A 112,340-nucleotide genomic window follows, 5' to 3' on the forward strand; every position below is an offset into this window, starting at 1 on the left:
AGCCGATTCTCTTATTAATAATCTCTTATCAGTTATCGGGAAGGGGGAGGGGGTACCGATTTCCCCTTAACCTCTCATCCCCCCTCCACCCTTCCTATCCTACTCATTCCACTCATCTTTGTGTCACAAAAGCGAAGCCCAAATTTTTGACGGACATATTTATAAAAAATAATTATTTCGCCACACAAATTTGGCCTATGCTTTACTCTTACTCCTGTCGCTCTCTTTTGTCTACCATCTGTCAGTGGTGGGCATGATTGATTATTTTATGAATAAATTAATCAATAACCATTTAATAATTTTATAAACAGTAAAAGTAATCGTTATTCATGATTAAAAATATAATAATTATCGAATATATGATTACACTGAACATTCAATTGAAATCATGAAATTATTGAAAATTAGTTAAATGTTTTGATTAATTTTAGTATGACCTATTGCTAGTCAAAAAATAAACTACTTGTATAACATCCTAGAAGGTATTATAAAGGTCAACCGTCGTAGACATCCCATATATTTATATATAATATGTGTAATAAAGAAAGCCCAGGGTGGTTACAAAATGTTATTATTAATAATTTCATGGTTACAGTTAAACGATTAACGTAATCACGATTACAATTATGTAATTGCTTTTCTGATCAATGATTACATTAACACTATAATTACCGATTACAATTATTAATCGTGATCATTAATCGGCAATCAGATTGCAATTTCACCTAACACTGTCGTATGTCGACGTCTCTGTTTGAAAAACATTACTGTTGGAAAAATCGTTAACGAATGAATCCAAAAAGCACGTGTGACGTATTGTGTTGACACACTCGGTCACCATAGCAACAGTATGGCCGGCACAAGGACGGCTCTGCACGTGCCACAACGCTTACATTTTCGGTGTGGTTTTAATACATTTGATAGCACAAGTAATTTGACGAATGAGTTTCATTGCGAAACACGATTTTGAAAGAGACGATTTCAAGTGACGTGAAAACATGGCGTACGACGATTCCAGAAAAGATTTCATTGTAAAAACCGCCGGTAAATATTCCATGCTCGCTAAACTCGATTGTTTTGTTATTATTATTACGGCTGTTGTTTGACCGGAATTCGATTGTCTGTTTTTGCCAGGAAATTATTTCGGTATCGACGCGGGGTTTGAACAGCCCGCTTGCAGTTTGAACTCGGGAGATGAACACGTGAATTCGTTTTTGAACTCGGCCAACTGCAGTGCATTATACATAAGAAAATGTGAATCTACCAACAATTTGGAAGCACGCGACGAAATTGTAAGCATACAAAACAAAGTAGGTAGTTTTAGCTTAGATGCCGAGCACGTCTATTGGTTTTGCAATGTTTCTTTCGTACAACAATTGTATGAAAGTAAACGAAATTAAACAAAAGGTTCAAAGTCAAAAAAACCTCACCCCTATAAAAATCAAGAAATATACACGTTACTCGACTTAAAATTACCACGCTACGATATCAATTTTTTTTTAAAAATAGACTAATTAATTCCGAACTTGTGTCGGATGTTCTTTAAACATAATAACTTGTTGTGTTTTTTGATGATAATTAATCATTTTGTCAGTAATACGTAAATCGTAAAACGTAAATCAAGTAAATTGTGAGAAATAATTGTAAATGTGCCGTTTTCCTTTTTTTTTTTATACTCTTGTTGCTTATTTTATTAGATATATATATATATATGTATATATGAGTACATTATGAGATTTCCGAAACGACCAGTCAAAATTATTAATTTAAATTAATTATTTTATCATTATTAAACCGCTTGCCTTGTTAAAAAATTAGGTAGGTACCAGAATTTAAGTACTTTGAAATATTATCATGAAAAATTCACGAAAGTAAATTGAATGAAATTTTTAAACAACAGTTAAATAATTTCTGAATATCATATTGTGATCTCCCTAATATGATCCGTCACCATCATAGTTCTCGATTTTTTAAATTTATTTTAGTTTAATGATATATTATTCGAGACGACTTTACTTACAGATGACCCAAAATGGAGCAAACGCCAAAACAATGGTGTTTTACAAAATCCGTCCGGAAAGCATAACCAAAGAAAACATTCGTTCAGTCGTATCCATCTACACCATGTTGGATTCGCCAACCTCAGCCCTTTACAATAGCCTGCACTACATATACTCGCCAACGCTTTTGAAAGTAATTCGGACCACTGCAAACAGTGTACGCGAATCTATTCTGTTTAATATTTTTATTTTTTCCCAGGACGTCAACAGCGCTATTAATCTGGACCCAAAGCTACAGGGTCTCATATCTGATCTGGAAATGGGATTAAAAACGGTTATTTACAAAAACACGATTAACCAATCGGACAACGCGCTGGAATCTCATTTAGGGGGTAAATAATTGTATTTAATAATAGTATTAATTATACAAAAATTATGATTACCAGACACTAGAGCACTAGAATTGTGCAAAAAACAAAAAACTTTTTGGTAATGACTCTGTTTTTTTTTAATTGCTATTGGTTTAAAAAAAATTTTATGACCTAACAAAGTAATTTTGGTATTTTTTTACCCTGTCAACATTTTTAACGAACTCTAGTCATAATTAATCGCCATAAAAAAACAGTTATGAATAAAAAAAGAAGGTATAAAAAGCTGTTTGGACCTTTTTTTAGTAGTGATATTTTGGTGGGTTTTTTTGTGATAGTCATTCTAGACTTACAAGACGAAGCAGATTATTGGTCAGTTGTAAAAAAAAACACAAAAAATAAAGCGGAATCGGTTGCTGCTGATAAAATTTGTTGCTATTTGACGCCAGTCGCAAAACAACTGAGGTAATTATACCCATACCGTTGCTGAACAATACTAAACAAGCATAATTTTTTTTAACTCATTATTTGTTGTGCACAGAGAGACGTCTGTACAGGACTTAGACGAATGTTTAGAGAACATGCATAATTGTCTGGACGACATTTGGAAAATCGAACAAATAAAATATCCTCAAACGAGAATGGAACATTTGTTTTACGTTGTCGGAAAGGTTATCGTTAAACTAACCCAACGAATGTCCGGTGAAGGTAATATTTGGACAGCTGACAACAACGAGTCAGTGGACGTGTTGAATACATGTAAAAGAGCCTGTGATAAATGGATAAATACTTGCGAGCAGTTGACCACTTTGTACTGGCCCAATTACTCTTACAACAAATGGACCGGCCCGAAATATTTGTCGACGGATTTAATTTCGTTTTCCGATCACATCAGAGAAGTACGCACAAAAAGTATAGTGAACTCACCAAATAAACAACAGGAATGACTCTTAATTTTTTTTTTCAGATAACTTCTATAATAAGCACCAACAACCAAATGACTCGACTCCTCACAGTCTACGAACAAGAAAAACTAAGAACCTCAGACAACTTAAGCCCGTTTCTCGGTAAATATGAAATAAAACTATATTTTTATTTATATAATTTCATATTTTTGAACAAATTTCGTTTAGAATTCAAGCAAGTTAATATACTTAATTCCTACACCGTTCAAGCGTGGACGGCTGCTGTCGAAAAATTCGAAAACAAGTTACAACCGGCCGAAGACTTGATAGTGGGTAAACTTAGAAGTTTGATCAACAGTAAAAGTTCGAACACAGCCGAGGTACACATTATAAACAATAGACATGAAAATTCGTAAATGTAGACGGTTTACATTTAGGAAATAAACTATATTTCTATAATCTACAGCTAATATACGAATTCGTTCGGTACCAAGAGATCATAGGAAGGCCCAACGTTCACGTGCAGCTTAAAGGAGAATTGGAAAATTTTTTAAACTGCTTACAACACATTGTCGACGGGATGGGAGACGTCGAAGGAGAAAACGTACAAAAAATGAACACACTACACTTGGCGAACTTAGAACCGATCATCAGAAATTTATATTCGTTAAAACAACAAAAAGCTAAAGTAAATTTATTTCAAAAATATTCACCCCCTTCCCCTTGAAAATCAAAAAAAGCATTCTAAAATTAAAATCTAAATAATAACTGTACTAAAAATGTCTTAATTACTGTGACTGCTGTGGTGGCTTTTTTACATTTACAACCTTAAAACTTTTAGCTCAACGACATTGAAATCGTCAGTGGTAAAATACTTGTACATTTGGACGGGTATCAAAAACTGAAAGACTCGATAATCGTACAAACGAAAAATATTAGAGACACGACAGCGGACACCTATGAAAATTGGGTAAAATACAGAACAACTTCAATCAGTAACAAGAGTTTCAGGTAAAATCAGACCTTTTTTATTTCATTACACAGTAATGTATCATCAGTGCAATTATTTGAGTATATTAAATAAATTATTAAGGCTTAACTCGAACGAGCCGGTGGTATACTTTCAAACTGATAAGCTCATGAAGGTCAATTTCAATCCCGACATTGAGTTGTTAATCCGCGAAGTGAGAATGCTGAAAATTTTGGGTTACTCTATTCCTGCTGAAATAGAAAACGTATCCGAAACGGGTAGTGTTTTTTTAAAGCAAGCCAAAGCGCTCGAACAAGTAAGCGTTCAAGTAGTTATGAAACAATAAAATGCGCTATATTCATCCATGTTTAGATTGCTTCGTTCCACAATACAATCGGAGATCGAATGATACCTTCGCAAAGGCCGATGATGTTGGCTTCTGCCGTTGAACTCATGAACTTGGTGAAAAGACAGCAGTCAATCACTTGGACCAACGCAAGTTCAGTCGACAACTACATATTAGAAATGCGAAAACAAATGGAGAAAATTTCCTTGGAAAACCAAACGTTGGCAAATTATCATCAAGTGGCTTCAAACAAGGTACAAAATCAATTCAAGTGCATTGAACTCGATTTCACATTATGTAGGCAATTTTAGATATTGATATTTTGGTTGTATAGATCATAGGCCTAATGGATACGGATATACTGCAAGAACAACACCGATGGAAATCTACGCTTAAAAGTATTAGGGATGTCGTGAGGCAAGTAGAAGAAAAGGTATTTTTTTCAAATTATGCAGTTGGTTCAAAACCCATCCAATTTATCTAATGAGGTTTGTTTTTAAGTTTACCAATTGTGGCACGTGGAAGGATCATTTGGATCATCAGATTTACAAATCGCTAAATCATCGCTATCAAATAGGACTTGGAGCGCTCAACCAACATCTTCCAGATTTCAGAATTGAAATCGTTTTCAGGTATTGTACAAGCCGTGAAAACAGTTATATCTTATATTTTTTTTTAATACGTTATTGGTATAAATCCAACAGGCAACGGCGACTGAAATTCAATCCACCTATGGAAGAAATACGCATGAAATATTTTGCTCAACTGAAAAAATTTATATCCGTTCCGATCGGGTTTCGCGGTGTAGTGGATTCTGCAGAGTCGATATTTGTGTCCATCGTCGATCGGTAATGTGACTAACTTTCTCCTCTTCTTTCAATATGCCCAAACCATCTCACCATTTTTCTCTCTCCCATTTTTCCTGTAATTGGTGTAACTATCAAACTAATCTAATCACTTCACACATCCATCTCGAAATTCATATTGCAGTCACTTCTATTTTCCTTTTAGCTCTTCTATTTCGAGCCCAAAACTAACTTACATATATTATTGCCTTATTGCCTTATTATAAAAAAATATCTCTCCCTGTGAATGTACACTTACATTCTGTCACACAATATCCCACGCTGTTGTAACTATGTATTATGCTTTAATGGATCTACGAACGGGTATTAATTGCTCTTTTTTTCAAACTTAAAAGTAACGCTTCGATGTTCACTATGTTGTTTACGAGGGCCGAAGAACTGTTTGAACGTTTGGAAAACGTTTTAAAAGAATGGGAGAGCCGAGTAGCTCTCGGTTTGGTTGACATCGAAAAGATGATCCAGGAAAACATCAAAACGGCGCACGACTGGGAACTGAATTTCAGATCGTCCAAGTCGTGGGGTCAGCAAATAGCTAAAGTCAACTGGTCGGTACCATCTTAAGGCGTATTGGTGCTATAACTTAATGTTCACTGTGGTTTTTATACCTAGCGCTGAAATACAAATCGAATGTTTCATAGTCAGTACTGCGGCAGTTCGCTTAGAGCTGGAAACGCACAACCGCCGTTACTGGGATACGTTGGCCACGATGTTGTACTCTTCGATTCTATTCGACATAGCTGCTCTAGACAAATTTGTCGAACAGTCCACGGCCGATCTGCGAAAACAAGTAACGTCGACACAGCAAGTCAATGCCACCCATCAGAGTATCGTCGAAGCATCCATAGAGGTTTGCGTGGATCAAAATCGACTAAAAACTCCTAAAAACAAAATAATTAAACTCTGGGATGGTCTTATGTTTTTTTTTTTTTTTAGATGGAACGATCGGTGACCGAAACCATAAAGAAACATAAGGTGCTATCAAATTGGACAAACGAGAGGGTCGAAAAAATGAACAAAGCGCTGTCGGATTGGGAGAATTTCAAGAATACTTTAGAAAACCATCAGGCGATTATGAAACAACAAATAGAAACGATGAAAAGAAATTTGTCAGGCGAAGTGCAAAGCGTACTAAACATGTTCGATACGTTCCGGTCGAGGTGGCAACAGTACAAACCCAAAGGCTTTGAAGATGAAAACAACTCGACCTTAAAGAGAGTGGTTGAGTTTTTAAAAGAGAGCCGTGTCGAGTGGAACACAATTATGGATTACAAAGAAAAAGTGGTGTACGACAAACGCGGATATTATTTATATGTGCTAGTCATTAAAATGCTTTCATTGAAAATGAAATTTTATGTTTTCACTTTAGAAACGATTGTAAAGAAGCTTATGTCGATACGCCTGACTTTAGTACATACGATCTCATAGAAGCTGAGCTTAAAAACTTAGAATCCGTGTGGGGACTTTTGGATCAATTTAATTCAGGTCCAACACTAATAGAAAATATTATGCTTTTTATTATATTAAAATATTTTATTTTACACGTTTAGACCTACGGGAGTTGGGACATGAAAGCTGGATCGGATTTCGTAGCAAAGCGTTTAAAAAACTAATGGACTTAATTTTAAATTGGCAAGACAAACTTCAGCGAGTACAGACATCGCCGTTAACGATAAAAATACACAAAGAGTTGGAATCATTAAAAGTAAATTATTTGAATTATCCAAATGTTCTGTTTAGGTTGCTAGCCTTATACAAATTATTCGTTAAACCTAATGAAGAGATGTTAGGCATTTTCAGCCTGCGTGAAATACTTTCAAGGCGAAACTTTTACCGAAAAACATTGGATGGAAATGTTTAGCCTAATCGGTGCACCGTACAAAACCATAGAACAGTTGAAATTCGAAGACTTTATTATGGCAAAAGACAGCATTAAAGAAAAACTGACTAGTCTACAAGTAAACAAATTGGCAAATATTAATAATCGTGTTATAACGATGTATAATATTATTATATGTATACATATAGGAATTGAATTCTAAAGCGGCCAGTGAAATCACCATAAGGCAAGCACTATCCGAATTAGAAATGTGGGAGTTCGAAACGTACTTTAACCCTATGGATCATGTAGATTCAAAAGGACAAACCATTCGTATTATTAGCGATTTTAAAACACTCTTTAATTCGGTACCTAATATTATTTATTATTATTAAACAAAAAATAACTACATGCAAGTAAAATTGATTAATGGTAATTTCCACAGATAGGGGAAAAACAGTGTTTGTTACAATCGATCAAGAACACATCGAGTGATGAACAATTTCTGGAAAAATGCTTAACATGGGAAAATAAATTTATGGACCTTGACACATGTTTGAGGCACTTTTCTCACGTCCAGAGAAAGTGAGTAGTAATTTTAAATAAACAATTAGCGACACTGTATATGTTGTAAACTTATTTTTTTAAATAGATGGCTATACTTGGATCCCATATTCGGTAGTGGCACGTTGAAGATGAACCAAGACACTAAATCCCGATTCGACCGCGTGGACAGAGACTTCAAATACGTTCTTGAACAATCATTTAGTTCCAAAGTTTTGAATTTCTTGAAAATAAACAACATAAAGCATTTGTTGGAATCTATGTTGAACTTGTTGGCGACGACGAAAAAATGTCTGAGCGATTTTCTCGAGGTAAACTAGATGCATACATTAACTCTTACGAGCTACCAACATTGGGCTTAGGTTAGGCTATCGAAATAAATAATTTTAGATACTACTTACTAACTGGCTGTGGGTTTATTAGGACAAGAGAAAGACATTTCCGAGATTTTATTTCCTAAGCGACGAAGACCTGTTGGAAATGATTGGACAAACAAAAAAAATTTCGGTCGTCCAAGCACATCTGAAGAAACTGTTCAGTGGCGTCCAAAACGTCCAGTTCAATTCTTCAGGAAACATTGTATCGGTCGAATCGCCACAGAAAGAAATAGTCACTCTCGACAAACCTGTGTCAGTATCCGATCACATTGAAGTGAGTTCAATCAACTCGTCAGTTATGAAAAATACCTTTACCAATTTTCATCAAAACAATAACTATAGTAATCGTTAAAACTCGAAATGTAAGATTCGCTACATTAGTAGTTTTTTACACGACTACGCAAGACGAAAGATATTTTTTAAACGTTTAGTAATAAAAATATGTATGTGATCGTTACTTTAAATTTTATGTTCTAATAAATTGTGTTAGTTTTAGAGGTTACTTAATGTCAAATTTTTTTAATGATTCATTATTTAATTTTTTTAATTTATCAGAAAAATGTAAATTATGCGACAAACAATAATCGTAATTGTATTACCGAACAGGAATGGCTACAAACCCTCGTACAACAAATCACGAGTACGCTGAAAACGTGTTTCGTGGACTGTCTAAAAGAACCCGATCCGCTAAAATACCCTTCACAAATATTGTGCATGGTAAACGAGGTGCTGTTCTGTTCCAGATGCGAAGAAGCAATCAAAAAACGTAATTTGGAACAATTGCGAAAATCGTTAAAGGTTATACAATAGTCGATTTATAAATGCGTATAACAATACAATTGAATATGAATTATCTCTTTTTGCCTAATATAACTATATCTTACCGTCGGCCACGCTTGTAAAGTTAATAAAAATAGAACTGAATCCCTTCCAGAACCAACTCGACACGTACACAACATTAAACGCAGAAAGCGCTACAAACGGAGAGGACGTGTTAAATTTGAAGACAAAAGGATTGATTTTGGACACGATATACCATCTAAGGGTAATCGATGAGCTTATCGAGAGTCGCGTGTCGTCAGTCGACGATTGGGAATGGCAGAGAAGAATAAGGCAAGTCTACTTGGGCCTCTCGTTCGACATTAGAATCAGCAATTCTAACGCCGATAAAGGACAACACTTCAGCCCTTTGTTTATTGGAACTGAAATTTTGTTTTATTTAGCAAAATGAAATTTATCATTTATCACAAAAAGCGTCGAGTTTTACTGAGTTTTTTTTATTTTTTTACTATAGGTTTTATGCTCTTTCCGGAGGTGAGATAAGCATACGAATGGTCGATTCGGAATTTCGTTATTCCTACGAATACCAGGGAATAGCTCCAAAATTAGTTCATACCCCACTGACAGATAACTGTTACCTAACACTGACACAAGTGAGCGACGATTAATACGATTTTATGGAACGATTAATTGCCTATTTGTTTTCTCGTGCAGGCTATGAGCATGGGATTCGGCGGTAACCCTTACGGACCAGCCGGCACAGGAAAAACCGAGTCCGTCAAAGCTCTGGGCTATCTATTCGGCCGTCAAGTTTTGGTGTTCAACTGCGACGAAGGAATCGACATTAAGTCGCTGACTCGCATTCTGGTCGGATTAGCCAGGTGTGGAGCTTGGGGATGTTTTGACGAATTCAACCGTCTCGAAGACACCACTCTATCGATGGTGTCTACCAAAATTCATCCGATACAAGAAGCAATCAAAAACAAAGACAAGGTTTTCGTTTTGGGGGACAAAGAGGTTTGAGTGTTTTTACAAATCAAAATAATATAAATGGTATATTGTAAAATATGTATATATTATATACGAGGCAGCGAAATGGGGGCGCATTAAGAGCGTGTGTGATGAAACAGACAAATTTACAGATAGAATAGGTGTTTGTCGAGGATCAGAATATTAAGCCCAAACTGGTAATCTGTAATAAGGCCGAAAATGACGCGTGGAAGTGAGGGTTAGGCACTGAATAAGAGATTACTTAGGCATAAAAAAGGGAGGAAAGTAAATAATAAAAAGTTGGAGAAATCATTGTCGAAATATGGCAGAGAAGAAGATATAAATAGTGATGGAAAGTGTTGGATTAGTTGAACGACTGCGTTTGTATGAGATAGGCGAAGATAAAGAAGAAGAATACTATAAAAAATTAATAAATCGGTACGTTTCAGATCGACTTGAACTTGAACGCTGGTATATTCGTGACATTAAACCCAGCCGGGCAAGGTTATGGTGGAAGGAACAAACTACCAGATAATCTCAAGCAACTTTTTCGGCCCATCGTTATGAGCCAACCGGACCAGACTTTAATAGCCAGCGTGACACTGCATGCCGAAGGATTCAAGTATCCTGATACGCTGGCCAAAAAGCTCGTAGAGACATTCGACTCGGCCAAGTAATGTACTAAAATATATTGTATTCGAAAACAAGCGGCTAACGGCTCATCGTTTTTGCAGACAACTACTGAGCAATCAACAGCACTACGATTGGGGCCTTCGAGCATTGAAAACTGTTATCGGTTTTTGCGGTACAATTTTAAAAGCGTCGCCGGCACTCAAGTCTCTGCCTGAAGAATGTTCGGTGGCCGTACAAGCGTTAGAATTGAACACCATGTCGAAATTGACTTACGACGACGGCATGTTGTTCAAATCGTTGATCAAAGACATATTTCCAGAAGTAAAAGCATCCAGCAAACCTCAGATATACGACTCGTTGATTCAACGCATACGGGAGGCGGCAGACAAGTTGGGCTTACAACGAAATCAAAGACAAGTAAATTATGACGTTTCTCACGAACTATCGTTACTCGTGAACTAATGCTTGTAAACATAATTGGTAATTGATTTAAATCTAATTGCCCAAAACCTGAACATTCCAGGAGCAGAAATGTATTGAACTCTACGAACAACTTCAACAGCGCATGGGCGTTGTAGTCATGGGTCCACCGTCAACTGGCAAGACTTCTATAATACAACTTTTATCACATGTAAAACGAAATTCAGAAAATAATTTAGTAATAAATTATTTTGAAACTTCACATTTATAATTTCTACAGGCGATAAGCAAAAACAACAACGTGAAAATACACAAAATCAATCCTAAAGCTCAAACCCGGTCTCAGCTTTTGGGAAAAGTCGATTTAGACACACGCCAATGGATAGACGGCATCATTAGTAAGACAGCGCAACAAGCTTATTCGGAAAGTTCTGGTAGGAGAACAGTCGAAACACTAACAAATAAATGTATACAAAAAACTGATGCATACTTATGAGGGTGTCACCAATACTTAATTATTTGCGTGTAAACATATATAAGGAGATGAACATTTCTGAGGAATTTAACAGCTTTAGAGTAAAATCATTCTTGTCAACTTCAAATCTCTTTATTTGGCATATATGTACTCTTAAAATTAAAACTGCATGTCATGAAACAGCTTTTACACAAGCTAAATAGCTGCGTTGTAAAAGTTAATGTCATATGAATTCCTCTACACTATAATATTTAGATTAATGTAAATTTTTATAGAAAATTACCTATACTACACTCATTAAAAAAATTAAAGGCAATGAATTAGAAATAACTTGTACCCTCCCTCCCCTCCCAAATATCTGAGTAACTCCTTCACATTTATTGCATTTAATTCAATGTGAATAATGTAATTGTGGTTTACAAAATTTGCTTGCATCGTCATTTTTATCATAAAAAAAAATATGAATATGTATTCGTATTTTGAAAACTTCATCGAAATGAAAGTAATTTTGATTTCCCCAAATTTGAAAAAAAAAACACCTAAAAATACATATTTTTAAGAAACAAATTTTGTAATTGCTAGGGTTGGCTAATCTAGAATTTTACCGGCTAACATATAATGTGGAATTTACTCGAGTAGCGCTGGCGCATCAATTAATCGCAAATCGTTTTAGAAGAAGACTTTGGGAGTCGAAATTTTAAAAGACAAAACGGAAACCCTAAATAAAATGATAACATTTTCAATTTATAATATAATTGACTCGCTACAAATTGAACTTTGCTCTTATCATCTACCTATTAATATAATCTACGTATTTTTATTAGATATTATGTCTTGGATAATATTCGACGGAGACGTAGATCCGGAATGGATAGAATCGTTGAATTCCGTTTTAGACGATAACAGATTATTAACGTTGCCGTCTGGATGGAGGATACAATTTGGGAGCAACGTGCATTTCCTATTCGAAACACATTCTTTGGGGTACGCTTCTCCGGCTACCGTTTCCAGAATGGGTATAATTCTTCTTAGGTAAGCAAATATTAAGTAAACTGTTTTTTTTTTATTGTATGAAACGAAAATTAATAATAATATTAAAAAAGAGTAGACACCTATCTAATACCTATTAATTTACTGTCATATGCCAAGTATATGCGAGTCGAGTATAAACTGTTCTAGGTTATCACATTTGCATTAACAATAATTTACTACTTTTAATATCATTCTAAATCCTCCAACTCTTCTTATATATAACATAAACAGTGTATGGTAAAATTATTAGAAAATAAGAGTAAAGCGCACTCTCTGAAGGGTTCCTGGTTTAAGTACAGGTCGTCTACTATAATATTTGACTCCTTGTATGTAATATAATATGGTAATTATTATTACCCAACAGTGATGAAGACATTAATATTCAAAACGTGGTCGATTCGTGGGTAAAAGCTTCTCCGAGCAATACTGTTCTAAACGATTATGGACATTACTTCTATGAAGGTATAACATTAAAATTTATTTATAATTAAAAATTTATCTTATTTTGTACAAATATTTTTATGAATCAGTATATACGATATGTTATGAAGAATGTATTGAGACAAATACGTGGATTGACTATGATAGATAAAAGTATTAATGATTATTATAAGAGGACATTTTGGAGTTACGTCATAAGCAGGAAAAAAACAGAAAGATAGATTGAGATGGGTTAGATGTTTTACACGAAGGGAAAATTCGAAATAGTAAAACATGTTATAGAGATCGCAGTAGATAGATTTATAGTTAGAGGTAAAGTAATACGAAGTGAGTGGATGTAATATACAAAGCCACGGAGGTGTGTGAAATGAATAAATAAATGTAAAGATTCGTAGAGAGAGCAAATTTGGCTGGCCGACTCCGTTTGTATTGGATAAGGCGAAGAAAAAAAAAATGAAGAAAAGGGTTATAGAAATTAAGAAGCAAACAAAAGGTAGAGAAACGACAAAAAAAAGTGGTTAGATCGTGTGGGGTAAAGGTGGAGGACTAACGGATATCAACTCTAAATTAATGTAGCCGCTAGATAACGCAAACCAATTAAAATATCCACAGCTCTAAAGTGGTTGACGAAAAACGGACAGTACGTTAGCGGTTGTTCCGTCGTATCTACAGTGAACAATTTCTTACACCTACTAACCGACGTCAAGTCGAAATCTCAGTTCACCGTTTGTCTCGTTAACGGACTCGGAGCCAACCTGACCACGCCCCTTAAAGACAAGTTTTCAAAAATTGTAAAAAATAAAATATGAAAAATAATAATAATAATAAATGAATAATATCTCCATTCATCACGTTCATAAGATTTTCGAAATGATCGGAGAGTACGTGCCGGAGTCGGAATCGCGATACTACTTTTACAATAGACTCAGAGACGATATCGACAGCTATCGTTGTGCCGGGACAGACTCTCCAAACCCTTTCGGATACAAGACCGGTGACTTGGTGGAGACTCCGAGAATTTCGAACGCTACTGACGTTTTGGTCGAATGGATGCAGCGAGGGACGTCTATTTTTGTTGTCGGTCCATCGGGTTCCGGTAAAAGGTACTCGTGCGAAAACATCCTAACCGTGTATTGGTATTGTATTAATTGTAACATTGCTTAGCAAAATGATTTTGAAATGCTCGGAAATGCTAAGAGCAACGGAATGCGTTACTATCCATTGCAGCGCAAACACTTCACCCGATCAAGTCTTGTTGAAAATGACACAGGTAAATCGAAAAAATTAATTTAATATTCGGATTGATAAAAAACGAATTTGAGGACATAACAATAAATTGTTGAACGGCGACAAGAAATAAACTCATAAATAATCCGTAAAAATAAAATACCTAATAAATTAATGGTTTGTTTAATACAACTTCTCTTGTCAGTTTAGTGTCCTAATGTATTATAAAATATAACAAACAGACATTAATCATTGCAGAATGTTATAATTACATTTTTTTATTCTATAATAATATTTACCATTTAGTGAAAGTTAATATTTCATTAGTCACTCTTCTATTAATGGATATTAAATGATTTTTGAGCTAACTCGACAGCTTTTTGTATTTTTATTAAAAATAAATTGAACGCATTTTCATAATTTGTGTTTTTAAAATACAATGAAAATGTAAGGATAATTTTAAAAGATATTTAAATCGGATAACGATAAAGTTCCTACATAGGGAAATAGCTAATGCCTATTTCCCTTTTCAATAAAACTTAGAGTTTAATAATGAGATGGTTATTCGAAACTATTTTAGAAAATAAAACTGCTTTACTTTTTACGTCGAACTCCTATTATTAATTAATAACATAGTTTAATATTAAATGTATTATTATAATAACCTGTTCACCAACGAAATTAACTTCAACCTTTTCTTTATATAGGTACTCTTAAATGTATGTCAAAACTCAAAATTGTCCCATTATTATCATTTTTTTAGTATATTTTAGCAACATAATTTATGTACTAAGCGCGATGGTTGTTTTACAGATGTGCATGATAGTTTCTAGCAACAAGGGTAGAGTGTACCGACCGAGAAATTCGGAGCGTTTAGTTTTACACTTCAAAAATCTCAACCACGTTAAGCCAGACAAATGGGGTACGATTCACCTTGGAGCTTTTATACAACAGGTAAGGCATCCGGCATACTATAAATGTTTAGCCTTAGGTACATTTAGTTCAAAATGTGTTATGCAAACACCAACGCATGACAAGCGGCTCTAGTGCCACTTTGTCTTCGATAAGTCGGTTTTAACTACTCTCATATTATGTTGATTTTTTAGTTGATTTTCTTCGGAGGATTCTACGAACCAACTACTTTGGAGTGGATCGGCGTAGACAACAATTTAGTTATAGTCAATAGTTTGACGTCTACAGACGGAATTAACCCAAGACTCCTATCGGCCAGTAACATACTGCATCTCGAGTGAGTGTAGACTATACAAATAATTTCAACACATTTTACGATGAACTTTTAAATCTTTTGCACTACAGAATGCCGCAAAAATCGGAGCTAGTAAAAATATGTTCAGAATATTTGGGTTCGATGGTTCAAGACAGGACGACAATTTCCAATGTGCTTGTAGACCTATTGCTGCAGGTAAACTGTCTTGGATGACATCTTCGACTGTAATTAACATAGAAACAATAATAATAATAATAATAATAATATGTATTTTGCGCATAAGGCTAGAGTAAAGTTGTCGTCCGTAAAAATGCCTCACTACACGTTCAACAATCATATTTTGAGCTCGTTATGTTTCGACTTGAGCCGATATGAGATTAGAGACTCGAAAAATGCAGCTCAAGTAACACAAGAATGTTGGGGTTGATATAAATTATAAACTTGTAACCTCAAAATCTTTCGCAGGTTTTGTACTTTGAGGCTGTTCATAAGTTCAGCGACAAACTGGTTATGACAGAAGATAAAAAGAAGTTTGCTAACATGATCGCTGAAATATACGCGGAACATCGTTTGGAATTCAAACACGAAGGTAACCCGATTCGAAAAATGGATGTTATTCTTGGAAAACTTGAATATATAATTGAACTGATATTTCAGATGTGGTCTACGTGTGCGAGGGCAACATCGACCGGAAAAATGCTGGGAAACTATCGAAACTACAGACAGACGACTGGAAACAAATAATTAAAAAACGCTTAATGATTAATGGTACAGTGGTAACGGCACTGTTTTACATTTGTTTTAAAGGGGCTAATGATAAAAACATGTTTGTAGAGAACACCGCACAGGACGTAGAACTCAACACGGAATTGGTGTACAATGTGGTAGCCAATTGCGAAAGAGTGTTGACTAGACCTGGTGGCTGCCTATTGCTTGTGGGACGTCTGGGTGTGGGCAGAAATTTCGCAGTGAAAATTGTAGCGTCCAGACATAACGCCACGATCATTTTGCCGAAAATGCGACAGGTCTTCAACTTAAAAACGTTTAAAAACGACCTAAAATCAGTTAAGCAGCACGACAAGATTCTTTAGGTGTTAGTAGGATTTGCTAAAAAAAATCTGTGTAATTTATTTGCTCGAGTAGGTGATGCAAACATGCGGGGTCGACAACGAAGAGGTGTATTACGTGGTTGAAGAATTTCACATGATAAATGACCAAGTGACGGATATAATGAGCTGTTTAATCGTATCTGGAGAGGTAATGGGACTGTATCAAAACGAAGAGCTGGAAACACTTTGCGCGCCGCTAAAGGATCAAATGGCCCAAGAGAATTTCGAAGGAACCCCCGCCGGATTTTTTGCTCAAAGAAAGTTTGATGATAATTTTAATTAGTAACATGATAACTCCACATATCATTAATTTAAACTAATTCTCATAATAGGAGTAAAAAAAAACCTACACGTCATAATGATATTAGATTCTCACAGTGACTTCTTTAATGCTTTCGTGGAAAACAGTCCAGCGACGTTGGACCACAGTGATGTCATTTGGCTGGACCGATGGAACGCTGAAATCATGAAAATCATACCGGAAATAATTCTCGAAAAGTAAGTTGCGACTGGCACTCCCGTGTGATAGAAATTTAAAAAAATATTTTATTTGATTTTCAGAAACAAATTACTTGAAGAGTTCCCTAAACTCAACGAGTATGTGTTAAAGTTTCCGGATATCCATCGAGATGCCGAAGACTGGATGAATACTTGTCCCAAACGTTACATATCGTTTATCCAGACTTTTAGCGCGTTACTGCGAGACAAGCACGAGTTTATCAATAAAAGGCTGAGTCATTTAAAAGTAATGGCATTTTTACGCGTTCAGCCTTAACGAATACTTATTTGATGTAAAATGACTGCAGGCCGGACTATCGAAACTCGTGGATGCTAGAAGCGTGGTGGCAAAATTAAAATCCGACGCCGGTGCTCAAGAAGCTAAACTGGCGGAAAAACAAGAGAAAGCCAACCAAGCGTTGAATATGATTTCGAAAACAATGCAGGGAGCTAATACCAAAAAAGAACAAATGGAAAGCCTCAAGAAGGAGTTCCAAGTCAAAAACGACGCGTTAAATCTAAGGTAAGTAGTCTTAATTCTCACATTTTTTAAATTTATTTTCTACAATGGCTTGTCTTTATAATCACGAAAGATGAAAACTGTTTGACCTCACTACATAAAAAAAAAATACTTTGATATTCAACATTGTGATAGTGCTGGGGCATAGCTCAGGACAATTTAAATATACCATACCCAAACGTCGTGCAAATAATATATTTTTTTCGCAGGAAAAAAGAGATAGATCAAGAACTGGCGCAGGTGGAACCGTTAATAGAAGAAGCACAAGCGGCAGTAAGTAACATCAAACCGGAAGCACTGACTGAAATCCGGTCACTCCGTGCACCTCCGGAAGTAATCAGAGACATTCTGGAGGGCGTATTGCGTCTGATGGGCATACAAGACACGTCATGGAACAGCATGAAAACTTTCTTGGCCAAGCGAGGTGTCAAAGAGGATATTCGGTTCTTCGACGCACGACGAATATCTGAAGACAACCGCAATTCAGTGGAGAGACTTTTGGAAACCAAAAGCGATTCGTTCGACGCAAGAAACGCCAAAAGAGCTTCGGCGGCTGCGGCACCTTTGGCTTCGTGGGTGGTGGCCAATGTAGCCTATTCACATATATTACACAAAATAAAACCCCTGGAGATCGAGCACACGTCATTGAAAACGTATTTATACCGATTATTATGGTTCATTAGTCTTTTTTTAGTAATTCCACACTTGCGACCATATTAAATAGGAAGCTGCAAAATGCCGAGGAACAAATAGGACTGCTAAGTGACGGGCTGGACAGCGTCGAGAAAAAGGTTGCTGATTTGAGAGAACAGTTGAACGTCAACACCAAAGAAGCAGCTGAAATCGAATTGAACATCAACAAGGAGAAACAAACGATTGACTCTGCCCAAAAGCTCGTAGAGAAATTGGACGACGAGTTCTCGAGATGGGGCCAACAAGTAAGTATTCAAACTCTTCACGCAATGATCTTCCTAAAAAATATCTAGTTGTTTCTGGAGCTTGCACTTGAGTTAAAATAATTGACTTACGGTGACTTTTGCAGGTGAACGAGTTGTCGGAAAGTCTAGAAAATCTATTGTTGAACAGCTTGTTGGCGTCTGCGTTCGTAACGTACCTGCCTGAATGTACCGATAGTGTGCGAAATGAGAAGATGGAAAAATGGAAATTTGAATTGAAGGCCGATGAATTTTCATTTTCCAAATTTATGGAGTCTGAACGTCAAATTCTGCAATGGATCACTGAAGGTTTGCCGTCTGACGAAACTTCACATCAAAATGCCATCATTCTCAAACAAGTAAGTTATAATTATGTTAGCCAAAAATAATTTAATTTCGCAATCAATGCTTACTACTTTCTTAATGTTTCAGATTCAAAGTCTTAAAGTTCCGGTTAGTAATCACTTTTTATTATAATATGTAGTATATTATTTAATTACAACACTTCCTGATATTTTCACTTTTGCAGGAAAAATTCTATCCTTTAATCATAGATCCAAATAATAATATAATGGAGTGGTTAAAGAAGAAACTGCCTACTAACGCTACCGAATTCATATCATTCGAGAATCCTAAATTCCATTCTAGTTTAGAATTAGCTATACGGTAATCAGAAACATTCATTGAAATGCAATAATGAGTTACACTACTTAATATTATGCTCGTAGATTCGGCAAGACTGTGGTAATACACAATATCAATGACAACATTGATCCTATTTTGGTCCCAGTATTGAGAAACGACTTTGTCATCGAAGGTAACTACCGTATGGTTATACTCTATACATAAAGAATAATTTATAGTAATTTGTTTGGTTTTAGGAAGCAGAAAAATAATTCAAATAGCCGACCGACTGGTGGACTACAATGATAACTTTCAGCTATACCTGTTCAGTAGCAACGCAGATTTGGCTCTATCTTCTCACCAGTCCGTTTTAATGACAATTATTAATTTCACGCTCAATCATATTGGTCTCACAGAGCAGGTAAACGCCCCATCGTTTTGCCATAAGTATTAAATTTAAATTATTCTATTTCGAATTGATTGCGGCCTAGCTGTTGCGATACGCGCTTCAAGTTGAAAATCCTAAATTGGATTCGAAACATTTGGAATTGCTGCACGCAGAAGAAGAACTAAAAACTAAACTACACGTATTACAAGAAAACGTGCTCAGAGACTTGGCCGACGCCCAAGGGAACATTCTTAAAAACCGAGTAATACAAATTAAACATAATATTATACACATCGCTCGATCCCGATAAATAGCAAGAGCATTTCAGGAACTCTTGAACTCTTTGGACAGTGTAAAAACCAACAGTATGGAAATATCGCAATCACTTAACGAATCGTTGAAGATGCAAAGTAAACTGGAATCCGAGTGCGAAGTGTACAAACCTTTGGCCGATTACGCATCAAACATATACTTTGCCTTAAAAGATTTGTTCGTGATTAACCGGTTTTCTCAAATTTCCCTGATGACGTTCGTCAAACTGTTTCAGTTGACGTTGAAGGTGATACAGTTATTTTAGTAGCAAAATGTATCGACTTTGCATTGACATTGTGTCTACGCTTACATTTTCAGGGAACAGTCGGAGGTGCAAACCAGGAAAGGAAACTTTTGCACGCCGTTTACTATTATATCTCAAGGTCATTGTTTAAAGATCAGAAACTAATGTTTGCATTGCATCTTTCTCACAAACTGAATCCAAAGGATTTCGGTCCAAACGTGAGTACTGCACCATCGATTAAACTGAAAAATACTGTAGGGTAATAAAGCATGGAGGTATATAATATTATTTTATTTTATTTTTTATGGGACAAGCCCAAAATTGTCAATGTGTACAGTACTGTAAATTTTAAACATGATTAACAACATAACTATGACTAAAACAATAACTAAGTAAACCAACAGCAACTAGTATTATATTATAATACTTAAGCTGATATATTTTATTCGATGGATTATTTGCAAAATTCATAATTTTAATTATTAATATTTCAATGGGTCTTGAATAATACCTCATATATCGGTTACAGGAATGGGAATTGTTCATCGGAAAGAAAATAAGCAATGCCGACGAAGGATTGAACTTCAAACACAGCATACCTAAGTGGATTAATGAAGACCGAGCTTTCGATATGTACATGTTAAAGGTAAATATTGTTAATGACATTGACTACTATAAATGATTGCTTTTGTAATGTTTCATAAGGAATCCGTTCCGCAACTTTACAATAAACTCCGGTTGGACGACCAAAGCGTTTGGGCAGATTTCGTGGGGACGACCGACGCTGGGATTCCGAGTATCGTAAAGATAACAAATTTTCAACAAGTGTTAATTACCCAAGCGCTAAAACCCGATAGACTTCACAAAGCTCTGACAGACTTTACGTTAAAACAATTGAGTGAGTCCCGCCCCGTTTACCTCGAGCAGCTTAATTAAGTTTACAGATTATTATAGAATTATTTTTTCCTACATAGAACTGTCCGATCTATCGCCGTCATCGTTGAAACTGTCCGAATTGGTCGAGGAGAAAGCTGGTCCTGTGATGATCATCACCTCAGTCGGATCTGATCCTTCGGACGAGCTTAGAACGTTGGCCAAGCAACAGACTCAAAGCAACTGCATAGAAATAGCAGTCGGAGAGGATCAAGTCGAACTCGAACAGCTCGAGGAACTATGTCGGCAGCCCAAATGGTTAGTGTTGAAGAATGTACACTTGTGTTCGTTGTCACTATTAGGCACGCTGGAGAAACGTCTCAAATCCTTGGAGGTCATGCATAACGACTTCGCAGTATGGATGACCACGGAGGCTTCAGACAAAATTCAACATTCGTTAATAATGAGCTGCGTTAAAGTGGCCTATGAAGCACCCCATGGCATAAAGAAGAACATGCGACGAGCTTACGACGTATGGCGAAACGACGGTGTCAAGTGGAACACGGCGGACGAGTCAAGATCGGCATATGCTCTGGCCTGGTTCCATTCCATCGTGTTGGAACGAAGGACTTTCATACCCCAAGGCTGGTCCCGGTACTACGAGTTTAACGACTCCGACTTGTCGGCCGCACTGGCCGTTCTTCGTAAATCCTCAGTCCGAGGTAGAGTGTTATTTTAATTTTAATCTGGAACAGGTGTTATTCAGAAAGAGGTAAAATGGTAAAATGTATACGATTGAAAAAATGTTACGGTGGCTTCGTAGTGCGAGGAGATGTGGTAGAAATAGGATGGGGATAAATTTTGAAGAGATAGATATGGGATGGTGATAGAAAACTGGCTGTTCGTCTGTTCCAGATACTGCAAGTTTAGCAGTATTTTAAAACTGAACTGGTTATATTTATAGTTATTATGTAAATCCATTCAGCATTTTTTTATGCTTTAAATTAAAGACCGAAACTCGGCAAGATGGTCATACGTTCATGGGCTGTGCGAAAAAACCATTTACGGCGGAAGGATTACCGTTGCGCAGGATGTGCCTATTTTGAAGACGTACTTGCAAGTGATATTTGCGGCTGACGGGTCGAATTGGAAGAGCCACGTGCCCGGTATAAACGAACTAAACTCGGCGGATGCCAAGGTTTGGACGGTTTACTGCTGCGTGTAAAAATTAGAAAACCATATTTTACTATCAAATAATTATTGTGCACAGGACGTAGAGATGGCGTTGAAAAACGTACCTGAGGACACGCCAAGATTACTGAACTTGCCGGAAAACGTAGACAGGTCTTGGCAAAAGAAACAAAGTGCTGAAATAATAGCTCAGCTCAGACGTAAGTAATCCTGACATGAGTTCAGCCGGTGGGCGGAGGGTTATTGCACTTAGTCAGTAGGCCATAACCCAAACCTCTACAAGTAGACTCGGATATGTGGGGTCGCAAAGGCCAATAGTTTAAGGCCAGATTTTAATGAATATCGAATATCCATCACTAGGTATGAACACAGGCACCGAGGTAAGGCGCCTCGAAGGCGACTGGCGCTCTGAGGTGACGTCCTTGTTGAACTTGTGGAAAACGCTTAACAAAGGTACCAACTTGACAGATCTTTCTACTGTCACGAGTTCTACGGTAGACGGTGGACGACAACGGCCTGCCGTAGACGTTTTCTTTGGGCAAGAACTGCACTTCGCCGTGGATTTAGTGAAAACCATACACAAGACATTGGCTGCTGTAAACCAGACAATAAGAGCTAACACGCGACCCTCGGGATCAGTGTCATCGACCATCCTTCACCTACTTAGGCTTCAGGTAAACCACCCAACAAAAACAACTAAAAATTAGATCCTCCCAAAGACGTAGGTTTCTCTTCTTTCTAGTCTAGCATACAGGACTCTCATGCCAGCCTCTATGTAATAGTATTAAATCTACCTCGCTTAATACTCTTAACGAACGGTTCTATCTTTATTAAATTCTAGCATCGTGTAATTTGTGTTGGAAATTTATTTTTTACATAGACCCCTAAGACTTGGACAGACGTGTGGAAAGGCCCGGGCGATCCGGCCTCCTTTATGAGGCATGTGGTGGCGCGAACCTTGGCCATGCATAAGTTAAACACGTCTACTGACAAATCTTCTCAGAAAATCGACTTCAACGATTTGTTCCACCCTAGAACATATCTCATCGCGCTAAAGCAACAGACAGCCAAGTAAGAGGATCACGATAAAAGTACAATTGTACTTTTTTATCACCCATTTGCTGGGTGGTGTATTAAATACATGATGTGCAAATGTATTTCTTTTATGGGGGCTAGAATGCAATTAAAAATTGTTTTATCTTAAGTCGATAATTTGCGTGACGCAATTACTAAGTGTTAATGAGGTGGTAATGGGATGAAGATAAAAGTAAATCAACAATTCCTGGATAATTAATAAGGGAATCAACTAATGAGAGTTAAATGATAAGGGAATCAGATGATAAGAGATCACTGGTGGAGACAGAAAATCAGCTCATCATAAAACATTTAAGAACACGGATCGAGAGATTCAATGTAATTATGGACAAAATATAAATTTTACTTTAACTAAAAATGGTCTAAAATCAAATGTTTTTCAGACGGCCAACTATATTGTGCATTAAAAAAAAAAAAGTTCACTTCAAATTTGTTTTATGTGAGAAAACATTGTAAAAAAAAAAAACACTCGATTTCAGCATACAAAAAGTCCTATTTGTTTACTGTTTTTATTCAATTATCGTTTTCCCCTCATCGCCATCCCATCCCCGCCTTATACACACTTATCACCATCTTTACTTCTCCTACATTTCCTTCCCCCCTCTCCTTTGTGCCACGTACATTTTCGACAGACCCTCGGCTGAAGATATACAATTTATGCCGGAAAACAATAAACTTTTATTAGAGTTGAAATGTAAATTTTGTGCTAAACTTTATGCGGGCTTACGAGAAAAAAGTAATATTGTGAGCGAAGCCAAAAAAAAATATTAACGCGATAATTTGCGTTTGCAGACAATACGGCAAGTCGATGGACAGTTTGACGTTGGACTGCTCGTTGTCGGCGAACAGACTGAAAGGAGCCAAAACGACGGCCACAGTACAAAACATACTCATAGAAGGCGCCACACTGAACCACCGTTCGTTAGCTGACAACACGGTGGACTCGCCGTCAGTGTCGACCGTCGACGACATAACACTGGCGTGGATCCCGGAGGTGAGGAGTTTTGGCTGTCCAGTCCAATAGTTATTTATTATTATTCCCAAATGCACGGCTATTCCAGTGGGACTCCTCGCTGATGTACAGAAATGGAGTCCTGTATACCAGAGTCTTTTCCGTTACACTGCAGTACCTAACCTAAGTCCCGTTAGCCGCCGGACACGTGGGTACCAGTGGAGTCGATTTGAAACCCCGGCCAGGGTTGAAGTAGGATTTTCTTGGCTTGGAATCCACCGAACCCCACATGGTCCTGATTCATTATTATTTAAGCGTTTAAGGAGTAAAACAGCAGTGTCGCAATTACCATTTTTGCACGCCCCGGAGTAAGCTAATTTATTTTGGATTACATTTTTTACCTAACGATGAATATTTCCTACTACTAGATCTAGAATGATCAAGTGTTGAAGTTCGCTTGTAACATTCCACGCACTGTAGGGGATAAATTAACTTGTAAACCGAAATTTTCTAAAATAAAAAAAATCGTAAAAACATTTGGTTACAAATTTAAATGTATACATTCAATCTCGATTTCTAGATGAACGAAAAAAATACTATAACGCATAAAGTTAATAAAATGTTTGGGTCAAATTTAAAGTGCTATTAAAAGATATTTTTCGTTCAGAAATCTCGATTTTCTCGAGATGAGACTCAAGAATGAAATGTTGTATTTTTTTTTTATAAGTTATACGTACAAATAGATATGATGGAACGTTATCGATTGCTTACAGGAAATCGCAAAGAACTCGAAAACGTCAGACTTACACGTGCCGCTGTACGAAACACAATCAAAAGACAATTTGATATCGTTACTGCCCATGGCCATGTCGCAGGACGACCAAAAGAAATGGACCTTGATCGGGATTACTTTGTTTTTACGATCATGAAATTTGTCACGACGACCCATTTCCAATATATGTATATATTTATTTCCAATAACCTAGCGCCGAGTACTTCCTTATGTTTTTTTTTTGCATTTGATTAACATGGAAAATTTTAATATTTCATTAAAAAAAATGTCATATGGCTTCCCTGAAAAATATCTTACTCGAAAACTATTATTTTAAATTTAAAAAGAATACCAAATCATAAGTATGACATTTCAAAATCACCATTATGTTATTTTACAATAAAATTTGTTTTATAACTTGTTAAAAGAAATGTTAACGCGAAATATTAAAAGAAGGATTTTTAAGTAGCTTCAGCTTAAGAATGTTTTTAAGTTATGCAAAAAAAAATCATGAGGAAGTGCTCAAGATGTGACCTAGGGATCTGAAGTTTCAGGGGTTTCCTATTTGAACAGGCTACTATCAATTAAAATAGTATAAGCCATTGTATGAGTAAAAGCAAGATCTAGCGAGTTGGGTAATTTATTTAAAACTAGTTATAGTTAGAATTATTTGGAATACTAACAAATTAACAAAAGTTACATTCATATTTCATTTGCTAAGTAACTTAGATTATACGTATATTAAGTTTGTGAACAAAATAATTATAATTTTAGAAAAAAGTTTTTAAAAAAACACATTTTTCTCATTCATTTAGAAAATATTTATAGTAAAATATAGAAAACGTATACAGTAACTTTATTCAAAACAATAAAAGAACACATTTGCACAATTTTTGGTGAACATTTTAATTAAGAAAATTCGTGTTATAGACTTTTAGGATAGACCATTTTTTGAAAAATATTTGCGTTTATATGCCAAAAACCAAATACATTCCAGCTAAAATACAATATATTTTTTAACAAAATTAAATAAGCTGCTACTACGAAAATTAAGAAAAACGGTTTATCTTATATTTTATAAGGTAATTTACTATGATTATTTAAATTTTAAGTCTTAATTCCAAATTGGCCTTGAGAATTCACATCTCAGTATTTTTAGTATATTTTCTACTTCAGTAAATTTTTTAATCAAAAAACCAATTATTTTATTTTATAAAATGTCACACTTATCAGATGGTTTGGGGCCATGTGCTGTTACGCCGCAATGTATCCGCTAAAAATTTGTCCAAATAATCGAGTGCCTGTTTATATGGGTAATATAGAAATTCCAAAAACCAAACAACAACCGAATACAACATTTCATAACAATTTCGTTTATTGTTATTATCATTATTATTCAATCTATATAATAATAATATTAATGTAATTGTATATTAATATAATATATAAATTTATAACTTATAAATGTACAGATATGCTAAATTTTGTAATTTTTTTAAAAATGTTTAATCATGCAATACACAATTACATGGTAAATTCAAAACATTTTAATTTTCAGACCAACAAAACGAGATAATTTACAATTCATTAATGTAAAAACATTTTTTTTTTTCAAACTTAATTAAATCGGTTAAAAAAATATACATTCAACCTTTTATTTAAAGAGTTTCCAAAGAAAAAGTAAAAAATTATAGAAAAAAAAGATTAATCTCACCCCTTTTTGTTTTTTTAATTATTAAAATCAAATAATTAGTATAAGTTAATCATACACTCGACAGACTGCGCAACATTACTAGATTTTATTGTGGTTTTTTTTTCGATTGATAATATTTACTAGTAATTGTTTATTTCAGTCTAAATCAACACAATTCTTATACATAAATTAAAAAATATCATATTTCCTAGACTAGAAAGGTTCACTATTCTCGTCTATTGTTAAAAAAAAACATTACAAGTAAATCAAAAAATGTAATTTTAATAACAAACAATGTGTGGATGGGTGTGTAAAAACACAAAATGTGTATTTATATATAGTTCTGATTTTATCCGATATTTATAATTATTGCACACATCGGATTGAATTAAAAACTCATATTAAAAAAATAATAATAATCGACCAATAAGTAAAATGTACAAACTATGAATTTTCATCAAAGTAGTAAAAAAAATGTCGCCAGACTAAAGAAAAATTAAGACGAGAAATGTAAATTATATTTTACACAAACAATATATTATGTTATTTGTACCTAATTCATTTTTAATTTAAACTAAAAATATATTATACAATTTAATATGTATACGAAAAATACATTTTTTGAGTAAATTCAAAAATTTAAGTGAAATTAATATAATATATTGTTCAGGCAATTACTTATTGGTTGTAAATAAGAATTCTTAAATTCTATGCTAAGTAAAAAAAATATTTCTATATTAGCTCGAACACAAATTTGTTTCCAATGTCGATTAATAAACAACAAGCTTTATACTACTTAATAGTAATTAGTACGATACTGAACGAGTAATTTAATTACATATTATTATTTAGTTACAGTCGATAAAAAATTACAGCATTAATATAATGTTACGCAGCCGTGTCGAGTAAAAAGAAGAGTATACAAAAATACACGTTCTTCTAAGTTCTTATCGTACTTCTAAAAATTAAAATATCACGGTTCCATGAAAAATAAAAATACACATTTATGAAAAATGTAGGAACTGACTCATTCAGGTCTTAATTACTGCCAACTATATTAAATATAAAAAAAAAAAAAAAAAATCGTAACTGTAGCATTCTAACACCCATTTAATATTTATAGTGAAATAGGATTTTTTTTTTTAATTTAATTTTTTTTAATTTTTCAATTTTTTTCTTTTTATAATTATATTTTGTTTTTCAAATTCTTATCCTATCAGAAGTCGAATTATGTAGCATACCGTTTAGTCCATAACCTAGCAATTCTGTCGTGTTCGTCGCGATTTTGTAGATATTGTGTCGCGATACTGCCAACTAGTGGATCCGCTATAAATAATAAAACAAACAAAATCGAATCATCAAAAAAAATCTAGCATATGGGAGGGAGGGGAAATCAGTAGTCACATTTCATTACTTCGTATAAGCATTACTAAATATAAATCATTTCCAAAAATAAATACTTATGATGGCCATACACGCTACAATCTACCGAATAGGTCTAGCTGTACAGGTATACCTGCGCAAGTAGGCCGGAGCGTGTGTGGGAATAGACCTGTGCAGTTCTTTTAACCTGCACAGGGAACGGTGCAAGATTGAAAATCAATTTTTTCGAATGCACCGTACCGTGTACCTGTGCGTACACACACACGCTCCAGAAAACTGTGCAGGTAGACCTCTCTCTGGTAGACCGGAGCGTGTATGGCCAGCTTAATGTATTTAATACAAATTTATTTTAAACAACTCATTAACTTCCAATAATTATTAAATATAAATCATTTGATAGACAATAAATTTGATTTGATTTTTGGAGTTTCCTTGAAAAAAAAAGATTTTTTAAAAATTGCCTTAGTTCAGAAGTGACTAAAAAAATTTGAATTTAAAAAAAAATAGTGATTGGGGGGGGGGGGTTTTCTTGGTTATAGCAGAGAATGGGTAAAACTTTTTCTACATTTGGCCTTAAAAAAGTATAACCATTAGTTCTATTTATAATTTATAGACTGCCTACATATGGAAGCCCGTTTGAGAATATTAAAAAAAAGATCATGGGTCTACACACAAAATTGAAAGAAAAAAAAATTAATATAACACTACAAATGTAAAACCAATTGCTACGCATAGAAGATAAAAAAAAAAAGACTGTGACAAATTATACAAAAAAAACTTAAAGGTAAATTGATTCATAATAGAGATCTCACCTGGATTACAATCAGTCAATAGGGAACATATAGATAACAGCACCTTCGATATGGTCAGAGCAGGCGACCAATTATCTTTTAATATATCCAAGCAAATGACACCTTGTGAGTTGATATTGCAATGGTATATACGAGTCCTGAATGTTACCTAAAATTTTAACGGGTAAAAAATAAATATTAAGAAAAGCAAACAAGATAGTTGAATAAAATTCAAACGGAAACACTTACTTTGGGGGGTTTAAATGGATATTCTGCAGTGAAGTGTATGTCTAAAAAAAACACTCCGCCTTCATAAACTGAACCCGGAGGCCCTAAAATCGTACTAACCCATTCGTATAAATTATCGGCTTTTGGCCCGGCGCTAAAACAAATACAATTACGAGTTGCTTTATAAAATGAATTAAGTAGTAGACAATTTTCTCATTATTTCAGACTCCCAGTCACGCCTCCAGGCTTTGTCCTCCAACCCTTTTAATTCCTCACTTTCCCCGCTATTATTTTCATTGAATCCCTAATCGATAGCCTCTTCCTTGATAATAAAAAAGTCCTATTCCTGTGGGTTCCCGGACATTCAGTTATCTTTGGTAATGAAGTGGCAGATAAGTTAGCGTTCTCAGCTAATCTCTCCCACTTCTTTCCGAATTTCTCCCAAATGTTTTTAAAGTTATTACTTAATTCCTGGCAGTCTAAATGGCATTCTCTTCCTTGTAATTAGGCTGCTTGGCATAGAGCGATTTATCGTTGTACTTGGTTTTTGAACTCTTTCTTACCTAGATCCCTTATTGTTTCCTTCACCAGACTTCATCTTGGTCATAACCTCCGTCCCGCAAATGCCTTCAGTGTCTCCCTAAACTCATCTCACTTTTGTATACCTCTTCCTTAATTACACCTTGTAATTTTAACCATATTCTCTTTGGCTATCCTACTCTATACTCTAACAGAAAAATTTTACTTTCCCATCACAATGCTCTCGGCTATTCCTCCCTTGATCCCTCTCTTCTTTTAAACTCCTGTTGTCCTTCCGTTATTGTCCTCTTAATATCCTCCCTTTCTAAAGCTGATTTTTCTATTTAATTGTGTTTTTTTTTTAAATTCATATAAATTGTAGAATTATTATTTATTATACATAGTTGTATAATTCTTGTGCTGTAATGTTGTTCAATAATAGCACATTAAAATAAAATAAATAAAAAAAGTAGTAGACTTAAAATCTCGTGACCAATTAAAAAAAAAAACACTTTATCTACAATAATAATTATAATAATGTATTACCTGCAATTTGGAGGAGGATCCAATGTAATTTCAGCCAATTCTTTTTGTATCCTAAAAATAAAAAAAATTATATAATATGTTTACAGACAAAATAGTATTGAAAAAACAATAATTGTCATTTGTTTATCTAGATAGAACTATGAACTCCATAAAAATGTAATTGTTTATTTTTAGTCTTAAAATATTTTTTTTGAAAAACTATATACCTACAATAAGAGATAAATAGTGTGCTTATGTTTACTTAAATAAAATATATTACATTATTATATAATAATAATAAACACAAATAAATAGAAAACAAGTAGTGAATAATGATATGTTGGGAATACAAATTATAGTAAACAAATTTATATATATTTCTAAAAATTCTAACTACTCATGAATACTGTGATTTTAACGAAAAATAAAACCTGTTAAAAATAGTATATTATCTTGAAATTAACAAAAAAAAACCTGAACAAGACTACGCTTGAAAAAAAATTGTTCGTACACAACTTATTTTAGAAAAGAAAAAAAAAGAAGAATCAGCAAAATTTTATTTTTTAATTTCAAATTTTAGCCAATTATTACAGTACTAGCAAAAAATTGTCTTATTATATATTTTTTTTAAATTTATTTGCAGAATGTCAATGAGACTTTCATGCCTGGTTACACAAATGTAATGGTTCGTTAAAATTTTATGAACAACTAAATAGAGCATTTAAATGTTCATACATTTTTACAGGAAAACTATCGCCATATCAGATTTCGATAATTTATTAAACCATGTTTTAAAACACCCAAATCGAAGAATGATGATCGAAAGATAATGCCATTTTAGGACAAATGACAAATCTGTTATTCAGTATATCAGTAGTAATTATTTCACTTAAATTGTATTGTTGAAAAAAGGTATCGTCTCAAAAATGTTGTTCATTACATAATATTATAGGTGTTTTATAAATACATACAAAAGCATTTACACATTTTTATACGTTGGTGTGAGCTGATAAATTGTGTTCATACAGTTATCAGCTTTGGAAAGAAGATAAAGACGTTTTGTTACAGTAACAATATTTCATATTGTTCTAGAATTGACTTACATGCAATTAAAATTAACTTTTTTCTTCATTTAAAAATTTAAAACAAGTGAAGCTAACATAATGTTATAATAATGATCATTTTTTTTTTATCAATACGCTTGTTAACAAAATAACCAATAATAAGAAGTAGAATTCGACTTTGACCTTTCAATCCCCCAATACGAAAAAGGCTTGGGCCCAGTCGGCGACAGCTTACCTCTTGGTCGATGTACTAAGCGCTTTTGACATTTTCGGATTGGGTTTGACTTCCTTGTTGGATTCCCCGATGGACGGCGATGACGGAGGCGTACCCTGCACAGTGGCGACCACGGGCAAAGCCGCCGTGACCGCTCGACGACCGGAACTGCTGGGACTCCTCGGCGTGGGAGTGGTGGACATGGTGATACGACCACTGAGGTTCTAAACGGGCAGCAAGCAACCTAACACACACAAGAGCACAGACGTCGCGTTACGCACGGCAATGCACACAAACCGTTTACAAGAGCAAACCGGACGGCGACATCACGTACCTGTCTGGGCTGGAGTGCGAACGACTCGAGACGAACTTGTGGCTGTAGTCGCACTACCCTGTTAAGACATTGGGTTCAGACGATTTCGGTTTGCTATCAGCGACGATTAGATACTGGCAGTAGTCATTTGATCCGTTCGCTGTGGACGGCCGACGTGCACGCGCCAATCGAGAATTATTTTGCGTTTGGCAACCTAAGCAAAATTTGGGCCGGCCGACTCGGACAGACGGACGACACAATACGAATCGATCGACTCGGAAACTTTCCGTTTTTCGCCGACAACGAGCAAAACTCAAAACACACAGCGGCGGCGGCGGCGGCACAGGTGAACAAAGGAAAACACACACCAAAATACAATCATGCGTCGAATATTCGAAAACGATAGTGGTTCCCAAACGACGCGTATACCGGCATAATACAATAATATACAGCTGCTGCTGCAACTACTGTGGTGTTTTCGCTCGTCCGACAACCGTTCTTATCATTTATAAACAGCCGCTGTCCGTTTTTTATGTTCTTACGTAATAAATAGAAATGACGTTATTGTTGTAATTTTTATTATTGTTGTAATAATACACCTATTGTATTATTTTTTAAACAACCGTTTTCGTTGATTATAATATATATATTACAGGCCGCCGACGGATCACACAACACTGGTGAGACTGCCAATATAATTGTATTACATTGGCAATGATAATATTACGATATTTGTTTTGTTTTTCATGGCATGTTATCAAAACGAAAACCACAGCTGCAGCCTAAAATGCTGTCCGACGCAAATAGCGGCAAAATCGTTTGAAGGGACGGCGGGCTAATTTTCCAAAATTATTTCAAATATCCAACGTTTAATTGCAGAAAATGTCGCATGGCCAAAATGTGTCTATTGAATAATCTGATAAAGAATAGAATTAAGTTTTTTTTTATTAAATAAAAATAGTCCATATAACATATTATCATTAAAGCACTAAGTACTGTAAACAAAATATTGTGCAAAGGAAAAATTCAGAAAAAAATTCTTTTCTATAAAATATATATAGTCATTTTGTAAGTACAACGTTTTATTAAAACTAATCAGCCATCAATGTATGTCGCGGTGAAAAAAAAAAATTATATTTTAATAGTAACGCTTCGATAGTAGGTAATGTGAAAAAATATTACCATCATATTATTGTAAACACAATAGGGAAGCGACTTGGACGAAATTATCATCAAGTGTAATAGTTGTTAATTATAAAGCATTAGAAAAAATATTTGCCTTTATCTGTTGAGCGACTATTAAACTTCTGTAAATGTTAAAAAAATCTTAATTATTACAACTTAATAAATTGTTTAGATTTATACCTACTCTAAAAAATTCAGCCACTCTAGTTTTTGGATAAAAAAAAAATTAAATAAACTAAGAGATCGATTAAAATTAATAATCTGATCAATAATTTTGTAAAATATATAAAAAAAAACCTGTATTATGCCAATATATTTTACTAATCTAACAACATCATTTATTGAAATACTATAAGACTGAACATAGTGTAATCGTATCTGTATTGATTAAAATCAGTTGCCGTGGAGATGTACTGAATGTGCTGTAAATCCAAATCTAAAAGTTAAAGGAAGAAAATAATACAGTTAAGATTTTACACAACATAATTTTTATATACTACAGTCAGAACAATAGTAATAAAATAGAACTAAAACATTTTTTTATTTCCAACACGGTTATAACTTATATTATACAATAATAGTTCTATTTAACCACAATATTTTTTTTAAAAAAGAAAATAATAATAATTATTATATTATATCAATTTTAACATCTTTTATAATGAGAACATAATTTTTACCATAAGATTTTGTGTAAAATTCAAATTTGATAATTGTTTAGTAGGTACTAACTATTACACTATTATTCTAATAAATGATAATCTTAGTTTAAGACACTAAATTACTAGTTCAAAATCTTTTATGGTGCTTATAGATAGAAGCCATTAACCAGCTATACAAAAGGAACATTATCTAAGTATAAAATAGTGTTAATAAGTAATACATAAGTCAAATTATATTATATAGTATAATCAAAACTGGGCATTTTCATTTAATGAAAAAATAATAATTATTTAAAATTAATTATAGATAAATTAAAATCGGTTTTCATTGACTGTTTCAAGTACCTAATGTTTTGTTCAAACGAGTTTTAACTTGGCTATTTCAAAAACCCGGCTAATTAAAAAATTGTTGTTTTTATATTTAAATAGAAAATGATTTAGAGTTAAAATTAAAATTGTGTTTGAAATTATTATTTTATTTTTTATTTTTAATAACTATTTTAGATTTTGATTATAATTAATTATTTAAATATAAAGCCCAGGTCTGAGTAATAAACTAACATTTGAACGTACCTACTAATAAACCTTAAAAATATCATTAAAATTGAATTTAAGTTTTGGAAATAAGCTAATCGTTTACACTACGACTTGAGGTGTCTCCACTGTTACTCGTACTCCTTGATTATTATTTCTTTGCACAACTAGGACATCTTGTCTAATATATCATAGGTGCTATAGCCATCTAGAAACAAATGTATTATTATTATTAGGGTCGGAGAGGTCAGAGGTCACATATCTTTAGAAAAAGTTATCAACTGAAGTGACAATATCACTCAAAAAAATGACTCTTCGATGCAGAACTATAGATGGTACAAACTACTATAACATTATATACGTTATAACATTATAAGTAACATTATAGACAACAAATGTGTATGTAATCACTTGATTTTTTTTTTAAGGGGGGTCATAATCTTGAATAACCTGAGTGTGGCTGCATAGTGCATGCATTAAATGTATCACAATAATTAAACGTTTACATTTCTAAAAGAAAAAAAATGGGTTAGCTCGTTTAAAAATTATCGTCGGCCCAATGCCCGTATACCTATGCGTACAATCAAAATCATGTTATTGTGTCACACTGGATCACCTTCGATCTAATTCAGACCGTAAGTCCCGATGGGAAGTGAAATAAAGGAAAAGCTTCATACCCATCCAGGGAATGGTTTAATGATATATTCCTTGGGTTTTCCCAGCGTATCTGCAAAACATCTATATCTAAAAAGTAGGTTTCCCACGCGAGTATGGAACTTGGAAACAATTCATATATATATTTTTAAAAAAATTAATCGAGACATTGTGTGCACGTTTTTTGGTGTTTTCTCGATTTTGAAAGGGAGATGAATTTTTTTCCAACTTATACCCTCGCGAAGGTTTTTTGAGGAAGACTGCTGATCTTCCGGTTTGCCGGCACACGAAGAAACCGGTCAATAGTTATGAAAATATCGTCGGTCCAGGAGCAAAAAAAAATATATTAAACAATACGTTCGCTCCGCACCGAAGCTAAAAAGATAATTACAAACAAAAATACAACGCTACTAATATAACATTAATACCTACCAACACGTAAGAAATCAAATCAAACATTGAAAAACAAAGTACAATTTGTTCCGACGTCATGTGTTTAAAGATTCCAACTCGCCATGCCTTTTTTTCCCCTTTTTTAATATTATACACAACAAACATCCACCATAAACATGAAGCAGTCAATAAACACAATTTAAATAGTTCGCTCCCGCGATACATGATTAATATATAAAACGTTGAACATGTAATACCTACAAATGCGGTATTCATCTGCAAAACAAAATAAATTTATGTATATATATATATATATATATATAAAAGACATTTATGGTGAGCACTAGATCAGTTCTTTTAAAATTTGGTATCGAAATTTTGTAGGTTTTATTTTTTGAAAACATTTATATTATCTAATCCTATATTGCACGAATCGCTAACTACGGAAAGGGGACAAGTCCACTTTTTCTAAATTTTCAAGAAACACAAAAAACCAAATAATACACACATACATACATACATACATAATATTATTATAATAATATAAGATTTTGAAAATTCCGAGCGCTATTTTTAGACGTTTGGACGGTTCGATTGTCGCCTTTCTACAATAAGCGATGCGTTTACGTGTGCTTAGTTCAAAATTGATAAAAATGGACTTGTGTCCTTTCTGTAGTTAACGATTCACATTATTTGATAATTTTAATTTTTTTAAATCTTTTCAGTATTATCTAGAGCTTTGTTTTTAAATGTTAAATTTGAACGTACATATTTTATTAACTTTTTAATTTAAGAATAATTTGCTGAACATTTTGGCTAGTCGACGACCACTTTCGAATAAATAGTTTTAAAGTTATTAAAGTTTAAAATTTAGGACGGGAGGAAGAGGGCGTGTAGAATTAGTTTAATTAAATTAAATTAATTAATTTAAGTATTATTATACTTCAATAAATAAAAAATAAAAACAATTAAATATAATATATGTTACCGTTTAAGTTTCAAAAGTAGATTTAGCTCTGGCCTCTGTATGAGTATAACACGCAAGAGTAATTATTTTTATAAAATAATTGTGTTAGGTAAAAAAGTTGCGAATAAAATATAATTATATCACATAAAAATTAAATAAAAAACATGATGTTTCGATAACTATTTGCATACAATTCGACTATCGAAACAAAATTACTGTCCATTGGTGCACTTACAAAGTGGTAGTAATAGAGTTCGCTATATTCTATGAGTGGATCATAGTCATACTCATGATCTTCGTAAACTGCTGCGACTTTTTTTTCTCTATTCTTTTTGTCTTTAGGCATTGTAAAAAAAAAAAAAAAAACAGATTATGTATGTACGAATAGCCGGTTATTTCGTTAACAGTAATTTATAATTTTGACGTTGCTGATGAAGTGCTCCAGCAACAACTGAAGGCCCAGGGCAGGTAGGCCGCTGCAGTTTTCATTGTTGCATTTTCATCGAAAAGAACAGGTATATATGTATTATGAAATCCAATAAATCCCGGGATAGGCTCTATTGCGCACTGCACTTGGAAATTTGCAAATAGACATTTTGCGCCCTCTAGTGCTCGTATGAGTAACGCGCACATGCATTTAGTGACTTGGCGGAGTCTCTATGGGAGTCCCTTATATATTATAATTGATGGCATTTGCCCTTAAACGATTTTTCCATTATCGATGGACTATGAAACCTCCCCTTCGGGGTAGACAGCGACCTTAGGCATTAATGCACCGTTAAGTAAAAAAACCCAAAATCACTATTAGAAACTGTGTGTGTGTGGTAGGTACATCGGACTACCAGAGGTTTGATGAAATTGTTACTTGATGTTCGACATTGTTACTTGTTATCTTGTTGCTCGATTCCGTATTCGAATAAATCGAGGACAAACACTAAATAGAATCGGAAAAAAATCGAAATTATATAAAAAAAAAATATATATACTTAATATAACTATTGTAATAATAATTTATTTCGTTGACGTTACGATTAAAACGCAAAACAATGTTTTTTTTTTTTGACACTATTAAAATGTATTATTTTTGTCCTCAAATTATTCTTCAGAAACCTAAATACATATTGCATTAAAATTTTGCTGTACACAACTTAAATAATAATTATTTTAATATAATAAAAAAAAAATAATGATAAATGTATTTTAAAAACTTGAAAAATAAAATAGTATTTGTAGAATTTGTAGTACACATTTAGTAGAATATTCTACTATACTACTTGGAATTTACATTGCAATAGATTTACGCTAATGGTTTGCAAGTGAGCTCAGTATTTTTTCACTGGCCCTCTTCTACCACAATTTGATCTTATATTCAACCAAGTTTCACGAGGCTTTGACATATTTACAATTGATGTATAAATATAAATCTATCAAGTTCACGCTTTATTAAAACTAAACGGTGCACATACAGTACGAAACGTGGTCATTGCCAAAAATGCCAGTTATAACGCTTCAAGTTGAATTGATAAGTTCAGAGAACAACAACTGAACGATTTTTTCAAAAATTTACAATATAAACTGAAGCTTAAAATGTTTAAATGGGACTTGTATGGGAAATCAAATTTATTTAGATAGTTACATAGAATGACAATACTTAATTAATAATTACATAGAAATGCCATCAGAATCTAATCAGAAACTCCTCATTGCTAGGCAAACACTTTTTTACAAAAAATTAATTGATGCTAAAATATTGTTCCGCAGTTGTAAATTACAAAAAAGTTTCAATTTCAAGTCAATGTTTTTCTTTTTATTATCAACAGTAAAAAAAAAATATATATGCTAATCCGCTAAGTTATTACAATAACAGCTACTTTGGCTAACTAATAAAAAAATAATATAAACAAATATAATATGATAAATTATACTGTATCATTGTATTGTTACTTAATACACGTATACTTTTGTTCAGACAAGAAACACAATAAGATACATAAAATAAATAATAATATACCTAATCTTCAAGTATATAAAAACTATTAAGTATAAACAATTACAAAACAAAGATTTTAGAACTACATGTTAAAGTCATATAGATTTGACATTTGAGAGATATAACATATTTAAATCTAAATTGGAAAATGAAAACTGCATTAAATGTACGAGACCAACAATTAAATAACAACTAACATTCTAGTGGATTTAAATCAGGTATAGTAAATATCATGAAGCCTTTAAAATAATTATTCAGTGTGTGGTCTCGATAAATAGTAGGTTACGATAATATTGCTTAGACGGTTTCATACTCCTTGAACAAAGTATGTCGGTGGTAGCACGCTAACAATACGGCCAACAGCTAGAAACCAAGTACAGAAATATGTAGATTTATTGATTATTATGATGAATAAAACAAAATTTGTCTGAAAATAATATAATACCTGAACCGCAGCGAATCCAACTCCGGTATAAATTAAATAATGGCTGTTGTCTTGAACCATATCCTTCAGTAATTTTAGACAGCCATTAGGATAAGCGTAAGCTGTGGTGCAACTTTTTCCAGCCGGGAACTCATGACAGCATGACGATGGTAGTTCATCGCTGTGTGTGACTACTCTCCAATCGTCAGGTTTGTTAATGCCACAACATTGCCCCTGATCACACATAGAAAAAAATATATAAATTACTTATCTCACAGAGCTAATGCCTCATCTACGCTAGCGAACCAAAAGAAAGTAAGCTAAAACTTTACACGAGTATTTCATGACTATCAGTTATCACAGTTTTATTATACAATGTATAAGTAACATTATTTTTATGTTGAAAAATATGTAAACTAAAAAATAATCTTAAATAGTTTTTTGTATCAGATAATTTAAAAATTATCCATATTTAATTTTTTTCAATTCACTTATTTAAAATTTATTACATTGACATTGTGACTTATATATTCAAGGTTAAACATATTATATATAATAATTTTATTTCTTAGTCATCTAGAATTTTGTTTTTTTCAAAGTAAATTAAAAGTAACTATATACAACTTAATAAATGAAATCAGCGACTGAGAGATTAAGCGGCTCGCGAGCAGTTCCATAAATATTATTGCTACTTACATCGGATTGCAAGATATCCCAAGCTTGGGTGGCCACTTCTTGGTTGGTTTGGTTGTACTTGGGAATGGTCTGGTTCATCACGTTCATGGCGTACTGTTCGACATCACCTCGCATTACGAATATAGCTCCGGACAAAATCAACTCGCCGATCAAAGCGATTAGGAGCAGAATGGAAAACTGAAAAAATTATTATAAATTGATGTAGGTCCATATCAATGAAAACAAAGAGCGTACGGCCATTAGGGATCACTTACAAAAGCCAAAAGGCAGGAGCTGTCCCGGATGACTCCGCACAGACCGACGATGGCGATAACGAATACGACCAGGCCGATGACCAACAATACTTGAGGGGCAGTGATCAAGTCGGGTTTGATGAAGCTGGACCAGGTGTAGAACTTTTGAGTAATCACCAAGGCGATGGCTATGATGCATATGGATGAAATCTGTACGAAAAAGACAGTACAGTTAGTCAGAACGTACACGGTGGTTCTGTGAAAACCCAAAAAGGGTCACACTACTGAGCGACGGTGCACTTACCAAAGACAACAAATTGAACAAGTACAAGATGTACTTGCCGAAAAATTCGAAAACCGACATGATCGGTGGTTGGACGATTGGTTCTCAGGAAAATATCAAGATTTCTAAAACCGTTCGGTAGGAAAATAAAGTACTTCCGACAATTTCGATCAGGCGTCAACAACGAACGGACAAAATACGACAAACGACAATGGCGTACCGCGTCACAAGTCACAACTCACAATATAAACTATAGTATACACACACACACAACAGTTACGTCATAAAAGGTCACAATATATTATTACTATTGTATATAGAAATATATAAAATATTATTTATATATATATATATATTATATTGTCTATGGGCGACGATCGATAGCAGGCAGCAGCAGCAGCAGCAGCTGTTATCAGCGATGAGTAATGACAAACACGGAAATTCAGTGATCACGTTGCGTTATCACTGAAACAAAACAAAAATACAATAATTAATAACTCAAATTATTATTATTATTATTACTAGTCTCAGGGCGGCTAGAATCCACTGGGTAAAGTTTAGATTTATCCACACGACACACACGAGTCAACATAACGATTACGGGAGACTTTACTCATTCAAACAGTAATGATTAATAACTATTAATAATAATGATTCGTAAACACTTCTATAACGTTTATAGACATTAAACTATAACGATTATCGGTTGTTAAAAACATACATATTCGGGCAGTCTATTTTTTTTTATAAAATAGTGTTGTTATTGAATATTGTCTTGAGTGTGTACTGTGTTTGCACATACGTCATACACTATTCGGCAAAAAGTTTATTGTCCTACAAACATAAGACGTATTATATCAACATAACAAACCAAAACTAAGTCGATTGATTACATAGCTAATATTATTTTCTGTTCACTTAGTCATAAATTAAAATAAATAACAACCGTTACACTTGTCGCATGACGCATACATTTTGTAATAGAAAGAGACCAGAGGTCAAGTATACATTGATAAGTTTTAAATTGTAATAAAATGTGTTTTTACGATTTATATCTTACGGAAAAAACTGACAGATGTACTTATTTTTTATATATTACACATAAATGTTTAACGCAAAAAGCACTCTATTATAAGACGTATAATAATATTCAATAATCCGAAAATTTTAGTACTATTCTTTGATAATTTATGCATAGAAAACCAAAAAATATCATTAACCCTTTCCTCAGAAAAAGTAGACGTTTTTTTTTATTTATTTCACTTTATTAAGTGTAATTTTAGGGTATTAGATCTGAATAATTAGACTGGAGGTCTAAACGTAGCCCTATAATTTAAACACTTATTAAATAGGAAATACCAAAATAATCTTAAAACACGATTGTAAAGACAATTTTTTTTTTAAATTATTAAAGATACCTGTAGATATTTAATTTTGGTGATAAAACACTTTAATCTTTAGAAATTCTTCTTTTTAAAACTGCTCGTAATGTTAAATATTATTTTTAAGTAAAAAGTAACTCGTTCAATTTTTAGTTATCATAAAAAGTATTTTTATAACCGGTTAATGAATAATGCTAATTATTGAAAAACAACCAGTATGGTAAGATGATTACTTGTGGGGTCACACTTCGTGTACTTTGAAAGCGACCTTTCGATCACTGCTGCTTTGATGCAAATCTGTGTATAGTGTGAGAATTTAGCACAATAAAAAAGTTTTATTTACAAATGATGCCATTAATCGAGCAAAAAAAGAAACAAGCTAAAACCCAATAAGGTCAATCTAAGATTTCAATAAACATATCAGCACAATATGATCGTTTATCACAGTAATAGCGCTTTAAAGAGTAAAAACGTAGAAATTGGTAAAAAACACAATTTTTTATTTGTATGAAGTTTGAAAACAAGCCATAGACATTTTTTTTTTGTTTTACCACATTATATAAGATATTAGATTAACCTTCTGTCTGATGAGCCATTTCTCGGTTAGGTAAATTGGAAAGGATATTATAACACAATAAGAATATAAATAACCAATATTGAAGCATATATGTGGTACATAAAATTGTATTATTGTATAATCACTTTACAAGTATGTACACAAAATGTTCAGACAATATTCACAATACACAATATATTATATCAAAAATAAATAAGTATTTAAAAGCTGTACAAATAATTATGTTACACATATTTTTTTCACATTACTCGTCTAGTGATTGGTATTTTTTTTATAATTGATTGACCAAAAGTTGTTCGTAAATTGTATTAAGATAATAATATTTATAAACATATGTATAAGGATTTAAAAAAACAAAATTATATACTTTATAATTGTTTTTATCCACATTTTAGCATTTTCATTGTGAATAAAAAAATGACAATAATTTAAAAAAAAATACCAATTAAAAAAAAAAAACAATTATCGTTTTTAGTATACTAAACAGAAGAAATTTTTTCCCAGTTAGAATCCCAAATAATTCACTGGTACATTTTTTCTTTAGCATTATTAAATTTAATCAATAAATCACATGACGCTAATGACTTATAATCGAGATTGAAAAAAAAAAAGTAAATCTATATTATTTATTCAGATTTATAGTGTGTTTTTATAATACAATATACAATAATTTCTAATCTTGAAGATAAAATGTAAAATATATTTAATTACATATAAGTACTTTAATAAATATCATTTAGAAAAAAATTACAAAGAAATAAAATGTATTTTGTGCAAAACGATAGTCTCGTTAAAAAACAAAAATTAATTCAACTAAGTATACTGTTCTAAAAAAAGATAATAATAATAATAATAATTAATAAGTACTAGACAGAACAATAAATGTATTAAGAAGGAAAGACACAGGCTTTTCGTTTAACCAGAAAATGTATTATTAAAATTATTAAACTATGAATATAGCTAAAAAAAAAAAAAAAGAATAATAACAAGCACGTAATAATTAAAATTTTGCGAAGGAAAGTTAGTGTGCTGTTATTTAATTAATAATAATATTTTCTCTTCAACTGGTAACTTAGACGGTGTTTTATAAAATTTGTTATATAATTCCTATAATTGAAATCATCCTTTTTAATAGGGATAAAATCGTATATTAAATAATAATAGGAACAAAATTAATAATAATATATTTATAATTATATTATACATAAAAAAAAATTATTATTACTATAATAATTGTAGTAAATATTATGCACTAAAATTTTGGGTTAATTTACTATTTTGTTATTATTTTTTAGTATTTAATTTGGTAGAGAAAATTTACCTTTCGACATAATTTGACTTACTAGGGTCAAAATAACAGATTAGAAAATTGTAAATTGACCCTGTGTGTCCAATACTAATTATCGTTAATGAGTCTTGTGGATTTATAAATAGTATATTATATTTTAAAAATAATAATAATATGACAGACATACCGCAATTGCACAAAATTTAGTGTAAATTAAAATCATATTACATCTTTTTCTTTCAATAAAAACTTAACATTCCTAAATTGGTTTTATTAATTTTCGTTTTTTATTTATATATTCAATTTAAATATTTTAAGTCAACTCGAAATTAAATTGTAATTAAATTGCACAACATAAAATTTCAAGTCAATACTCATTATACATAAAAAAAAAAAAAAATCATAATTACAATAAAATTAAAAAAAACAAATGGTTAAAATAGTCGATTGCGATGAACAAAATCCTACAAGAACAATAAAGTGTAATCGACGTCTGAAGGACAAGGGCAGGGGGGAGAGAAGTCAAAGAGAATATATTAAATCATCATTAAAAAACAAGTCTGTCAACGTTTGAGTTTTGACAATTAATAAAAAATTTAAACATTAAAATATAATAATAACTTAATTAATTAGTAATCATTGACTACCTAGACTGTGAAGATTCTTCTTTTTTAGGTAGTTGCATGTCCGTAGGAATCTGTTGGTGGTGTGTATTCGGAGAAGACGGGTCTTTTGGCCTTAAGTGGGCCTGATGATGGTAACCAAACAGTTTGGCTCTGTGCTCTTCTTCTTCCGCTCTATAAGCCGCAGCAGCGATTAACGGACTAAATCTCATTGAATCATACCTACAACAAAAATCAATTACCAATTAAGTACATAGACGCAAAAAAAAAAATGAAGTCCTACACCCGATTACATTAGATTATCAGACATTATTACAATCGACATCGATAGATTACTATCAAACATGTTGCAATGACTTATTTCATAATAACTTGAGATAGAACTTTATACAGTTGAAAGTTTTGGGCCGAAGGTTTACGATAGGTAATCGCACTGATCAGATTAAATTATGTATTTTACACAATTCTTGTCAGGGTGTTGACAAAATGTCTCAACAATCGATAACAGCGACATAAGGATCTATTATGGTACAGAAGATTACTACATAAAACTAGATAAGAGAGTTTAGTAAATAATAAAGGGATTTTGTTGAAAGTTCAAATATGATAACCGATAAATAACAATAAATACACAGTTTAGCTTATCTACTTCATTATTATTTTCTACGATAATTACTAATATCTGATAAGAGATATCAGTCTAAAAAATTGATATCTTTTATATATTTTAACATTTAGACAAAACTATAAATCGTTTATTGATATAAATGTAAAAAGTTCCATTCCTAGATTATTTTGCCGAGTTACCAAATTAAATTAAACCATGCGCAATTGAGTTTATAATTTTTCTCTTTTTAAATTTAAGTTTTTTTTTTTTGACATTAGACATTCTTATTATATTAGAGTTTATTTAACACCAGGTGAATTATTAAACCGGACAAATGTGTTATAAAATCAAATATATCCACAAACGCACCTGTACTGATCCCAAGGCGAGAAATGTGTCGGCAAACCTCGTTGAGGATGCCTCGGAGGGGGTGGCAAATAATGTGATGGCGGGGGGACACGGCCCAAGAGCATGTTCATTTCTTCTTCTTTGTGCATCATATTGGGGTCTTTGATAGGGGAACGCTCTCTCATTTTGACAGTTTGTTGGTGGTGTTGCTGTTGCATGTGGTGTTGATGTTGCTGGAACTGTTGCTGTTGCTGTTTATGTTGTTGCTGCTGCTGTTGTAGTTGTTGCAGTTGCTGTTGATGCTGCTGCTGCTGTTGCTGTTGTTGTTGCTGTTGCTGTTGAACCATTTGCTTTCGTTTTTCTTCGCGTTTTGCTCGTTCTCGTTCACGTCCTCTTTCTCTTTCTTTTTCACGTTCCCTCTCACGCTCACGTTCCCGTTCGCGCTCCCTTTCTCTCTCGCGTTGTTGCTGTTCCGCTCGTTCCGTTTCCACGGGATCTGGTTTGATTTGCCATCCCGCAACAGGTCCATAGGGCGAATTGGACGTGGGCAGTCCTCGTCCAGGCTGCAATCGTGCCCAAGGATCATTCATAGGGTTCGGAGGGAATGCGGAAATTGGTGGGAAACCTGTGGGGTACCTCGAAAACATGGCTGCAGCTGCTAAATGAAAAAATTACAAATTAACTTCACTGTCTCAAATTAAAAATTAAAAAACATTACCCATAGGTGAATATCCGGGAGGTAATCCGGTATGATGATGGTGAGCAGCAGCAAATGGCGAGAGATCGTGTGGTGGCCGGTTGGGGGGAAACAAATGAGTGGGTGGCCTCGGTAATTCAGTCTTTGGCACCGGATTGTTTACGGCATTTTTTGATTCGGCCGCTTGCTGCTTTTGTTGATAATGATAGATTTCCCATGCCAACCTCACATGCATAGCGTTCCACTTGCCAGGTTTCTATAGAAATGCAATAATACAAATTAGAAAACCGTTCGACTATGTTGGTATAATATTTAAATATTTCGCTTACACTTGACTTTGTGGGTTTAGACGAATCCGCTAACTGCTCAATAAAAAATTTTAAAAAAACATTTGTAATTAATATTGTAAGTTATGAATTAAGAGACAATAGTAAATTTACCTTGGGAGTAAATGTGGGAACATGAGATGGTGGTGTAAATGGTGTATGACCTATTGACGAATGCAACAAACCCGGAGTAAACCCGGGATAGTTGTTAGACAATAAACTCTGTCTGTAAAATGGCGAGTCGACTCCGCCCAATTTTGGTATTTCTTTGAACTGTAAAATAAAAAATAAAATGGGAAAATTTAAACAATGAGATACGACGACATTTAGTGTTCTCGTTACTGACCAGTGGAGGAGGATAAAGTGATGAATTGGGTGCTGGTTGTATAGTCGAAGCGCTCGGTATGGTTGGGGTAGCTGCCGCCACAGAGGGTATAAGTGGCGTAGCCGTGTGCTGGTGTACGTGGGTGTGTTGATGCTGATGATGGTGCATTTCAGTACGCAAGTAAGGTGTGCCAACAGCTAAAGCTCTTTCTTGTGACGACGCCAAGAACCTGGAGTCAAGTTCTCTTCTCAACATGTCTGCTTGATCTAAAATTAACACATTTGCTTTACAATATTGTTTCTTATTTTAATAAATGTTTTATTTAATATTGTTTGTCAATAACTTTTTCTTCATTATTTAATATATTGTACACAGTTGTAATAACAACTATAAATTATTTTGTTTAACTCACTCGACTGAAATAGCGATTCGGCAGAGAATGGATTATGAGCAGGAGGTGCTGCTTGTGGCAGTGAACTAGGTTGCGAGGTGGATGTGGCCACGGGAGATGAAAACAATGGTGCTGGATACGACGACGGATGTTGCCTGGTGTTATTTGCCGTTGACGATGTAACAGCAATACTGTTGTTACTGTAAAAAAAAAAATGATTAACGTTAAATTTGTCAACATTATCCCTTAACAGACCACACTACTAACCCCATTGGGCCCCAAAGAGGCGGTTTATTATACACAAGACTAGAAGGTGCTGAAGCCGGTACAGCAGATGCTAAAGGTGGCCCGACAGTGGGCGGTAATGCTATTGCCGGAGCGTTAAACGGTGAAGGGGAGCTCAACGAAGCGGAACCTGCAGAGGTTCGACTGAGGTTACTGACGTTGCCGCTGAAACAGATAACAATTAAAACATTGTTTGATCAGGAATGTCACATTAATCATTATAATTTCAAATTACTTATAACTGTCGCGTTCTCGATTCGGACTCGGACCCCGTGGTGAATGTCCTCTGCCCAGCACAGGGTGACTACTCAACACGGAAGGAGTCGTAGTGGTAGCAGTAGCAGCCGCTAATGACGACGTTGCGTGATTAGATGCCAACGCTACACTGGACTTGGTTGATATCACAGACATTGGGGAAGATCGGCTTAACCTCTGAAAAACAAAAATAAATTATTATTATTTTTAGTCAAGTCTATTCATTGTTTAAATTCATTGACATTAATTTAAGTAAAACTTTGTGGCAGGGGAGGTAAGGGGAAATCTATCCTTAGTTTTAACTACAAATGTATTAGAATAGTTCCTTCAAATGTAGACAAACCTCATTTGTAATAAGCCTGTTATTTCTTGGAATGCACACAAATTTGTTTCAATAACCGAATTAAAGTTAAACAAAATTAAGTTCTCCGCTTGATATGTTTTTGAGTTGTAATAATAAATTTAGTCTCTCATTTTGGGTAAGTTAATATATAAAAAATCGATTAATCCTGGTCTCACTTCTAGAAGGAAGAAAAAACTTGACCAAAAATAATTTTTCTGAACTACTTTAAAATCAATACATTTTTGCAATTATACAAAATAAAAAAGTAAAAAATAAATAATTTAACCTTAAGATCGGTTAATACTTTTAAAAAATGGTAAAAGCTCTGCCTAACCTACCTTAAAAGTTACCAAAGTCGTTATGCGACTTGTGTGTGTTCACAAAAGCGAATAATCAGGTAAGTAAAACAAGCTACTATTCTAAAGACAAAAAGAATAGATTATGTTTTATATTCTCTTTGATTCGATTTTGAACTGACTAGACAGCCTTTTTTACAATTAATTAATGGAAATTACACTTTAAAAAGCACATATTTTTTCATTATAGATTCGAGAAAAAGCGTAATTAATGTAAATTAAGCTTAGTCATGCTCTGTGACATAATTAATTCCACCTGACATTTTTAGTTTTAAATATTGAACTGAAAATTCACTTTTGACTTGAAAAACAAATATTTTTAGTTCTAATAGAGGAAATTATAAACAACATTTTAAAACCCGTTTTCCTAATAAAAAAAATAAATGGTGTTTAGGCAAAAAAATCGTGTTTTTGCAAATAGAAAATTTAATATTTAAAGCAGTTTGGGGGGGGGGGGTTTGTTTTTCAGAAATCTTAAAATTTAAAAAGTATATTATTGAAAGACTTTTAAATACTAAAACATTATAAACTTAACAAAATATAAAGCACAAACAAAAGAGAAAGAGATCACTGCAAGAAAAGAGATTAGGTATATAAAAAAAATTTACAATTGAAAAAAAAAAATTGTTTGCGCTCATTTATTCTTATAAAGTTTTATTTTTATAATTAAATGTTTTTCCCTCCGAGTAAATTGATAAGCGTTTGTTCCGGGCCGGAAAGTTTTCAACGTTAATTGTCTAATACCTATTTAAAAGTAAACTCGAAGCTTGTTTGACACAAAGGTGTTGTTGTTTAAGTATTTAACAACAAGCAAGAGAAAGGAGGAGGAACGAAGGGTAAATTAAAACTACCGGAAAGTCAGCAGCAGCAGCAGTGGCAATCCAAGAAGTTTTACAAACCGAAAGTCGATAAGCGGCCGAGGCTTTACAAGGTGGAAAAGTACAGGGGGCGAGAGTAAGGGGAGGTGCCCAGAAATGAAGGGAGGTGTGGTAAAGGGATCTCGTTATAGTAATTAAGAAGGTAACCGCCTCGCCTTCGCCTCGTATATATTATTATATATAATATAGTTTTATCGTTAACAACCGTCTCTCTTCAGACGCATTATTAATAATAATATAGGACGTATTAAACAACAACGCACCGAATAATAGTAATAATAAACAGCATGTATAGACATCTCTCGACGGTTTAACGGAAAGGAAAAATTTACATGCGAAGATTAAAGAGAGAGGGAGAGAGAACACCAGGTACCTATCCAATATCTCTCTGCTTATATCCTCTTTATCTCTCATTCTCTCTCGCACACATTATCCTATGATTATATACACATCAAGCACACAGACACTTTCTTAGGTTTCCCAAGTCTGTTCTCCGCTAGGCCGGAACTCTCAGTATTAATATTAATGACTCCTCTCTCTCTCTCTTAAATCTAGCTAACAAATAATCCCCTCGCCTATTACATAGCACCACCCTCTCCTCTACGAAATAGTGGTAGCAACGTAAAACCAAGGAGCCCAATGATATTCACAAATAATGTTTTAATTATATCTCGTATTTCATAAGTCACGAGTTCAAATTTTTTAATTAAAAATATAAAAAATCCATACTGAAAAACAGAATTAAGTCACATAAATAAGATTACTGTTTAACGCATACATATAAAATATAATATTTAATAGTTACTCCAGCCATATGCAAAAAACAATTTTTTAAAAATTGATACTCTCGTTTATAAAAGTATTTGAGTATTTTATTAAATTGTTTAGTTAGTAATTTATGTGTAAATTGTAATTATAAATGTATAATCCACAACTGATAACAGTCTTTAAATAACACTGTACGACAAAAATATGACCTTTTTGGTACAAGAACGTTATCTAATCTATATTTTGGATTTTTTTGCTGAATCCGAATCTGGCCTCAGAAAATCTCTGATTTTTTTTATTTTCTTTAGTGGTAAAAAATAAAATAAAAATGCTACGTTTATTTTTGACCAGTTCTAGGTTATAAAAATACTGTATTTTTGAATAACCCAAATATAATTCCTAATAGACAATTTAGTTTAAAAAATTAAAGGTATTATTAGGATAACGTTTTTACTTTTACTTGTACACGGTTTGCCGACTAGGCATACAAAAAAAATACTCGAGTACATATATATTTATACCAACATATTTTAACGGTAAAACATAACAATAATAATTGATCTTAATGACGACACAAACGTCGTTAAAAAAACATATATTACTAGTTCGGTGAAACGATTTCGGCGCCTTCCAATCTCGACCGATCTCATCAACAATTAAAATTAGTTATTTATTTTACTTTGCATTGGGGGTTTCTTAGAATTGATTTAAAAATCACTGGAACGACAGTAACAAATTACTCAGAAATAAAATTAGTGGAACAAATGATTTTTTAATTTGTAAAGTAGAGACCAAGAACAAAGAACGTCATAAACAATATGACAATAACAATCACCATTTTAAATTATCGACCAGGTGAGTTGACATGAGAAATAAAAAAACCTTACTAGAATGGTGTTTACAATAACTTAAAAAACAAACCCTCGTTGGTCGGGGTTACAATAGACCATCGGTTGTTCCTGCCTGTCGTAAGGAGCGACTAAAAGGGACTTGTAGTAGGGCAGCAGCTACTACAATATTGTATGTAGGTGCAGGTAACCTACAATGGTAGAAACAGCTACACACCAAACAGCAGCCAGCACATACGGGAACTGTATAACTGGTGGCTGCACTGCGATACGGAAAGCAAGGGGAGACCACCGTAAAAACCATCCCAAAAAATAGCAAAACATGACATCTTCTCAAGTGAAATAAGGACCAAGGGTGTAATTCTTACGAAGAGACAAAGAGGAAGGCAAGTCACGGGGAAGAGTAGAGAATTGCTACAAACCAATCTCACGATTGAATACCAAAGAGAAAAAACAAAGAATTAGATCAAAGAAAGTATAAAATTAATATTACACAATTAAAAGCGTAATTCTTTATAAAATGTGTTAGGAAAACTTTTGACTTACTCGCAAGATTTATGAACAGTGGCTTCTAGTTACAAAAAAAAAAAAACAAATTGGCATGTTTACCTAACTTAGTCTAGACAATTACTTTTTATACGAGTCATACCCATATTTCAAGTTTTTAAAACAGTGGCCAACATTTTATTAAACGCGTGTTTTATTGTTTTGATATTTTTTTTTTCTGTCATTAAGCAAGTCGTTATAAGCTTTGGTTAGGCCAATAAATAAAGATAAAAAAAAAAAAATGGCATTCTGCCATAGGCCAAGTAGCATCTTTGGTAAACTATGCGGAATACACAAAATCGTGGGCAGTAAGCCGACGCGGGTAAACATTCTATAGTTTTCACCCAACCACTTGACCATGGCCAAATTCTTTAATTACACACTTCTGTACACCGTTATTAACATATATTATTAACACTCGTGTATTAATCAACATAGACACCGAACAAGCCGGTAATTACACTGGTAACCCGACACGACTTGAAGAGCAAGAGGTCAATACAGCTAACCCCCTTTCTTTTTCAGCGGTGGCGATAACAAGCCAACATATTATTATAACGACAACAAGACGTAACAACCAACAATTATTATTTTTGTTTTTTGTTTAATACACGATAAACAAATTGATCTTATTAGATTATTAAAAAGTTACTTGAAGTGTCTGTTATCAATTATCATCTACTGTTATCAATATTTTTCGATCATTACAACCAGACACGAAGATCTGACCACTGTGGTACCTAACCAATAAAAATGTTACTGAATTTTTATTATGGCAATCGGATATAAGATTTATATTTTTTATTATATCCTAATTAAAAAAAAAAATCCTACGATTGGGAGTGTTATAGAAAATATGTTGGATCAACAGACTGCAATCTACGGCCGAATGTCATGTCGAAAAAATGTTTCGATCTACTTCTTCTATTATTTAAATATTGACTATAATATGCAAGTTTTAATTTGTTGTACTTGACCTAGTTTTAAGGATGGTCATATCGATCGGACCGATGTAAGTAGGTAATAATGTTTAATGAAGTATTTTCCGCGCGAATCACAATCTTAGTTAATAAAACATTGTGACCGGAAAGCCCGAGGGATTATTGTATTGTTGTGAAACGTTTTCGGAAGTGTAACACGTTTCTAAACTAGGAAACCGAGGACGGGTAGAAAAACGATTTAATAATTAATCGAATTCAATCGTAAACGTCGATAGAAAGCGTTTATACAAGCTCACGCGCACACACACTAAAGGCTTAAGTAGGGCAAACGGGTCATCCTTGTTTTATCCTTACGCACAATTTTGTATAGAAGTGTAATTTGTGTTAATTATAGTTTTTGAAGCTCGACAATTTAAATATTTAAAACCTAAAGAATAAAATAAGATACATAATTGATGATAACATAATATTATTAAACCCGAAAAATCATACAAATTGTGCAAATTAATTTAAAAAATAAATTCTAAACCCAAAATTCAAATGCAACACGACGTATTAAAAAATTGAACAGTGAACACTCAATACTAAATGTAACTTAAACAAGAAGCCCGATAAACATATACAGGACATTTAAGCCTAAAATGGGAAAAAACAATTAAGTTCACATTAATGGTGTAATTTTTTAGTTTGTCTTGAACAGTACTTTGTTAATAAAATTAATAATGGTATAACTGAGCAATGAATTCATTTAAATTCCTATGTTAATTACATGCAGTTTTATAATGCATACATAGACATAAGTTTTGTGAAAATTCAACAAACTAGAAAAATCAATTAGATTTGAATAGTTTTTTAATTATACTTGAAAATATTGTCGCTTTTAAAATTCTGTAACTAAGAGCGAAGCGAAAATATTTACCTTAAAGAGATATACAAATCCACCTCAATTAAAAATCAAAAATCAGCCTATATTATGAAATAATAAAGATCAATCAATTAAATATCTTGGAGTTTACCTTGATGAAAAATTGACATGGAAAGTGCACATAAATAAAAAATTAAACCAAGCCTACACACGATTGAAAATCTTATACCCCCTAATTAATTACAGCTCTACACTTCAGATCAAATGCTCACTTCTACTATACACTTCAATAATAAGACCTTTAATAACATATGCATGCCCTATATGGGCAGCCGCATCCCAAACAAAAATTACAAAATTACAAACGATACAAAACAAATTTCTCAGAATAGCTCTTAAAGCCCCATGGTATATGCGAAACACACAACTCCACAACGACACTGGAATACCATACCTAACCACATGGATAAATGAACAATTTAAAAAATTTCATTCGAAACTAAACACAATAGAAGGAGCCCTTCACTTCAAAATTGGGAAAAGAACCAAAAACCGCCGACTAAAGCCACGTCTCCCACAAGATATCTTACTACCTCCAGAATCATCATCGGTATCATCAGATTAATGACCTAATTAAAACAACTCATAATTTATGTACAATTTGCTAAATTAAAATAATTTATAAATTATTTTATTACTCTATTATGCCTACCTAATTATGTAACTTATTAATTAATATATTGTAAAAACAAGATTATGTTGAAACAATTAAAATATAATAAATAAAAAAAAAAAATTCTGTAAGTATTTGAGTAGTGTCCAAGTGTTTTATAAGTAACTTTTTAACTAATTAATGCCCATCTTAATATAGATCATTTACAATACAAGTTTAATAGTTTAAAGTTTATAGATAATATAGTTATATGACGTAAACCACAAACAAATGTAATTTATACATTAAAATTACCGTTGTCCGTTAACAAATTAAATAAATAATGCATTTGTTTGTGGCCACAGTGTTTAAAAACTATTATTAAGGTTGTAACTGCATTGAACTGTAAACATGTAATATTGTACTTAATCTTCTTTTTATAAATTACATACTTCTCAACAACCGCAGAGAAATAAAATTTATATATAAAGTGAGAAGGAAATATAACGGCTAAAACTTTTGAAAAAAAGAAGGAGGGTGAACTGTATTATATTTTTATTACTCTGATACGAATCAAGACATTAAAAGTTCTGAACCGGCATAAATTCAAAACGTGCCAAAATTAAACCCCCGGCGTGGGTTTAATAAATAATAAAAGTTTAAACGCCGAAGTATTGTGTAAACTTTTACTAGAATTATTATAGCAAAATCATTTTGCGGGCATTCGTTGAGGATTGAGATAAATAAATCATAAAACGTTAAACTGTACATTGTTAAAAAAAAATATTTTGTTTAGGTTTTTGAAAAATTGATAATCGGTCTAGTCACCGGCTTAAATATGACAAAAATACATTAACCACCTTAATAACATCTTCCTTTGTAAAAACGCTTTACCCAAGTCTAGAATAACCATAATTAGTTAAATTTTTCTTTTGTTCACTATTAGGTATTTGTCTTACATTGGCTCGAGTGTGGTAAAAAACCATAAAAAAATAATAATGTAGGTATGTATGTATGTACTCACAGCCGTGGCGGACAGCGACGAAGGCATGTAAGGCGTGCTCCTGTAGGGTGCGTACAGCGGCGGAAAGTGTTGGGGGGGATGGATGGCCGGTTGGTAAGGCGAGCCCAGGTTGGCGGCCGGCGACGGCGGATGCGACACCGTCGGCATCTGGCTGCTAGCGGTGCTGGGTATAGCGACCGACGAGGCGGACACCGTCGCCGTGGACGACTGCAGCGAGGCGTACGGAGGCACATAGCCGGTGGATGCGGCCGGCGGCGGCTTGTACGCGCTGGGATATTGGTAGCCGGACGGCGGCGGCGGGTACGGCGCACCGTGCCCGGGATGGTAGAGCATCTGGTGAGGTGGTTTTTGCACGTACGGCGACGAACAGTGTTGCTGCTGCAGCGGCGACGGCGATTGGCCGGCGGCCGTCGACTTTGGTATATAGTTGGACGCGGCGTGCGACAATATGGGGTGCTGCGACGTCGATGGGGTAATGTAAGAGTTGGTGATGCTCAACGACAGCGCACAGGCTTGCGGTGGTGTCTGATACGTTGTCGGCGGCGCGCCAACCGGAGTTGATGAAGATTTCCTCGAACTGTTGAGACCCGACGACGGCGGTGCCTGAAAAAATTGTTGTAACAAAAAATATTATTATAGATCACTTTTTCCAACAAATTTAACCGGGTTGTATAGTATATAATTTATTAAGTGTATTCATTAAACCTAAAAAATTCAATGGACTCTAAAGAGAATGCTTACTATACAAAAGATTTGTGTACTCATTTAAGGATAAATTAGTATACTTTTAAAAATGTATTAAAGATACGTTTGTGTATCCTTCAGCATATTATTATAACTAACAGTTTTTATTTCAACTTCCTACGTTCCCACCAGTTATGTTTATTATTTAAGCGTAGTTTATTTATTATTATTTTTTATAAAAAACAGACATTTTTTTTGAACTTTTTTTTTTGCATGCCACCATCACAAGTGTTTTTTCAAGTCATAAAATATTTAATCCCAGTTTGGCGCGACTCCAGGCAGTTATATTAACACAGATATACGATATAATAGTTATAATAATGTGTTAGCAAGTCATCAGAATTCCCTGGCTTTTGGTCATTATTCTACTTGGTTAATTATTTCTACTTTTAAAACAAAATTTTGCAGTTTTTAGTTAAATATATTATGTTGTGCATAATTATATAGAATGTGAATAGAAATAAGAAATTAAGTATTGTTTATCCGACCCAAAGGTGATTTTTGTTTACAAGAAAATTAATAAGAAATTATTTTAATCCCAAGAGTTAAGACAAAGGTTTTTCTATACATTAAAAAAAAAAATTAGGTAGTTTCGTATGTAATTTTTAGAGAGTTTTTAAATTTGTTGACTTAGTCTAGTCCAGAGAGAGGCGTAGTTCTTAATTCTATTAGCCACATTACAATTATTTATTAAATAAATAAATGGCTTTAGGGTTGCAAGTTTTACAAAAACGTTATTTATAACCAACAACATTAAAATATAGTTTTAGTTAAATAGGTACTTATTTTAATGAACTGTGAAATGCATTTCCAATTGTATTTCTTTTACCCATCAAAAAAATTACATTATGTTTTCATTCAATAATTAATTATATTTAAAAAAAGTCTTTGAAATGAAAGTTATCTCTAAGTATTTTAAATAACCCAAGTTTCATATACTTATACATACGGTACACAATATTGGTTCACACATACTATGGGCGTGGGGACCTTATAGTAACTTCTTGCCTGAGGCTCATCATAAAAAAAAAACAATCCGTAATTACTCATACTGTACACCGGTAAAATGTTTTTTTTTTATATTTGTTTATTATAAAACACTGTTGTCTACTTAGACAGTACACGACCAAAGCCGTAGGCGTTTAAAAGGCGTGATCAATTAGCGTATTAGAAAAAGCTATTAATATTACTAACATGCACCGTGTGAATGTGTTATGTTAATCGACGGATTGCCTAGACAAAACACCTGTGGAAAAGACCAAATCGCTTGGTTTTCTGTACAAACACAACGCAAATGGGTAATTAATTAACGACAAGAGCGCAGCAGCACGAGTAGCTGTAGTACACGACAAAAGCAATACGATCAGGTTAGGGGCTCGAGGAAAGAGATTCACATTATTATCGTTACAGTTATTAATCGTTATGCGGTAGCACGTTCCGCCGGCATTGCTGTTGGCCATTAGCAATTAGCAAACACCGCCATAAATCCCATAAGCTGTAGGTCGGGTTCGTATAAGGTAACAACAGTAAACTAATAAGGATGTATGTACTTTTTTTTTTTTTTTTACCTCTCGGAAAACCGACCACGGGTAGTAATATTTTTACAACACGACGAGCGCGTGCTAAACATGAAAACGACAATAATATGTTCTCAATAATACATCATATTGCGTGATTATTGGAACAAATGCCGACCGCGGTCGTCGTCGTGTACGATACACGGTCTTGCCCTTGGAATACCGATATAATATAATTATTATGGCCGCGTACCGCATGCCGAGATAATAACATAATAATATTAATAATAATAGCAAAAACAATGACAACCGCAACGGGAAAAAGACCAAAGCGCGCGACATCGCAAAAAGTTTGAGCCGAGAATGGACAAGTAAAGAGAAACCGGTCGGCGAAGAGATAGGCCGTGCGATGAATACACGATGATGCGTTGTTGCCACTTATGACTCACACTGTGTTGGAGTTGGCGAGACTGACGAGAAACACGTGGGAAAGATGAAATCGAGAAAACTTTGCGCAACTTTGACTAACCAGGGGAAGTTTTTAAAGGCGAAGGACATGCTTCAGAGACCGAAATAGCAGTTACGAAATGTTGATTATTCATTTTTTTTATCTAAACCAGTCCAAAAAGATGGCTGCTCAACAATAGGAAATGGGCAATTTTCGAAAAAAAGTATTAAAAGGTAAATAAGAGAGGAAATACTGATAAAGAGATAATGTAGTGATTAAAATAGTACATTGATAACGGAGAACAAGGTGATAATAGATAAAATAGTAATAATCATCAACTTAAAATCGGGTCTGAAAACTCCCTACACAGTAAAACGTAGTCGTTTTTTTTAATATGGCAGCCACGGGCGTTTATTGATCAGCCGTCACCTTTTTTTTTTGTGCGTAAAACATACTGGAAAAAACGACTAAATTTCTCCGTGTAGGGAGTTACCAGACCGGGTTTAGGGTCGTGGTAATAACAATGGCGCAGTGATTAGGTTAAACACCCTCTAAACGACTCCTTGCTAGTCATGACGACATTTGAATCGGGAGTGTTTGCTGGGGTGATTTCTAAAATCTGCCTTAAACCATATGAGAAAATCAAGTGTCAATTAAAATTATTAGAGCCGCAGTTCAATTGTTCAAACTTGGGCTCGTCCGTTAGTTTAAGACTAAGGGAATCCTCAGAGGGTCTAGTTGGCGCAAGCCCTACAAAAGAAAAATCCGCCTTGTAGTATAGCGACCGGTTGGTGATTATAATAATTGTGTTTTATAATACATACGCCGTGTAGTCGGTTGATCTCGATGCGATAATTGAATAATAACACAGAAAGCGGGGCGAGGGTCAGTAATAATAGTTATTATGCGATGAACTCGATTGTAATTTATGCGGTATACATACTACTTATTTATTACAACACATCGTGTGCCTGTAAACACTCATACACACACTGAAGTGACACCGCGTCCGCTCATTAATAAAACGCCAACAACAACGGGAAATGAATAATTACAATTATTATGATGATTATGAGACGCCGTTTGAATAAAATATTAATTGTATACATTAAATTATGTACAATTTCGAAACATTAGCCGCTGTCGGTGCACGGTGCAATTTCTTTTTCAGCATAGTCGGCCATATTAAATCGAGCGACCGTGAAATGCGCAGAGAATGAAAAATTGTTGGATGTATAACATAAAAACAGAGCGAATTTAGAAACGGCACACGTATGCAGCTTAAACGGTAAGTGGATCGACGAACAAGTGGTCGAAAAGATCAGAGATGATATATTGTACGAGAATGCTACAGTAAATGGGCAAGATAACCTAACTGGGTAAAAAAAATCCCATTATCTCTCCCTCGAAGGAATACTACATTGGATCATGATTATGTCTTGGGGCTTCTTTGCCTTTAAACATGTCTTATAATCAGCTGATTTTCTCGACTCTCTCCCTTATCACCTAGTGTTGGATGGACAAACGATGACAATATGAAAACGTTCGAATATGTACGGATTCATCAGTGTCAACAAGAATATTTAACGTCAATTGTTTGCACACATACATTTGTAAATGTTTAAGGATGTATGTATATGTTGTGAAACTTATCTAAAGCCTGAGACCGTGCACACAACGCAAGCGAGAGCAAACAGAAACATAATTAACTTTCAAACGGATTTAATCTCGCTTAAACGTTTTTAAAAGCTCATCCTAAAAAGCATCGCAGATATATTGTTGCGCTTTGAAATCAGTAGAACACCATTTTAGGAAACACAAAAGATTGAGAGCGGTCTAACAAGCAATCACTTCGCGTCGAGGAGTTGTAATCCTTCCTGGAAATTTCCCTTTTCTTCCAATGGACAACTCACTCGTCATCGACACACACCTTAAGGGCTGTATTTTGAAAGGCTTATTATGAGAAGATCGGCTGTTGTTCGGATATATGGGATATATGAAATAAAATGGCGAAGAGCATAATACAAGTCAAGCAGAATTTAAGCCGGCCAAAGCAGATACAGAGGGAACACAAAGGAGTTGACAGGGAAACGCTAACGGACAACGATCAATGGGAAACGATAATCGTTGACCTTATTGGTCTGGGTTAAGAATATATACGTGTATGTACCATAGTAAGCATATATATACATACATGAATATCATTACTTAATTTTTTTGCTAACAGAACATGTACGAGTAAACACTGAATGTATCTTAAAGTTTGACAAATGGCGAAAAATCGTCATACCTATTTGATAAAGGTAGGCTCTGCAAATACGCATTGAAGTCGCCTAGGAGAGACCTATAAGCTACCTTAGTAGCTATAATAAAAGTAAATTAAGTAACATTGAACAATTTAAAAAGCGTCCTAATTTATGATATTATTATGAATTGCTTAATTAAAAAAAACTTTTAATTTGATTTGAAACCACATTTCAGGATTTCTTAAATTTAAAAAAATAGAAACTCGTGTTTTTAAAAATGTTAGGGTACCTATAAACCCTATCGAGTATAAACTACAAATGATTAAATACGTCAATGATATCCCACTAAATCTTATCTCATTCGACATTTTTGAATATTTTTTTCACATTCAGTACCCAAAAACAATGGTTGCCGGTTTTTTTAATATAATTTATCTCATTCCGTTCTAGAATTTTTGAAAATATTGCATAGGTGTAACGTACAACATACTGAAAAAAGTTACCATAAAAAATAAAACCTAATCAAAATGTTTGTTTTAATGTGTTCTTTCGTTAAACATATTTTTCAATAAAAACTACTTATTCGATTTAAGGTTTAAATTGTAAAAGAAATTAAATCGTTAATCTCTTGTCGTTAATTATCACATTAGGTGTAATTGGATAATATTTTATATAAAATCGTTTTTATCCTACCCGAGGGCTATATTTTTCTGTGATTTTTTAGTAAATTTTTACCTAGATTCTAGTGTACTTACAGGGAGATTCATTAAGGATTAAAAGCCCCTTTTTTTAAAATTATTGCAAGTTTTTACTTCTGAAAAAAATGTGTTGATGTTATTTTGCAATATTAAAAATTACTGAATATTTTGATATTCTGATTATTTGCCTTTTTTAGTACTTTCCAGAGCACTGGCAATTTTTAAAAACTAAATAGTAACGTATACATTTAATTAACTTTTTATTAAAACTATTTTGCTGGAAATAATGTTGACTGGTCGATAACTAGTTTTGGATTATTACTTTTAGAGTTACTTAAGTTTCGAAGTAATTATCCCAAACTGATTATCGACCAGTCAGAATTTTCAGCAAATTATTTTTTATTTATTTAAGTTAATTACATATATATGCGTATGTTACCAATTAAGTTTAAAAAGTTGATGAAGCTCTGACTCCAAGCGTCTCCAAAATAAAAACAAAAAAATTGCAAATATTTTGAGAGAAAATGAGTGTCTTATCTTATACTGAATCACCCTTTATAGTCGATTAATTGTTCAAACATTCTAGGGTCGCTTTCTCATAGTACCTCATCGTGGCACCCTAATATAAGTGTTTTTTACACAGACGACTTACCGGCGAGTATCTCGAGGTGACCGTGGCGGCGGCGGAGATGGAGGTGACAACGGCGGGAGGCGTCGACGAGATGTCGTGTCCATTGACGTGAGCGTGCTGAGTCTTGTGTGAAACGGGCGGCGTGGACGCCGGCGGTACGGTCGGCGATGGACATTTGTTGGGCTGAGACACCAACGGAGGCCGGGGAGCTGTCGACGGTGGCATCATGGGATTCTGTTGCGAAGGCGGCCTTGCGACGTGATTAGACACCGCGGACGACGACGTCGGGACGACCGAAGCGGCCGTCGTGGTCGCGGTGGCCGTAATCGTCTCCGGTGTCGGCGGATGGTTTGCAAAGTCTATGCCATTGACTAGCGGTGGGGTTGGGGTGGGTTGCCTGTTGTTGGGCGGTGTCGGTGTCGCGGTTGGCACAGGCGGTTCCGCCGGCACCGAGGGCAACGGCGGTAGTTGCTGTGAATGACTTCCGGACTCAGTAGAAGAAACTCTGCCGGGCAGTTCATCTGCAAGACAAACAAAAGACAAGTTTTGTTATATCGTTAAAGTTAAACATTAAAAAACAAAAAAAATACATTCTAAGTGTAAAATAAAGAGTAGCGAAAACAAAAAAAGTGAAGGATATTTATGGAAGGTCTAAAATGTTAAGAGACACTAGAGGTTAGCCAAGTTTATTCAAATGCGAGGGACATGAATCGTGATCAATAAAAAAAGGATAGAATAATTAAAATGTCATGAAATATTTAAAAACGATAAGAAATCAAATTAAAATGAGTTTACTCTTAACTGCGGTCTATGATAATTTTTATCTATTAGTAACACTAAAAGAATAAAAATAGAATGACTGTATAAAATACAGAACTCAATAGTTAAGTGCTAAACAAAAGTAATAATTGTAATGTGTCTAAAAAAAAAGAAACCTTTTAGTTCATAACTGGTTTTTTTATTTATTTAATTAGAAATTTAAAAAAAACAAAATCTAATAACAAAGTTAAGTTACGCAAGATAACTGATTAATATTTAGGTATAAAATTAATAATTTAATATTACGTATATATTTTATTTGATTTAGCAGTTTATTTAAGTTCATATTTTTATGTAATTTTAAATCAAACAACTAATAACTAATACATAAATTATAATATGTAAAGAATCGAACACAGAAAGTAATGAAAACAAGATAATTAGCATCAATGTAGGATCAATTAAGAAATATATAATATGTATTTTATTTATTTATTCGTATGAAATATGTATTGACAAATACTAACTATTGATTCAATTTGTAAGTTAAACATATTAATTTACCAGACTGGTATATAACGGTTGAGTTTCCCATTAGGTATAAAGTATCCATTAAAAAATTAATTTCAAAATTGTAATACAAATTTCACACAAAATATTTCATATTAAAATTAGAGTAATTTCTTAGTATTAAATTTATTAAATGTTAGTATTGTCCTTGACTCTCAACAAAAGTAATCCACCTTATTTTTTATTGAAAATGTTTGTAATTAAAAAAAAAAATGTATTATTTACACTTACTACCTTGGTTGTGTAATTGTAAAATGTATAAATATATTTTATTCTCGACAAATAAAAACTGTTTACGAATAATTTAAATTTATAAACAATAAATAATAAAATTATTCATTTGAAAAAAACAAATGAATAATGAATAATTATAAATTATTCACACACGTAATTAAATGCAATTGTATTTAAATAAGTCACGATCAAAATTTGAATACCTTAATTGGGACATGACTGTGTGAATTTTATTTTTAAATCGTTTGTTTATAAAAAGTACGTTTGAAAAAGTAGATTAGCGAGTTATATATATATATTATAGTATATAGTAATTTATGAGTGAATGATAGGTTTTTTTTGGTATATTCATTTGAATGTTGGTGAGAGTAAAATAATGGGAGTTGATGTTGTAGAAGTATGATACGAATAATATCTTATTACACCAGTCCTAAGCAGGACTGGTGTAATAAAAACTAACAAAAAATGGACGTGGGATGAGACGATAGAGAACACATTAAAAAATTGGAAAAATTCCAATCATAGAAATAATAATGTGGTATTGGTATGTTATTAGAAGGAAGGTCAATCAAGCAGTAAAAATGATGAACTTGGATGAAAAGTGAGGTAGAGAAAGGTAGTTTAGATCAGGGTAAGTTATAAAAGGTAGCTAACGACATTGACAACGGTAAGCGTTGACTGGTGTTACTGAGAAGGTTGTGGATTACATGTTAAGGACGCGAGAGGCTATTTTCTGAATCTCAAAATTCAAAGGGTTTTTTTTTTTAAATATATATTTAAGTGCGCGTGGCAAATAGATTTGTTTTTGTAATGTAAAATCAATTAATTAATTAATGTAAATTCAATCAATTAAAAAATAAAATACAAATATTAGAACCATCCAAAAATAATCATGCGAAATGGTACACACCATTTGTGACGAAATTTCACACCATTCTTTACCAATTAATCACCACCTAATAGTAATTAGTCAATAATGACCTGACCCCTCAATTTGTACGAGAATTTCGCCAGGTGTCGCGCAGTACCGTAAAATGGGGTTTGTTTTGAATTTGTATAATTATTTGGGAAAACTACTCAGCGGGGTCTAAGTAGCATTAAACTGGCCTACATATATATCTATATTCACCCTTTTATATTATCGTGAGAGTTTGTATATTATTACTTTGCTTACCTTTCCTGGAAACCAATGCGGCGCGGAAGAGGTCAGAGTTATCCGAACCCTGCAAAAATAAAACAAAATAATAACATTAAAAAAAATTACATAATTTTTGTCCAGGTTGTTTACAGTCGGACGATAAAACAATATTATACTATATACATAAAACAAAATACTGTTATATTGTACCGTATTATACTATTATATTCTCTTCGAAAAGCCATAATTTTTGCAACTAGATTTTTTTTTAATAACCTTGACTTTTTACGATTATAGAGTATTTTTTTTTTAATACCATAAAAATAAAAATAAATAAGCTTCTCCGCGTGGTGGGTATGTATATAGCGAGTTTACGATTCGACTGCAACGGCCGTGAACCCCCCTGTTAGGTATTGAAAATCCATATATATATATATAAATATTTTTTACAAATATATGTGTAGAGTATTTGTGCTGTAGACACTATTAAAAGAATGTCAATTCTTTTTTTTCTACACACAAACAACCATCGCCGTCCTGCGGTTTTAATATACTCATAATAATAATAATATAGATTTATCGTTTTAAAGCGATAAACAAGTATGTTAAAAAATATGTCATAAAGTTGTTTTTACACATAGATACAACATAAGTTTTGTGCAAATGAAATGTAGTATTTTCGTTATTTTGAAAATGCATAAATCACTATAAACAGTAAATTCTCTTTTTTAATATATTTCACGCATACTACAATAACGGCTGATTTCCCATTGAATTTTTACACCTTGAATCCAAGAGCAGTCTTAAACATCCCCATCTCCAACTCCATCCTTATCCCCATCCATTTACAACAGCTTTAAAATCTTTTGGAGCCAAAACAATAAGTAAATTCGATTATAATATTGTCTTTTGATAATATACAAAAAATGCACCTCAAATGGGAAATCAAAGTACGGCAATTTTATCAGTTCAGTCCTATCCTGCCAATATAAGGTTGGCTGGTGGCGATAACAACAAAAAAAAAAAGGTTTAACATTATATTATATTGACTATCCCCAATAACCGTAAGGCACTTGAATGTCAAGTGTGTACCGTTGTACTCCTCGAAATCGGTATCCCGCTTTTATTGAATTCGAGTTAACGTTCGAGGGTTAATTATTGACAAAAGTGCTTTTTTCCTATCTCTCTTTCTCTTTTGGATATCCGTATTGGACCTTTAATACGCCATTCTCACCCTTTCCTGATCGTCGGTCGTTTACATTATTGGGCAAACAAGTTCGAAGAGTCATTCTAATATATCAATATCAAAAAAAAGGAGATACTTACCGAACCTCTAACCAAACCGAACATAACCTAACTTCTAACCATATAGGATACTTCACCATAATAGACGACACGTTGTCACTTGTAAAATTATTTTTGAACACCTATTTATCAAACCGACTACGCGCAATAGTCATAATAAATATATATATATATTTTTTTTACATTCATAAATTGTACGATATTTATCTAAAAATATCAATTTTATTGAATACGAGCATAAAAAAAAAAAAAAAACCAACCCATGATTTTTGGTTAAATACCAAATATTTTCTGGAAAAAAAACTCACTGGTTTTTTTTTTGGTTTGAGTATTTTTTTTCCGCAAACTCAGACAATACAACGAGTAATTAACAACCGATATACCGAGAAACACATGCATAAGATACATGCGTGGATAACAAAATAAAAAAAAACACACAATATACCATAAGTAAACCTTACGTTTATAATAGTAAAACATTATTATTGTCTTTTCAGGTAGCGCGTGCGGTTAAATTATACTATTATCGTGTACCGGGAACGTGCACGGATGTTGTACGAACAGAGATTTTAAATATTCAATATCTCCAGAGAGCGTGCATTGTTCTACGGGTCGCTGAATAAGGTATAAGAACGGCAAAAAAAAAAAATATCCATATTTTACAATATAATATTATTATTATTCGGATAACCGTCAGACGAACCTATGAGCCTACATAGACCGAGTGTGAATATAAAACATTATTATCATAATGTAACATAAAGACCGACGAGACACGGTTGAATGACGGGGCACTTGTAGATATTATAATATGAAAAACGCGGGTAAGCACAAAAACGGCAGAGGTAATACCTACACAAACGGGTTCGCACATTTAAAAAAATGTTAAATAAGAGAACATCAGACAGAACGCATTTGTCTAAAGGAAGAATATGAGCATAATAAATGTATAGTATAAATTGTTTTAGCTGCGACGAGCAGCGGATATTGGTTTTTTTCTTGGTTAAACAATGTTTTTTTTCAAAAGTTGATAGGTCTACAAAAAATATCAAAAAGGTAAATATTTAGAAACGTTATATAATCGTAGCAAAGCATAAACAATAAAATTAAAAAAAAAAAAAAACTATAAATTTGTTATTATTTTTTGAAGAAATGAATGTCTCACGTTGAGTACATATTAATTGGTAGTTTTATTTTTATGTTTGAGCTCCTGTTAACATCATTAACAAATGAAGTGTCTATAAAATGTGTATATTAAGTGTGTTTAAATAATTTAATTGTTTTTAACGTCTACAGTTTTGCGTCGAATCGTCCATTCGAAATTGACCTGTGACCTCACGATGACCTCAAAATGCTTTGTCCCGGTATTTTTTTCGATCAGACATTCTGCACGCCATAATTATAACTATATTAAGAGATAAAAAAAACAGCATAGGTTAAACGGATAAAGGCTACGGAAAACGTGCAAACAAGATGTAGATAAGACAAACCCAATATTGCATGTATTATTATTGCAATATAATATACACAGGAGGTCGGGCATTTCGGTTGAACGAGTATAGGTTAGGGACGTACTTATAAAGTGCCACGTGAGAGGGGAAGATAACAAGAGAAAGAGTAGATAACAACAACAAAAGGAGGAAAAATAAGAAATAAATAAAAGGAAATCTCAACGAAGGTCTGAACAAGTGATACCGGCACCCCAGCCGCCTTTCATATAAAAAGCCTTTAGACAGTAAAATAACTCGACTGTGTCGGTGTGTTCTGCGATATTGTTATTGCTAATATAGGGGAGTTTGATTCACAGTTAAAACTCCGGAGGGCAATACGTGGAATCGCCGGCGCACGGACGGGGGAGACACCATAAAATAAAAAAAACCCTCGTCTAGTCCCGGGCACCATAAAGTCGTTCGTGTAGGCTTTAAACCGGCCGTAAAAACGAACAGTTAAAGTGAAACGAACGCCGCGGATAAAAATAAAAAACGAATAAACAAACGTCGTATAGGCTGCTTCTCTCGGTTGTACATAAAACGGCCGAAACGAAGCGTTAAAGGCGCGTTAAAAACGGCCGTATATTTATTATTATTATTAATTCTACGAGACTGCCAATAACGGCTCGAACACAATATTGAGCTTACGTTTATGCGAATAAAATTTATAAAAAAAATCCGAGTAGGACCAAACACCACAATTTCATATAAAAAACAATTTTTTTAAGAAAAAGTTACCGAACAACGTTAGGTTAGGTTGTATTATACAACATATAATAACTTGTAACACTTTAACGTCGGTTGATTAAAGTCATTTCGTATTAACAATTATCACTTTACAACAAATTTGGCAGTCGTCCCCACTTCATCACCCTATTTCTATATAATATTATACAATACATAAAATAAAAACGTGATAAAAAAAATTGTCTACCGGTTGACTTTCCGGACTGTCCACGGTCATGGCAACGGAGGTCTGTTCAAAGGGCGGCATTCCTTCGGCATGACCGACAAAACAATAATTGAATAAATCAAAAACACACAAGCGCACTCCTCCCGAACAGTTAATAAGTATACAAAAATACAGAACGATTTAAAAATCAAAACAAAGCAATATTGGGAACACAATACGGCCGATTTTTAATAACGCGCCGGTACGGATAACTCGCTGTACGGCGTCAGCGGTCAATTACACCGAGCCAAAGCTCACGAACGACTACACGGCCGCCGACGCCGCGACTCGTGGTCCGTCAGGCACCGTGTCGTCACGGCCGCCGCCGCCTCCACTGGTGCCGAGTGCAACGACTGTGGTGAGCGCTAACGTAGGAGCGGAGCGGATGGAGGGGAACGCCGCGGTTGTTGAGCGCACGCGTCTCCGTTCTCTTTGGCTTCTTTTTCTTCTTCTTTTACCGCACATCCCCCGCCATTCGCGTTTACCAATATATTTTTGCCCGTACGCAATGGTCCCCTCCCCCCACCTCACTCCCGAAGGATCGTAAAAACTTTAGTGAACTTGTATAAAGAGAACGGTGGGGGGAGGGCGGGGGAAATATATATATAAGCACGTACAGGGAAGAAAACACGATTGTGAGAAAGATGGGAGGGAAAACACCCGCAGTCGGCGGCAATCACATAACTGCCTGTTCGCCCGCCCCCAACACGACTCGCTAGTTCTTTTATTCATAGCTCAATATCGACCTGGTTTCGTGTTGAATACATTTAGAAAGAGGAAAAGAAAACCGTTTTGTCCCTCGCAGACACGGCGACAAAACGATTCCGGCGGAAACGCCATGATGGTCGCCGCGATAATAGAAAATTCAATACAATCACAATTATTATTGTGACAAAATAAAAACGCCGTCACAGTCAGGGGTCGGACAAGTCAATGGGCTTCAGGAAATGTGACTGCTCGCCAGGAGCACTTTAAAAAGTATGAACGCAACTACTACTAGTTTCGCTTATAACAATTACATTTAAACTAGCAAATAAACTACAATAAAAATTAGTTTTATAAAAAAATCCTATTAAAACTTATCATCACTATGAACTATATTAATTTTTAATTTTTTCGATATGATTTTAGAGCTCTACTAACTTTTAAAACTTAAATATTATAATATTGAAAAAAAAAATGTATCTAGACTTACTACAATATGAAGTAATGGCGATAAAATATTCATCGTAGCACAGACACGAAAATTAAGAAAAATAAAATGTTGAGCTAAAGCGATAAAGCACGATCAGGTCTTAGGTATCCTTCCATTGTCATCACTATCATCTATGTTATCAGTTGATTTATCCTCATCATTGTCATATCTTTTAATCAGCTGATTTTCTTATCAATAAACCACGTCTTTTCGCAGCAACAGCTTTTGTGTATGACTGAAAAACTTAGTCCTGGTAAAAAAAAACTTGAATACGACAATCGGACTCGACGCGACAACGTAGTTGTGGGTTAATATACATTATTGTTCATAATGTCTAAATAACTAACCGCGGGATGACTTATAAAAAATTCAATAGGTACAACATTCAGAGCCTCCCTCGCTAAAAGTATGTGTTATAATAATAAATATTCATGTCGCCGCCGCCGCCATAAAACGAAAAGTCCATTATAGTTATTATTATTTGCACGAGGAAAAACATCCGAGGATTTTTCCCTTCCGCCGCAGCGAGTCGGATAACAACTTTTGTTCGGCTTACCCCAAGGACGAGGTTGAAAGAACTCGAGTGGAAAACAAATCGACGAAAATAAAAACTAAAAGCCAGGATACCCTAAAAGGTAGTGGTGGTGGTGGCAGTTATATGTGGGAGAGAGACCGAGCAATCGGTAGAGCTCCCAAAGGCCGACAAAAGATTTTACGGTCTTTTTATCCTCACTTTCGACTCGAGGTAAAGAGAGAAATATTTTTTTATTATAAACAATCGAGATTACCAACAATTATTCCCCTCCCAAAAAAAAAACGCATGCTGTTAACCAATACTTGTTAACATACACTTAGACAACAAGTACACGTTCTAAAATACACAACATGATGCACGGCATCGAATTTGTCAGATTTACATCACGCATTATTTTTTTAAAGTCAGTTTATTGTTTTTAGACGACCAAATCGCGGCTCGGTTAATGAGAAAAAAACAATGTAAATGCACAATATAAATACAATTATTAGATATATATAATATATATATATATGTATATATATTAAGGTGGTCGTTAATTTTGATTTTGAGGAGCAAAGCATAGAAATAAGTTTGAAATGTTAAAAAAAAAATGCCCTTGATTATTTCAGATTTTTTACTTAAGAATAACAGGTGCCGCACAGGGCCTCAATAGTTGTATTGAAATAATATTGTGATTATTTATTTTCCAATAATTACTTTATTACAACGGCTTTTATTGTCGGGAATTGGTGCTGGTACAAACTAGAATGTAGATAAAAGACAATACAATTCATTTTCAATTTATACAAGCCTGAAGCCACCTATATAACGAAATAATAAAAAACAATTCATATTGTATGTTAATTATAGATTTTAGTAGAAATAAACTAATATCGATGGTAGGGTTTTTGTATTATTTTTAATTTTTAGTGACATTTTTGTTTAGCTTTACTATATACACTGCTCTTAAGTCGTATGAATTATATACAATAGTATGTAAACACGAGTCATAATGTAGATATTATTGTAACAGTCTGGATTTAGATGTATTCATTATAATTAAAGAATATGCAAAAAATGTTATATAGGTGGCTTGTATAAATTGAAAATGAATTGGATTGTCTTTTATCTCCATTCTCGTTTGTACCAGCACCAATTCCCGACAATAAAAGCCGTTGTAGTAAAATAATTATTGGAAAATAAGTAATAACAATATTATTTCAATACAACTATTGAGGCCCTGTGCGGCACCTGTTATTCTTAAGTAAAAAATCTGAAATAATCAAGGGCATTTTTTTTTTAACATTTCAAACTTATTTCTATGCTTTGCTCCTCAAAATCAAAATTAACGACCACCCTAATATATATATATATGGTTGTATAAAAATAATATTACACTCCACCATTCTTCCTGCCTTTAACTTCAATAACTTCAAAAATAGTTATCCGAAACTGGTAATCGACAAGTCAAAATTTTTAGTACGTTATACTTAATTTAAAAAGTTAATAAAATGTATATGTAAAACATTTAAAATTCATAAGCTGCTGTCAAAAAAAGTTGGGAGGGGGTATAAGCAAAAAAGTTGTCAAAAATTGATATCAAATTGTATAAAAAAGTTTTGAAAAAAAAAAACATTTTTATTTCTTATTAAACCCTATGAGATTGAGTGACCCATGATAAAAAATCATACTGTGTTTGTTAAAAATGTTAACAAAACTTAAATAAAACTATAAAAAATAATTGAATGTGTTTTTATTTTTTAATCGGATGGGCGTGTAATTGAAATTTGTCCGATTTAATCTACAGTGTTTTTTAAGCACTTTTTTTTAACATGAATGTAAACTAAAATAAGTGGTCCCTCATGCAGCTAAAGTGCTAATGAATATTATGGTTAGGTGTATAAAAACATTTCATGCTAGTACGCAACCTCAAAATAACGAGGTATTGTTTTGAAACCTAATCTATCTTGTTTTTTTGAAAATCCAGGTTTGATGTCTGATTTCTGAATCAATGGCTTACGACAACATTTCGATTGTATAGACTTTTTTTTTTATCATACATGCCTAATATTATATTTAAATTACACTATAATATCTCTTTATATATAAATTTCTTCTGTCCGTGTTTAAGTATTCAAACTCTGTAAACGGCTGGACAAATATTTATGAAATTTTGTGTGCTCGATTAAGTTGATTCGATAAAGGTTTAGATTCACAATTTGATCCGATAGACCATGTTTTTAATTTTTAATTAATTAAAATGATTAATTATGATTATCAATAGTATCAATAGTTATCAATACATCTCTATGGTTTTTCATACCGCAGGGATACAATGATCCGATCAGCTGACTGTGTGTGTATTTGATATAAATATATATTATATATATATATATATTATAGTAAATTATAATGTACTATAATGTTGTATACAATTTTTTTTTAAATTAATTGTAAAATAACCAATAATATAGATGAGAAATTTATGGCCGGCTGGTTCAGCTAATAAGGCTGGATTTTATCACCTTTTTTTATTATTGAGTAATATTTTTTACTATAGTTTATGGATGAAATTTACAACGCGACACTCATTTTTAATGTCGCATTAACGTCACGTCGTTGGTAAGTTGTCGAGCACAGGACAAGAGTGTTTTGCACGTACACTGTATATACTATATAGTATATTATACACATAAGAGCCACTCACGACCTACTCCACAAAACTTATGTTCACTACGAGTAGCAATCGACGATTTATACTACGTTATCGAGTGGTAAAACAATAATTTAACGCGATAAATAAACGTCGATTGTATTATTATTATTACTATTATTATTATCGATACTCAACGACGCTGTTTAAATGAAAACGTTGAATATTTATCGTTTTAAACATATTCGGCAGGCGTATATGTGTGTGTTGTTATAAGCCAGCAGATAAACAAACGATAACGATAATAACTAATTGGTCCAACGTCGTTGTCACTCGTCTCACTTGCTGCATTATATATTATATTCTATATTATACACATCATCAGCATAATATATTATGTACATCGTTACGGTTATTATTAAGTGACCCGCAGCGTTCAAAAAGATATACAAATTTTGCCTCTAATTAAAAAAAATATATACTTTTTTCAATCTCGGAACCGATTTTTTACACACTTTAAAAAAAAAAGCACACTTGTTTGTTGAAAAGGTAGTTAAAAAGTACATCAACAATGGACAAACCGACCGACGGATTAAATATATACAAATATTACTGATTAATATAATATCATACTTTAGGATCAATAATATTATAATGTTATGTAATATGTGTATTTTAAACGGAGGAAATAATAACTATTCATTATAACTCATATAGGCAAACGTAAAAAAAAACAAGCACAGTAAAAATCCTTTTTTTATTCTAAATTATCTTTATAAGTATAAATAATTTACTTTGATCAATGCGTGTACAATTATCAGTGAAATAAATAAGCAGCTATGCAAAACACTTTTTTAAGTGAAAATACATAAGCGATATTTCATCAAAATAAAATAAGCAAAGATATAACAGTTATAAACCGATGCATTAATACTTGATAAAAGTAAAAAATATCGACTTGTACAAACACACATAAGTGATTTCTCATGTATAATACCTAATTAAGCCCGCCATTTAGCTCAAGTTGAATGATAAACCAAAAACGACAGCTAATTAATATTATCAATTAATATTTATTGAAGATTACTATAAAAACTTCATTCTAGAAAATAAATGAGCTATTTAGGTATAACTGAAGTGTATCTACATATTTGTATGCCTCCAATAATTTAAACACTTTTTCAGTTAGGACTGGAGTAGAAAAACCTAACCTAACCTATAGATATAATCTAGCTATAGTAGCCTCCTCGAGTCCCACTACAGCTAGATTTTTTTTTTACTCAAATTATTATAGAAATACGGTTGTAACGTATACGTTTAGAATTCATTTACTGCAACAATCGAACTAAACAGTTGTAGTAATATAAATAAATAGCAAAGCTGAAATAATAAACTCTATTGTGTGTTGAAAAACGACAAATATTTACCAAGGCCATAATCTATTTACATATTAAAAACACTTATTAAAAAAAACGCCAATCGGTGTGAAAACGTTTGAAATTTTAATCGACGAACAATAAAAGAAACGATGTTAATTTGTATTTATAAAAAACAAACGAAATAAAAAAATCGATTTAATATCCTAGTATGAGTCAAGTAAGCGGCTTACTAAACTTAAAAAAATTCATATAAAGCATAATGACGACTAGGATAATGAATAAATATTATCTACTACTATATTTATACGAGTGATTAAAACAGATTTAGAATTATCAGAATTAGTGTGCTCGTCGAGTTAAAAGCACACAAACACTTGTTTAACCGGTTAACATGCTTTTAACATCAAGCGTTTTTAAACTAGTTTTAGATTCAGCTAATTCGGTCCAAACCGGGCATTAAGGCAAGAAAATGTAGATATGTCACTATTTAAACATTTGATTAATGTGAGAAATGCGTCTCCTGTAAAAACAAGGTTTTTTGACATTCAAGGTACACTTTGAGATTTTTTTTTTTTTTATTAAAATTAAAATGTTTCAGCATATTACATGCTATTACAAGTTTTCTTACGTTCTAATTTTTTGAGATCTAAGAATGGTATTAGGCTGTACAATTTTTTTCGTGTTTCTGTCCCTTTTTTAAATATTAGCTGAAGGGTAGGGGGAATAAAAAAAAAATTATAAGTTTTTCTTGCACTGAGAACTAAAAATTGAGTTTCTTAAAATGTGGTTGTTTAAAAAAACAAAAAAAATATTCAATTCGGTCAAGTAGTTTTCGAGAAAATGTTCCTGAAATAAAAACTCTGAAATGTCGGTAAAACAATGTTATATTCATTAATTGCTGTAAATGTGGATACTTAACCTAACCAAAAATAACTTTTACCTTGATATAATCTAACCCAACTAAAAGTTTTAGGTGTACCATACATAATTACTTAAGGTGTTGAGAAATTGTACCTATTAAGAATTTAACCGATTAAGCGGTATTGTTACTAGTTACCTATCTATAGTAGTCTAAACGAGTGAAAACGATAGTTAAGTTTTTTTTTTTTGTTATACCGCTATAAAAAAAATTGCAAATATCGCCGCCCTAGGTCTACTGCAACTTATTTTGTGGTAAACAGCGATCAGATACGAACGGAATTATAATAATAACAGTAATACACTTGTCGAAACACGACTCACGACGTGTGGTGTATGTACACACACATACACACACACCGTAGGTGCGTTTAAGGTTATTTTCGATTGAATCACATGTATTGGCAATGTTTGCTATTTTATCTCCGTTGGAACCGCGCCACGTTCTTACTGCTTTACATTCTTTGCCGAATACGAATTTCGTTTAAAGGTTGTTGAGCGAGTTTAATACATAAATTGTGTACTATGTATACATCATATTATAAGTTTTTTAAAAACAAAACGTCGTGTATTCATATCGGTACCCATCGTTTTGAATGTAAATATTAAAAACAGGGTAAAACCCCCTCAATATTTTTTTTTTTATCAAACCTAGTAAAATTTAGCGTTAAAAACACCTTTGTAATTTCAATACTATACAAACAATGAGTCTCGCTTTACTAATAATTTATGACTTCGAATAAATTAAAATAACACACACACTCACTCGATATTTCTATAATATATTTATTTTATAAAAACGAACAATGTAATCGGGGTGTTGTGGTAACGAAAGAATGCTTTAGACAATAAATATGGCATATACTATAAGTAACACGCAAAGTCATAGCAGAGTAAGCACCAAAAAAACCAAACGATTTTTTTAAATTTAAGTCCGGCAAATGTTTAGTATTTACCCCCCCCCCCTCCCAAAAAAATGGAGCGTTAACACAAAAATTACCAGGATCAGGTTTTTTCTTTTTAAAAAACCATGACCCAGTTAAGTTTATTGGGTTGTAAACAAACCCATATTTTGGGCAAATACCGAACATTGCTTTTTATTTCGAGTTTAACAATAATTGTTATGCTGATTTCGCATAGAATGAACCAAAATAATTTTCTAAATTTATTGCCTACTTTTTAATTTAAGCTCCGGTAAAGAATATAATAGTATAATATTATAATTAAATAAAAATATATAAAATTCAGTTTGGTCGGCTATACCGACGCTTACCTTGTCGCCGTCATCTTCGCTATCACACTGCAAAAAATACATAAAACAAATTAGCTGATATATAGTATGTTAAATATATATTTACAACAATAATTAATAAATAAATAAAATAATTAAACTATTTTTTAAACGGAACGAGTAACATGCGTGTTATGGCTTAATTTTTTTTCACCGAAAAAATCAGATATAATAAAAAAAAAGTACGTTTAACCGTCAACAGGTTTTCGAACAGTCTTCTAACGCAAATAAAACAAATCGGCTGTCTGAAAAATACACTAACGATTGTGTACAAATAGAAAAGTCATCAAACATAGTTGCAAATAAAATCGATCAATAATAAATGTAATATTAATGTCTTTGGAAAATCATTGAAAATGTAAATAGATAAAAAAAGTCGTCGACGCCAGTCATCGTAACTGCCATGTTTTTTTTAAAAAATGAAAACCTGTCGGAGAATTATATATTATAAAATTAATATCACCATTATTATAAAATACTCACGATGTATCCTCTTCCCGAACTGCAATTGCTACTCGCCTGCAACAAAAAAATCGAAAACGAACTTATAGCAAATGTATAGTTAAAATAATGTTTTTTTTAATCAAGGCCCACACAACTGAACCGGATGCTGGTATGCGCTATTTCCTTTTTTATTACTACTATTTAACCGATCTCGTTGTACGATTGGTTTGTTTGACCAACATTGGCAATCGACAAGATACATATCTGTAGGTACTCATCATGGTAACTTTGATCACTTGTGCAACAACCATAAACGTATACAACCTTATATGTACAAGCACGAGAATAGGCAAAAAAAAATCAAGCTCAAAAATGTATGGTTACAGCTAAAAATATGGGTTATGTATATTATATATAGACAAAAACACATACCTGCGGATCAGGTTTTTTTTAAACTCAGGTTTTTTAACTTGGTTAAGTATATTTATTAGTAAACCTACTACACATCTTAAATTTGGTTGAATACCAAACAACTGATAGGTTTAAACAAGTAGAATCTGCTAGGATTTAGATTTGAAGTGTGTTCATGCTAAAAATTATATTCCCCCAAACAATACAACAAATTCTGCCTTTTTTATGCTTGTTGACCAACACAACAATTGTATGCGACTGCCAAACCAAACTTAACCTTTGCAATAACTGCTAGACGTTTGTGCTCTTGATTTTACTTACTTTTCACATTGTTTAATTGTTCCATCTATCGTTCGAATATGGGCCTCGGTTTATTCTATCATAAATTATATTTTTATGCTAATATTTAACTCCCTGAGAATTTCAATCCAATCGATAAATTTCACTAACTCATACTTTTCGTTTTTAGTTTAGAACATTACAAGAAAATATACATATAATTTGAAATACTTACGTCACTAGATCTATCCCTAGAACTAGATCGCCTGTGTCCGCTTTGGCTGAGCGAAGAGGTTTTAGCGCCGGAGGGTCTTTTGAATGACGAGTTGACCAACGAAGAATCGTTTTCTCCGCCATCGCTGTCATTCTTCAAGTCCAGTGACGACGAATTCTAGTACAATAATGAATTTTCCCATTGTTAAGCAGATCATCAATCGTTCAAAGTACAACTGATAGCCGGCTTACATTATGCTTAGTACAAATCATTAGTAATTGTAAATACTATTTAGAAATGAAATGGGTTGCTACTGCCTACTTGTCATCAGTAAATAAAAGGGAGTTTTATTCACTGGCACTTACGGTTTAGTACTATTTTTACCTGTTGACACGTGGGGTATTAGTGTGAGTGACAAGGACTAATGATTAGAACTAAGTATCGTGTAAACTGATCATTATTGTTGTCCTACAACTGTTTAAATAGTTAAGTAAAACATAAATAATCAATATGAAGGCTTTGTTTGTTTAGATTCGATTCTCGCGAGAGACAGAGCAGGTAAATGTGTAAGGGCCTACACGGTTCCTATTAGAACTGAACTACGTAACTTTCTATTCACAACTTTACTATACTAAGTTCCTACGACTTACACATCGTTCAAACCAAGCACAAACAAAACAAATTTCCTTCAGTCTTTTTCAGAATTGTGGCCGATAACAACTTAAATGTAGTTGGTGTGATTATAATCCGTTTGTTTTCTTGTGAGGTTATTTATAAAACGAGTAACGGAATAAAATGTTATTATAATAATTAATTTTAAATTAATATACGTGGTTTACCTTAAACTTTATAGAATCACAAATCATTATCTCATTAAAATTACAAATTAGATACTTAAACCTTCTTCGCCTAATCCCAAACAAACAAGAAATCCAGTCAACCCTTCTTCCCTCGCTCACCCCATTTTATTTTTAAAAACCACACAACTCTATTTTTTTTATACATAACATATAATTTATCCACTTTTTCTTTGGTTTACTTCAACCTTTAAATCCCTCTACATTAATCTCTTCTACCATTTTTACTACTTCACTTTTTCAAATATCATTATATTTAAATTAATGTTTATTCTTGTATACTCATTACACACGTCCATCTCAAAATTATCGTTTCAGCTACTTCCAGTTTCCTTTCTTCTCTCATCTCCGATGCCCAATTATGTAAGTTTAAACGTCGTGAAGTAAACGAATAATATGTTTGATTTGTCCTACTTGCTCTGTCTCGTGTGTGAGAACTCACCAAATCCCACTCGAGAGTCACATAAAATTAAAGTTGGCGATAAATCCGACCTAGTTAAGTATTTTAGGCGTACACATAATATTCAACATACAAAAGAACACATATTTTGGGTTTGATATCAACAATTTTCTGGGCTTGAACAAAAGAAATATCACTTTGACTTTTTAAGCGTTGGTTTGGTTTAAATTCAGTTTTTCGGTATACATAAACTACAATAGAAACCATATTTTCCGTACAAAACCAAAAGTTTGCTTGTGTTTATTCCATAACTCTGCGTTGTATCTAAAACCTAGAACTTACCTTGTTGTGATTAAAGTGGTTGGGCGTCGTAGGTGGACTGGGCACGCTGTATTCGGTTTTGACCGGCGTGACCGGAGTGCTCGAATTGCTGTCGTGGTGGTTGTTGTTGTTGTGGTTGTGCACGTGATTCCGATGGTGGTGTTTGCGGTGTGAAGACGGGTCCAAGCCCAGAGTCACAGCGCTTTTAACCAAACACTGTTGCACGCAAGTCTGAAAAAAATAAGTACTGGTTAGTGCTTTATTTTTAATGTTAAAAAACAGACAATTGCCTGCACGTTTTGTTTTGTTCTGCCAATCCTTTTTTGAAACTGTGATTATGCGCTTCCCCCTCCCCCTTTTGTTGAAAGAAATCACTCGTCGTAAGTAACGAGGCGCGATTTGATAAGTGTCGCACGGCGGGGCGGCTTAACGTTTATTATCTTTTGTTGTTGCACTTCGCCTCGTGTTCTCCTTGAACATGTATGAATCGCCAGCGTAAACTCCAAAGAGCTTTTTAACGAAGCCCACAACAACTTATTATTCACACGCCGTCCCTGTTTACTATTACATAATACAATAATCATGTACAAGACATACGATTTTACACTAGTACTTGGGGCCGCCTTCAGCACACTTTACGTACACCACAAACGACAGTCGTTCTTCCCCTATCTAAACTTAATTAGAATTGAAAAACAAATGCAGTCCATAATTGGGGAATGAGTAATCTACCTCTTCGGCCGTCATCATTATACGATTGCTTACAAATGGTTAACACATAGGACTTTTACACTTCAACAAAAACAGCCAACAGAATACAATGTCACTACCAAAAAAATAAAACTACTGGGCCTTAAGTTTGTTTAATTTAATTGAAAAATGTAAAATATGAAGATTCTTAAAGAAGAGCATCTTTGTACAGTTTGTTTTTCTTTATCTTATATATTATAAGACTAGGCAGATTAATATGCATTAATAGAGCTTAAAACCAACCCATACCCCTCCACATAAAAAAAAACTATTTAAATCAAGGTTTTAAACGTTTTGAACACAAATCATTTTTAAGTAAAACATTACGTTCCAAGCAGTTTTTAAAACAGCTATGTTAAAATGATTTTCTTTTAAAACAAATCTTTTCTGGTATCGAGTAGAAACTTTATATTGACTTGTGAAATAAAAGCGAATCAAGATTTTCTTACGAACGACTTAAACTGAAACTTTTAGATAAAGTTTAAGGTAACATATGGTTTAAAATATGTCGACACTACAATACCACCACTTATCTAGCAAAAGAGTAAATTCTTGTTACAATTTTTAATATACAATTTGATTCACTTACTACTTTTCCTTACATTTACTATAAATATATATATTATACAATTGGAAAACAACAAAACTAAAACTCGAAAAAGCCTTGCGTTTTTGTTAACGCTCAAAAAATTATTGGCAAAAAATATAGGTTTATGAAGTTCTATACGTATTCAAAAATACTTGATTGGATCTTGCTTTTTTTTAAACTGGGTTTAGCTGGGCATAACTGGGCCACCCTTGGTATATTGTGATATATTATGAGTTTCAACCAGTGAACAGTTTTTATTGACTGTTAATGGTAACTTGTCAATGAGCTTTACACAATTATTTTTAAAATACTTATATTTTAATAACAATGTTTCTAGTAAGGTTTTGATATCGTATTTAAGAAAATAAAATATACTCCAATAATTAAAATGTTTTTAATTCAGACATTTTTAGGAATACTGTTACAAAACTACCAAAAAAATAGTAGTCAGCTGTAAAATTACATAAAATTAATAAAAACAATTATAGGCAATACTGTATTGTTACTTAATTAGGAGCTTTCTTAACTCAACGTATTAGATCTATTGCCCTTCTCATTTTCTTACTTTCAGTCCAAAAACTTCGTCCAAAAAAAAGAGTAACAAAGTAAAAGTTGCGGCTTTTCGACTACATACCGGCAGTATTATATTATAGTTTCTTATCTTATAGAAGAGAGGTCACGATCACTTTTCTTATCTGCCTTCACTCAGGTCCATTACCGATTACTAATGTTAATCTATTTAGAATTGGACTCATCACAATCTTTACAGAGGGAAAGTATAATTTAAACTCGGGTATTGCAACTAAAATTAGAGAATTTTATTAAGTATATTTGTTATGTGTTTTACACTGTGAATAAACAGATTTAAATAAAATATCATCTATAAACAAACCGCAACTGCTCGAAACCTAAATAATTAAGTTTAATAATATTATGTTATGCTTTAATATAAATATAGGATTCACAGCGAGTATAATACAGTTGTCGGTTTGTTTGCTTCGGGTACGGTCGGTTAATTATCGGTAGGTCACGGTAAGTTATTATTTATGGCCAAAAAAATTAAACACACCGAAAGTATAATAATATTATTTGTAAACGATTGGTCCCAAGCGAATTGGTCGAGTCATTAATCTAAAGACGGGCATGTGTTATTGTTTTGAAACCATTGTCCGACCTGGGGGGATTGTTCTAAAATCAAAACCAGCTTAGACCACGGTGTTGTCCCCTCAAACTGACTTGTAAATCCCCGTTAAGCCAATCGTTTTCTTATCTTCTTATTCCTTACCTCTACTCTCTAAATATTTAGGGTCGACTACCCTAGATCACGACCTACTGAGGACCCCCATACGTTAAAATCTCTGATGATTTTTTTTTTTTTTGCAACCATTATTGCATTAACCTTGCTTGTTCCAATTTTGAAAATTAATTGTATCTTTCGCCTGATCTCAGTTCTCTTTTTGTGAACTATTGACGCAGAATCGCTAATCGAATTGAATTTTAAAATGGTTCCTCAACAAAATCCGTATTTTTTTAAATTTAAAATAGCTTTAGAAAATTCGTATTGATGAACAAAATTCCGAGCCCAAAAAATTACAGCGGGGTTATCTTTGTTTAAGCCCATAAAATGTTTAGTATTTACCCATAAAAGTGGATTTTGTTGTGTTTATGCATAGAGCAAATGTTCTCAACAAATATTACCGTAGCACCAAATATGTGCTTAAAATATTCTTCCGTGAGCGTCCTTGTACTCGCCAGTTATTATCTGGGCATAAAAATATTCTGAATAATATATTTATATTTTAGCCTAAAACCAATTATTATCAACAATTTTGTAATAAGAAAAACAGCTGTAGTTTTAATAATGTTGATTTCAGTAAATAATTATAAGAGTCGAGACTAATTATTCATTTTATTTTTATTTTTTGATAATCATAATTTTATACATAAATCTATTTATAACTGTTGTGTTTTAAGTAATAACTTAATACTAATGTTTTTATCTTAAATTATGTTCTAAACATTAATGCATAAAAATATTAGGATAATGGGATTTCATTTTAACAAAAACTTTTACAATAAAATGTGTGTTCATTATTATGAGGATGAGAAATTATTATACAAAACAAAAAAAAAAAATATATATATACCGCAAACTAGCATTATAAATACGTTTTACAAATCAGTAGATTTTGAGATATTTTTTCTAACGATAAAGTGTAAAAAAATAAAAAGTTTAAAATACTCTTGGTATTAAAAAATATTCCCGAGGCATTTCTCTAGAATTAGCTAAACCCGGGTTTTTTAAAATAAACCCTCATTCATTTAAGTCTTTTTATGTATTATATTGTAACATTGCATATTTAAGTTAATATATAAACTATCCTACAAAAAAAAAGAAAAAGAAAATGCGCTAAAAACGTTTGATGTACGAACTATAGGTCAGCTGACTCCCTAACTAACATTCACTCTATCTGGTGTGTGTCTATTTTTCTCTATTATTATCACCATGGGAGCATTTCTGTGATAGCTGCAAAACTTATTTTGCTGCCGTTGCCGTTTGCTGCGTAGTGTGTTGTGCGGTAATTAGCGTTGTTTCCAAAGACCTTTGAAATGTAAAACTCAGCACAAACTATACTCGCTCGGGTTCGTTGTCTTTACGGGTGGCATACCATTATTTATACACACAATCACGCGGATTACCACCGCTAGGTTTTTAAGTAGTCCCTACGGTTTATTATGCGTGTACATTACCAACAACAGTCGACACACTTGTGTGTAAACTATCACGAACGATGAAATATTTTTATTATTTTGCTGTACCGCGAATAAGTAATTATGTAAATAGTGTTTCGAGTATCTATCGGAACGCAATTGAACCCACCAAGTGCCGAGGGAGCCGTAAAACCATCTTTACTTTAATTACTTTGCCATATAAAAGCCAAGTGGCTCCGAACCGTAAAATCGAAACGGCACAACGTTCCGCCCTGTATACATGAATTTTCCAAATACACAAAAACACACATATGTTACACGGGGTGATTAAAAGACATTACATTTATCTTTAAATAATTGCGATTTTGTAGTTTGTCTTTTTACTCATGTTTCTATGTACAAAATTATAAATTTACCAAATATTTACCCTTTTATTAAAAGCATTTTACAAAGCTCTCTACATTTTTAACCTTACAAGTCAACGTATATAATTATTTTTAATTAACTACTTTTTAAAATAAGATTAATTTGCCGAAAATGTCGACTCTGGTCGACAACCAGTTTTTAATAATAAATTTTAACCTCATTAAAGTTTTAAATTTAAACGGAACAAAAAGTATACTTCCCTCCTCCACCCTTCTTTCCGGCCTAACTATTAAACTTTAAAAAAAATTATTATTCATAACTGGCTATCGCCTATCGAACATTCGAAAATGTTAGTAATTTATTAAGTTAAAAAGTTAATAAAATATATACGTTACTATTTCATAAATCTCTGAAATTTAACAACAAAATACACAAATTTGAATATTGTCTAGTATTGTAAAATAACATTTACTTTAATGTCTTCAAAAAGATAAACTACAAAATTGTAATTATTTTCAAAGAATATACAGCAAAATATACACACACCACTTATACGATATGATGATGCAATAAACTGTTTGAAAAAATATTTTTTGGGTATATGCATAAGCCTAAAAAAACCAATATACCCATATTTTCAGATAAGTATCGAACATGTGTGGGGCTAAAAAAAACCCCCGTGATGTTATATTATAAGTTTATAGGATTTTTGAATAACGATAGTCATAAAAAATTAAAACCTAAATAGTTTTGATTTGTCTATCTAGTTATAAACCTAAAAAATAGGAATCAAACAAAAACAGCTGGTCTTTTTATAATAACCCAATAGCAATGGAGACATTTTAGGAGGAATATAATTTAAAAACAAAAACAAAAGGTTAATATAAAGACATATGTTTTACAGAAATAACAGTCTTGTGACAGTTTGTTATTTTAATATTTTTAATCGTGTTTAACAAGACATATGTAGCTGAGTAAATAAATTGTTTGTATTTGATATTAAAAAAAGCGCCAACCAAATAATATTTGTACTTAACCTTTACTAGGATTCTAACAAAACTGCACAACATCTTTGCAAATATTCCAAAGTACAAAATTACAATAACGTAAGAGTATGTATGTATTGTTCTAATGCCAATGTCACACCTGTACATTTATAAGTTTAAAGTGCCTTCGTCAAAATTACTGTCCTGAAATAGCTTATAACAACACCGTAATTCCCCATTCAAGGGAAGAAAAATACTTGGGCTTGTTGTTCGACAGGAGACTCGCTCGGAGACCCCATCTTAAAAGCAAACGGAAACATCTAAACACTCGCCTACATCTTATAACAACGCTCATTCAGTCCAATCTGAATATTTATAACCGTTTACTTTTATACAAAACCCTCCTTCTACCAATGTGGTCTTACGGTATTGCTCTTTGGGGTGCCGCAAAACCCTCAAACATCAGGACAATTCAGGCGTTCCAGTCCATATGTCTTCGCTTGGTCACCAAAGCCCCGTAGCCACAAACAACTCCCTTCATGAAGACCTCAAGGTCGCAACAGTCAAAAAGACTGCATCTATATTCTACCTAAGACTACACACCAAAATGCAATGCCATTCAAACCGACTTATCAGCCAGCTGCACTCAAAAACACATCCGGGCAATCCAAACAGACGCCTCAAACGTAATTGGTCAATTAATTTGTAAATTAACTTAATTTAAATTCTTATGTACGGGTGGCTCTAATGTGAGCCTCCTCGCCGCCCTGTCATTATTTCTTCCAGCAAACTGTATATAATTTAGTATAGATTGTATAGATGTTTTATTGTAAAATATAATGTACACTAAATTATTTCTATTATGATCTTTACCTTTGGTAAAATATCGAAATTGTGTAAAGTTATTTTGCTAAAAAAATACATAAATAGCTATAGTCTATAACTAATATTACAAATGGTAAACGGGAAAATAGGTATTCCAAAATCCACGTAAATTGACTTCATGTCACTATAATCACATTCGTTACCAACTAAGTTATTATTATATTATAGTTGAGTTTTTGTTGCATACATTTTGTATTTTAATGACCATTCACAAAAATAAAACAACTTATTTTTCCTAACGTAAAACCGGTTTATTTTATAAGACCTCGGAGTAGCTGAGAATTTTGTCTAACAATAATAATTATAGCAACATAGGCTTTATTGATTCTACATAATTATAATGAATTTATTAATATTTTAGTTAGGTTTTTATATTTTTTAATAATAATTTATTATTTTGAGTTTAAGACAATTTTAAACCCTTTTGTGTTTTTACAACTTTTTAACGTAAAATAAAGGCAAATATTTAAAGTTTAAGCTATATTTTTCCTCTTCGTATTCTAGAATAAATCAAATAATCTTTTCTAAATGATAACGATATTTGTATAAGTATAATTTAAGTATTATAAAAAATTTGTTTCCGAAATAAATACTAAAATACCTAACTGAGACTATATAAAACAACTGTAACATAAAGCGCAATACTATTGTAAACTATTTGTTTTGTCATTTAATTTTAATGGGCTTAACACACTTAAAAAAACAATACACTTTATAAAAAAAATTAACAAATATTTACTCAATATAATAAAGCAAATGATAAATGACAGGTAATGCCAAAAATGTTTTGAAACCATACTCAAACATCTAATTTTAATTTCGATGTTGGTTTTACAATGTATATTTTTTGGGTATAGACATTTTTTTTAATTAGATTTGTAAGATATTAAAAAAAACCATTATTACTGTTTGCGTTAACTACAATTAAAATTTAACTACATTATCGATATCGTTTAACTACCTTTAAATTTTAAGTTTAGTTTATGCAAACGAGCACGAGTACTTATCTTGATTTTAAAATACATTTTGTAAATTAGCTTATAATGTATATCTTTTAAAGCCTAGTTAAAATTTTTATTTTTATTTGCAATGACCACAACTATTGATTCACTCAATAATGATAATATATTAGTTATAATATCTTAATAATAATAATAATATATTATTAGGTAAATGATGTTTTGAAAGAGACGGCAACAGGAATTTATGACGACTGCATCGGCCGCGAACAAGGTCGACAGGAATATGGATTGACTTGATAATTGCAATAATTGTAACTTAATCCCCTCGTGCGGTCGTGAGCAATATAAGTAATAAATTTAGCTCGCCAAAACGTGTAAGTATTATTATGACTATGTTAATCAAACTGCTTTTCTATCCACTGTATGATGACGGGTTGATTAAGTTTATTTCCTTTTACTTACTTGCATGTCCCAAGAAAAATATTTGCCAACAAACCCGAAAAGACCCATTGAGTTAGGAAGTTTAAATTTGTTTCGAAGCAATAGCGGAAGAAAGCGCGGATGTGCATCCCGCGGGATAACAATAGCGTCGACGACGACAATACGTCTAGACTGCATTATCACGTGGCGCTTAAACGCGAAGAGGAGAGGAGAGAGAGAGTGGAAACGTCGTACGGGGAACAATACACGATTGCGATGCAACCGAACGGTGAGGATGCTGCGCCGCCGCCTCACCACCACTAAAACCACTCACCCCGTTAGTCCGACGCGCGTGTATCGATCGGACAGTGGCCGAACAGCGGCTATCGGATGGCGGGCGCGCGGGGTACGGCCGCCGGTGGCCGGCAACGCTGGAACCGGCTCGAGCAGCACGCCGTCCGTCCGTCGGCCTCGGACGAACATGACGCCGACAAATTACCTCCACCGCGCCGCCACCTCCATAATGATATATCATGGTGTTTGCCGGCCGCGGCTGTTTAAAATAACAACACACGAATCGTTTATTATACATATATATATATATTATTATGTACCTATACAATATCTCGATTCTTATCTATATAGTTTACGGTTTTTATGATTATTATTTTTCTAACGTGAATCGATCTCGTCGTCACGCAACAATAACGCATAACACGGTAGTCGTTTTTAAACGATTTTTATTATAGAAAAAAAATTAATAAAACCGTATAAAAAACAAACAAGAAGGCGGCGACAAAAAAGCCATACGTGCGCGATACTATCACTTTGTGTCTTGTAAACCCGATTGTATTAAATTGTATAAAAAAAACTCACACCGTATAATGCATTAAAACTAAAACACCATATTGGCAAAATGCCTGTAGAAAAAAAAAACACTACAAATTGCATTTCTCATTTCGCTGAATCCCAAACTGGTCTTCTCTGGCGCGACTATTTATTATTATTATTCAAATCGGCAACAAATTTTAAGAAACACGGTTTGGTGGTATTTTTATCGTGTTCTGTACGTTTAATAGGTAAACGATTTTCTACAATCGTATTCGAATAAACGTTTGCCGAATTCAGAACTTGGCATTTATGATTTGCAACTTAGGATGTAATTTGTTCGTATGTTGAAAGCTATTACATATAATATGTTATATTTTATTCATAAAACCACAGCCATTGCAACTAAATCGTGACTAATTAGGGTTTAACTGAAACTCAAAAACCTGAAAGAACTGGATTTAAAAACGTTTTTTTGTCCGTTTCTGTCAATTGTAAACTGGTCATTTGTTTTGGTTTGTTTAGCTTTCTTCATCTTCTCAATTCGAATGAATAAACGTGTATAATTTTATAACATTTAAATCGACTTGTATGAATAATGTTTTCGGGTGAATTAAGCATACGTTTATGTGGGGTTTTTTTAGCAGGTAATTTTTATCGACATTTTTTTTTATCATTATTATAGACAGTATAATATTTTATGCCATTTTTTTCAATGTAGTTCCGGACACGTTTAGGTTAATGTTCGATTTAATAGTTTTTTCCGCGTTTAAAAACAAAAAAACTGTGTATTATATCAAAATGTAATCGAAATACACGTTTTAAGATTAACCCGAATGTTTACTCAGAATGGTCTAATGTTTATTCAGGATAATTCGGGTGCAAAGCTCTTTCAGACCCGTAATTATTTTAGGTGAAGAAAATGTTCGTGTTGTCACATTTTTACACGACACGTAAATTAGCATACTTGTACATATATTTAACGTAAACTTATCAATTTTACGTACTAGATACTTTATTATATTTCTTTAAGCCCGTTTTACAATATTGGGCCATCGTAACGACGTGAGTCTCAAAGGGCTAACTGTATTTTTCACAATTTACCGCGACCAACCCTTACACCGCCTGACAACGCATTTACCAATTAATTCTGCCGTTAAGATTTGGAGAAATCCTTAAGCAACAAATTATTAATTAGTTTTAACGGCAAACCATATTTTCATTACTATAATCTGCAGGGTTTTGCCTAAGGGGAAAGGGACCGGAAGTAAGGAAGAAATGGAGGAGAGGTCCACGATGGAGGAAGTTGTAGTAATGATGCGTGATCGATAGCCATAGCAAAAAAGGCCAAAAACAATTCGATTAGATACAGCAATTTGAATTTGAAAAACAGCAAAAGCCGCATTTGTGTTGCAATTAAATTAAAAAAATTCCTTTGTTTTGGCCACTTATCTTTTCTCACTAATTACTACAATATTATTAAATTAAACATTTTTTTTTTATTTATGATTAATACAATCAATACATCAACAAAACCAACAATAACAGCAATATACGATAAAGATTGGTACGAACCTTTTAATTAACGAAGACTTAAATTAATTATTTAGTTGCTTAATCATTTTTTTTTTTAACTATTTCTTTTATTTAAGTTTAGAACAATAAAAACCAAAAACAAAGCTCAAGAAAGTTACTTGCTACTTGCTGAATTATTGTACGCTTAAACTGCTATATCGACCAATCATCGTTATGCGGTTATTTAAAAGCAAAATATGTACATAAAATGTTACACAAAATGTATAATACTACTTTTGCATAATTTATATATGCAGTAATTAATTAGGTACAATAAAGTGGTTTGTAAACACTTTTTAGTTTATTGCTGATTTTCATCACTAATTAACGTTTGAGATTCGACCGAGCTTAATGCGGAGTCCCTACAGAGCAAACTATACAGGCAGAGAATGTTTACTTTACACAACTCTTAATTAATACACATAATGACTTGTTGGTCGAGTAATATGGAGGTTTATATAGAATGTTTGTAGACCTAAATTTATCAGTTAAATCGTTGTATTTTGCATCAACAATGCGGCAGGATAAAATATTAAAAATACATTGCAAAATTTATTAAAATTAATGACCTGTACTTATGGTTCATTATTAACATTAATTTGGCTAGATAATTATTAGTTTCTACATAATTGATTTTTCGAAGGACTTTTCATAATTATTATACTATTATCATTGCAATGATAACGCATGTAATAGTTTTATCAATCTACAACAATATCATCCTCGGTAACTATTTACCCTTGAAAACATTCTATTTAAAACAAATCTAGGTTATCTATGATTCAGTATATACATTAAAACGATATTATGAAGTTAACTGTTTTTAAATAGTTACGTAGTAAAATGTATGTACGCGATCACAAAGTTAGATTGTTTGATGAACTAATACATTACAGTATATGATACAAATACATCACAGTTAGACAGTATCAAATATATATTTTTTTTACTGGTTTAACTAAAAAATTCACTACATTGATTCATATGTATTATTATTGTTATACTGATTGCCTGATTGATCTTTGCATAAAAAATGGATTAAGGATCGGAATTAGAATCAGCATTTCGGTACAATTCAACCACTTTTACTGATAACGAGAAATGTTAAAAAACATGAACTTATGAAAACATAAGACTGAAAAAAACTATCTTTCATCTTTTATTTATTTTAATGCCATTCCTACCAGTTAAAATTTAACTATTTCCATTATAGTACGAGTTAACACTTATTTAATATAATAATAAATATTGTTTACCAAAATTAGAACTTACAAAAACCTGTAAAGTATATTCAATTTAACGGCAAATCCTATCCAAATCTAATGTTAATAAATAGGTATATTGATTTTTGAAAGATAAAAAAGTTAGAATAAATTTAATAAATGTCGATTGTCTTATGATAAAATTTGTACTTTTTTATATTTTTTAAAATTATATGTTAAAAATTATACTTCATAAAATAAATCTAACAAAAATAAAACAAAGGTTATTTTAACAGTTACTAACAATTTCTAAACCTTAACACATCTGTTAAAAGCCAATTCAATAAAACTTTTTTCATCAAATAATAATGTGTAATTATAGAAAAAATGATATTTAACAAGCTAAAATAACATGTTTAACAGTGCTAAACAGAATTTCTCACTAAGAATATTGTAATTAATATTTTTTGGCTCTCGGTCAAGTCATTTAAAAGAGTATCACTGTAAAATTTGTCGTAGGTTTGTCCATCATAAAAATGACACATAAAAACCGTGCACCACAACATTTTTAATAGTATGTGCATATGATTTATCAATTCAGAGCTAACTTATCTAATGTGAAATTTTTCAAAAACCTTAAGAGATTAGAAAAGTTTGTTGTTATAAAGTTGTAAATTTAATCAACCAAAGCAATTTTTCAATCTTAAGATAAACATTTGTTTAGTTCATTGAATTATTTTAAAAGAGTATTTCAATTAATGTAATCCTATTGTTTTTAAAAAAATTATGTCACACTTATTTCTATTTAATGTATTTTTAACCACGTTATGAAAACACCAACATATATTGTCCCTAAAATACTATTGCTATAAGCGATAAAGTATCCGTTGCCATTTTAAGTTAAACATTAAGACTCAAGAGATTTGACTAAGCAAAACGGACCTATTACTACCTAGTGTCATTAAAATTGCACTTACAATAATAATTATTTATTTAAACGGTATAACTTTGATTGAATAGATGATAACATACAAATGAGATGTTTACTGTTGTACAATTAATTAAATACTGAAGCCAAAGAAATACAGATCAGGATCGGAATGTTTCAATTAATTTAAGTAATTATTAATAGCTAGAATGTAAACAAAAGATCGACAACTGATTGCGTCTTCGCCTAAAAATGCTCATTACATTTTTTTAAAGTTAACTCAATAGAATAATTTATCAAATATGAGTTTGTTTTTAAATAAAATATGTGATCAAAAAATTGAAGATACCTATTTTATAGTACTTCAAGTGTTTACTTTATGGATTAAAAATTATAATATTTTACTTGATATGCATTTTATTTAAAGTAGAAAGAGGAAATAGTGGTTGAAATACGACAGTAAAGACGCTTACCTCTAAATCCTCGTACGACTTAAACGAGAGTATTGCAAATCCATCGATAACGTCCTCGTCAAACAGAGCTGTGTCTTTATTCTTTTTTCTACGACTTGGCGGCGGCGGCCTCTTGGCCTTCTCCTTGGCCAACAGCTCGTCATCTTCACCGCTGTCCATCTCATGTTTCTGGGCATGCATACGCTGTGCCCTCTCACGCCGTTTACTGCGCTTAGCCCGTTTGATATCAGACATGCTGGCAACGCACACTGCACAAGTCAGTCGTCCGGAACACAGAAAACTTTCGACAACCCGTCAAACACCGACTGGCCGGTCATGGCGACAAACATTTGGACACCTTATCACGCAGGTGGACGTTTTGGTTGACAACGATGACCTGAGCTCGTCCCCAACGATTTTCATGGTATCCAGTGGAAAGTTACCATTGTCACCAGATTATCACAGTCGGTGGACAGTGGACACGTTGATTAGAACACGACGAGAACCGGTCAATGCGACGGCGGTATCATCCCCTGGTGGCCAAGAGGCGATGTTGTGATGGAGAAAACGTTAAGCCAGTGGACACGGATAACACGGATGTTAATCGACACCTACGACGAGCGGCCGGACGCGACGGCGACGGACGGGCGGACGCGACAACGGTTGTCACGGCGATCGCTAATAAATCACTTGAGATTTATCCGAAAAGAAGATTACCTACCATACAAAAATGGTTGGATATACTTTTTTTTTAAATTTATTTTGAATTATGAACGAAAATATATCCGTAATTGATTTTGTACATACACACACACACACAAACACAGACAATACACAACACACACGGCGGCGGAGAGCAGACGACGGGGAACAACTCACTTGTCGGTCGGCGGTTCGGTTTCGGTCGGGCACATATAAAAATGCACAGTCCGTCTCACTCGCACGTACACCCGACGGCCAACGGGGATGGTAAACGCAATTGGTAATCACAACAAAGCTGCGGCCCGAATGACGGGAAATCCGCGCGGTTGGTACGCACTGGCGGACGTTGAACGCTAACGTCACTGCACAGTGTGGCCAATTAACCGGCGGCCGACGCGACCGCACGGTATATTATCGTTCGGCGCAATATACCATAATAAATAATAATAACCACAAGGTGGTGGGTGCGATACGATATCGGATTATCGTCGACCGAATCATTATTTACAACAACAACAATAACAACGTGCAAAACGACCTTCTTATATTCAAAGCTACCCAAAAACATTGTTTTTATTATTATTAATTATTATAAATACATAACCATTTCCCTCTTTATTTTTTTGCGTAGAGGAATTTATGATTTAACAACAGTCCACAGGCAAAAGAACCTAACGGCTAACCTGCCCCCCTCTGCCCTAGAATTTACATCTGTGTTCAGTCGCCCTAATTTTTTTTTTCATTAATTATGTACATTTTTTTTTATAAAAAAAAAAAAAGAAAGTACATAGGTAATTTTTTTAAAAAAATTACTGTCTTGAGAAAAAATTAAACACCGATTTATAAAATCTAAAATAATATTTATTGGAACTTTTCTTATTTTTTTTTTTTACAAATAATTTATATCATATTATACTAGTGTTTACAACGTTAATAAAAATAACTAATTAATTGAATTAACATAAAAAATAGAGCCACAATTAAATATTAAATATCTTTAATGGGTATTATGATTTATGTGGGATTTATAAATTACGATTTTAGAATTCTAAAATATAATTATTATTTTATTTAAATTAAGTTTTTTACAATTCTTTATCTCAGCATTAATGAGTGTCATTTGTTCGGAATTGTAATCTAGCGTAGAGGATGTGTCGTGTTTTCTTTAGTTAAAACTTAAAAGTCTAGTTATTAGTTAAATATAGATAAATGTTTTGAAGGTGTTATCTGTGGTGTTATCTGTAGTTAATAAAAAATTCTAAACGTGACATTTTCTTAATTATACAAATTGAATTACTTAAATATTAATTTACTACAGGTTATCGTAGGTTTTCTTAACATTAATTTTATTATATATTAGGTATTGTTTTATTTCATATAGATTATTGATTGTAAGTTGTAACAAATAACTTATAGGTAATATGTGTGTGCAAATATTATAGGCACCAACCCAGTTACTAGTATATAGACATAAAACTAATTAGAATTAAAGAAGAATTTGTAGTTAGTACAAAAGTATAGGTACCTACATAATAGTGTATTACTGGTCTGTGGTTAGAAAAAAAATATATATACATATAAAAACTAGTTCTAACATTAAAGCCCTTTAACAACAATATCATAAAATTTAATCTCACACAATTTTATTTTATTACTATAATCTGATAAGTAACAACTATACACTACATTATGTATAGAATATACTTTGTATTTATTTAAAATTACCTACTCAAAATTTAGACTTTTAGTTTTATGGTACAAAATATATTATCATGAAGAGGATTTGGATTCTGTCCAATACCACTCCTAGAAATGTGGAATTTTATTTTTAAATCCAATGATTAAAATTCATTTTTTCTAAATTTGAAAATATCCGCCAAATTATTAACGCAAAACTGGTTTTTGACCAGTTAACATTTTATAGAAAAACCCTTATCACAATGAAAATACAGCCTCGGCTTAAGTTATGGGGGGGTCTAAAGTCCCCCCCTTACGAAGAATTTTCAACAAAATTTAAGTGCAGAACATTTATCACTAATCACTATTCGATACTTTGTCGGTTTTTCCTTTTGAAAACTCATTTTGAATTTAAATGATTTTATTCACCTATTCTCAACGCTTATTACTCAACACTATTATAATCGTTTGGCCGACTAGACGACTCACGCTTAGGTACCGTAAAAGTGTGTAATAAAAATGGAAAAAGTCTAGAATTTATTAACAGACAATAAAATATTTGTTCTCGCAGGCCAGCTAAGTTGACATTTTTACAAAATAAATTTATCTGGTTGATAAAGAAAAATCACAAGACTAGTGTTTGATGTTTAAATCGTTCGTTGTTATACATTGTGAAACTTACTGTCAATGAATTTACCGACAATGGATTTGGTATTTTGTTCGCTACTTGTTGTTTTGGTCGAAAGCAACAACGCACTTAACGTTGGGACGACGTTGTATCATTTCGGAGACTTAAAGCGAAAATGGACGGACGACGATGTATTACAACTGCAATGTAGAATATTGGCCGATCACCTTCTTCCAAAAACTGTTTCGAACGGGGACGCGTTTCTTAAGTACCTCCGACTAATAAAAGATAAATTACAAACGATAAGCAATGACGTCACGAGAAGGAAAATGATGCTGGCAATGGCGGATGTCGTTGGAGGATATATGCAAGGGGAATTGTTAGGACAAGTCAAAAGGGTGTACTACGAAGGCAGAGCGGGTTTCACAACCGTGAACGAATTATACCAAACGATGGAAAAAATCAAGTAAGACCGGGTTTTTGACAAAAATTACCGATTTAGTGGTTAGCAAAGCACGGGTATGGTCTATGGACTCCTTGGCCCTTGGTCAAAGTCAATTTTGCTGAGGCCGCAATTACGACCAGATCTGAAGTCCTCAGACATGTTGGGAAGCCCGGAGGTCTTAGGGGTCCTTTTGCATTGGCAATTAAGAGAAATGTAATTTTGAGAACATAAAATACATCAGCGTTATTTATATTTTAAAAAATATATCGATAATCAAATTTTTGGCAGTTTTTAATTCTTGGAAGCGGTATAGGTACTTACCGGTAATTACCTTATATTTTTAATATTTACGATTATTATGAATTATGATATTAACGACCGACCCGTGTGTCACCCAACTCTCATATTGTGCCATGAGGTATTTTCCGATTTGCGATATCATTCCTTTATCATAAGTATAACTTATGCTGCGTATTTCTAAAAATTATTCTTGTTTGTTTATATTTGATATTTTCATTTCGCTTGTCCATGGTGACTATCGTCATTGATGTTTGCTTTTTTATAACTGCTGTATTGCTGGTGAGTACAATAATATATTATATTATAAGTAAAAGTTGTCTAAAACGGGAAATAACGACCACATAATAAAAACAGTTAAATTTTTTTTTACTCTTCTATAAAATCTCAACTTTTATTTTTTTCTAAGCGTTTTTATACTATATTATGTAAAATGATATCTCTGAAAAAATACTAGAAAAGTTCTCAAATTTTGGGAAACACAAAAAAATTAACTTTTTAAATTATAAACTCAATTTCAATGATTTCCGGTTACTCGAAAAATAAATCAATATTTTTTTCAGAAAGCTGAGATTACTTAACATAAGAAATTGATTTTTATATTAATTTTTTTTTTATGACCGAAGATACCATAAAAAAATAATAAAAATTAAGTGTCAAGGAAAATACTTTTCACGACCATGGCCAAAATTACGGGGAAAAAAATCCAAAAAATTTGAGAACATTATTTTCATTGTGTAACAGACGAGCAGAGTATAATTTTCAACAAAAAAAAAAAAGGGGGTCTCCTCTAACCCGGTTTCCCGGTAAGGAAATTGGTCCCAGTACGCGCCTGAGTCCACGTTTGCGGACGCGTTAAGGCAACCCCATTAGTGATGCGTTATAGCCATTCATCGCGGCCGTGCTGTTGACAGGTACACGTTGAATACGGACGGGCGTGGATGGTTGAAGCCGCAGTCGGTCACTTGTAACACACCGGAAATCATCGATTACACGGGAGGCTACAGTTCGGAATGCAATCAGCTGCATATCGTGGACGGAGAGGTGTCCGTTCCCGAGTTTGACGACGAAATCTCCCCGGGGGCCTTGGCCCTGCCGTTCGTCGAAGCTCAAATTTACAGCGTCGACTCGTCGTACGAATCGCAGCTGTTGTTCCGGTACTTTTTGCTGGCCATGAGGTGCACCACGAATGCGGCCGGTTTCCGGAACGACCTCGGCTACTGGTTGGAAAGTGCCGTGGTGCCTCTACTCGGCCAAGACCGATGGTATCCAATTCTGACCGGGGTCTTGCGGCTGGCCGAGTCTGTGAACGTCTTCGACAAGCCCGAAGAAACTTTCGAGTCGACCACCGTACACGCGGGTGACGACCGATTGCCGGACCGCGAACTGTTCGACTTTTGGTCGGGCGACGAGTCGACCAGTGGCAATGACCACAAGATCGAGAAAACGGGCGGTAGGCACAAACGGATGCCAAACCACGACTGGCGCGGACCGCCGGACGAACGACGACCTAAACCGTTTTTGGAACCACACTTTACGGACGAGACACTCTGCGACAAAGCGAATTTGGTGCCCAATTCCAACTTGTTTTCACTGGCCGCTTTAGTGGTACTATTGTTTTCGTGGGTCTTTGTTGGGTTGCTGCACATTGACAAGCTGATTCGAAGCGGCTTGAAATTGTTTGGGATTTTTTGAAAAGCGGAACGTTGACGAACAATTCCGTGGAACGCGCATCAACGTCGTTTGGTCTAACGCGTTGGCTTTGGCGTTGTGTCTGCATAAGAAAACGCTATCTTATTTAATGGCACAATACTTGTAACTTTCGGTAATATTCGTAAATATTGTTGTAATTGTTTAATATCTGTAAAATCAAGTTTTCTCGGTGTGCCATTTTTCTCAAATGTATTGAGGTTCTATAATTATTGTCTTGTAACTTTTTGTAATTTTCTTGTTTTCTTTATTTTTAAATACATCATTGTGCTTTGCTCGTTGACTCTCTGCAATACTCGTTTATTGAAAATTCTATACAGATTATCATTAACATTCATCTACAACACCGCATCTCAAAAGCTTTTGTTTCTCCTTCTTATTTGTTGCACGTCCACATCTCCGCTGGTTATAACGCTTTAGGCCAAATGTTTATTTTCCTTTGTAATAATACGGTCTGTTTACCATAAAATGCAATCTCCGTCATTCCAATTATTTTTTTAATCTCCTGTTTGTATCTCGCGTAATCTAAAAATATTTGACCCAAATAGCCAAAATGTATTAGTCTATTAAATGGCACATCCGTCCACTGAATTGCTTGCCTTCGCAATCGCCATTGTTTTTACTTTATAATCACCGATTTTCCTATTATATTTTATTGCCTGTTTTGTTGTGTCAATTATACTTTTTGTTCTGTTCACAAAAAAAAAATTATTATTATTTATTAGTGCCCACAAATAGGCGTTTCATAAACGTATACATTTTTTTCATTTTTATTAAAACTAACATAGAGAAAATACTAAAATTACTTACATTTGTGGAGATTCAATTCAATAGTTTTCGTGGATCAAAAATTGTACATGAGTTAGTATTGAAACTGGTGTTTACATGTGACGGTATAATTTTTATAAAAAAAATTAATTAAAATATATATTATAAAATATTAAAAATAAAAACATGTATAAAACGCAGTCGGAAACATGCCGATTAAAAACGTTTATTTTGTAAAAGAATACATTTAGGACGTTCCTTAGATATTTTATTTGCAATACATCTAATGTATTACATACATTATTTTTAAAAAATGTCTTTTCTTTTACTCGGTAATACGAACATTTTAATTCCTAGTTTAGAAATACATTTTTCCTATTTGTTTTTGTCACCAAAAAAAAAATGTAATTTATCGAAATAGTGTTAATTTTACTGAGGCGTTTTTTAGTTTTAAAATGTAATGTTTCTTTCCATTAAAAAAAATATTAACCAAAAAATTATTAGTGGGCAGTTTATAATTAAAAAAAATCTAAAATCTACCTCGTGTAAACGATTTTAAACCATTTTTCTCAATCACAAATTCAAAGTTTAAAAGCTTTTAGCAAGATTTACTTTTATTTTTTTAATCGCGTTCTTGTCAAAAACACGATATTTTGTAATCAGTAATAATTACGTTTTACTCGTGTTAAAACTTTATTGGTTAAAATGTATTTTCTTGTTTTAACGCGTTGCCGTCGCACTCGCATTAATTGATATGTCATAAAAACATTAATGAAAAGCTTTTCGAACTTTCCTTTTCCGCACTATATTTTGTCGCTTAATTTTAAGCACTCGCAGTACAACATAATATTACTATTATTATACTGTACACTTTTTTCTTTATTAAAGCTTTATATGTCAATGACAAAAAAAAAAACTCGTTATGTATTCATGGAAATTTGACTTGGCGTTCACTTAGGGATCGCACGCAATCTTCACGTTCAGCCGACAAGGGTTATTTTCCAAACTAATTCGGTATTAGCTTGTTTTTTTGGTTATTTAAAATTCTCAACGGAAAATACATTATGCATTGTTGTAGAACCGTTGAAAATAAATTGTATTTTACTACAATCACGAGCAGTGTCCATAGCGGTTGTATGCGGTGGCCTTATAAAAATGCAAAAATGTTTTTTCTTACAGCTTTTTACGTGCTAATCGAATTGGGTTTACAAAACCGATCGAAGTGTTTAGCGGATTCCGTTGGACAAAAGTAGGTTTAAGTTTTGTCAACGATATCATAATAAAATTTAACTTTTTTGGAAACAAAAAACCAAAATACATTTAGTTTTTTTTTTTTTAATTAGTTTTAAACCGCTTCCAAAGTTGTAAAAAAAAAACTTTAGCTTGTGGTATTTTCAACGTTTTTTTGTAAGAAACTATAATTTTTTGAAAATGTATTTAAAATAAGTTTTGATTTCTATTCTATTTACTGAATACAAAACACCGGGTCTGAAAATTGAAGTACAATTAAAACCTATTTAGTTTTTTTTTTTTTGAACAAAAATAAATTAGAAATTTTTGATTTTTGTTTTGTAAGTTTCTAACAACTTTGAAGGCGATTATAAAAAAAAAACAAATTCATCCAAAAATAATTTTAAATGTATAAACCTACTTTGGATTTTGTTTCAAATAAAAGGAGACATTTTGTAGATAGCGTATTTTGCATATTGTTTTATACCTAGCTAAATAATTTTCACTCGATTGATTAAACTGTACAAAGAATTTTTTTATTTAATAAAAATCTAAAAATTCATTATTAATTCTAAATCTAGCATATATAAATAGAAAAAATTACTTTATTTGAAGTTTTTTAGAAAATTAAAAGTATGTCTACGATAAAAATACTACAGTTATATTTTTTTACAACTGGAGGCGATTTAAAAGAGATTTACATGCACTAGAGAAAACTAGTTGAACTCTGACGCAGATTCAACAAGAAAAGTTAACTTCGGTTCTTGCTCCAAAATAATGTGGTACTGTGTTATTATTTATTAATCACTTTTTGTTGCATTTTGGAAGGCAAAATTCGTTTAGGTTTGCCTCCGCTAAGTTTGTTATAAGTAATGTTTATGATTTTTGACACTTTTAAAAAATAAATTGATCTGTTCTACCTACAAAAAAAAAAATATATATATATATACCTACTGTCGGCTGTCACCAAAAAAAGTTATTTTTCCCGTCAGGTTTTATAAAGACTCCAAGTGGAATTCGGAATTTGAAAAATTAGCTGTCGATTTGGCCGACAAGTGGAAAAACAAGGCCACATGCGTAAACTTGATCCTCGACCCTTTTCACAACAATATTTTGGGCAAGTCATTTTACTCGGCCGTCACCGGTGTGCCGGTTTTCAAAGTAAGTACTAAACAGTTGAAACGTGTGAACTTGACCGGTCGATTTCATAAATATGACCATTTGTGGTTGGTGCATTTTTTTAGACGTTGGTCGAAGATTCCGAGGACTTGATGTCACCCAACTATCAGACGTGGCAAATGCTGAACCAGGTGAGAAAAGAAGGATGTGACATGAACATTATATTAATACTGAACGCCGACCAAGTAACGAGGCTTTTGAAGTTCAACGACAAGTAAGTACCTGTCTAATAAGTTCGACTAAAGAGACTTTATTAATAATCACAGTAGCTGTTTGGGGTTCATGACAAGAGTCCTCCGAAAAGTTCGGTAACAATTATTTAGGAGCCAAATAGAAGCTACGCGGGAGTCTCTCAGCTCGGGCTTCTCTACAAAGACACGCGATATTATTCATCTGTGCTGTCAGAGCGGGCTCCTTAAATATCTGAACTGTATTGTTCGCATTCGAGTACTCAACGAGTATATGCTCGCCAAATTCTATGTACTACTTTGATCTGAAATGCAGTTTGCACAAAATCGTAATACGACGGGGGTTTATTATAGTCATCCATTTGTAGCTAAACCGAGTAGTCTGTTAATTTTATATATATTTTCAAGTACCGTGACAATATCTCTTTTGTTCAGGCACAGAATGTTGGATTCCAAAACCAAGTTTATGTTGTTGCACGACCGCAGGCTATTCGCCAAACAGCACTACACGCTCTGGACGAAAATCATCAACGTGGTGTTCATCAAGAAGTACAGGCAAAAGGAAATGTACGAACTGTCCACGGTACCCTATCCGGCGCCGGCCAAAGGTGCCCTGGTCACGCTCAGGCTGGACCTGTGGAGCAGGAGAAAATTCCAGAAGCAGATCGATCTGTACAGGGATAAGGTGTCGGACCTGCAAGGGTACTCGTTGAAAGTGGCCACGTTCGACTTTATGCCGTCGGCGATAAAAACAGCATTGGCAGACGACGACGTCCAGACCAGCGGTTACACTAGTGGCTTAGAAATTGAGGTACATGCTCGTTTGTCGATCACCACTCACTGTTGGCTGCACAAATAAATGCAGTTCAGTGAAGTGACTCCTACGACTAGGTAGCATTATAATTTTTAATACAAAAAAACGTTGACAACGGATTTTTGGAAAAATCGTATTTATTATCATACTACGTTCACGCTAGACCTACCTGCCATCCGATTTTATTAACACGCTTACATTAGCTTCACTTGTTTGTACGTACGTAACTATGTAACTAAAACGAGATGGGCAACCGAACGTACATGCGTGTATTCATTGTTGATTACCTGAAGTTTTCAAGCAATAGAGACACGTATGTACTAGAATAAATTAAAAAACACGATTTTAAAGCACATCGAACTAAAAAGTGGAAAATAAAAATATATAGTTTAAAAAAACACGCTTAAATAGTAAAATAAACTAAAAAGTAGAAAATAATTTTCAATATAGTAATCAATTAATAAAAAATAAATAGTATTGTTGTGAAAAAAGTGTGGGGCGCTTTTCAAGAACTCATATATGTAGCACCCCACGCTTTTTTCACAATAATACTATTTATTTTTTATTAATTGATTACTATATTGAAAATTATTTTCTACATTTTAGTTTATTTTACTATTAAAGCGTGTTTTTTAGTTTTTTTAAACTATATTTTTTTTCCAGACCTCAAGATAATACCTAAAACATTTTAAAAGTTTCCACTCCTTCGAAAGGAACGATCTGGTGATTTTTTCTTGGTTATTTTCTGTACATCCGTATTCGGTATGTCAGCTAAAGAATATGTCACACAAGTTAGGCACTAATTCGATCATTTCTCAAACAGTTATAGCGTTCCTACTTTTTAGTTGAAAAATGTGTACGTTTCAACGTGTAAAATTGTTTAACTTTTGGCATTACAAAGTACATTTCGGATACGATTAGTGATCGGACACCAGTTAAGGTCCATTTTCGAGGTCCCGTGGCCAATTTTTTTTAATATAAAGACAATGCAAGCTTGTTTTAAAGAATAAAGCTTATTATTTTGTATTTCTAAGGGTGGCTACTTAAATATTTAAAGCGTTTAATCCGCTCCCCTTTTAATTTCTGTCATTGGCGTGCACTATGAACTTTTTGAGCTAACATTATGTGTTTATCTACTTGTTGCCGTAGGTACTAAAATCGCTTGGCAGTGCTATGAACTTCGTTCCGTTCATTTACGAGCCGATCAACTGGCGTACAGAGCAGTGGGGAAAAAAGCAACTTAACGGCACTATCTCGGGGTTGTTGGGCGAAGTGTGGTCAGGTCGAGCCGACCTAGCCTTAGGCAACCTACACTACACTCCTTATCACCTGAACATTCTGGACTTGTCCATACCGTACAACACCGAATGCTTGACTTTCCTTGCGTTCGAGTCAAAAACCAATAACTCTTGGAAAACGCTAATACTTCCCTTCCAGTACGTAAAGAAAGTTAATGACTAATCTTGTTTCTAGGACTTACTTTCTCGGCCTCCATCTCCATCTCTAAAATACTCCGATTCGTTTTACTCTTCTATAAACATGGCCAATCCTTCTGAATCTAATCTCTCTGATTTTCCCTGCATTTGACCTCACTTCTAAACTCCTTTTGTGTAATACACTCAAAATATCACCCATTACTAATTCTGTCTAACGTAGTTACTCCACGCATTCATCTTTAAACCTACATTCTCGATTTCATTTTACTTTTATCTTATTTAGTGCAGTCTGACACACAACCGCTTCTATTCTATCTTCCTCACTTGTATCGCCAAACAAGTAACACCTCGCCATGAGTATACTTTGGAAGTTTATCTATTGCTAAGAAAAACAAGTATAGAATTAAAACCTTGATGAATTTCCATTGGAGATGTTTTCTATGTCGTCACAAACTTTCTTAACTATTGCTTTTAATTCTTCACTATGAACAATGTTCGTCATTTTAAAGTGCCTAAAATTATTCCTTTTTTCGGTAAAACAGTATATACGCTTTTTCAAGTTTTAAGGAAAACCATAATTGTTCTTATTTCTCAATGATTTGCGTAATACTAACCATTTGCAAACTATTACTATTTGTTTAGCTTCCTTGTAAAATTTCAAATTATTTTCCTGTTGTAACATGATCAAAAGTTATAGTTTCTATACGCAATTTCCCTCTTATAGTAAACCCTGTTCATATTATAATTCCATTGTTTAGATTGAACATGTGGGTCGGTGTAATCATTACTCTGTTCGTCGGTGGATTTTTATTTTATGCATTGGCGACGGCTCATAAACGTATAGAAAACAGTGAAAGGATCGAAGGACCCGTCGAAAGCCAAACTGAGCCTACGACGTTTGAAAAAAAAACGTTTTCACATGTAAAAGAATATGCCGTCCACGCAATCGACAAGATAAAATCTCTGTTCAGAAAACCGGAAAACCTAACAGAGCAAAGTGCTTTTGTCATAAGTTACGTTAAAAAACCAAAAGAAGATCTGCGGCCAAACAGAAAAAATGTGATCGGTTTGTATCTGTTTGAAAACATCGGCAATAGCATACTGTACACGTACGGCATGCTGTTGGCTGTATCGCTGCCGCAAGTTCCAAGCGGATGGGCTATTCGTATTCTGACCGGCTGGTGGTGGATGTACTGCTTGCTGGTCACTGTGGCTTACAAAGCGAGTATGACTGCCATCCTAGCTAACCCGGACACAAGGTTATCAATCTTAAAATATATTATTACCATCTTATTGTCACCTATTTTAGTAATCCGACTGAAATGACTTTACCAGAATAACAATAGACACTTTGGAAGCGTTGGCTGATAGCAACGTCGACTGCGGTGGCTGGGGTGAACAGTCGAAAGAATTCTTTTTGACTTCTTTGGACAAAACCGGCCAACGAATCGGTCAAAAGTTTCAAGAAGTCTACGATGTCAGCGGGGCGATCGAACGTGTTTCTAAAGGCCAGTTTGCTTACTACGACAACATTCATTTCCTGCGGTATTTGAAAGTATTGCAAAAAACTAAAGTGTACGAACAATATCAACAGTCAATTAATGGTTAGTTTTTCTATTTTATAGGTATTACATTTTTACGGTTCATGTTTAACGATATCATCATTTGTATTGATTCAGGTACGTTAAACAGTACGAGGAGTGGTGATTTTACATTGCACATTATGTCAAACTGTATAATTAACATGCCAATTTCGTTGGGCTTACAAAAAAATTCACCGATAAAGCCAGCGGTGGATAAATTTTTGAGAAGAGTCATCGAAGCTGGTTTAGTAGAGAAATGGCTAAATGACGTGATGCTGGACACGATAATACTGGAAGCACCACAAAAGTTTGAAGAAATAAAAGCGCTAATGGACTTGAGGAAACTTTATGGAGCGTTGGTAGTTTTAGTGGCTGGATACGTAGTTAGTGTTTTTTCATTACTTGTAGAAATCGGGTATTGGTATGGAGTGGTGAAAAAAGATCCATTATTCGATGAGTACTCGATCAATTGCTATTACGCGAGAAAAAAAATGTAGATATTACTGAAAAAAAAATACAAAACTTTATATTTTGAATCGACTTTAAGATTAAATTTTACACCTTTGTTTTTCAGTAGTACATAATATTGTAAAATTACTTATTTTTATTTAAATACACTTATTATATTATTAATGTTAAAAAAAAAAAAGGAATGACATAATAATATAATTAGGTAATATAAAAGTATACACAGCGCTACCGTCTCTTGAATCCAAACTTCTTGCGTTCGTAAAATAGATCGGTTTTGGAACTACCCAAGTTGACAATTTTCGGACATCCGTCTCTCTGCATAAAAAAATAATAATTAATAATTTCCTTATTATTTTAGTGGAAACTATAATGTGAACAAGTGGCCGAGTGTATAAAGCCGTAGTGTGTTGCACGCACTCATACTCGCCAGACCAGCACTTGATTGTTCATAAGCAACCTGTCTCCGAAAGGGACAGAAACTTCTTTCTCGGAAAAAAAAAAAATTTTATCTAGAATTTTTATTTATTTTAAATGATTTATAAAAAAAATGTTTTTACAAATATTTGAAAATTAACAAAATATTGCCATTTTTTAAATATGACTGTTTTTGACCTGCTCACAAAATATTTTTAAATAACTATCCAATTTTTTTTTTCAACTCTCCTGGTCATTGAACAATAAAAATTTTTTTTTATAGGAAATTCTATTTTTTTAATATTATTAAGCAGTTTTTCAGAAATTGTGGTTGATCCAAACAAGCCTATATTGGAAATATTTTCAAAAACAAAAACTAATTATATTATGTCTATTTAAAAAAAAAAAATTGTTTAAGAAACTCGCAAAAAATGATTATTAAATATAATTATTTTGAACAACCTTCAGTGGTCATTAAACAATGAATATGGAAGTGTAATTAATTGTAAAGAAAAATGTGTTTTTGATTTATCATCTAGACATAGTCCCTTAACACATTATAGACCAATATATACTTTATAAACACATTTAACGTTTGACTCGTCCTCAAAATGCGTTACTTTATATATTTGTGTTATTTTTCGGTCTACTTACATCTTTCTCTTGGATAGTACATTCTTTACAGTAGTAAGCGTCAGACACTCCGGGACCACCGCAAATAACGCAACGGCCCTGGTACGAACCGTAATTGCATTCGTCGCAGATTCTAACTAGCGTGCACGGTCGCACATACGAGTCGCAAATAACACATTTGCCATCGTCTTTCTCGCACAGGCGGCCGATAGCTATATGAAGGAAAATAATAATATTATTTTAATAGTGAACAATAACTTTCATTCTTTTTTTTCTTAAACAATATACTTACCGACGCCTGGCTGTTTTCGGCAAAATATCAAGTCCGGATGATGTTTTGCCATTTTGTGTCTTTACCACAAATTTTTATAGTCAAAATTTGATACGCTTTTAAAACAAAAAATAAATGCTTTTGCTTTTCGACAGTTTTTTTTTTGTAATTTGTAAGACTTGTCTTTCAGATAGAATTTTCTAATCAAAATCATATTTGCTGTAAACAATAATCGATTATAACATCCTTATCGGTACAGTGCTATCATTATTGAAATATTATATAATTTATTATAAGCAAGCCTGGTCAAATAACAAGTAATAGCATTGACTATAATATTATAAATATTGAATTAGTTAAAATTACACAAATATCCATTTTTGTTTTTGCCCGACAAATAATTTTTTTTAAATAATATTTAAAAGAATTATCTAATATTAGTTATAATTTAAATAACTACATAATACCATAATTTAACAACACTTGAACGTTACGAATAAAAAAGACAAAAAAAGTATTTATTTTATTTTATTAGTTGTACTTCTGTATTTTATTCAAATAATTTGTCAACTTAAATTATCATCAAATTCTTATTTAAATAACATTTACTTGAGTAAAAACTAAAAAATAACTTCAACAATTTTTGTTTGCAATTTAATTTTGATCAAATAAAAGTGTAATTATTTTTTGTTTTTATTCAACTAATTTTGTTTTTAAGAATTATATTTGGTGTTTTAATTTATATGATTTATTGTAGTGATTTTTTTTCAATTAAATTGTAGATTAAATACAGCAAATAATCATTTTATTATTTACATTATTTTGGTTATAAATTTAATATTAACATTAAACTGACTATTTGTCTAAATATGGACTCAAGTTTTTATTATCTGGTACGTCCAGTTTCTTTGTAAAGTCTGGAAAAATATTTTTTTGTGTAGCGACTTAAAAATAAGCTACAATTTTTTTTAATTACTTCTCATAAATACTATTTTCTGCTGAACTAAAAATTAGCGTTAAAATCTGTGTGGGTTTTTTTCATTCAAAATTCAAAAACTATTACTAATCTAAAAATTGTTTAATTATGGTTTTATTATTCGTAGACTATAATTTATTTATTATCTACAATATAATTTGTATTTTATGTTATCTTGTTTATTATTTTTCATTTTTTATACTTTTATCTAATTAATTTCAATCTTTTATGGATAATTTTTTTCAAGTCTGTGAATAATTGTAATGTGGATTGTAATCAGTGGTTGTACAACATACATTTTTGTCGTTAAGTAACAAGAATACATTTCAACATAAATTATATTAATAATATTTTACCAAGAAATAACAAAAAAAAACTAATAATTTTTAATTATAAATACATACATATTATTCATAACATTAACTATTATTTTTTATTAATTCCAAGTAGACTAAAACGAATTCAAACTTTATGCATATATCTTTTGCCTAATAATACAATATTTTAATTAATAAAAAAAAAAATTACATGAGTACAATCCCTAATGTGCAGAAAATGTGAAACTTATCACAATACTTAAAAGTAATTAATTATTAATATTGTTACTAACACGAGTATTTCATAATAAATACTTTAAAACGCTGCAGCAACTACACTTAAAGGTTTGAAATCAATAAAAAAACAATCCCATTCTAATAATAAAGTACGCCAGTTAAAAAAAAAGGTCAAACCAGCACTATAGCTACTACTATACTATAATAACAAAAATTACATTTTTAAAACAAAGGCTATGATATATATTTAAAAACAAAAACAATTATAATACAACTTATTTCAATGTAAATTTACAAGTAAATACTTTAAAAAGGTATGTTGTAAGATAGTTAAACGATAGTTAAACAATAGTTCTTAGAAGATGTTACTGAATTCATTTGGTAAAAGTCAAAATCTGTTATTATGACAACTGTAAAGTGAAGACTTAATATTTATTTAGAAAATTTTGACTTGCAATGAAAATCTAGTTTTCTAATCACACAGAAAAAAAAAGCCAGTACAGAAAAATAAGTTTAAGCGAAAAATAAAATTGCAAAAACAGTTTAAAACATATAAAAGTAATGTTGTAAATACAAAATTAAAAAGTTTTACATTACTCATCTTATTATGGCATCCAAGTACTTTTAGCTTAGTTTTATGAAAATTGTTTAAAATAAATACATTGGTACATTAAGTGCAGTCGTCATTGGCAAAATCAAGTTTATAACTAAATATTAGCCTTATTTTTGTCAATGTGTGTAATATCTTTAAATGTATTTAAAATAAATATTTTTTGTAATAATTCGTCATGAAAAAAAAAAAAAATACTTTTAAACATCAACATAATATGACATAAAAAACAACATAAAATCTGCTACCGTCTTTTGAATCCATATTTTTTTCGTTCATAAAACAGATCGGTTTTCGAACTACCCAAGTTGACTATTTTTGGACATCCGTCTCTCTGCAAAATCAAAATATAATATAATAGCGAAAAAAAATGTAAAGCACATCATTTTTTAGTTCAACTCACATCCTTTTCTTGGACAGTACATTCTTTACAGTAGTATGCGTCAGACACTCCGGGGCCACCACATATAACACAACGGCCCTGGTACGAACCGTAATTGCATTCGTCGCAGATCCGGACTAGCGTGCACGGTCGGACGTACGAGTCACAAATAACACACTTTCCGTCGCATTTTTCACACAGACGGCCAATAGCTATCAAAAAGAAAAATCAATACTACATTCATTGCTAGTTAAACAATAATTTTTGTTATTTTTTAGTTTTCTTATCTTACTTACCGACGCCTGGTTGTTTTCGGCAAAATATCAAGTCTGGATGATGTTTTGCCATTTTGTGTCTTTACCAAAAATTTGTAATTTTACGCTTACAATATGTAAATTCTTTCTAATTAAATTTTTAGTATATTACGTTTTGTTTTTTTTTTTGGCTCATGTAATAACATAAAAAACATATTATATCGCTCAACTTACGGCATGGTTTAAAGTAAGTCATAAAACACCGGGTCCGGGTCGGTCTCTTTACTCTTATCAAAATGTTGTGATAAAAATTTGTAAACAATAACACTATCGTCAATGGTCAGTGTCACCACCATTGAAAAATAAAACAAATATAGTAGTATTTATTATATTATGAAATTTAAAAAAATACAGCATGACCAACTGTGTTGCAGATTTCAAAAGTCGCGCCAAAATTGCGTTTTTTTTATCGAAGGAAGGAATATTTTATTATTGTAAAAGAATTTAGAATAAGTACAAATATTTTAGGACCAAAATAAAAAAATTCAAAAGAGTTTTCTATTTATGTACTATAAGAATTTGATACTTGACCCAAGTTTTATTTATTCCTAATTTTGGCCTGGCTACACAGATTATAAGAGATATTTTAATTACAATTTAACATTACTAAGTACCTAAGTTATAAGTTGCATGCGCAAGTATTATGCTAATCATGCCTTCTAATTTAATATGTTGTTCATTTTTTTGTTGCACTTAGTCAATAATTCATTTATAGTTTAATATTTTTTTTTTTATTGTCTCGCCTGTTACCTTCAAACCACCGTACTTTAGGTAAAGTAATATGTATAACATATTATTCTTACATATTATTGCAGTCCATTGCAGCCTCAAAACATTAATAACAATATCGTTATTAAATATTATGGTTAGGTTTTTGACAACAAATAATCGTTTATTTACTATTTTTATAAACACAAATATAAATGAGCTATTATTTAAGCCAATATTTGGTTTAATAGTATTCGGTATTCCTATGATAAGATTAAATCGCAAGTTAAATTTTGGTGTCTCTTTTGCATAAATCAAAAAATCTATGTTAAATATTTAGTTGAAAGTTTGTTGTTATTAACAACATTTCCAGAATGTTAAAAACAATTGAAAAATTACTTAATCAATTTTCAAAACTTTATATCACGTAAACATGGTTTGGAGTATTTTTTTTTTTTTTAAAAACTAATATTAAATATTGTTTAATTTCAGATGAGTAGGTACGAAGTGTATGTAGAATTTCAGAAAATAAACCGATGCAATTGGAGTACGACTTGTCGTAGAATATCCCATATACATATATTAATGGGTCTCAGCCCCCCCCCCCCTCTCCTGAAATGTTTCCTATTTTTGACAATGTTCCTTCCTATAATTGAAATAAACTTCAACTACAGCGTGTTCTTTGTTTAACTGAATTCGTTGTAAACAAGTTTTTCCAGCAGATGGCGTTTCGAGTATTATTACAAATAATAAAAAACCTACTTATGAAAATAAAAAATAAAATACTTCAAATAACTACAATACGTATTATAATAGTCCTGAGAATGATAACAAGATTTCAGGGCTTGGGTTTGAAAATGTTTAGTTGACGCATTTTAAAGTAAAACAAAATTATTTTGTTCTCTGCTATTACGAATCGATTCGTCGGGTATCACATTTTTTTTTTTGCATTTTATGAAATACAAATTAGGAGGGCATTAGTTAATAAGGCCCGATGGATAGTATTTTTTTTAAGAATGACATACATTTATTTTCTTTAGAAGTATTACTTATCATCTTATTAGGTATATTATTTATAAAAGAAAAACGAATAACAAACAAACGTTTTCGAAAAATGCCCAATAATATCTACCATTTTACAAAACCGTTTCTCCTTCAGTAATATGTACACTTTAAAAATTAAAACGGGTAACGGTAATCGTTCACTTTGAGATTGCTTTGGAGAATAAATTATCTTTTTACATTTAACGTTTTTTTTTTTTTGTATGCATAATAATTTAGTCATACATATTTTGCTTAGTCGATAGGCTATAGGTATACCTACAATTAGATCTAGGATGTGCAGTGCGTTCTGTTTTTTTATGTACACAATGTTATACGACGTGTCATGATAATCTAAGTTGTACGAACTATCACAATCCTGGTAGATACCATAATAGGTGAGAGGTGATAATTTACAAGTTCAGTTTAGTGTTATTCCCCCAAGAAAGCTAAATTCATGACCCCGGTTGTCATTCATTCATATTCCAGTCTTGGACGCATACTCGGTACAATTATTATCAATACAACAACATGAGAGTCCAAAACAACTATTAGATCTTCGATGAAAATTAACATAACTAATGTATCAAGAAACAATTCCCTTGATTGTGCAACGAGATTAGAAACGAATTAAATTAATTTTAATTCGCTTTAAGAGGGATGGAGGAGTGTAGTATTATTTTCATATGCGCGCAATACTCAACCAGGGCTTAAAGTGGGAAAAAATTACAGGGGGGGACTAATGTCTCCATATAGCTTAAAGCGTTGCATATATAATTTTATGTATAATGTCCAATGCATATAGTATATGTAATATAGAAACAGTGATTGTGTAACATACTCATCCCACTTTTATCCCTGAATAATGTTCAAATTTGTAATTTTTTTCATACAAAATTTAAATCACAAATAATACAACATTTTTAAGAATAACTCGTGTTTTATAAAAATTTAACATTTTGAAAGAGAATATTTTTTCTTATAATATTAAGTTGTAAGTATTGGTTGTCTTTTAAGAAAACTAAAAAAATCACCCAGACAAAAAATATATACATCATAAAAATGTAGTGTTTTTAGTGCTTTAAATTGTATAAGAAAAAATTCAAATTCTACGCATGGTGGGGTGAGCATGCTTAAAAAATCACACATTCACACTTTACCTGTATATATGTTATTACTTATGGGCTAATCGAATACCTATCCTAACCTACCTATTTATCCCAGTAAAGCCATTTACAATAACTAATAAAATCAATTATTTTTACACATATATTAGATAGTCCATAATTTGTATTAAATACATTTGATAAAAGTAAAGTAACAATCGATAAAAAAATAAAAACCAAGATTTAATCTCAATGGAATTCTGAATTATATTGACTAATGTTTGGTTATAATTGGAGCGGTACGGTGTACCTTACGAATAATTTGTTAAAGGGGACACTTTTTAACCACCATTAGAGGTAGAGGGACTGAGTCCCCCTGCGTCCCCCCACTTTAACCCCTGTACTCAACCGCAATCCACCTTCCGTCCTAAGTTTTGAATTTTGATCAATTTAATGGTAATGACTCAAAATTGGTCATCGACCAGTCAACATTTTCTGAAAATTATTTTTAATTTGAAAAACGAATTAATGTATACGTCAATGAAGAGTCAAAAGCTCCCTAAGTTTGGTTTCAGCCTGGAAAAAAAAAATAATATCTTTAATAGCTACGTGCCTGTCCATCGCCCACTAATAACAATTAATTGACAAAGGGATGTGCGTTAAAAGGACAAGTTTCGAGAGTTTGACAATCCCCTCTCCCTTTGAAGTTACACTGTGGAATTCGAATTTTAGTAATATTCGTATATTTATTTACTCTTATTCCGGTCAGTGTTCGGAATGTATGTAGTTCAAACAGAGGAATTTACACATGTGAATAATTTACAGTTGGAGTAGATGCACATTAAAGGCCTAAATACTATTCCCATAAGCAGTACGACAACTTAATTTTTTTACATTTGATAACGAAAAAACGTTTTATTTAACATTATAACTATTAATTTGAGACTTGTTTACACATACATACATATGTAAAAAAAAAGGGTGACCGCCGCTTTTGGTTAGTATGTTTAGTTTAACCGAGATTTTCGACCGGATATCACTGACGGTACCTCGTCGTCGTTACGTATATAAACTTGTTTCTTTATATTTTTGGCTTACTAAAAAAAAAAAAATTGAATTTGTCTTTTACACGCCGGACTCACGTGAACTACTTGTGGTGTGTTTCTATCAACGTTTCTATATCATGTACAATTAACGATGTATACTTACTCAAAAAACTATAATGTCCAAAGTTCTGGCAGTTGTTTGACTCTCATTAGTTTTCACGTCAAAACGAATATTATATAGACTTTTTTTACCATGTTAAACAAATATGATATTTCCTAGTAAGTATAAATAAATGTTAATGTTAAACAGCAACGGGCTTTTATTAAAATCGCATTTGTGTAAATCGTATTTCAAACATTTAACTTTCGGTTTCTTTATAATATTTTTTTTTTTTAGCCAAAAAACAGCTCAAGGTAAATTTTATTAGTTAGGTCTCGTTTAACAGTGGATATATTGTTTTACCTACGATATGGTGCTGAAAAGGTATTGTTTTTACAATGACGTTTTTTAAAATTTTTTTTTTTGTGTCGGCCTATATATTTGTGTCTTCTAAATCGCTGAACCGATTAAACAATTAAAAAAGTTCACTTCTTTTCTTCTTCAAAAAAAAAAAACACCTTTAACAATTACACATGCTTTGTCTTAAGAGTACAGCGCGTTATAACTTTTTTTAAAATGGACTAATTACTTTTAAAAACTTGTGTGAAATATTATTTTAGATGTATAGTATTACTGATATACCGTTAATACCCAAAATTACACCACTAACTCTTTCAATAGAGAGGAGTAGATACTTTTCCTTCATTGAGCATTGGTTGGTGTAGTTTCAGGACTTGAGGTTTGAAAAGTAGATCTAATATACA

At 32.7% G+C, this 112,340-nt stretch overlaps 7 protein-coding genes and 1 long non-coding RNA gene across 10 annotated transcripts; 2 read left to right on the top strand and 6 right to left on the bottom strand.

Annotated features, from left to right (window-relative positions):
* Window positions 1-588: 588 nt before the first annotated feature.
* LOC126832983 (cytoplasmic dynein 2 heavy chain 1) lies at window positions 589-26,495 on the top strand. The gene is made up of 68 exons (XM_050564053.1): window positions 589-1,044; window positions 1,135-1,292; window positions 2,023-2,193; window positions 2,260-2,392; window positions 2,707-2,833; window positions 2,910-3,267; window positions 3,336-3,435; window positions 3,502-3,653; window positions 3,740-3,961; window positions 4,115-4,284; window positions 4,367-4,559; window positions 4,616-4,843; window positions 4,924-5,022; window positions 5,091-5,221; window positions 5,294-5,437; window positions 5,791-6,000; window positions 6,065-6,302; window positions 6,389-6,738; window positions 6,822-6,937; window positions 7,003-7,157; window positions 7,243-7,410; window positions 7,481-7,639; window positions 7,717-7,856; window positions 7,924-8,146; window positions 8,259-8,486; window positions 8,819-9,010; window positions 9,147-9,325; window positions 9,507-9,645; window positions 9,707-10,009; window positions 10,432-10,655; window positions 10,717-11,032; window positions 11,139-11,246; window positions 11,316-11,469; window positions 12,335-12,542; window positions 12,907-13,004; window positions 13,596-13,774; window positions 13,845-14,086; window positions 14,148-14,253; window positions 15,024-15,164; window positions 15,317-15,459; window positions 15,528-15,633; window positions 15,722-15,841; window positions 15,904-16,027; window positions 16,096-16,206; window positions 16,273-16,502; window positions 16,582-16,804; window positions 16,880-17,045; window positions 17,109-17,292; window positions 17,354-17,568; window positions 17,775-18,218; window positions 18,290-18,503; window positions 18,608-18,859; window positions 18,933-18,953; window positions 19,030-19,166; window positions 19,229-19,317; window positions 19,382-19,545; window positions 19,616-19,774; window positions 19,841-20,071; window positions 20,143-20,286; window positions 20,598-20,714; window positions 20,774-20,966; window positions 21,043-21,663; window positions 21,952-22,139; window positions 22,212-22,332; window positions 22,493-22,806; window positions 23,013-23,203; window positions 24,020-24,221; window positions 24,953-26,495. The coding sequence occupies exons 1-68, from the start codon at window positions 999-1,001 to the stop codon at window positions 25,106-25,108; spliced, it is 12,588 nt and encodes a 4,195-aa protein (XP_050420010.1). The 5' UTR covers window positions 589-998; the 3' UTR covers window positions 25,109-26,495.
* Window positions 26,410-32,322, bottom strand: LOC126832982 (ubiquitin-conjugating enzyme E2-24 kDa). The gene is made up of 6 exons (XM_050564052.1): window positions 31,703-32,322; window positions 31,390-31,612; window positions 30,112-30,162; window positions 29,068-29,200; window positions 28,840-28,987; window positions 26,410-27,970 (listed from the first exon to the last, which is right to left on the bottom strand). The coding sequence occupies exons 2-6, from the start codon at window positions 31,569-31,571 to the stop codon at window positions 27,873-27,875; spliced, it is 612 nt and encodes a 203-aa protein (XP_050420009.1). The 5' UTR covers window positions 31,572-31,612; window positions 31,703-32,322; the 3' UTR covers window positions 26,410-27,872.
* Window positions 32,323-33,610: 1,288 nt separating this feature from the next.
* Window positions 33,611-36,513, bottom strand: LOC126833042 (uncharacterized). The gene is made up of 3 exons (XR_007684829.1): window positions 36,312-36,513; window positions 35,149-35,385; window positions 33,611-34,270 (listed from the first exon to the last, which is right to left on the bottom strand). It is a non-coding gene; the product is annotated as an uncharacterized LOC126833042 (long non-coding RNA).
* A 1,702-nt stretch (window positions 36,514-38,215) lies between these two features.
* Window positions 38,216-40,114, bottom strand: LOC126832989 (tetraspanin-9-like). Its single transcript, XM_050564059.1, has 5 exons — window positions 39,724-40,114; window positions 39,441-39,629; window positions 39,187-39,363; window positions 38,512-38,724; window positions 38,216-38,429 (listed from the first exon to the last, which is right to left on the bottom strand). Exons 1-5 carry the CDS (start codon window positions 39,781-39,783, stop codon window positions 38,364-38,366), a joined length of 705 nt encoding a protein of 234 aa, XP_050420016.1. The 5' UTR covers window positions 39,784-40,114; the 3' UTR covers window positions 38,216-38,363.
* A 2,770-nt stretch (window positions 40,115-42,884) lies between these two features.
* On the bottom strand, window positions 42,885-91,287 carry LOC126832991 (bromodomain-containing protein 4-like). 3 transcript variants are annotated; one of them, XM_050564065.1, is made up of 17 exons: window positions 90,315-91,287; window positions 77,660-77,869; window positions 76,082-76,237; window positions 75,196-75,231; window positions 74,695-74,721; window positions 63,049-63,097; window positions 60,333-60,832; window positions 54,028-54,630; window positions 46,787-46,983; window positions 46,534-46,716; window positions 46,288-46,466; window positions 45,897-46,141; window positions 45,665-45,823; window positions 45,554-45,586; window positions 45,246-45,480; window positions 44,549-45,182; window positions 42,885-43,794 (listed from the first exon to the last, which is right to left on the bottom strand). In XM_050564065.1, exons 1-17 carry the CDS (start codon window positions 90,546-90,548, stop codon window positions 43,593-43,595), a joined length of 3,882 nt encoding a protein of 1,293 aa, XP_050420022.1. In that variant the 5' UTR covers window positions 90,549-91,287; the 3' UTR covers window positions 42,885-43,592. The 3 variants fall into 3 exon arrangements, with proteins under 3 accessions (XP_050420022.1, XP_050420021.1, XP_050420023.1); XM_050564064.1 differs by having other exon boundaries at window positions 44,549-45,185; XM_050564066.1 differs by lacking the exons at window positions 74,695-74,721; window positions 75,196-75,231; window positions 76,082-76,237; window positions 77,660-77,869; window positions 90,315-91,287 and adding an exon at window positions 66,742-67,055 and having other exon boundaries at window positions 44,549-45,185.
* Window positions 91,288-98,794: 7,507 nt separating this feature from the next.
* Window positions 98,795-103,447, top strand: LOC126833061 (uncharacterized). Its single transcript, XM_050564189.1, has 7 exons — window positions 98,795-98,911; window positions 98,995-99,143; window positions 99,553-99,928; window positions 101,081-101,367; window positions 102,126-102,626; window positions 102,703-102,971; window positions 103,047-103,447. The coding sequence occupies exons 2-7, from the start codon at window positions 99,022-99,024 to the stop codon at window positions 103,445-103,447; spliced, it is 1,956 nt and encodes a 651-aa protein (XP_050420146.1). The 5' UTR covers window positions 98,795-98,911; window positions 98,995-99,021.
* A 7-nt stretch (window positions 103,448-103,454) lies between these two features.
* LOC126832987 (PHD finger-like domain-containing protein 5A) lies at window positions 103,455-104,954 on the bottom strand. The gene is made up of 3 exons (XM_050564058.1): window positions 104,761-104,954; window positions 104,490-104,680; window positions 103,455-103,736 (listed from the first exon to the last, which is right to left on the bottom strand). The coding sequence occupies exons 1-3, from the start codon at window positions 104,810-104,812 to the stop codon at window positions 103,647-103,649; spliced, it is 333 nt and encodes a 110-aa protein (XP_050420015.1). The 5' UTR covers window positions 104,813-104,954; the 3' UTR covers window positions 103,455-103,646.
* A 1,650-nt stretch (window positions 104,955-106,604) lies between these two features.
* On the bottom strand, window positions 106,605-107,819 carry LOC126832995 (PHD finger-like domain-containing protein 5A). The gene is made up of 3 exons (XM_050564072.1): window positions 107,558-107,819; window positions 107,283-107,473; window positions 106,605-107,213 (listed from the first exon to the last, which is right to left on the bottom strand). The coding sequence occupies exons 1-3, from the start codon at window positions 107,607-107,609 to the stop codon at window positions 107,124-107,126; spliced, it is 333 nt and encodes a 110-aa protein (XP_050420029.1). The 5' UTR covers window positions 107,610-107,819; the 3' UTR covers window positions 106,605-107,123.
* Window positions 107,820-112,340: the final 4,521 nt, after the last annotated feature.

Source organism: Adelges cooleyi, unplaced genomic scaffold, assembly GCF_023614345.1.
Source record: "Adelges cooleyi isolate 19-005CV unplaced genomic scaffold, UGA_ACOO_1.1 ACOO_flye_CR_arks_rails_tigmint_CR_PRNA_168, whole genome shotgun sequence".
In the NCBI taxonomy this organism is placed as follows: Eukaryota; Metazoa; Arthropoda; class Insecta; order Hemiptera; family Adelgidae; genus Adelges; species Adelges cooleyi.

Coding starts and splice junctions, on each gene's coding strand:
- LOC126832983 (XM_050564053.1), top strand. CDS start 999: ATGGCGTACGACGATTCCAGAAAAGATTTCATTGTAAAAACCGCCG. Junction 14,254..15,023: donor TCTTGTTGAAAATGACACAG/GTAAATCGAAAA, acceptor GTTGTTTTACAG/ATGTGCATGATAGTTTCTAG. Junction 22,807..23,012: donor TTCACCTACTTAGGCTTCAG/GTAAACCACCCA, acceptor TTTTTTACATAG/ACCCCTAAGACTTGGACAGA.
- LOC126832982 (XM_050564052.1), bottom strand. CDS start 31,571: ATGTCCACCACTCCCACGCCGAGGAGTCCCAGCAGTTCCGGTCGTCGA. Junction 29,201..30,111: donor GATCCTCCTCCAAATTGCAG/GTAATACATTAT, acceptor TATTTGTTTTAG/CGCCGGGCCAAAAGCCGATA. Junction 28,988..29,067: donor ATCCATTTAAACCCCCCAAA/GTAAGTGTTTCC, acceptor TTAAAATTTTAG/GTAACATTCAGGACTCGTAT.
- LOC126832989 (XM_050564059.1), bottom strand. CDS start 39,783: ATGTCGGTTTTCGAATTTTTCGGCAAGTACATCTTGTACTTGTTCAAT. Junction 39,630..39,723: donor TGTTCAATTTGTTGTCTTTG/GTAAGTGCACCG, acceptor TTTTTCGTACAG/ATTTCATCCATATGCATCAT. Junction 38,430..38,511: donor TTGGATTCGCTGCGGTTCAG/GTATTATATTAT, acceptor CTTGGTTTCTAG/CTGTTGGCCGTATTGTTAGC.
- LOC126832991 (XM_050564064.1), bottom strand. CDS start 90,548: ATGTCTGATATCAAACGGGCTAAGCGCAGTAAACGGCGTGAGAGGGCA. Junction 46,142..46,287: donor CGAATCGCTATTTCAGTCGA/GTGAGTTAAACA, acceptor TGTTAATTTTAG/ATCAAGCAGACATGTTGAGA. Junction 45,824..45,896: donor CACTTTATCCTCCTCCACTG/GTCAGTAACGAG, acceptor TTTATTTTACAG/TTCAAAGAAATACCAAAATT.
- LOC126833061 (XM_050564189.1), top strand. CDS start 99,022: ATGTCACCCAACTATCAGACGTGGCAAATGCTGAACCAGGTGAGAAAA. Junction 99,929..101,080: donor CTAGTGGCTTAGAAATTGAG/GTACATGCTCGT, acceptor TTGTTGCCGTAG/GTACTAAAATCGCTTGGCAG. Junction 101,368..102,125: donor ACGCTAATACTTCCCTTCCA/GTACGTAAAGAA, acceptor TCCATTGTTTAG/ATTGAACATGTGGGTCGGTG.
- LOC126832987 (XM_050564058.1), bottom strand. CDS start 104,812: ATGGCAAAACATCATCCGGACTTGATATTTTGCCGAAAACAGCCAGGC. Junction 104,681..104,760: donor CCGAAAACAGCCAGGCGTCG/GTAAGTATATTG, acceptor TCCTTCATATAG/CTATCGGCCGCCTGTGCGAG. Junction 103,737..104,489: donor GTACTATCCAAGAGAAAGAT/GTAAGTAGACCG, acceptor TTTTTTATGCAG/AGAGACGGATGTCCGAAAAT.
- LOC126832995 (XM_050564072.1), bottom strand. CDS start 107,609: ATGGCAAAACATCATCCAGACTTGATATTTTGCCGAAAACAACCAGGC. Junction 107,474..107,557: donor CCGAAAACAACCAGGCGTCG/GTAAGTAAGATA, acceptor TCTTTTTGATAG/CTATTGGCCGTCTGTGTGAA. Junction 107,214..107,282: donor GTACTGTCCAAGAAAAGGAT/GTGAGTTGAACT, acceptor TTGATTTTGCAG/AGAGACGGATGTCCAAAAAT.